The 108505-nt window shown below is 36.1% G+C and overlaps 1 protein-coding gene across 4 annotated transcripts; it reads right to left on the bottom strand.

The window, feature by feature from the left end:
* Positions 1 to 6879: 6879 nt before the first annotated feature.
* On the bottom strand, positions 6880 to 47748 carry LOC121424843 (zinc metalloproteinase-disintegrin-like EoMP06). 4 transcript variants are annotated; one of them, XM_041620646.1, is made up of 20 exons: positions 47676 to 47748; positions 42711 to 42787; positions 39128 to 39240; positions 34990 to 35114; positions 33863 to 33931; positions 32966 to 33132; positions 32278 to 32362; positions 29079 to 29209; positions 28283 to 28454; positions 27205 to 27378; positions 26327 to 26453; positions 25413 to 25509; positions 24164 to 24205; positions 23107 to 23305; positions 22594 to 22671; positions 21796 to 21913; positions 20290 to 20358; positions 15073 to 15117; positions 11850 to 11991; positions 6880 to 8299 (listed from the first exon to the last, which is right to left on the bottom strand). In XM_041620646.1, exons 1-20 carry the CDS (start codon positions 47715 to 47717, stop codon positions 7549 to 7551), a joined length of 2823 nt encoding a protein of 940 aa, XP_041476580.1. In that variant the 5' UTR covers positions 47718 to 47748; the 3' UTR covers positions 6880 to 7548. The 4 variants fall into 4 exon arrangements, with proteins under 4 accessions (XP_041476580.1, XP_041476581.1, XP_041476583.1 ...); XM_041620647.1 differs by lacking the exon at positions 15073 to 15117; XM_041620649.1 differs by lacking the exon at positions 20290 to 20358.
* Between the last annotated feature and the right edge of the window lie 60757 nt (positions 47749 to 108505).

Genomic DNA, 108505 nt, shown 5'->3' with positions numbered 1-108505 from the left:
TATGCATGATTCTATGAAAAAACTATCATGAACTATTTAAAGATGGGAACTTATTCAATTTATATCACACGACACTAGGAGTAGAAGGAGTAGCTCACAAAAGAAGTGTTTTCACCAATTTACACTTTAAATATAAATAATTTGATGATTCTTAGGTAGATTTAAACAAACTCTGAGTGAACTTTCCATTAAAAAATGCCATAATTTTGTTATTTTCATCCAATTGTTAAAAAATTCTCCATATTATGTTTGTCTAGTTTCACTCTATCTCTACAAATCAATCTATTTTCAGCCCGAAGTACCCATTTAACATATTATACAGTTTACATTGATGCATATAAATGTATCATAAATCATGATGTACAGTATGCATTTTCTTTATTCAGACACATGTATCCGCATCTCATTGCAGATATTTTCCTTTTGTATATCTGATGAATTCTATTTCTACTTGATATATTCCAGACACAGTATTGCTTTTGTATACGATCGCCACCCATAAGGCACCAAATAAATCTTGAAAGCCATTCTCATATTGTTTTATAGTCAGCTACAATTAATAATAACCTTCTTTCTAAAGAAGAATGTTTTCCTAAGTCATGCAGTAGTACCTTTTTAGCAGTCCATATTCACAGAAGTCTAGTGAAACAACCAGACTAATATGTTGTGGAAAAAGAATATATATTGCTTAGTTATCTATGCATACGATGTAATCATAAATGTAGTTTGTATATTATGATATCTATATTATGTTTATATGATCATACCCCAAAAGGGGATGTAAAGAGTGTACAAATCTTCCAAATCTCCCCCCCCCCCACAAAAATATCTTGATTTAAACATTTTTGCTCCCCTTTTTCATTGTACAGAACAAAATATCTTTCCTCTGAAATTAATAGTCTAAATCATTTCCATTCATCTTACTACAACCATTTCCTAAATCAAAACAGATAAACAATAAATGAAAAATAAAAAATATATTTCATATCTATATTTACTCTGGGAAGCCACTTCAGCTTCAGCAGCTGGTCTTCCAGTGGGCCTTGAATTACATGTACATACTACCCCTCTTAATCTTTACCCAGTAAAAATGTTGTTTAAAAGTTTATACAGTGATATTCACTATATGAACCTCGCAGTAGTTGTTTAACAGTTTAAACAACCTTGCTTTATTAATTCAGAAATAAGTATTAGAAATCCATCTTTGTTGTTGAAGATTTCAAACACTAGTTTACTTAAACTGTTTAAACAACTACTACAAGGTTCACACAGTGTTGCATAAACATTTTAAACAGCATTTATACTGCATAATATGCAGAGCGCCTGGCTTGCTGGCAAAAGGTCCACCTACTAAAAAGTCTTTGGTATGCCCTCAGTCAGGAAGTCAGGCTCTCTGCCACTGAACCACCAATCAAATTGCTTAAGTTACTGCAAGTCCACTATTATAAAAATCTGTCATCATTGTGATGAATGCCATAATATCCACAAAAACATATTTAAAAAAAATTTATGTACAAATGTTGATAATTTCAGTTAGTGCCTAAAAATAAACCCATCATATCATATACATACCTAAAATGAGTTGTATAATATCATTAGCAAGAGTTGAGTACCAGTGAACAATAACAAATTGAAAAAACCCTGACTTGAATACAGTCCCATTCCTAACAATCTGAGTTGGTTCAAGTACAAAACAAAAGTAATATTACGACCCCAAAATGACACACTTATTCTATTTATTCAAAGATATATGAAATAATGATTGCAATGCCCTTTTTTTACAATTTGACATATGACATCACATAAATGAATCATGACCATATGGGCATTAACAAGATTTGTTGATAAATATATTCAGTGTTTGGCACAGAAAATAATAAAGTATCTAAAACTTGTTCAATTAGAATATCTGCTAATAATTGGCCATACAAATGTCAGTGATTTTCCCAATGTCGTCCGTCATGCATCTTTTATGGAACATTGATGTGGATACTTGTAATATGATACTAGTAAATAACTGATCTCAAAATAATGATAAATAATAATATACAGCTCATATATAGTGCATATCACTTTATGATATTATGTCTCTACACGCTTCCAGAGGACTTGGGTATAATTACCAAGGCTGTAGCCTGGCAGATTTTCACAACGCAAAAGCGTTTCAAGGAATCATTTCTTGCTAGGTACTTATTCCTTCACTTGGGTCAAGAAAATTATGCCATGGCTGTCTCATCAATGGACAATGTATAATTTCATGTTTATCACCCAAGTAAATATCTGATTGTCAGACTTACTTCTACACTTTATTCTGAATTCACTTATAAGGCAGCCTGCTGTGAAAGATCAGATAAAGTTAATGATTTGTAGCTTACTTTTCATTGCATCCATGGATCAGTCCCCTAAACATTCCTTCTTTTAGCAATTATGACATATTTATAATTTCCACTTATCAACATCTAGTTTTTGTAAATCATAAAGTTTCAAAAACTGGGGGGGTCTTTTGCTCTTGCTTGGCCCATTATGTGGAGTAGCCTTCCTGAAGGAATTATTTTTTCTACATCAGTTGAAAATCTGTAAAAACACTTCTAAAATATTTTCTATTTAGTTCTTAAACTTTTATGTGCATTCAGCATTCTAAAGAGTTGATTTGGCTCTCTAGAAGAAAAATGCAAAAAGTATAATCTCAACATTTCCTCCAATTACATTAACCAAATCATACACTATTTGACATCACAAATACATGCATAATTACTATTGCACATTAAGCTTTTTTGTACTTTGAGCAATACAATGATCTTCACAAATTCTTGTGTCAGAAACCACTATATTAATAGGACTGGATACATAAGGCAAGAAGTTGAGTGTATAGAACATGCATATTGTTTCTGTCATATTTGCATAAAACAATGTATTGGAAAAAAACTGCTATGAATTCTAATAACTTCACAGTGAAATCTATAAGAAACCCACTTGACCCTATTTAACAGAACAAGTATATTCATGTGATAATTACTTTGCTTGACATAGGCTAGTTTTGAGCATTCGATGATCCTAACAAGACATCAACAATTCTCCAGAAATCTAATTTCCAAAAGATATTGAAACGACAGATATCTTGGCAAAAGTCAAATTTTTGTGAGAGCAGAAATCTGTTAGACTTTGGCAAAGTTACTGTTCAGAGAAATTCAACTTAAATAGATATATAACACAGATTTTGCAGAATCTGATCTCAAAATGATTTGGCTTTGTTCAATATTTGCCTTATTAAAATCAGCAAGACAAAATGGTATTATAATTTGAAGTAATTTAATATGATACCTCAATCGAAGAAAATTACCAAATAACAACAGGTGTGCCAAGGGCTCAAAGCTTACAATGATATGTCATTTGTTTGTGGTTAAATTGTAATGAAACATCAATAATTCTCTGTTTCTAATTTTCTAGGATGCACTCTCTTTCTAGTCACTAAGCTTATGATATAAACATCTTTACACATATCATGCATTGTCTCAGGACTGGTCTTTACCAGGCATAGCACCATATTCTCAACTCCCATTTCCAATAGTGTGAACAGTTAATGAGCATATGGCATACAGTGTAGTGCCATTCTTGCACCAAATAATGCACTTTGACTTTAAAACAAGAATATTGTCAAAATATCACACTCATAAATGCAGCAATTATTTTTGGGCAATAAATAGACATATTTATGTACAATTCAAATGCTTGGATCACCTGAAAGAGGTTGTTAGATGTCAAGTGTATTACACTGGCAATTCTAATAGATCTATTAGGAACACCAAATAATAATTAAAAGAAGACAAAAAGACAAAGGAGAGGAAGAGAAAGAATTTAAAAAAAAAGTTTGGAGAGGATGAGAAAAGAAAGGAAGGGGAAAAGGAAGAATGAGAAAAAAGAGGGGGAGGCAGAGAAAGAGGGGAGACGAAGGGGAAGAGAAAAAAGAAAATAGAAAGAGGGAGGAGTAGAAGGAAGACAAGAAGGGAAAAAAGGAGAGAGGGGGTACTGTAGAGAAGTAGAAAGAAGGATGATTGAAGCAATGATTATATTAATGATGATATATGTGAACACTTAATGAGTTGTATATTATCATGAAAAATTGCAAAACTATGAGACAACATTTTCCTGATATCTAATGAAATAATAGATACTTATACACCCAAAATAATGTGACTTTCAACTTTTTATATATCAAAACCACAGTTCTATCATGTCCCATTGATTCAACTTTAAATTTGTTAAATTATGATGTTTTTACTATTTATTATTCATACATTTCCTGCAATGTATGGACTTTTCAGACAAAAAAAATATGTTGGCACAAAGAGTCCTTTTTATACTCAAATAGAGAAGTATTTAAGAATAAGCTTTGCCAATTTGTTAATGATATTAAAAAGGGTACAAAAATGGATATCATTTTCTAAGTAGCATGTTAGTCAACATCTATTCAATCACTAATACAAGGCTCCACATTAACTTTTTTTGGTGGTGGCCCGTTCGGGCCACCAAAACCTTCAAATAATTTTTTTTGGTGGCCCATTAGTAAAGTTTGGTGGCCCGAAAAATATAAAGAAAAACATTAATTAAAAATGAATAAAACAAACTGAAATATTCTGCAGTCACTACCACGTACCACTATTCTTTGTACATCTTGTATGTAAATCGTGCTTGCTGTTATTTTACTTTACTTATTTTGTGGTAATGTATAAATTGTTCTATCATTGTGAATATGAAATGATTGAAAGAGAATAAAAGAACTCATAATGGTTAAGTAAAGAAATAGTGCATATAGCAAACTCAGATTGATTTACAAAACAATGATTTTTTCCTTTCTTCCTTTTTGATCGTAAAACCTAGATTATGCAGGCCCCAAATCCAGTTTATTTTCCAGCATATTATAGCAGGAGAAAATCACAGAAAATATGCTGCAGAATTAGAACAATGTATAAAAGGGGGAAATAAACAAGAATAATTTTAAGAATAGTATATTGAAAAAAGAAACAAAAAAAATTGTAAAAATGAATAAGTAAAATTAGACAAATAAAAAAAGAAGTAAGAAAAAACAAAGAACAGGAAAAAATTGTGAAAAAAACAAAACAAAATGTAAGAAAAATGAATAAGACAAAATAATCAGAAAAAATGGGGAAAATTATTATTATTATTATTCAGTAGAAACATGTTCTTTAATCAGGCATATTCAATGGGAAGGGGTATATATAGTTTAATCACTGTAAAAAAAATGACAAAAAATAAGAAAACGGCAAAAGTTTTCTGAAAAAAAACAGTGAGAAAATTCCTTCCCTATATTTGACAAAATGATGGAAAAATTCACATTTCACATCAATAAAATGCCTTCCCAAAGTATTTACTTCCTTAAGAGTGGTTTAAGAAGTCATTTATAAACAAGAAAGAAAGAAGCTGTCTATTCAAGACAGCTTCGAAAATAAACCAAATATCAACATACATACAAATGCACATGTGGGACTGTGATGTACTCACCTATGTGTATTACTGCATTTGGAAATCGGTCTTTTTGAGTCAAAAGAGAGGTCATAATTCCTCCTTTTAATGCTTGCAAATTATCAGGTTTCAGTAATATGGACTGTAGAAGGGCATTTCATTGGTGTAAAATGTAACTTTGACGTAGATTTTCAAAGTTCTGGGGAAGATTTCTTAGCAGTAACATTTCGCATCGCAGCTCCCTGGCTGAGTCTGAATAGTCTGCTAGTGCACAGCCAGCTGCAGTGGTTTCACGCATGCAAAGCTCAGCCAGACAGCCGGCACGGCCGGCTGAATAATAGTTACTGTATGCTAGCGGTAGGCCTACATACTGTCATGACTATGCAATCTTTGTGTGTGTGTGTATTTGTGTGTAGATTAACAAAAAAGGCGCATGACGAATTGACTTGCAATTTGAACTGTAGAAAGTTGATAAATGCATGCAAAATCGGGAGAAAAATTGCGCTACTTTGAAAATTATTGGTTGCCCGATTCGGGCCACCAAAACTTAACATTTTTTCAATAATGGTTGCCCGAGATGAATTTTTGGTGGCCCCGGGCCACCGCTAATGTCGAGCCTTCACTAATAACTACAGGGGGGGTATTTCACCAAGCTTCAGTGTGATTTTTCATGCTGAAGCTTTGATGCACACATGGCATTTAGTATGCAATCTCTTTGATATATATGCAGCAGTGATGGCCCTTTGAGCATGACTCAACCAATGCAATGATGCTCTTTATGCCCCCCCCCCATAGCTTAAAGAAACAATATCAATAAGTGAGATCTGTTGTAGATTCTTCGTAAACATTGACGTAACATAATATTATCAAACTTCAAGTCAGCATTCAATATCAATGGCAATAGGTTTTCTGCTGAATAACTAACTAAACTCCCATCACTTTGTTTAATTTTAATTCATCTATCAAGTACTGGTTATGGAATGTCAAGCACACAAACAGCATATATAGTATTCAGAAGCCACCATACCTTCACATTGCATATAATATAAATCAGACAATGCATGGACCTTGCACTATTCTTGAATTATCAAAAGCTTTTAATATTCTGCTCTTAATTAAGAAAATACACGTAGAAGACATGCACTATCCACTGTGAGGTTGCCTTTCATGAGAAGATGCTCTTAATGCACACAGGAACACCACTGGCCTCATCTTACAGAGTTACGATTGATCAAATCAATTGTAACTCAATGGAAATCCATCAGTGTTATAATGTTTTCTATAGGAAGTTTGCAAGATGTCCTTTGTAAACAAAGGAGAACATACCCAATTGTCAAGAAATCAATGAATTTATGAATATACATCATACCTAGAAATTTGTTTAAACAAACGTGCATTTTATATGTTGACTTTGCTGGCTTTCCATAGTTGCGATTGATCAGTTCAATCGCAACACTTTGTAAGACGGGCCCTAGGTATACAAAAGAGATACAATACATATACTCTTATTCATCAGTTTGGCTAGTTCTCAAATAATTACCAAATAGATCTTGAAATCCAATCAAAGTTCATTGATTTATTACAACTTACCAGATACAGTCACAAGCTATTTGTTAACTTATCATTCAACTCCAAATATTAACCAAGATAAAGAAAAGAATAAATAAATATTAAACTAAAAGCCTGCATCACTTTGCACAAAATTAGCAATCCTTTGAGGAGGGTTTCATGAAATAAATGGTCAGTGATTTTGACTGCATATTTGTTACAAGCTACTGAAATCCTTTGATCTGATTGGCTGAAAGCAAATTCATCAACAGTGGAAAGCACTGATAAGATGCTTCATCAAACACTCCCCTGATTAAAAAGTACAACACAAATATTAAAAAACAAAACATATACAAGGAATATTTACATGTATATTGCTTTGATAGTCTGAAAGTAAACTCAATAAAAGAACATAAAAAAATAGGAAAGACAAATCAGAGAGTAACACACACTGAAAGATGACCTTTGTGACATCTAAAGGTTAATAAAAGGTCAAAGGTCAACTTATCAAGATGATTGTTAGGATGTAGGAGGTTCTCTCATGCTTTGGGTTCGTAGAGGTGGTCTACCAGGGCGCAAAGGAGGTTTCCGTGATATCGACGGTTTCTTGGCTAATGTTGGTTTTTTCGCGATGAAGGGCTCCCCCTCTTGACTGTCTTTTGTAATAAGGTTGCCACCCTGACTCCAATCGCAGTCCTTGGAGTTGTTAGAATTCACGTTCGGGCGTGGCCGTGCTACCGGTTTCAGAGCTGCCCTGGCACCGGAAATGCTCATGGCGGGCGTCTGAGAGTCTGGCACGGGCGGGGGTGACTTGGGGGGTGGTGCAAGTTTAAAAGGTGGTGCTGGAGGTTTGGGTCGCCCAGGCGGTCCTCCTGGCCTAGCACCAGGCCCTGACTCGGATTTGGCCGGATAATTAAAGCTTTGTGATCGGACTGTAGGTTTTAACTTAGGAAGCTGTGGACGGCTTGGAGGGGCCGTAGGTTTGGTTGGAGCTTCAGTAGAGGGCGTCGACGCTATGGATGGTAACGGTGGTGGTTTTGAGGTCTGTTTCGGAGGCGGTGAACTGGGTCTTGCTGGTGGTCTATCAGGCTTGTAGCTCACATTAGGACCAGTTGGTATGAGAGGATAGACATCATGGACGACATTACCTGTGCTTGAGTTTGGGATGTGTTCTATAGTCGGTGGGGAAGCCCGAATGGAAGGGGTACGTGTCACAACAGTCTTCCGTGCAGCTCCATTACTACCTGGACTGTTTCTAAATGACTGATGCCTGCAAGAGAAATGACAGTGAACCAAAATTGAGTCATATAAAATGGTGCTATGGTTCCTAATGATTGGCTGAAATGGTCATGGTTTTTAGATGATGACTTCAAAGTTGATAACCCAACATGGTCGAAGTTCATTGACCCTTAATAATTACCTTTAACCTTGATCATGTGACCTGAAACTCAAACAAGATGATCATTGCTAGTTGATTACTCTTATGTTTAAATTTCATGAAAAAGAATCCATATTCTTTCATGTTTTAAAAACTTAACCTTGATTAAGATTTTATTGTTGGTACCAGAACATCGTCTAAGTTCATTGAACCTGAATGACCTTTGACCTTGGTCATGTGACCTGAAACTCATGCTATGTGATTACTGATATTTGATTACCCTTGTGTCCTAGAATCATGAATAGGTCCACATACATTTTTAAATTAAGGAATTTCAAGAACCTAATCTTAGTTAAGATTTCACTGTTGACAACTCCGCAGGCGCAAATACTGCTGCCAGAAAAACAGTGCCAGTAGTTTCGCTACGTTATGCTTTGCAGAAGAAATGAAAATGATCATCTGATTGTCATTTACAAAATGGTCAGCTCCCCCCAAAAAACTTTTGAAATCCTTCTGTGGACCCTGAATTATAGTTATCAAACCTGACATAGTTCTTGTATAACCAAATCTACACAAACAGGAATAAATATAAGAAATATATCATTCATTTTGTCTCCAACAATACCATAAGGGTATAAACACATGCTACTTCTTTGTGAAGTACAGCTCGGCTGCTGTGAAAAAAATCACAGGCAGACCGAGCAGGATTGGAACCCATGACCTCTGGATTACTAGACCAGTGTCATAACCACTAGACCACCGGAGTGCCCTGAGTGATCTGGGTTCAAACTATCCCATAGATTGGATATCAAATCAACATGGAATAATTAATTTTTGTCTTTACCACCCAATAAATTGATTATTCCATTATGACAGGAATAAATATGTTTAAAAATCTTCTCTACAAATAAGTGAATGTGTGAAAAAAATGACCTTCCCTCAATTACTACAAGATTTCAAATTATAGAGATGATAAACCACACACCTGGGCCCTGTAACACAAAGCTTATAAATTGATCGTAGGTCTAATTTCTACGATTGATTGCATTGAATAATGTGAATGATCCATAGTAAAATATCAGCCTTATGATCAATCATTAAGCTTTGTGTCACAGGCCCACAACAGGGACAAATTGGTGAGAAAAAAATCAAATTGGAAGTCTAATAATAAAACAGATACATGTATTGGGGTTTAGCTTGCTTACAAAAATAGCAAAATTATAGGTGTGAGTTGCTAGCAATCTACAAAAAAAATTGAAGTCCAGACGAATTTGTGGTTTAAAGCTTTATTTAGTTCCAAGCTTTGTGGAAGTTAGTAGGTGAAAGTGCAGAATGCATAGAAATTTTTTTCATAAGATTTTATAATTGTATGTTTGGCCTCGACAGGGGGATTGGCCTCGATAGGTCTTCGGCCTTTGCCAATCCCCCACATCCACCGCATGTTGGTCTTACTTTTTCTATTTTGTAATTATATTGATTTGTTTATGTATTGTTTTTTATTGTTCATATAATATTGTATGCTGTATATTTTTCTTTTAATGGATGTGAATAAATTGAATTGAATAAATCCCTTACAAATTAAGCCAAACAAGAAATAATAAAACTAGATGTTTTAGGGGGAGAAATGACTCACAAAAACCCAAAACATGCATGGTCAATATCCCTTCAACAGTACATAATACACATGATTGTTTGCCATTTTCTATGCTCGCATGTTTAAAAAAGCACAATTGGAAATTATTTGCCTTGAAAGTATCAAATGTAAATGGGTACGTTCCCTATGGAGGTGATCAAACTACTTATGAAGTTCTACTCCTGCATCTTAATAAGGAAAATAACCATGAGAAAACAGAACAAAAACATGAAGGAAACCATAGTCTCTGAAATTGCTCTTAAAATGACTAAACATCATGACTTGAATCAAAGCTAGATAAGTTAAAGGCGAATTCTGATTTATTCATTCTTGATGTTCTTAAAGATAAGAACTTAAAATGGACATCAACTACGAGATATGTCGGAAAGTTTGAAAGACAGGTGGAACCTCTGAAGGTCGGTCTATAGGCTAACAACTGAATGTCTAATATCCTTTCCCATCCACCTTTAAATTTTAGCCAACCAAATATTTCAATTTACCAGACACCACGAGTAGGATCTTTCTTCATCAAAGGGGAATAAACACAATTAAAATGAATTACCAGACTAAAAGTTCAAAGGATCAGTACCAGAAGCTGTTTATGAAATAAACAAACTGCTAAATTTTGAAGGCAGAATTTTTTTTTTCAAAGTATTCACTCAAGTCACTACCGGTACTCATAAACCATATCACTTTAATAGCTGAAAAAATTAAAGGAAGGATGGATCATTAGAACCTGACAAAAAATTGTCTGTAGACAATAGAACCTATTATTCTAGAAGGAATAATCCAAATGAAAAGAGAACAGACTGAAACTCCTTTCTGCAAAAATATTTAAAGATTGAAACATCAGACAGACCAAAAATAGCACTGGAAAAGCAAAAATCTAGTTTTTTCTTGAATATAGGAACGGAACAAGTAGAGATGGAGATATAGAATCACCCTATCTGGCTCTTCATCGAGAAAGGAACTGTCTTCATTGAAATATTCAATCCCATTGATACCGTTCAACTGATCAATCTCTGCATCTCCGTCATCCTCGCTGGGGGCTGCAGCTATTGCATGATGGGATATACCTACTGGTGCATTGCCCTGACTATGAATAATCCAGAATCATACTTTCGAGACTAAGAGACGAGTCAAAGTAATGTGTTTTGCATACATGTACATGCACTATAAATAACTCTAAACATCACATGTATTGACCAAGTTTATATACTACATGTGCGCAGATCAAAGAGGACTGTATCATAAAATATATAAAGTTTAAGGCTTGGGTCAGGTGACTTGATAATGAGACCTTGTGTTGGATATTTTGTACAAATGTGAAGAATTAATTTTTGAATATCACAATCATAATCATTTTGCAAATAAGTGCTACCATGAGATACCCTATCAATCAAAATGATATGTTTAAAAAGTCATGCTTTAAGTCAAGCATGCACATGCAACCATACATAAAAAATGTTATATGCGGCTAAAATCAACTGTATGAATGTGAATGAGTAGCATTTGTCTATATGAACCCCCCCCCCCACACACACACTCCCTCACGTTGTTCTGTATTTGTGAATTGTACAATTACGGTAATCTTTGTTTTTCGGAGAAATGCCATTAAGGTGTGACACATCATAAATCCATTGCCTACTGGAACCGGGTGGTTCATGTGCAAAGCCTATGGGAATCACAGAATTAAGTTGTCAACGGGTTAACAAGATAGCCTACTTTCTACAAACATCCCCTGGACCCCAACCTCCTCTCCAGGTTTTCAAATCGTATAAATTCCTCACTGATAAACTGAGGCCTTACCCGGTCCTTGTCTCTCTGCTCTTGTTGAGCATCTGTCGGATTCTCTGTCGCTTACAGTAGATGACTACACCACATACGGTCAGTAGAGGGAAGATGACGATGAAGAGAACCAGAAGAGCAGCTACCGTTCCCGTGGACACGCCTGCAAGGAGAAATAAATGTTCTAATTCATTGAAACTTTCCGTTTAACTCAGAAGATCTGTCTGGTTCAGTGGCGGATCTAGAGGGGTAGATACAATACCATTTCAGGGTCACATATTCTTGTTGTGTCAAAATGTGGGGAACTATTCAAATTTTATCGCCAAAGTGGGAACATGCGTGTGGCGTTACACACTCAACATTTTACTTATTCATTCACAAACCTGGATCAAACAGGACATAATTTGTGTGTATAATCCATCAGATGGGGATGCCTAAGAGCCCTAATACAAACATATGGACACGTGAGGTTTAACGGACCTAAGGGGGACAATGCATTAATCACACATTAACTATGAATAAAGAAAATACCAAAATTTGTTAAAATGAGATGAAAAACTGATTGGAATGATTATCTGGTTCGGGACATCCCCAGTTGTTGAGTGTCCTTGGTGAGCTGTTTAAAAACACAACATTGTCCCTAAATGTAGGTCTACAGTCCACACAAATACCTGTTGTTTGTACACAATGGTGGACCCCTCCAAAAAAATTATGTCTAATCCAAAAGGCCTTTTCAATAATTAATATGAGAATTGCTTGATACACTCTTTTTTTAAGACACTGTCACATCTTTCTATGCAAGCCTTGCGGATGAGTTAAGGGTGATTGCCTGCAACTCATCCGCAACAAAGTTGAAACGTTCAAAACATTTCTGTGTGCAAATCAGACTTGCATGCGCTTCTGCGGGCAACTGCATGTGAGATATTTGCGAGATACAGTAATGCGGGCGACCTGCGGGTGACTTGGGTGACCTGCAAGTACTAGCACTACCAGCAAGGCTTGCACGAAACAATATGACTGGGGCTTAAGTATCAACTCTCAACTTAATTTCATTGAAAGGGGGTTTGCGATGACGTCAACTGCAACTCAGGATCATATGATACCAAGTATCAAAGCACAGTTGAGTATATGCACATAGTAACTTGCGCTATATAAATGGACATATTATTTATTAATATTATAACAGCATTGGTATCTGGATTTTCATTCATTGCAGACAAGCCTCATTTTGGCGAAAATCAAACTTTACATCAGAGTAACGAACAGCTCCTGATTATTCAAATTATTTTGGAAGAAGATACTCTTTAAGGCCATATTTTTTCCTTAAGTTAACGACTTGTGAGGTGTCAAATTTTTTCTGATTCACACGATATAATACCTCACATTTTGAAAACATTAAAATCATATCAAAGGAATACAACTCTCTAGAAAACAAGAATATAGCAGATCCAAAGCGTGAAGACAAATATAATAGTAAAAAGAATTTCTAAACTTAATAAAGACAATCACTCACTTTAATTCAGTGTTCCTGAATGACAAAATATAATGTCAGTGGGGGATTTCTAAAGCAAAACCCGTTATTCTTATTAACATTCGAAATGAATGAAGACCAAGAATCATAGATGGTCTTTAGACCCCAAAACTCTTTGGGTTTGATTAAAACAACCTTGTGAATTTCAGCTAACTGCAGCCAGCTAGCACAATTACATTTTCCAATCTTTCACCAAGCCCACATTAAATATACTGATAAAGCCACAAGTTATAATCTATTTATTATGTTCACAATAGTTATGTTGGTTTACAGTGACAGCTGATGACAAAAAAAAGCAAAACCACCATGAAAACTCCAGCTTGATCAATAGCTTTTTAAGCAAATATAATCACAGAAAAAATATAATCATCACTTAAAGTTTAAAACAAGAAAAGAAATATACATATGCAGAATGACATTAAAAGTCTTGTGAAACATCCCAAGGGTCACTGAAGGATGACAGAATAGGTCTTGAAACTATGGTCTGAATTATACACAAATATACATATACATGTATAGTATACATAATAGATATAGAATCAATATAAAAAAAATGAGGGCAAGAGCTATTGGAAGAAGCATTTGAGTTATTAAATGAAAAGGAAAACAAGGTGTTGAGACATAATGTTCTCTTTATAAAAATTGAAGCTTGAGGATTCATTTTGTATACCAAACATTTATTCAATACTACAATAACAGGAAAAGTGTTTTGAGCATAATTATGAATTTTAGAGTTTAAGGATGTAGAAGATTTCCCTGAAGAAATAACATGAAATTTTGAAGTTTATACTGTTTTACAGTAACAGAACTTTCATTCTGTACTTGTTCAATAGTTTGTGAATTTTTAACCATCAGCTTAAAACTAGAACCAAAGAAGATAAACTCTCATAAAATACTGTAAATGATCACTATTACCCTGGATACCATTCCTGGATATCATTCATGTTATCATTATCACTTTTATACAAGGGCTTTTTGTAGATGATATCTCTGCAAAATGTGAACCCAGGTCCATTCCCTAAAGAACTGTAAATATTGTAATTTGTGCCATTATGATAGCTACCAAGGTAACAGGGTTCAACAGCCAATCAAAATCAGAGTAGCTACCATAGTTGTTGTAAGTCTTTATGAAACAGACCCCAGGTTTGAAAATGAAATGCCTTACGCTTGCTTGTGAAAATGGAAAGCAGACAGAAATTTTAAGAGCTGAGATTTACCCCTCCCCCCCCCAAAAAAAAAAACATAATGAAAGTACATGTAATTGCTTACATGATATAAAAATGCAAAAGATCATCTTCAGCAAGCTCAAAACTCAAAGTGTTGGAAACGCATTTAAAGCAATACACTGGCACCACTGAACACCAAAAATTAAACTTTGTGATATTGCGACATTTAAGTATGCAAAGAAAATATATAGAATCCAATAATAAAAAAGATATGTGTATTAAAAGATAATAGCATAATGCTTAAAATACACCATGATCTCCCAACAATGCACCAGAAGTTTTTGTTTCTTGATCAGCTTAGGAAGCCACTGATAATAATGCACTTGCACAAAGTGAACAGCATTTGAAGTTTGCAACATGTACAAAAAGCTCACAAAAAATCATTTAAAAGAGATATGTATCAAAGATAATAGATCAATGCTTTAAATACACCAAGATTCGCCAACAATGCACCAGAAAATGATATTCCTTTTAATATCGGTCTCACCACTCAGAAAATTTCCAGTTCCTTTATTTCCATCTTCTCCTAAATCTTGATAGCCAGGAAGAAAGATTTACAAAAATAAGAATGAAAATTTTTAAAAATACTATTATTTCTATTTCATTCAATTAAATTGAAAAGATAATAAATACTATGGGTGGTAATCAAACCTAGGTTTAACCCTAGTCCAAACTAGAATTTAAAACCACACAACCATGGAATACTTCATTATGCTTCTACCATATTCCTGACAAAGTAATCAAAATTCATTATATTTTTTATTTTCCCATTCTTCCCATGCCATGGTTCAATCATTTTTTTTTACAACTTTTTTTGCATCAAAGATGAAAATAATTTGTAGTTGGTGAATAAGTTGTTGACAACTGGCACTCCGCAAAAGTGTGGTTAAAGTTATAACAGGGCCCCCGCCTTACAAAGAGTTACGATTGATCCGATCAATCACAACTATGGATGGCCAGCAGCATCAACGTCTAGAATGCAAATTTGTTCAAAATATTTTCTAGATATGATGTACATTCATCGTTGTCTTGAAGATTCAGTGTGATTCTCTTTGATTACTAAGGATATTGTGCCAATTTCCTCTAGGAAAAATTATGCTATGGATGGATTTCCACAGAGTTAAGATTGATTGGATCAATCGTAACTCTTTGTAAGACAGGGCAAAGGTTTAACTGAAACCATGGCTATCGGAATACCACCTAATTGTAGTTGATATTCTGATAAATAAAACCAGGGCCCTGTCTTACAAAGATTTACGATTGATCAGATCATCCTAAAGTATATGGGAATCCATCAATGTCATTATTTTTTCTTCAGGAACTTTGCAGTGTCTTTTGTAAATAAAGAGAGGCACACTGAATTTTCAAGAAAATGATGAATGTATGAATATACAGCAAATCTAGGAAATATTTTGAACAAACGTATATTATAAATGTTGGCGTTTATGGCTTTCCATGGTTGTGGTTGATCGGATCAATCGCAACTCTTTGTAAGACAGGAGCCAGATGTAAGTCTTAGACTGAAAAAGAGTTTAGTCCACACTTCTATGAAATGCCACATCTCATTTTACATCTTGAATATTCATGACAAAACAATCATAATAATGTGCCAAATATAAAAAAAAATTATTGTATTTTCATATTGTGCTTTTCTCATTTCACAACTTGAAATCTCACCTCCAGCAGACAGGTATTTTCTATTAGATAAGTGGTCCATGTGCAGTAAAACAGGTATTTGAATCAAATTTTAACAAATCTATCATGACTTTATTTCTATTCCACACATTATCATCATAATTTTTGACATATTCTAGTTAAGATAGATGTAAAGATATAACTTAGAAAGTAAATGAGTACATTGTACAAGTACACTCAAATTGCCAGCATTTTGAGAAGCACACATAAGCACAAACTCTGTCTAACCGCTTTAAAAAAGGACTGAAAGCCTACCCTTTTAGCTACGAATTCCTCAACAATCTCTCTCCATCAATACATAACTCAACTTTCAAGTGGTTATGAAACCAGTGTTGTATCCAGGGGCAGGGGGGGACATGATATTTCAGTGGGTGCAAATACAGAAAGGAGAGGAAAGTGACAGGAAATAATGTGAAAAAAAAAAGAAAAAGAGAAAAGATGAACAACCAAGGAGCCACATGCATTTAAAAGTTGAAAGGAGTGCAATTAAACCCCCCCCCCCATTGAGATGAGGCAAGGGGCACAATGTCCATATTTTTCTGGGCACCTACTTTCCTAGTCACATGCCAATGTACTAGGTAACTACGTGATCATGCACTCTGGGAGATGAATTGGGGTTATGAAAAAAATGGCATAATAGGAATTGTATCAACCTACTTACTTCAGAAAATAAGATTTTAAAACATGATATATCAGAGCATAAGCACAATTCCTGTTTCTCGTTTTCACATGATGAAAGAGCAGTAGGAAATGGGAAGTTTTCTACAAGACGACAGAATTTATAAACAGAAAGGAGCGACAATAGTAATACCAACCTAAATATAATGCAAAATTTATAAACAGAAAGGAGCGACAATAGTAATACCAATCTAAATGTAATGCAAAGTGCTGTAATAATCATATAAAATATTACTGAAAGGTAGAGAAACAATCATTTTAAACAAAAAGTAGCAAACAGGATGACTGCGATGTTTTGACCGAAAACTGCTAGCCTTCATCAGTTAATGGAGACACTGTTGATGCATGAGTATTTCATAGCAATCCTGCTGGCTTCTTACATCCAGATGTGCACTGGTACGTAGGCGTATCCCTACAAGAAAAGCTGCTATTGGTTGAAGGGTGTATCCATGCATGGCACACTGCTATTGGCTAAAGAAACCCGAATAAGCACTGGTCTGGCGAAAGGGTGTATCCATGCATGGCACACTGCTATTGGCTGAAGAAACCCGAATAAGCACTGGTCTGGCAGAAGGGTGTATCCATGCATGGCACATTGCTATTGGCTGAAGAAACCCGAATAAGCACTGGTCTGGCGGAAGGGTGTATCCATGCATAGCACATTGCTATTGGCTGAAGAAACCCGAATAAGCACTGGTCTGGCAGAAGGGTGTATCCATGAATGGCACACTACTATTGGCTGAAGAAACCCAAATAAGCACTGGTCTGGCAGAAGGGTGTATCCATGAATGGCACACTACTATTGGCTGAAGAAACCTGAATAAGCACTGGTCTGGCGGAAGGGTGTATCCATGCATGGCACACTGCTATTGGCTGAAGAAACCCGAATAAGCACTGGTCTGGCAGAAGGGTGTATCCATGAATGGCACACTACTATTGGCTGAAGAAACCTGAATAAGCACTGGTCTGGCGGAAGGGTGTATCCATGCATAGCACATTGCTATTGGCTGAACAAACCCGAATAAACACTGGTCTGGCGGAAAGGTGTATCCATGCATAGCACATTGCTATTGGCTGAAGAAACCCGAACAAGCATTGGTCTGGCGGAAGGGTGTATCTATGCATAGCACATTGCTATTGGCTGACGCAACCTGAATATGCCCTGGAAGATGGACGTATCCCTATGAGCCATACTTCTACAGGCGAAAGCAACCCAGAGCTCAGTAGAAGACGACATGATGAGGACATGATAGATAGCAATTAGCTCTAGAACGAGACAGGATGGCTCATAGATCAAAGACACATTTGGGAATCTTTGCGTGTGCAACTCACAGCCGTCAATCTTCTTTATGAGATAGGCCACCAGACATTCAGGTTCATGCTTTATCAGATAATCATTTTGTTTAAGGGGTATGAAAAAAATGATGGTTAGGGGTTTGCTTTATGGTTACAGTTGGGAATTTTGATACTATAGTATCTTGGAGTCACGAGCAGCTTTTGCAATTGGAAAACTACCCTTATGTTCATGCTTTATCAGGTTATCATTTGGTTTAAGGGTTACAAAAAACAGGTTATGTGAGGGTTTTGCTTTATCATGCAGTTAGGAACTTGTTAGTAGTAGATTGGAGTCACTGATGGAAAGCTTCTGCCATTGGAACAATCCTCAGCCTCCTACATGCTTCAATGACTTCAAAGACCAATGACTCACATGCTCTTGGTTGATGAAAAGGAAGGGGTAGAGATGGTAGAACTGACGGGCAAAGAGAAAGACTAGATTTTAAAGGCACATTGTCCTCAGTTTTCACAGGGAATCTGACACCATTCAGATGACAGTTGATGGCAATCACCCAGAGAGGAATAAGATGAATGACCAGCAGTCTGTCATGTAACATCACTGGAAATTCCATCTTTAGCCTTCCAGCAAAGCCATTTCTCTCACTTTCCCTGGCCTAAGTGGGCTTGGCCGAAGAATTTCCTGCTGGAACATCGAGTTTGCTTTCCCAAGATAATGTCTCCGCCGGTACTTCAAATGTTTCTCACAAAGTCTAGGGTCAGCAAGTAATCATCCACTCCCCATGAAATCTGATGCCAATATGACTATAAGATCTGGGGCCCGGAACACAAAGATTTCAATAGCAATGATCGCAGAACATTTTTCTACGATTGATTCCATTATAACTACAATGTACAATCAATCGTGAAAATGAAGCTTACGATTAATTGTGTTACAGGACCCTTTAGCACACGGCTTAGCTATTGGTCATGAGGCAGATTTACATGATTGATTGCATTGATTATTGTGTATGATCAATCGTAAAAATCAGCCCTGAATCGATCACTAAGCATTGTGATAAATGGCCTAGGAAGGGGGGGGGCATGCAGGAAGGGATACATGGAACAATATCATGAATCAGAGGCAAGGAAAGGTTAGAAGAGGGTAGGGCTGCACGATATGACAATATTAATATTTGATGACATTTATATTTCAATGCATAGATGACATTGGGTCCACCATATACCGACAGCATGATACTGCAAACCATTTTTTTCATAAACCTGTTTAATTAAAGAAATCTGCATTGAAATGCAAACAAAGCACATATATTATCCCTACTACTCCAATCCAACTCACAGGGTTCCCGGGATAGGGGGGGGGGATAAAAATAACAACGTTATTCTTCACCAACATTTATTCCCCATTTCCAAACTATTCATTTTGACTGTTTAAAAATGTTACATGAACATTGTACGTGACAATGTTGACAGCGGGATATAAGCAAAGGTAAATTGTCAATCGGTCTATTCCTGCATCCTCTACTCTCTGTTTCCCGTCCCTCATGACCTAATCCTTGTTTGCCTACAACCAGGTCATCATTTGGTTTAATTGCCATTTTGTCATTTTGTCTAATTTCCAGGTAGGCTATATCCATTTCGTCTTATTTCCACTTGGTCGAACATCACCTAGTTTACATGGTCAGATGAACACTTTATGAACCAAATTTTCATTAGAAAATTTAATGATTACTGGTAAGTAGTATACAAAGTGGAACTTTACATGTATACCATCTAGGCATTAGACTAAATGAGAATTAGACTATAGGTTTTAGTGTGGTGGAGACCAAACGGCAATTGGACCAAATCGATCGTAGTTCAAAGAGGTTAAGCCAATGCGGTAATAGACTAGAAGTAGACCAACTGCTTGCAGACCAAGTGGATGTTAATCCTAATCCAATTCCCAAATCATGCAATATCGTGCAGCCCGAGATGAGGGAACACCAATCATGAACAATGGATGTGACACCAGTCCCCCCATGCAAGGGCGTGTACTTACCAAAAAGGGTGGGGCCACTTACGGGTAGATAACGGGTTACCACTTTAGTCACTGTACGGGTGACTACAACTGCACACCATGGGACCAGATTGAAGGAAATGTAGGGATAGGTAGGAAATACACAACAAACATGATGTAGACCATGGAAAATATATTTAGAAAACACACGTCCAAGATGGCCGATGAATCAAACTTTAAGACTGAAATTTGAAATTGTTTTCTGAATTTCTCACAGCAAAAAGGAGTATACAGAGGAATATATGAAATGAAAGGCTTTAAAAGATAGATTGACAGTTTATCTTCTTTACTTATTTAAAAGAAAAAATAATTTAAAAAAAATTAATAAATGGGAGCTTTATATACAGGAAAGTTTGAGAATGCTGCAGAGTAAAATATATTCTAAATTGTATAAATTGGTGTTAAAAATTTTAATAAAGTTTCATGAAGTTGGTGTTTACAGCTAAATGAAGTAGGAGTTTTATTTTTTATTTCATAGAACAATTTTGTTAGAAATATATACAGATAATCAGTAATTCATATTAAAGAAAAATCAATACAAAAATACAAGCTAAAAAAACATTTGCATCAAAATGACTACTCAGTTGCTATGCTACCTGCATTCGCATACGGGTACAATGAGGCAGTAACATAGCAGTAAAAAAAAAAATGCAAAGCAAAAAAAAATAAAGTACACACAAGCAATGCTGCAAACAACTAAAAAATATTGAACTATAATAATTATTCATCCTCATAAATTTTGGGGCTCATTAGAAGTAATAGCTTGCCAGCATATTAGCTAGGTTTATGAAGGCAAATGATAAGACAATAAAGAGTTGTGATATCTGTTCAAATTTGCAATTCTTTCAATTCGAAATAAGTTCATGTGAAAAAGGTTATGAGGACGATCATGACAATGATGTTGGTGATGCTGGTGATATTGATAATAATTATAACGATGACAACAATGAGGAGGAATATGATGACGATGATGATGATAATGGTGGTCATGATGATGATGATTTTAATTATTATGATCATGTAAATTATTATTATGACGATGTCAACAACGAGGATGATGACAGTGATGGTTGTGATAGTGGCGATGAGAATAACAATAGCGATAATGACAATGTTAATGATAATAATCATCATCATCATTGGTGATGATAATACTGATAATGAAGATGGCGATGATGCTGATGATGATGATCATCATCAATGATGATGATGATGATCATCATCATCATAACAATACTTTTTTATTACAAAAATGAAATTAAGTACAAGTCAAATCTATCATATTTGACATTTATAGCATTCAACAGCTAACACATGTACTTTTATGAACACGAGCCTCAAGATAAAAAAAAAGATGCAGAGAAAAAAAGACACCAAGATAAAAAACTGCCAAAACCTAATCAATTTTCATTTAAAAAAAAAGAGGAGAAAACAGATCTCAACAAAAGGCAACAGTAAGAGATGGAGGGATAGGTGCATGTTTCTTACCAACGTTGTCAGGGGGACCTGCAGGACCGGAATCAATACTACCCCCATAGCCTGGAGTGTTGCACAGAGGTGGAGCCCATCCTTGATAACAGTGGCAGTGACTCTTACTATTGCACATCTGAAGTAAAAAAAAAAAAGAATAGCATTTTTTTTTATTGTTGAACATCACTTGGTTCAACTTTCAAATCTGAAAACTCATATTTTTCACATTTCTTTGTTATAATTTAGTATGCATCATTTTATCATATTAATACCAATTCACTATAGTCTAGTATGTATCATTTATCGTATTAATACCAATTCACTACTTAAGCCTTTTCTATTGAAAGATGAAATGATTCTTCAATATATATAGAACCTTAATTTAAGCGTACATAAGCTTACCGCTTAGTTTAAATATAATGTGTAATGTCCTATATATTACAAAGCACAAAGATGAAAAGAAAAGTATTATTATTGTTATTATTTCAGGATGATAGAATAGATGTAAATGTAAGGCAGTACACAAAGATTTTCCTCCCACAGTCCGGAATGGAGGGGGGGGGGGGTACTGAGCAAGCAAGTGAAGCAACCAAGCAGAAGTCTTTACATTTTCAGTAGTGCAGTTGAACAATGAATTTTCCAACAGTGAGTACGGCAGAATCACAAGAACACCCGAGGGGGGCATTTCTACCCCTTCTCCTATTTACTGATTTATCAAGATCATTTTGACAGGAAATTGCTTCTGACAATCCCATTGACCTTTGACCTCCTAACAAGGTTTGTATGGTACACCATTAGGCAAAATTGAATACTCACCCCGTTGCCATGGCAGTTATAAGGGCAGGGTCTTATGCCAACGGCACTGATGTTTTGACACTGGAAGTTCAAGCAAATCTATAAAAAAAAATCAAAGAAATAAGAAATTATATTATTGAGGGGAAATAAGACCATGATTGGTCTGTCAAACTCTGTGCTTAAGTAATCGAAAGCCAAAAATGTCAGATTTCATTTACATGTACCTTGTATGATTCTTATGTTTACTGTGATCTTTTCTCATATTTTGCTGGCAAACAAAACTATTTTAGTTATCATTCTTAGACAATAATGAACGATTTGATTGACAAAAGTGCAAAAAAATGAACCTGGACTCTTCAAAGATTTTTTTGTCATCTCTTGCTTTCCATATTTGAAACTGTTACTGCAGCTGAATTTACATTTAACGCCTCAACAGAATCATCACTTTACGCCACTAACTACTCAACATATGGTAGGCTTTGTATTAAAATGGGACCCCTTGTTCCTCATAGGAATAGGGTTAGACTGGGGTACCTTTCCTTCAGCACAGCTGGTTCCGTCTGCAACGTAGCCTGGATCAGGGACATCGGTTCCAAAGTTAAGGGAGGCCGTCTTGCAGATGTGCTCTCTGCCCTTGGAATCGTAGGCCCGCCCTGGAGCGATGGTGGCAATACTGGTAAGGACGGGTCTATCAGGAACATTTTCACACATCAGACGACCGCACTTTGCATTCCTACGTAAATTACATTCATGAAATTATTGAATGATAAGCAATATTTTTTTACTAAAGCTAAATGTATAGGAACACTGTTAAAACTCTATTTCTCATTTTTTTCATCCACATTGCTGTTGTTAAAAAGGCTGATTTTTTTTAAAGTAGAGGTGAGAGGTTGTATTCCTGAGGGACTGCAAAACTCAATGTTTCACACAATAAATCAATAAGAGAACTAGTGAACGGCTTCAAAAGAAGTCCTTACAGAAGAAAAAAGAAATCATCTGATATACTGCTAATTGTCAGGCCTACAAAAACCACACCCAATAATGTTTGCTTCAAAAAAATCTGCCACTGAATATGCATGTTTTGAATAGAATTGGAGATCTAACAGACACATATTCTCAAAATTGCAGTTGCAACATTTTTTTATGAAAAAGTGAATTCTCATTAAAATTTCAAGGCCAGGAGCATACAGTAAAAGTGGCTAAGATGCAGAGGACCAATCATAAATATCAAAAGGAAAGCTGTGTGATGCTATGTTTGATAAAAATAGTAGTGTTTTGCATGCTACGTGGATTTCTGACATCAAGATCTAAAAAGGCTTCCAAAGGGTTTGTTGCATACAAATTGGCACTATGATAACCAGTGGTAATAAAATACTTGATTCTGATTGGCTGTTGAGTGTTGTTCACATGGCAGTTGCCTTTGGATGGTTAAGTTACTATAATAGTACATATTATGGAACCAGCCCCTTTATTGCACAAACTTTGCATAACATGAGCAGAATTTTTACAAAAACTCACAAATTCCACACCAGACCTTAGAATTCAAATGTTTAATGTATTTTTTTTAATGAATTTTAGTAGAATTACTTACTCTGGTTCACAGGGTTTGTAGCAAGGTCCATCAGGATCAGTTCTTAGAGAGAAAAAAAACCACAAACATTTAAGATATTTCAAGAACCAAAACCTTGATTCGATAACAAATGCTCTTGGCCAATGAGATTACATAGCTTCAGTAGCGTGTGACTTGTCAATGATAGTAAGTTTTATGAAACATAAACTGCATACTGAATTATTTCATCTCACCATAGAAAACATAGATCTACCTTGAGATAAAATAGAGATGATCGGCAGGTTGCGCAGCCGAGCACATGTATCCCCGAACCCACCGCATCATCTTTCATTGGATATATAAAGCTCACACAGAAATAATCTTTCCAAGATGGCACCCTTTATATATATTTCTATTCAATATTTTGTTAGTACTTTGCTTTCAAGTTTGATTTTGTAAATACAATTTATGTCTTTCAACCCAGTAAAAATAAGTTTGCACTGATCGATCTGATAAGCCGGACAAATCTTGGAACCAGCAGGATTTGAACCTCTCATCTACTGATTGTCGGTCAGCGACTCTATCACCAGGCCATTAATGAAATTGACAATATAAAACAATTTTCCCAGCAAGCCTTTAAACATTCCATTTCATTGTCCACGGCAGACTAATATAAGAATGCAAGACAGATAAAAAGCAGAGGAACCGAGGACTTTGTTCTTGTTTCATCTCGACAAGTGGCATGGACCAGTGATGGCCTGGTGGTACAGTCACTGACTGGCAATCAGTAGATGAGAGGTTCAAATCCTGCTGGTTCCTAGATTTGTCCGGCTTATCAGATCGATCAATGTGATCTTGTTTACTGGTTTGAAAGCCATAAATTGTATGTATAATATAATGAAACTTCCCTAACAAGCCTGTTACATTTCAGATTGGATTTATAGAATTTTAGTTTTGATGGCAAAATTCTTCAATGAAATCATATAAAAAAATCAAAATACCTAAAACTCAAACCATAGATGGAAAATTGTCTCATCAAAAGCATAACCAAATTAGAATACTTATAAACATGGCAGAAGCAAGAGTATACCTAGGAAGTGTGAGTGTGATAAGGGAAAAGTAGTGGTGGTGGCGGAAGTGGATACTGCTGTCACTATAGTATTAGCAGCTGGAGAATCATAAACATTGTAAGAGTAGCAGTAAACAAAGAACAAAAGAGGGAGGAGGAGGAGATTACACAGCACAACTATTTGGGGAATACTGTATGGAATATAACATAAATTTCTCTTACGAGGATGGGCATGGCCTTTGGTCCGTCTCTCCGCAACTTCCAAAATGGCTGCCTTGTTCGTTCAGGGCATAACACTCATCAACCCCTGCCTTAACAGCTGAAAGCAAAAATGATATAAAATAAAATATCTAATTAATGATATTAACAAGAAATTGTCATGCATGCACTATATTTAACTTTGTAAGTAAGGGAACACTTCCATGGTATAAAGCATGTACAAGTCACTATCAACCTTTAGAAATACAAATCAGTATTCAAGTAGCTCAAAAATAATATTGGGAGAACAAAGCAGTTCTGTTTTTAATGGTTTTGTAAATTTCCTGGAAAAAGTCATGCACAGCATATTTGCAAGTATATGTAAATGATTCATAAATGGATGTACATGTAAATGAACAGAAATTAAAAAAATCTTGCTTTATGATGTATGAGGATACATTCATATGAGGGTATGCTTGATCTACAAAACACAGAAACACACGTGTGTAATGTACTTGCCATCTTAACATGAGTTCACCACCACACAATGTAAGTATTCCATACATCCATGCCTATTCTACTCACACTCAAATTTGTGATTATTTTGGGATGCATTTATCATTTCATAAGTAGGTCTGAAATCCTTAACAATTATGATATCACCATTTCATTCTGACATTAAATTCAAACAGATAATGAAAATAATTTGGCTTCACTGAACAACTTTCTGAAGAGGTGGGCAACCACGCATCCCGATATTCTTTTTTTTAACTGAAATTTCATCTAACAGATATAGGGAGATATATTATGTTGTGCGAAATGAAGCATACTAAAGTGAGGTCGATATATCTTGGACCATGATGTGATATGTAATAATGGGGGAGATACCAACACATCACCTTAAACATCTTGGAAAGACAAAAAATGGATATGCTTACAGGTCCGTTTACCCCAGACTTCTTCGCATTGCTGCTGGTAGCTATGACATTGCCCGTCATAGCAGAGAGAATCAGAGTCCCTCCGATCACACTTCTCTCCGTTCTGGCGGTACACATTACCCGGGCACTGATAGGGGAGAATAAAGAAAACATGATGCATTCAATTCTTCACATGGGTGGCCCAAGGATGTTTGATGGGGGAGGCAAGACAACAGAAATGTGACATCATTTTTCCTTTTTTTTTAACTCTACTTTTTTTTCCTTTTCTTCTCGCTTTTCTCCCTTTTTCTCTTTTTTTTCACTACTAAAAAAAAAAAATCAAAGGAAGGTGCCCCCCCTGGTAGGTTTCAGCCAGTTTAGACACAATATCATCTTAGGGGCCATATTGTTTTTACGCAATAGTCGACCTCTCAAAACTATTGTGTCTAATCCAGTTAGATCCACGCCTGTGCCCCCCTGCCCCCCCCCCCCCCACTGTAGACCTGACCCTGTCTCCACATAAAATTAAGATAAAGTTTCTTTAACATATAAGATGCACAAGTGCTGTCAGTGTACATAGAGTGACGACTATAAAGGCCACCTCTATCCCTAAGAAAACTTAATTAGAAGAAATCAAAACAAAAAAAAGACACAGAAAGAAATCAAAATTCAATCAAATATCAGAAAGTTACTGGATTTTCAATTATTTTCACTCAGTGAATATTAGCTCAAGTTTAGTATAGACTAACCAGCAACTAGACCAACATGATAGTAGACCAAATGGGTTTAGCCCATGTGGTATTAGACCATATGATAAGAAGACCAGCTGCTGCTAAACCAAGGTAACCCTAGTGACTAGTAAATTAAAGATCCTCAATCTTGCATCAATATTTCTTTACCGTTGCAGAAGTTCCGGTGCAGTATTCTGGTAGATCACAGGGGTTGTATTCATCCCTGCATAGGGTACCAGCGGGTAGCATCTGACAGTTACTATCACAGCATTCACCCTCGGCACACGTAGCATTCACATGGAATCTACAGGTCTCAGCTACGCAGCAGTTGGTGTCACACTCCTAGATTTCAAAGTAAGATTGCAATGAGATGTGCAAAGAAAAACATTAAAAACCAAATAAATGATGAAGATTGCATGAAGTACTGCAATTGCTTGTCTAGCCCTAAGATCATTAGAATGACTTGGTATCTCAAAAATCTTCCTTGCATCTCCCCATCCCTTTCCTCATTCCTTTCTCCTCCCTCCTCTTCCTCTCCCCTTCATCCCTTCCCCTTTTGCCCAGCCACTCCCTTCTCCTATTCCCATTGCCGTTCCTCTTCTTCCTCCTCCTCTTTATCCTCATCTCCTCTTCTCCCACTCTCTCCCCCATGCTGCTTCATCCCTCATCCTCCTCCCCTCCTTTCTCATCCTCTTCTTCTTCCTCTGTCATCCCCTCCCCTCCACTCCTCTCTCCCTTCACATAGAGATTATTTGCAGTTTCTTACCTCTGGTGTCCCGCAGTCACAGTAATCACCCACTTCTACGAACCTGTTACCACACACCAGTCCTCCTAAGAATATTTTATGGTAATCTAGGAAGCACATCCCATACCTACCCCCTCCTCCTCCATTTCCCCTCTTCATAGAGATCTTCTCTGTAGCTTCTTACATCTGGTGTCATACAGTCACAGTATTCACCCAGTTCTAAGAAACCGTTACCATACACCGGTCCTCCTAAGAACTTTTCAGGGTAATTCAGGGGGTCCATCCATACCTACCCCCTCCTATTTCCCATCTTTATAGAAATGATCTGAGCTTCTTACCTCTGGTGTCCCACAGTCACAGTCCTCCCCCACCTCTAAGAACCTGTTACCACACACCGGTCCTTCAAAGAACTCTTTGGGGGTAATGCAGAAGACACCCCTATTCCTACCTGTCCTTACCTCAACCCCTCCCCTCTCAAAGAGATTATCCGTAGCTTCTTACCTCTGGTGTCCCACAATCACAGTCCTCCCCTGCCTCTAAGAACTTGTTACCACACACCGGTCCTCCAAAGAATTCTTTAGGGTAATCCAGGAGGCAGAACCCGTAACCCTTCTGAAGGACCTTCCGCATCGTCTCAAAGGTGCAGGAAGAAAACTGGGTGGAGGGAGGGTATCTAAAGAAAAGAAACAGAATTTCATTAATTAGAAAAAAATAAAATAATGTCTTCTGTAATCTGGTGGTTCTGATTATTGCCTATAAAACAAGGGTTTGTGTTCAAATCCAAGCCAACCAAGAAACTGTGCTGTACACAACCCCAGTGTGGTGAATAGTTAATTGGCAGTAAACAGTTACAATCGAATGCAACTTTGATTTTCAATGAACCAAATTTGCATGTATTTTACTTTACATTATAAACATGCATTTTAAGTTGCATTCATATTCAACTTCTTCTGTAATGCACCCCTTGTCAAACAAAGTGACAGGTATGGAACAACATCTCACCAAAAGACAAGAATCTGCAATGCAAGGGGAGCATTTCATGATAAAAATAGTTGTTGATTTATCACTGACTATCATTATAAGCTACTGTAAATCCTTGCGTTGATTGGCTGAAAGCATGTTAGTCACTGAAAATCACTGACAAAAAACTTTCATGAAATACTCTCCACATCTACAGGTTCACAGTCTGATGAGCTACTTGTTTAAAGAAGACATCTTTATGGTAAGATGCAAAGAATGCGAATATAAAAGAAAACTGAAAATGCTACTGTTTATGCTAGTTGTCATGGATACTCACCCTAGTATATCATCCATGATACAGGAAGCATCTGGACAGGTGCAACTTCTAGTGTTGTGATTAAAACCCAAGTTATGTCCCATCTCGTGTGATACAACTACAACCTGACGGGAGAGCTCTTCTTCTATGTCCTATGAGACAGAGAACGGGATATGAACATGGTATAACAGAGTGTTTTCTTTTTTATCATTTTCACAATCACCATCTCCATCATCATCATCATCGCTACCATCATAACTTCTATTATCTTCAATTTTCACCATTGCTATTGTCATCAGCAGCACCTGTACCATCTTTATCATGTCACTATCACCATCACTATTGTCATCGTCGTTATCATCATCATCGCCATCACCATGATCATCAATCATCATCATCATCACCATCATCATCATCAATCATCATCATCATGAACATCATCATTATCATCACCATCATCATCATCAATCTTTTCAAGAAAACTTGATCACGCTCATTCTTTTACTCTCTTCTGACATACATTTAGTGTTGTCAGTCGGTCCGGGATCGGGATGAATTCCCGGCGGTCTGAGGCTCCGAGACGGTTCCGGGATCAATCAACTTAGACTGTATCCCGGCAGGAAAATAAAATCAATAATGGCCAAATTCATGTTGTAATATTTCCCAATTAGTCATTGTACTTACGAAATACGAGAGAACAATTTAGTTTCAACTGGCTGTGTGCACATGCACCTCGAAATATTACGCAATTACATAGCTATCTGTACTCGTCGATCGCATGAGCATGCATGCAATCTAGCTTTGCACACAGCTCCGAGAGATCTACGCAGACAATAATCGTCTACTGTATAGTCTCATGTGCAGACCTCTTTCGCCTCAGTTCGTTTTACAGAGTCATTCATTTACCCCATACTTTCGAGTTGAATCTGCTACGATATGTATGGACTAGTGAATTTATCATGAAATAATTTACTAACAATTGACGATGATGATCTATGAGTATTTGCAAATTTAGTCATTTAAAAAAAGTCGACATTGTGATGATTGTATTTGTTAGGGTATTTTTTGCGAAAAGGTTTGCAAATAACAACTAGACGAATGCGCACCATGTTTCAGCTGGTTAAAGCCGGGAGAGAGAGAGAGAGGGGGGTGAGAAGGGGGGGGATTACGGGAAGTGCTTGGTCGTTCACGACTGGGGACCATCTGTCATCGACAGCCGTCAATGGTTGATAGTGTTGACTTGATGTTTACAATTGCAAACCAGTCTGTCAAATCATTTCTCCTAGATATATTTCGACTTAAATTATAAAATTGTACCAAAACGCTGTTAGAATTGGCAATGTTTAAAGTGGCGTTGTTTAAACTTTGAAACAACATTGTTTTGAAAGTCATATCATACCCTATATGTTGTAAAAATATGTTGTTAAATGCATCAAACAAATTTCCAATGATATTAACAGTTTTAAATGATATCGTTGGAAATTGCAAAAAATATTTAAAAACAAACTGTTTAAAGTTTTTAAAAATTTCTATTGGTTTAATAGTTTAAAAAATAGTTGTATATTGACTGGCTTAAACACTGTTTCTTAATATTTAAATAGTTGTTCAAAATATTTTTTTTACTGTGAATAGTCTGAGTATCTATTCAAATAATGTTTTCTTGATCGAAAGTAATTCATGATTAAAGAAAAAATGAGTTTGTTGTTTTGATGCGAAGTGCCGGCCGCTGGGACTAATCTTATGTAAATTTCCAAATAAGCTTCTCTGATAAGATAGTATTCACTTTTCTCAGTAGTAGTGATATCATACTGTTCAGAGTTATGAGAGAGGGAGAGAGAGTCAAAGTTAATCCATATTCCGGGCTAGCTAGGGCCACAGGCGCACTGACAAGACATTACGCAATTTGCTTATAACTGTCAACCACGTGCGCACCGACCACAGATCAGTGGCACCGACACGTGTGTTATTGGACTGTCAGATCAGGAGCTGGATCGACTCAAACATAATTCGGGTCATGTCAGTCAGTGGTCATCAATGTTAACAGTTTGCGGTGGTGGCACGCTTTGACTGTCTCATCATTATTTTCCCCACCTTTTGAGTGAATGTTTACAATTTGCGGTGGTGGCATGCACACTTTGACTGTCTGGTGCACCGCCAGTGCGCAGTGGTGTAGGGGAAGGCGGGGTAAGTTGAGCATAGGGGCAAGTTGAGCCACCAGCCCCAGGCCAATAATGAATGAGTCAGACATTGTGGTGGTGTCATGTATTGATGACCCATAGCATAACACCTAACCCCACCACATTGTTTTCCACTTAGAAACAAAAAGTAGTTTTTTAGAGGGAAAAGTATGAATTTCAGCCAAAAAAGTAAAAAAGAGTGTGAAATAGATAAGTGCTTTATACACACACACGTCTTTAAATATAGTAAAGACATGATAACAACATTGTTAGTCCAGGTATGGATCTTCATTCTTGTTATAGTCTTTTATATGATGGATGCATAATAAATGTGTGGATACAAAATTATTGCACTAAGTTCGGACTGGGGTAAGTTGAGCCAAACAGCATGGGGCAAGTTGAGCCATGGTAATTCTTATGGTAATATATCTTAAAAAACAAACAAACCATAAAAATTGATTGAAATGCAGGCTGAAAGGAGCAAATTTACATGACTGCTCTTTTCCTTTTAAAGGACATTAGTATTTATAGAGAATTAGCAAGTGAAAAGACTTTAAACAAAAAATTGACATGCTGGTTCTCCCCCATACATTTTGTACGTAGTTTTTGTGGCTCAACTTACCCCAGACGGTGGCACAACTTACCCCATATATGGGGTAAGTTGAGCTATTTGACATCGGTTTTTTCAAAGGTCACGATGACTTTCAGTGTGGGGGTAGAAAGTTATCTATAGGTGAAAAAGATTTCCCAAGAATCAAATTTAAAGGCAAGGTACTTAATTCTACAATAGTACTAGTCATATCAATTCTAACATGCAAAATGCAAAAAGTGTCACAACTTACCCCGCCTTCCCCTACTGTATTTAAGGCTGGAAATGTAGGTATACAGTTTTGGATTGCATTTGTGCGTGGAGATTCGTTTCGGGATTCGGGACGAGCCGGGATCCCGATAAGGAAATTTTGAAGTTGCCGGGACGGTTTCGGACCAGGATTTTTTTTCTAGATAACAACACTACATACATGTATGTTGAAGTGAAAACTTACTGTATTAACACCACATGATTTGTCTTCTGTACACATTTTCCCATGTTCTGCCATCCCGACGACATTGTCGTTGAAAGGAATTCCTCTACAATAAATAAATGTTTAAAATAAAACTTTTAATATTTCCTTGTTATATATTTGTAACTTGCACACTCTTTGCATCCTTTTATTACTCCATTTTTAGGAAAATAATAAATTTTGTAATATTAACCAAAATATTTTTAAAACATCTAATTTTAATATCATAAATCATGGTCTCCTTTTATCAATATTTTTTTCACATACTTGCTGGATTCATGTGAATTAAAAAACCAAACATCTATCTAAACAGCTATAGTCAAATAAGTAAAGACAATAGAGTAAGAAAAAAAAATTAAACAATTCATAAATTGTGGTTTGGCACAGTGGGGTCTTTTTTTTTCAGTCAGAGGCCAAGAAAGGGAGGGGAGAAAAATTCACCAAAATTTGGGTTCATCAAAAATGATTTAAATTTGTTGCATGACCATATTACATCATATGCAAGGGATTTTACAAGATGTTTAATTCTCAAATTTGCAATATTTATGATGTCCTTTTTCATACATCTACACACAAACAAATAACATCACTTTTCTTTATTTACTGCACCAATAAGTAACTAACTGAAAGTTAGAATGGAATTGCCAAATTGAAGAATTAGGCTACTTACGTTAATAGCTGAGCATTATCATTATGGATCCTAGGTGAATAATGCTCAGATCTCCAGGCCTGGAATTTGAACAGGTTAGATGTGGCATCGGCAGTAAGATCTATCTGTTTACTTGTCCATACTTCTACGTTAACTAGAGCTATCCTGATGTTCAGTGCTCGATACAGCTGCAGTCAAGAAATAAGAATAATAATCTGATTTTTACATACCTCGTTGTGGGTGTAAAGTTTTACCTATAAAGCTTGTTTGCCCCGTTAAGAGCTTTACTACTCTCATGACATTGGAAAGACATCTCTAAGCATTAGCATTAAATTCTGACTTTTCCTAAATAAAGCATCCAATCTTCTATTCCTGGAGAATATTCTAGATACCTGATTTGTTACCCTGATGTATTTGTTTTTTATTGATATATATATATATATATATATATATGTGTGTGTAAAGTTATACATGTACAACAGCTTTTGGCAACTCTTTTTTATTTTTTTATTTAAATATTGTAAAGAAATGGTAGGCGTAGCTTAAATCAAGGTTTCCCAGAGCTATCTACCCTTTGGAAAAATTGGTGATGCCGAAAAAGTGTCTCTGCCGGGAATCGAACCCGGGCCCCCAGCTTTGAACGCCAGTGCCTTAACCACTAGACCACAGAGACGGGTTAGTGGCTAGGCCGAACCCAATCCGATTGACCGTCAGATAGACAGATTTTCGACACTATACCAATTATAATTTCCTTTGTCGGGTGAAGGTGGGTTTAGAACAATGACAAGCCGCCATGCCTCAGCTGGATCAAAGCTATTGCTTCGATGCAGTACATGTATATATCTCTAAAATATCAGATATCTATCGAAACAAATAGATCTACCGTTACATAAACATAATGAAATTGTGAATATTCACCATATCCATGGCATTTGCGAGTTCCTTGCTTCTGTCTTGCACAGCCCCAATACTTCCACGAAAACGATACTACAAAGGAAAAGAATATGGAAAGAGAACAATATAATAATTTGAGAATTAATTCTTACTAATAAAATATGCAGTTGTCAATTAAACTTCCCATACTCAACAGTGCAACTATGGTTTTATTAAAAACACTTTTTTTATGGCTTATCTTTAGTTTTGGTAAATCCTTTGAAAGTACTTGTCACTATTTCAAGCAAAGAAAGATGAATGTGTATACCCTAAAATAGTCATGATGTAAAGAATAAAAAACTTAAATATGTTCTATTGGATATATTTTGTGATCTAAACAAATATTCATCTTGATATCTGCATATTTTGGTCTCCCTTTTTATATATAAAACTACTTCTCAAGCATGGCATCAGTTAAAATTTTCAGGATATCATCATTGTCTGTAGCATTTTAATATCCAATTACTAAATTTTTGAAGTGCTCAAAGGGCTATTTTTAAAGAATAATTTAAACATTGTCGAGAGAAGGCCCTTAATCAGAAACAATGCCAAAATTTAAATTGCAATGGCCATGGGTCGGAATGTTAGATATTCCAATTATTAATCACATCATGAAAGTTGTCAGCACTGACTAAATTGCTGGTGCTGACAATGTCAGTGAAATCCTTGGTTTTGATTGGCTGTGAGGCACTTGCTTTTGACTGTTACTATGGTAACTGTCGGAGAAAGCCAACTTGTCAGTGCTGACAACTTTCATGAATCGCTCCCAGATCCAATGAAATATTTGATAAGTCCATTAGTTGAATGCTTCCTGTTTTTTCATTACCAAATCAATTCAGACAGGCTTTGAAAAATTTCATCAGAGTTCAGAAAAAGCTATATTTTAGCACAGAAAAAGTTATATTTTACGACATAAGTGGAAATCTTCTTTGGCTGAGGAGATTCTTGACAGGAATATTATTAGGAGACAGTTTTCAAAACATGAGGTTGCTGCTGCCATTGCCATATTTCTGAGATATTTCTGAAATAATGTATTTCTGAAATACAGCTCTTTTGAGACTTTAACAGCCCAAAGAAGATTTGTGTTATATTTAATAACATTTCACGCTCACCTCAGCATCGTCATTTATGATGGCCAATTCTACATATTTCGTCTCGGACAGGATGTCCCTGCGGTGGCGCTCTTTACTTGATATATCGGGCAGTTCTCCAACAGATTCATACTTTGCATCCATCACTGTCAAAAAACATGATAGTATACATTGATAAGTGTACCTTTGATGGATGAATATATTTCAAATTTCTAGGTCATACTGTACCAGGAAAAACTAGAAATATCACTGAAATTGATAACTACCCCAGCCCTATCACAACAATGCTGTTACCATGGCAACACAGTCACATTTGAAAAATTATTCTTGAACAGCCTCACTCAAGACCAATGTGTGCCAAGTATTTTGTGCATTGGTGGAAAGTGAGGAAGTAGTTCGCTCCACAAGACTTTTCTGCCTTATTGACATAATATGTTGTTACCGTAGCGACATAGTACCCAAGATTTTGTTTAATGTCCCTTGAATGTCTTAACTCCAAGATCAACGTGTTTGCAAAGCCTCATGACCATAGGAAAAAAATTGATTAAGGAATTCGATCTGCAAGTTTGTTGTGGACCGACCAACTGATTGATCGCATGCTCACTGCTACGCTGATTCTTGAATACCCCTTTCAAACTTCATGTTTTGGACAACTTCAAGAATATATGGAGTCAAAGAGCAATTTACACCTCAAATCATCCAGATAAGTTGTTGTTAAAGAGCAACCATCAAGTGCCAATGTCATGATCTGTTCAATATAAAGTGGGGTTTGACACAAGGAGTGATAAGAGAAAACAGCTCCTATCAGAAGGGAATAAATTATATGTTGTCATACACACACCATTGTTTAGAAATTCATCTCTGTAAAATCATAACTTATGTTAGGAATGATCAGGATTTCTAGGGGGAGGGGTGTTTAGGAATGATCAGGATTTTTAAGGGGGTAATTTATGACTTGCAGTCACATGCTACCACTGAAATATACTAACATTTCTCAATTTTGAAAGGAATGATGCTTTGACAGGAATACCCTTTCAAACTTCATGTTGCACGGTAAAAGAGTATTATAAAGTCCAAGAGAAATTCACATCCAAAATTATCCACATTTATAAGATGTTATTAAAGAGCACCCATCAAGTGTTAATCGCTTCAAAGCAAAGTGTGATTTGATATGAGGAGACATAAGAAAAATCAGGTCATACACAAACCATTACTTAGAAAGTCATCTATGTAAAATTATTTTTTATGATGGGAATGAATGGGACTTAGGGGGGGGGGTAATTTACATGACATGCAAACACTGAATTATAAAAACATTTCTAAATTTCCAAAGTAATGACAGGAAATTAAAGAACAGTCAGTGTCTACACAGTTCATTATAATACAGAACAATAAACATGTAGAAGCAATCAATCTTTTCAGTTTCATCTAAAACCGTTTCCCTGATGGAGGCCACCCAGTTGAAACATGCACCAAGAATGTTTATGAGTGGGACTACATGAGTGGCATTCCTAAACCTAGTACATGTAAACATGACCTTATTCCGATGGTCTGTGAATGAGCTTGAATAAATCTAATTTGGAACTGAACTTCAGCAACGATTTCTTCCTGGCCGAATCACTTCAAGGGGCTATCAAACCAAGGGGGTGTTTCATGAGGCATCTTGTCAGTGATTTTCACTGACTAATTTGTTCCAAGCCAATCAGATGCAAGGATTTCAGTAGTTTATAACAGTAATCTATGAAAATCACTGCCTATTTTCCATGAGATGCTCCCCTGTGCCTTGTCTAACAAAGATTTATGATTGATTCCAATCAACCACTGATCATTATTTAAATGTATGTAATTGCAGATCACATGCAATTTAAGTTTGGTTTTATCGCAACTCTTTGTAAAACTCAGGCCTGTTACATAGGAATGACAACTATTGTAATTTTGCCACTATTGTAACTTCTATGAGTTGAATTGAATATAAATGAATTATATATCCATTGAAACCTTGATTGTGATTGGCTACTGAGCCCCGTTACCATGGTAGCCGCAATGATGGCAAAGTTACCATAGCTGTATGAAACTGGATCCCTTGCCCGGTATTCTGAAGTCAGGTTTAACTTAGACCATGGTCTAACTCTGTGCTAATATTATGGGAAGCCAAAAGTGGCAAAATTTCTATTAAGTTGTATGTTTCTTATATTTACTGTACTCTTTCCTGATTCTTCAATGGTAAAGACAATAATCTGAAAGCCAATTGAGCTGAAATATTATATCTCTACAGTTAGTGATTTATGTAACAATTGGCTATCCATACTTAAACCACAACTTTAAACCTGAGTTTAAGTTAAACCCGACTTCAGAATACGGGCCCTTGTCTCAGACCGCAGGTTCTTGAGGTGGGTCTGAGAAAGAACTTAGATAAATCTAATTTAGATTCAGCAACATTCATGTAATAAGCCAGATGGGTACATGGCATGATGTATGACCTCATGTGATGAGTGGCGTTTAGGAGGGAGATCTTTGATAAATCTAATTTATATATTTGCTCAATCAACATTCTGTGTCTGTCTGGTTAAATTAAAGGTTATATGTATTTCATTTAGTCAGGTGCGACTGCGATCACATCACAAGGATTTTGGAACCGTGTTTCGTTAGTTCCTACAGGGAGGCTTGCAATAGACTGGAACATTCATATCAAAAGCTGTAACAGGTTTGTCAAAAATCGGATCACAAACAGATCGTACAATGTGTGTTGGGCGTTAATGTAAGCAATTCCACCTATTTTCGTATTATTGGTTTACATTCATATGGTCTAAAAGCAGTTGGTCTTCTTCTTAGATAGACCAAGTCTAACGCCACATGGGCTGGACTCATTTGGTCTGCTATTTTGTGTTATTGCCATTTGGACTACTCTGCACTTGGTATTTTACCCACCTAAATGTTGTCCAAATGCCTCGATGGTCCATTTTTTTCCCTCTACTAACTACTTTTGCACTCTGTCTAATGAAAATGTAATTCTTAAACAGTCCATCAGACTACCATACAGACTAAATATTATTCATAAAGTTACCAGGGGAGCGTTTCATCAACATATTCATCCGACAAGTTGTCAGATCTGACAACTTCCCTTGATTTTGATTGGCTGAGTACCACTCTAGTTATGGTAACTGTCGGATAAAACTAGACTTGTCGGATAAAATGTCTGACAAGTCAATAAAACACTCCCATATAGACAAAATGGGCTAAATAGAAATTAAGACCAATCAGCAATTCACTGTTCTTACAAATCAATGACAGAACTGTTGAGGAAGAACTCTCAGATAAACAACGAAGCCCTGACTCTAGCAAGGTTGTAACCTCAGCCGATTTCTCACATTTTCCTGCCTGTGATGTCACCATTGTAAAGTGAGATATCTATTACAAGGCAAAATATCTATTGTAGTGTTGTGTAATTATCTGTATGAAATAAACTGAAAAAAAAACTTACGGGGGGGGGGGGGAAGGGCAGGATTACTCCCCAGAGAGTAGAGATGATGTCTTTTCTACTAGGTGATATTGCCACAAATATGGCATAGAGTTGCAATGAACAGTCAGTATGAAACAGACTAATAAGAAACTTCCATGTCGGGGGGGGGGCTGGAGTGGAATACCCCCCCTCCGGAAGTGGAGATGAGGTCTCTTCCACTAGGTGAAATACCATATCTATTGCATGGTGTTGCAATGGATAGTCTGTATGAAACAAACTTAACAAAATGCTTCAATGAGGGGAGGGGTACTAGAATATTCCCCAGGGAGTGGAATGATGTTATTTCTACTGGATGATATCAATGTAGTCCTAATTCAATTCGTGGTCTTGCAATGAATAGCCAGTCTGGAAAAAAACTGTCAACGTTTTACATTGTGACAAGGGGGCTTGAAAGCTCCCCAGGAAGTGGAGATTATGAATGTATCGTGTGCGGGGGAAATCCAGGATTCTATAATGGTGTAACCTGTAAGAGACATCATTTTGCTAATCCTCCAAAATACAAATAAAGACGCTGAGAGCATTTCACAAAGCATTATGCCAGGGATTTTGACAGACAAAAGTTATAAGCTGATTGAGAATGAATCAGTCAGTGAAATTCATTGACGTAAACCCTAATATGAATTATTACTCTTATTTTACCTAATTTCTCTCCCCTGCTGATTACATCTTTTTGATGATAAACGACGTGTTGCCTTGGCGACCCCTCCAATGGCGCTACAGCCAAAGCTTCTCCATCAACATGGACCAGACCACTGCAAATACAGAAAGAGACAAAACAATTGGTTAAGTTGAAATATATTTCCTCAAACTGTGTCATGAAAATTGGGCATGGTGGCTCAGTGGTACAGCACCTGCCCCATTAACAGGAGGTCATGGGTTCAATCCCTGGCCGAGTCATACCAAAGACTTTAAACCATCTAGCCAGGCACTTCTCATGTTAGACTGAAAAGGAGTCATATGAAAATCAGGGCCCAGTGGAAGACCAGCTAATCAAGCTAAAGTGGCTACTCAGAGTAAATATGAAATATCATTAAAGGGGAAGTTCACCCTGAAGAAAGCTTTGTTGTAAAAATAGCAGAAAAAATAGTATAAAATATTGGTGAAAGTTTGAGGAAAATCTGTTAAGGAGAAAGAAACTTATTAGAGTTCAAAATTTTGGATTTGTGACATCATAAACGAGCAGCTGCCCCATGTGTTATGTAATATAAAATGTATGAATTTCAAATTTTGTATGGTTCCTGATGATTTTAATAATTTTGTTTTCTTTTCATGATCGGGTGTGAAATGATTTGTCTATTGATATACAAAAGTTCCAGTGAAAACCATTTTCAATTTTCTGAGAAAATGACATTTCATTGATTTTTTACCATTTGCTATGTAGGAATACTGCTCGCATATGACGTCACAAATCAAATAATTGAAATTCTAATAACTGTTTAATTATTTGGTGAATTTTTCTCAAACCTTCGGCAATATATTTTATTATTTTTTCTGCAATTTTTACAATAAACCTTTTTGTCAGGGTGAACTTCCCCTTTAAGGCCTATATTTAATGCTAGTAATAATAGATGACCCTCAAGTACAGTACTGACCCTTAACTAAAGCTTTCCTTTAACATCATGAAAAGTTGATTCATGAATCACATTCCACACCTGACACATACATCCACAGAAGATATGAATACCCAAGGACCTATTCCAAATTAACTTTTTATATACCTATATTCGCTATAAATCTTATTACATTCAGCTTACATGCATTACCAAATTCTATTGGCATCATCCTTGGAGTTACATTACACTCGCACAAGAGCTTTCCATGTGATCAATTTTGTCATTCTCAGGCTTTTACAGTCATCTTTCTGGAGTAACTCAGTGTCTATCCGAATGAATCATTTATTAATTTTTAATGAATATATTTCTTAATTCTTTTCATTCTTCACATCTGTTTCACATGTTTTTCAAGATTAGTAATAAGTTCTGCTTTGATTTGATTGATTGGAAGCAAATTTGTTAGTGAAATAATTGAAAGATGATTCATGAATACCCATCCCCCACCCTGAAATGTAAGCTTATATCTAGATTAGATGTGTATATTTAAGGGTCCATTTTTCATATTACCTTTTACATGTACATTCAGAATGCCCATGACAAAGTTTGTTCGCAATTTTTTTTTTTCAGTAGTCTTATAAAAAGAACTTCTAATAACCATTGTAAAAGAATAAAGTGTCAAACTCAACAATTAAATATGAAAATGAGAAAAAATAGCCTTTTAAATTTTCAAAGAAAAATGGCACAAATCAAGAAAAGCAGGTATGTTTAGGGTGTACATTCACTTGCTTTTATGTTGTCTTCTTTTTTGCCATTTTGATCTGGGACCTGTTGCATAAAAATTACTATTATGGTAATTTTGCCAACCAATGATAACTACCATGGTAACGTTGATCAATAGCCAATCAAAATCAAGGATTCCAGACAGGTTAGTTAACAGTGGATGGCAAAGTTACTATAATAGTAACTTTTATGCAAAGGGCAAATGTTTTTAAAACTCTTAAGCCTCATGATTGAAGACATGATAAATATGGTTTAAACTTGCCTAGAGTGTAAAATCTACACGAAACTCTCATGCACGTGGATGTATACATGCCATTGTGATATGAAGAACCATAATTTCTGTGGTGACACATGCAAATAATCGAGAGCCCCCCCCCCCCCCTCCTCTCATTAAGCTGGGAGTTGAATTTACAATTTGATGCTTACATTATGGTCATTTATCTTCAATTGCCACAGATGGATATATCATCATATCCCACCATGGTTAATAATAATAATAAGGAAATACAATGTGCTCTTGTTCAAAATTCTTAGGGGAAATTCATTTTCTTCTGCATTAACTTTGCACAATCTTAAATGAAAAGTATCTGATTTTTAAAAGCTGAGCTGGCTTGATGCCGAGTAAGACCATCATCACATTTTACGTTAGAAACAAACAAATGTTATGAAAGTGACATGGCAACACTCATCTTCAATTTGCAATTCATTTAAGGCCAATAGTGCACTCATCTTTGATTTGTGCAATAATGGCTTTAACTCTTGGAATATCTCTTTTATCCCATTCTGAGCTCTATATAAAAATATTAAATCATACCCTTTGATATGTACTGTTTTCTAAAATGGAAATTTATGAATGAACTGGTTATATCAAATTCAATAATACTCTTAACTGTGCTTCTTCTATAAGTGCAATTAAATTCAATATTACTCTTGTTGATTTGTGCTTCTCCTAGGTCGCCTAGGATCATCATCTTTGTCCCTGTCTACAATAAAACTTGAAGAGGCTCATATTTCATTTCCTGATCATATTTTAAACCATCATTAAACTTAATATTTCAACCATAAGGGAAATACGATATCTGTAACGTTTGTTTTGTTTGGTAGACTACACCAATAATTATCAAGTGAGGATTTCAAAAGTATACAGTTACAGTCTGCTGTTAATTTTTCACCTGACACTTTACAATCAATAAACTAAATTCAAGATTATATTTCTCTAATTGACCTGTGGTTTCTTGCATTACAAAAAATTCCACATCCTGGTTCTTATGCTAGTATCTACTGTTAATTCCAGTGCTTCCTTCAAAGCAAAACCTGTGAGCAAGACTTGAAAATCATATTAATATCTAACAAAATGATGAACCCAACTGCGGGGGGGGGGGATGATAAGGATTAATCGCTGAAACTATGAGATACTAGTAAAACTACATTGTTTAAAGTAAATAGAGTTTTTGATCACTTGGAAATTGTAAATGGTAATAAACACGTTTTGTGAGGTACACTTGTGATTGAAGCGAATTAATGCCTTCAAAATAAGGGTGCAATTTGCGTGTGTTTATTATCAAAAATACTATATTGATAACATTAATAATATAAACTTTTATATAGCGCTTAATACATTGTTTCTAATTGCTGCATATTATTACCCTATCTTCGGCATGGCTAACCTGATTAGGTGCTGAAACATTCAAGGAATTCCTTCCTATTATGGGTACCATTTCCTACACCTGGGTGAAAAGTGACAAATATAACTTTGACACTTTGCTAAAGAATGCGAGTGTCATGGTGGGAGTTGAAACCCAAACCTTGTAGTTCAAAGTCTGGAGACTTAGCCACTGAGCCACAGCACCTCTACATCTCTAAATGATGATTGGTTATCAGGTTCTTACCTTAAACCATTGCATGTGCTTATTGCAACTGAAGATGAATTGCCATCTCTCACTTCACCGTGGTAATAGCAATGATGCTGTGAAAAATTAGAAAATACAGTAAAATATCATTAAAAAAAATTAGATTATTGTACAGTAAGAATAATTTAAAGTACTTAATAGATAAATATGTCAACATTGTATACTTATGTATTTTTTTTAAACCACAGTCAAGCCTGTGTCAGCAGTCAGTGCTCCACAGTAACCACCTGCCTATAGTGACCCCTAAACCTGATTCAGAGTGATTCATTTTATATATCGTCGCATGCACCACGAACCGTCCTCTCTGCGCACTTCGATGCGAAAGTTAGTTTGGTAGAAAACGAATTTAAAGAAAAGCTTTTTTAAATCCATCAATAAGTGCATCTATAAGGAGAGCAAATTATTTACTGGTGTTGTCACAATGCGACTGTAAGTCTATTTAGTGTTAACCCCTAGTAACCATTCAGCTTGTATAATAAAAGGAATTTGGGTGGTTGACTCTTGTCATAGTCCCAGAGTCAATCAACTGTATCTTTAAGTAAGTGATCAAACCCGCTGGGGTGTAAGGATTAGAATTTTACAAATTTGACTTCTTGACAATCTTAGGTCATGAGCATTGGGTCATTTAACTTGATATATTTAGTTAAGTTCAATGGGTCTCTAAAATTCTATAGATGTTTGTTTTTATGTATGAGAGGAAAAGATTGTTGAGAATGTTTGAGATGGGAGTTTTGAATAGGTGAAATTAAAGCTTGGATAGTTAAGTAGTTTTAATTGGATATGTTCAGCGTGGAAGAGTAAAGCAGAGGAATATTGAGAATGTTAATGACTTTGTCTTTGTGAGAGTCATGATGGAGTGGTGTTTGAGTAAAAGCAAATCAGAAATCGTTTGATTCTCGGGAGAGGAAGACCCTTCCACATTTGGTCTTAACTCGGAGTGTGAGGGTGTGGTTCTCGTAGGCCATTACTTTGGGTGTATGTTGCAGGCTGTGTAGTGCAGGCACAGCGGAGTCTTAATCCCCATCGTTGGCAGGCTGGATCCAGGCAGCACAGGCCAGGTAAAGCCACCACATCTGCCCTCATCTCACCAGGCACGACTGTTCCAAAGAACTGTAAGTTCACTATTTTATTGGTATAATTAATTATTGTAATTAAAAGCAAAACTTAGTGTTTTCAAAGAAAACAGAAATTCAGTAATTATTTTGCTTATGATTAATGTTGGAGTATTGAACACTAAAGTGCAAAGAATATTAAATGCTTTGTATTGTATAGTAAATCATATTTCATAAATGAAAACTTTGTGAAACCAACTAAACATGAAGTAATGATATAAAGATGAAGTAATTAAATGTTACTAAATGAGACATTTTTTTTATTATGGAAGAATTGTTGGTTTATACGCTCAATGACAATGACGATTCCCATATATTTTAAACTGATAGTTATGTGATATATGGCTTGTGAACTGAACAAGAGTAATAGCCAGGATCAGTTTATTGATGTTGTATATGATATAGTTGATGTAAATATTCATTGAACTGAGAAGTATACTTCTAGGAGAAGAGAGATTTCCTTTTGCTATTTAGGGATAAAAGATACCGTAGTTTGTTTTTACATTATTTTCCGTAAGTAGTTCAGTGAATTCAAGCTAGTATATCGTAACTGACTTGTGAACATTTATAGTGTTATTACTGGACCTTGTCTATTAGGAGATGGTTATTTATTTACTCTCTTTAGGGACGAGCTGGGCTCGTACTTCATCCTCGAACTCAGAGTTCGTGACTAGTGATTCATCGTAGCAATCTTCGTACTGTGGCTCTCAGCCCTCATCATTTCGTCCGCGAATCTGGACTGGCTTTTCGTCGAGAGTTCGCTCGCTTTACTTCGCGTCGTCGAAGCCACCGCAGCTCGCTCTTAGTCTTAGACGACTATATTCATCGGACCAACGATAGTCATTGACGATGTCGAAGGGGTCCTTATTCTGAACTATATAAATTATAACCAGATTAGATATACTACGGTCCAGTGTAGGTATTCATCCAAGTATAAACCCTCTTTTGATGAAACTTAATTGGTGGAATTAATAACCAAAAATATTGTCATGTTTGGATGCCAAATTATTAGGCCTTGATTAAATATAAATAAATCACTCTCATTAGATACATATTGCAACATATTCAGTATAGGTTAATTCATGCTGATGTTAACTGCTAAATACAGTTTGATGTTATGTTGATATGCATGTGATTCATGATTTAATTCTGATTATTCAATTTCTTTAACTATATGTACATTTATAGAGCTGGTCGCTCTGAATTAAATTTATGTTACATATAGATATTGAATGATTGTGTGATTATTGCAAGTGGTAACTACTTTCGTTTCAAACAGAACCAAATCTATTACCAGACTGGGAATTTCAGTCCCAAGATCTGACAGGTGTCTCTGTTCGATAGTTCAGGTTCCACAGTTCCATCCTGTATCTTTATATTTTTTTGAAGTGAATTATTTACGCTACAGTGGGCACCATAACAGAGCGGACAGTTTGTGGTGAAATCGCAAGGCCTGATAGCACACTGTATCTATTTCACGAACCGTCCTCTCTGTTACGATGCCCACTGTGGCGTAAATAATTCACTTCAAGAAAATATAAAGATACGGGATGAAACTTTGGAACCTGAACTTTTGAACGAAGACACCGGTAAATAATTTGCTCTCCTGGTAGGTGCACTTATTGCTGGTTTTAAAAAAGCTTTTCTTTAAATGTGTTTTCTGCAAAACTAACTTTCGCATCGAAGTGCGCAGAGAGGACGGTTCGTGGTGCATGCGACAATATGTGACCTGCCACCCAAAAACCAATAATAATTCCACCAAAATGAATATTGCAATTTCTATTAAGCTTGAAAATTCACTTCCTAAGCTTCAAAATGATATATATGTTAAAATTGACCAAAAATAACCATTAAAAATACTTGATTGAATGCAGAGGAAATTCAGCAAGAGCTTAAAAAATAAGGAGAAAACAAGAATTGAATTTTGGGGTTCACTCAAGCATGAGATGTGCATACTCTGTAATCTCAGTGAAACTTCCAAGCAGTCCGAAAATAGCAGTGTAAAGAAACTCTTGTATCTTTTTTTTTTATTCAACTTCATGACTTAAAATTTTAAAGTATGAAGAAGAAAAATTGCTCTTTCAGATAAACTATTTCTTTATTATTTTTGGTTCTTGGAGACTAAATTACTATTTTGGCTTTTTACAGAGAACCTATAACTGCCACGTGTTAATAAAGCAAAGTTATATTTTTCCTTCTTTTATATAGGGAGTCATTTTGGACAGGTTTCACTGTATGTATCCCGGGGGGCCACTACCATTCACGAGTAGATACCATGCGCGACCATGGGGTCTCGAAAAGCACCCTAAACACGTAATTTTCATATTCTGAAAATGCACCCCTTAACAAGTATTGGCGTGTGAAACCCTACCCTTAACAAGTATTGGAAACAAAACGATACTCTTGGCAAATATTCCCTGAAATGAACCCCTAAGCAAGTACAGGAATGTTTTATTGTTACGGGTCCTTCGGTCGTCGGCTTTACCTTATTTGGTTTAGTACGACCCCATCTTCTACACCTCACGCAAATCGGAATCTGAACACGAAGTGTGTGGGCAAAAAGGACATCCTTTATAAAACATTTTAATTTTGTTTTATCATCCCCGCAAATTCGACCCTAAACACGTAATTTCCTAGCGAAATAGATACCCTTTTTTCATTATTTTTGTGTTTTTGACACCCTTATCACGTTACGTACATAACATGCCCTATCGTGAAAAAGACATCCTTTTTACGTGTTTTTTTGGTCGCGCATGGTATCCACTCGTCAATGTAAGTGGGCCCCCCCGGGGAATGTATCATCTTGGCTGTCCTATCAAGTTGCCCAAGATCAATTCAATTCCTGTTGAATAGGAGCAATCAACCATGGTATCACGACATGATGGTTATTACTTTGTTGAATATTGAATTTGCAACACTTTTGAGCAATCATGATTGAGTATATTTAAATTGTATATCAAATTCACTGCAATTGTAAACTTTCTGTTATTCAGCATCTGAATGTTATACATGTAATTACTATTACAGTAAATAAAGAAAAAGAAAAAATATATTCCACAGTGATGTCTATCTGTTTTTCTGGAGGATTTTGGATATCATTACACTGGCTTTAGATCGACATCTATGTAGCTTAGTGTATTCAAGAATTAAGCCTACCAATTAAATATGAATTTCCAATTAAATCATGTATCCACTTATACAATCAACTGATCAAAATAGAATTGATACAACACAGTGCCATCAGTTAGGGCATTCTACAACATTTTATTATAGGATTTAATCACTATCAATTTAGAATTTACATTTTATCTAAGTTTCATTTCATGCATTCTCACTTTTCTGAGAGAGAAATGTCACAAAAGTCTCCTCATCAAAATCCATTTAGAAATATTCAAAATAATCATTTCCTGCATTATTATAATTATTATTAGTAGTAGTAATGTTATCATTATCATCATCATCATCATCACTTTCTTGGGCACAATGAACATAACATCAAAAAACAAATAAAACAATAGGAAGAGTCACATGGATGCCGGGAAAGCAAAAAGATTAACTGAATAACTATAACTCGAAGGTCTTCCTTTCCAATCCATGTGACTTCACACAAACAACATAATAGTGAATGAGAAAAAACACACATCACTTCAAATTCACGCTCTTGTTGTTAATTTCATTTCAAATAAAATTTATCCCAAACATTTCCAACAATTTTTTGTTGAATTCACATGCTTGTTAAGTTAATCATTTTACTTTCAACATATTACACTCTTCATTTACAAGTCAAATTCATTTCGGAAAATGATATCCAATAAAGCCTTCTTGCACTCACATGTTTATGAGGTAATTTGGTGACCACGTGCCCACCTTCCATAACAACAGTCTCCACATACCGCTTCGGAAATAGTTTCCTGTAAAAAAGAAAAAAAAAAATTTTTAAATTGAAACAATGTTCAAGTCGGGATCATCATGCTTGTATCACATATATCATATGACTTCCTGATTGCTGATAAGCATGCAATACAATAAGAATTCTATTGCCATGTCTCATTAATGTCGATTAGACTATAACTAAAACTGGGTAATAAGTTCCCCCCCCCCCCCTCACCCTCCCCTTCCCTCCTACTCCCATCATTAGCATGACAACATAGTTCATGTACAATACACATTCAGAAAATACATATTGCACATCTTCACTCCTAGACCATTAGTTGTACTCATGGGCAATGAATGAAATCTAAGGAACTTTGTTCACTCCAAAGGATTTTTCTGATTTATTGCCATGTGATAATTATGTGAGGTTGAAGCACAGAAGTGACAATATATAGATTATGAAGCAATAAAATACACTTACATAATTTTAATACATTAATTAATCAAATATACCCTTGAAAACAGATGATGGGAGACATATACATGTAGCCGATGTATCAGCTTTGCATCACAAATTTCAAATTTTTCAAGAAAAACTGTTAGTGAAGAGGAGTGAAAACCAGCAGAAATAACAGAGTATACTTGATATAAAACCACATTTATTACCAACAAAAAAACATTCTAGAAAGTGTCCAGTATCAAACTACTACCAATGGAGTAGTTAACCTCCAAATCCGGTTTATAGTCTTTTTTATGTTTTACATGGGATGTGCAATGTTTACTTTTATTTATAATATCAATATATTTTCACAGTGGAAAACATGGAAAACATGGAAAACAGAAGGTAAGGAAGGATGCTGGCAAAGGAAATTAAAAGTAGGATAATTTCTTGGAATAACAGTATATCAACATCCTTTGTCAACATAAGGTATACACCTGTTTTAATGGTAACCACATGTTGCTTGTTATTATAATGAATAAACCATTAAATGTTTCTTGATCCTTTTGTATGGAAAATAATTTTTTAAATTATTTGAATTATATTTAAATCACTACAATTAAACACAGAGGCCCATATTCTGAAGTCAGGTTTAAAGTTGTGGTTTAAATATAGGAAGCCAAAAGTATCAAATTTTTTTCTTTAATTGTACGTTTCTTATGTTTACTGTACTCTTTCCTGAATCATCGAAGGTGAAGAAAATAATCTATTTATACTTCCTATAGACAATTATGAATGATTTGAGAGCCAAATGAGCTGAAATATGATATCTCTACTATTAGTGATATATGTAACAATTGGCTATCCATACTTAAAGCACAATTTTAAACATGAGTTCAAGTTAAACCCGACTTCAGAATATGGGCCAGAGAGTTTTGCTGTTATTTATTTTTTTATACATTTCTGAAAAAGTGGAGAGATCAGAGAACTTTGATACCCATTTAAGGAAAGCATTAGCCGAACCTGGTCCACACTTGGTCTTGGTCCACATAATTTTGGCACCGTTTTCAAAAACACATGCAGGCATGGCCCAGAGAAATACTGGTAGGGAGTACTTTGTAGATTTGGGCTAAATTTCTATCATGGTCAGAAAATTTCTATTTATCTGCACTGGAGTTACCATGGCAGCTGGCTTCCTTAACTATTTCATGGACTTAATATATTTTGGTCTAAGATCATGTGAAAATTTACCTTGATTTTAAAGACTTTCTCTTTAAGTTATTAATGTAAGTACTCAAGTTTAGCTTTAACAAGAATGGACACTGTTGATTCTTGGAACTCGAGACAAAAGAGTTCTTTTGTATATCCTGTTGTGGTAGGGTGCTGGTAGGATGTATTTCTTAAGGAGCCATGCATCAAACAACTTACTAAAGAAATGGAACGAGTAGCTTATAATCATATCACCTCATTAATTATATCGAGGTTAATTACGGAAAAAAATACAGGCAGTATCATAACATCTATGAAAATTGTATGGGAGCTATTTTTCTCTTAGTTCCAATTTTTATTTAAGTGAATAGATTTTTAGTTAAAAATTGAACCCAAAAAAATGAATGAAAGGTTTCCTGATTTATTTGAAATCAGTTGGCTATAGTCTATCTAATTGTCTTTGCACCTTGAATTCATATTATGCATATTAAATCATCTTCACTATTCTCAATATTGACACCTTTTAAACTTTTTTTCAAAACTAAAAATGAATTAATTTCCTTTCACAATCATCAAAAGTCATCAGTACATTGGTTGGCTGAAAAATTAGCTATGAGAAAATACACGCAACAAAGTAATTTTTTTAATAGCTTATGCCTATTCTCTATACAAGAGAATTTCCAGAAATCAAATGGGCTTACATTTTTACTGAAACTAGGTAAGGGGTGAAACGTTTTGGTTTTCCTTTCACTTTTGCATCAAGGTCAAGTTTTAACTCGGTTGTTGTCTGTAGGGGAAAGGGATTAGTTCCATCAAATACATGCCTACATGTAAGTCTCATCTGTCAAGACCAAGATATAGTTCTTGAAGCAGATGTAGCTCATTTCCAGCTAGCGAGCTGTCATTAAATGAGGGCAGGTCAACAGCTTTTTTAAATCAAATATTGATGAAAACTGAGCAAAAATAAACAAAATATATTGACCATCATATCTACAGGCTATAGGATATGCTTTATCATACAGTGCTTCTGGTAAATTGCAAATAGCAGATTCGATTCAGATGTAGCCTAATCCCAAAATGCAATTTTTAGGCAGGCAAGTTACATATCATCCATCATATTCATATTGTCTCAAATAATACTTTAACAACTGTCAAACCATTGCTTACAAATTATCAATTAGTTACTACAATTTTTAAAGTGGAAAAATTTAGCCATTGTTCACCATTTTTAAACCAATATTTGGATAAAAATCCTTAATGAGTGCAGGTTAACTTGTTGGTTTAACTAAGTTTATCAAAACAAAATAAAATGGTCTGAATTTCAAGCGTATTCCATCGGACTGTATAAAATTGAGTAGTATTGGCACAAGCGAATTGTAACTCAAGCTGGATTTGTTTCAGAACCCAATTGCTAGCAGATTATGGTGTGTAACTTCAAAATACAAGCCTATTATTCCTATTCCACTTTGCTAAATAAGGAAATCAAAGATCACAAACTTTGGAAGCTCCACAACAGTCCAGGAAACGATCCTCATTACATAATTACACTGACCACTGATAGAACCATAATTACATTGACCACTGATCAGACCATTATACTTCATTAAAGAAATTGGTTGAAGTTCTCAAGAAATCGCAGGCAATTCCATGAATCTTCACTGTTGTTGAGGATGAGGTGATTAAAGCACAAAGAAATTTGGAGGTGTGCAAACTATTAAATTAGTTGAGAAGATGTTACATAATTTGATGACCAAATGATAATGCTGTATTGCTATGAATTCATGACTGATATTTCTCACTACTGTTAATCATTAACACTTCCAGAAATAAACTCAAATGCCTTTTCAAGTCTTTGTAATACTCTTTTGTCTTATGATCCATATAATTTGCCCCACAACAATGATCCTGTATCAATTTTGCTGAGGATCAATTTCAATTCAATTAAAAAAATTGGTTTTATTCATGTACATGTACAAACATGATATAAACTGATAAAAAAATTCTCATAAAAAACAGCATTGGCTTAATAATTCATGTTAACATGTTTTTATACAAGCACAATACTTGAAATGCCACAAAGTATCGGATTTGTGTTGTGATATGATTTTGATTAAAAATATTAATCCAAAAATAGGGTTGCTATTAATGGATTTAAGATAACATTTCATAAAGGCCTACAGTTGAATGTGATTATTTTTGCAAGAATATTGCTGCCATCACCACTGGAGCAACCGCAGAATCAATCAGACAGTTGACCTCTAGACCTTATCCTACACATCCCATGTCTGTGCCCTAACCTAACCCCATTACCTCATGGAAACACCCCCCAAAACCCAATGTCAATGTCATCAAGTTCATCATCAGGAAGTTGAATCATCAACTGGTATCTACATCAGTACTGTGACTCAGAGGGTTCCCCAAACCATCAGTGATAACATGCAGGGTCCTTAAACTCATAGGTTAGAGGTTCAATGCTTTTATTCAGAACTTCGACAGGATCCTGGTGATAAAGAAGATGATTCCTAATCATTTCATCTTCAGTAGACATGGACTATAAACATGCAGGTACAAGGTTCAGTGCATCTATTCCAGTGATCCAAATCATGGTGAACAAGAGAATTTCTGAAACCTTCCATCTTCAGTATAGCCTACAGGGACCTTGAACCCACAGGTCAGAGGTTCAATGCTCTATTTACTGTATCTGATTCAAATTTACTAGCAAGTAAAGAATGAATCAGAGAATTCCACCCATCTTAATCTATAAGGGGGCAATCCAAAGGAACTTAAAACAACATTCAATTTTGATTCAATTCTTTTATTTCATTTCCATACAAAACATAATACAAAGTAATATAAAACAATATAAATCAAATACAATTTTACAGAAGGGCATGCCCCTCTAAAACCCACAGGCCAAATGTTCAATGGTCAACTTGGTAGGTATTCTCTACATTTACAGAATGAAGTTGAGTTGAGAATACACAAGCCAATATTAAAGGGGAAGTTCACCCTGACAAAAAGTTTATTGTAAAAATAGCAGAAAAAATAATAAAAAATATTGTCGAAGGTTTGAGAAAAATTCATCAAATAATTAAAAAGTTATTAGAATTTCAATTATTTGATTTGTGACGTCATATGCGAGCAGCATTCCTACATAGCGAATGGTAAAAAATCAATGAAATGTAATTTTCTCAGAAAATTGAAAATGGTTTTCACTGCACCTTTTGTATATCAATAGACAAAGCATTTCACACCCGATAATGAATAGAAAACAAAATTAAGTCATCAGGAACCATACAAAATTTGAAATTCATGCCTTTTATGCTACAGAACACATGGGGCAGCTGCTCGTTTATGACGTCACAAATCCAAAACTCTAATAACTTTCTTACTCTTTAACGGATTTTCCTCAAACCTTCACCAATATTTTTTAATTTTTTACTGCTATTTTTACAACAAAGTTTTCTTCAGGGTGAACTTCCCCTTTAATAGGGACTTTCACCCACAGTCCACCACCGAAAGGAAAGAAGTTGATTCAACCCTAGTATTCCAGGAACATAAACAAAACAGGTTCCCTAAACCTTCACCAACACCAGGACCCTAATTCCACAGGTCAGAGGTTCAACGCCCACCTGTGGTTATTCCTCTTCGGAGTCAAACATGACTAGCTGGATGTATTCAACTATTGTTCACTGCGGGAGGCAGTGAGTCATGCCTAGCTGGTAGGTCACATCAATAGTCATGATCAGATATTGCAAGGAAATCCTACATGCTAGATTTGGTCCCAAACATTCAGAGAGATTGTTACCGCATTCAGTAATTCTTCTATTTGTGGTCTGAGCTTAAATAATCAATTTTGAGCTGTGACATTTGCAACTTGATCACTGTACACTTGTCAGGCCAGAATCAGTGTTCAAAAGTTCTTTTCTCAGTTTCATTCAAATAGCTTTTCAGAAGGCCTATTATTATGAAACTTGCAAAAAAGGTGCATTTTTTCCAGAATTGCAATGTCTGGGGAAATATCAATAGTAATCAGGATTATAACCACATTCAAATGTCCTTTGGTTCGGGGAGGGATGGTCATTGCCATTGAAGAGAGCACATCAGCGATAATCGTCCTAAAATGGGAATCAAGTGCATGCCGCTAGGACTCAATTTAAACACTCTTTTTGTTCAGATGTCTCAGATTTGTGAATGACATACCCTTGTGATTTAGGCAGCTTTTTCCTCATTTTGGGGAATTTTTGAAACTCCATTCACATTCTGCATGTTCCCGGCCTATCCCCGAAAAACACCCCCTTTCCATTATTTTTTTATTTCACAGATGATGCTCACTGTCCAATGGCAGTGACCCTTCGCGGGCCTTTAATTCATACATGCTTCCATTATAAATGATAGTCTTGAGCACCAGTATAATACCCTTTTCATAAACCTTTCCCCCAATTAGCCGCCTAAGAGTAATGCGGATAATTCAATAAAAATTGCGTTCATAAACTCCGAAAATAATCCGCACTATTTTTACGAGCGCCCGTCCTGAAAAAGGAGGTTAATCGTCATGGCAACTGCACACACCCCCTCCCATGCAGTTGTGTTGGAAAAGGGTGACCTTGTGACTGCTCCATGGCAATTATCCGCATTACTTTCGAAATGCGTTCATAAAGTCAAAATCTGGTCCCGATGCTGCTATTATGCGGATAATTGCAGCATCAAAATAATTCGGATAACTCTGGTCCTCCTCCGATTTTACGACCAAATTATGCTGCTATTAGCCACATAATTGGGTTTATGAAAGGGGTATAAGTTGCATGGTTCGTGTGATGGCCAATAACTTACACGTAAGTTATTATCAAATTAATTTCTTTCATGGTGAAATACTCCTCTAATTTGTCATCACAATAAATTTTGAGAGATCAAACTATACGAACACAAGTTACGAGCTTTTCTTATAGCATTGGGAGTTACAAGTTAGCAGCCAAAAAAGGGCATTCCCAATTTGACCTTTCTTTCCAGGTCATCGAGACCTGTGATACAAAGACACATTGTGATTTTGTCTCAGAAAAAAAAATGAAACAAAAAAGCACTACCAGAATTATAATTGTGACCAATGATCTGAAACAGTGTTCTGCCTTTGCAATGGAAGCATCGGAACAAGTCACAGGACTCCATTCTTAAGATCGCCAACAAAAAAAAATACACTATAGGTCTGATGTCCAATGTGATGAATTCAAAATAGCTACTTCCGATTGAGAAAACCAGAGTAAAAATAACTGTATATATCTATTGTTTATAAAGAGACATCATCATTATTCATTTTGTTCTTTCCTCTCTCTCTCTCTTTCTATTTTTATATCTTACACTAATTGAATCCATTCTCCCTAAAAGTTACTACACTAGTAGCACAGAGGAATTAGATAGTGCATTGTCTCTTGTAAATTACATCCTTTTATGATGTTTCCTTTCCTTCTCATGAACATTTGCCAAAGGTGTTTCTAAAAAGGTGACAATAGTGCTATTATTGGAAATCATTATTTGTAGGTAACATTCCTGTAAATGAATACATTATGATTTTGAAATACACTGAATAGCATTGGGCCAAGTAGTATAAACATTCGCTTTTTGCCACCAATTTTCTTTCTCTTTTCCTCTTTTTAAAGTTAAAATGCAAACTCTAGTTAACGTTAATCTTTAAAACTTATTTCATGACTTATGAATGCCCCTACCTACCCATCAAGATAGGTCACTCAGGTCATGTAAGGTCTTGTAAGGTCACATCAGGTCAGGTCATCTCAAGAAAGGCAGTTTAGGTCAAAATGCACAGATGGGATACAGAGCATTAATCATACAAGATTATTGCCAGCAGGAAACAAAAAAAAAACTCCCATGAAAATTTGAACTGTGCTACCAGCTACAAACTAGTCAGAGAATAGCTTGTAACTAGCTGGAGACTAGCTGATGACTAGCAATTCAACTGGCCAGTGGCTAGCTAGTAACTAACCGGACACTAGCTGCTAACTAGCCTGTGGATAGCTAGTTTCATAACCTTTGAGTAGGCATGAAAAGAAATAATCTTTTAGTGAGGATGTAGGCCTACTGTTTGCTAGCTTGTAATCGCTACTAATAAGCCAGCCACCAGCTTCGTTAGCAAGTTACAACCTGGGGGCATTTCATCAATATTTTCGTCCGACAAGTTTTTAGATCTGACAACTTTCCTGGATTCTGATTGGTTGAGAAGCACTGTTACTATAGTAACTGTCGGATAACATAGGACTTGTCAGATTAAACGTCTGACAAGTCCTTTCATGAAACGCTCCCCTGGTCGCAGCTTTAATTTCTGCAAGGGAAAGGTCAGAGTTAAAGAGTTAAAGGACTACCTCAAGAGCTGAGGTCACTCAGGTCAATCACTGAGGTGAGACAGATGAAGAAAAGGTAAGAGAGAGGGGGAGAGAGAGAGAGAGTGGGAGAGAGTAATTACCATCAGACAGGCTCATCACAATAGATCACATGCCTGGGAAAAGCGAGATAAAGATTCCACGTTTCAAGGAGGCGTTTACAGAGGAAGTCGTGGAAATTACAGGGAAATGGTAGATTTCCACCACTATCTGGATCTTCCCTCCAGTTTGTGGTATACTGCCACTGTAAATTTCCTCTACCAGATATAACATGGATATCAATCAAAAGTCAATCTATTCAAAGTCTTTGGTCCATATTTAATGTAAAGTGTGGTCTTAAGTGGTGGTTTAACATGGTGGCACATTTCCCGAATGGTACAGGTTCGATTTGTCAGCACATTCGGTGCTACATTTATTCATATCTATCGGGGAATAAAAAGAAATATAGCTTTCTTCACCATTGAAATATGGGGAAAGAGCACAGTAAAAATAAGAAATATGGAAACATAATTTTGACATGTTTGCCTTCCCATAATTTTAGCAGGATTGGACCACGGACTCAGTTAAATATGATTTTAACAAGATCAGGGGCCTGTTGCATAAAACTTTTTACCTGAGAAAACTCATGGATTCTTTACCTGAGTTTTTGCCCTGTGTTAAAGTCAATGGCAGGAATCAGACTAACCTTAGTTTTCAGTTTTTACCGGAGTTTTCTCAGGTAAAAACTTTTATACAACAGGCTGCAGATATTTTAATGATTATGTTCCTGTTTTTGTCAAAAAAAAACCCCTAGAACTCTAGTACAGTTTCTCCTAAAAAATAACCTTTGTACTTAAACCTGGTAAAAAAAAACAATTAAAGTTTCTCTACAGGCCTGAACAGTGGCTTTTTTATTATTGTTTATTCAGAAAAACATTTAGTTACTGAAGCCTTTATAATCAATCATGACTAATTTTCCAAAGTAACAAGGCTAATGTTTCATAATTTAGGGAGCATATTGCCCTTAGACCTTTTTTCACTGGTATGAACAAAAAAAATTATGAAGATGAGTCATATGTAACTGTTTGAATTTGTGAATAAAAAGGCTTACCACTAAACAGACGCTAAAGTCTATACAGGAAATAGCACAATAAATCATAAATGGTTTGGAAACAATTCTTCAAGACAGAAATTATTCCTGTTGAGGGCCATTTCCTCTGGACTGTCTCGAAATTGGAATTATCTTTATCCTTTTGTGGAATATTGGAATTCAACGTTCCCTTTTCACATCTTCTTTATTTTTTTTTCTTTGTTCCTTCATAGAGACAATGACAAAATCATAAAAGTTAAACACCAACAGGTCTATTCATTTTTAAAGATCAAATAACTGTATAAATTTTCTTTATAAATGAAAACAGAATAAGTGTCATCATGTAAAGGGGTTGTTACTAAGTCAAAAAAATTGAACTCTTGTAAAAAAAAGCAACTTTTTCCCTGAACATCAATAACCGTCAACAATTAAGGTTACCACTGCAAAAACATCACAATTGATCCTTTATTTTCATAACTCCATGTAGCTTACAAGGGGTGTTTGTGGCATACTACGAATGGCATAATGGAATCTGGCTGAGTTTGGTTTTGTGATGGTGTCTACAAAAATAGCAGGAAAGCCTGTAAATAAGTTGAAAGAAAGGGTTTGGGTTGACTTTTTTCAACAGGATAGCAGGTTGGAGCAGAAAATAATCCAAGTATTCAATGATCTGGCCAATTCATTAGATCAGTAATGGCAGGCTATAGCCCCATCTTCATTCTGATGGAAATGCCCCGTATAGACCCTGATTAAGTTGCACTTTGACCCGTTTACAGTGAAAAAAAGGCCGGGCCGAGCCGCGGCCACCACTGGAATAAAATTCACTGTAAATGCTCAAAAAGCCAAATGCAGTACCAAAAGCGGCTGCACATTTGACCCAGCTCTGGAGGTTGTCTAAGCTGTGGCTCGGCCCAGCCTTTTTGCACTGTAAATGCATGCAGGGCCAAATGCAGTACCAAACGCGACTCTGGAGTGAAAGAATCGTTGCATCATACATAATGACTTCTACGAATTAGATCTTCCTCTTCTATATTCTTGCATTTAAGGGCAGAAAACAGATGAAAAAACTTTGCTCGAAAAAGATTAATCAGTTTGGAACAAAATGTTACAAAACGGGCACCAGTGTTGTTCGAAAAACTCCGTGATTTAAATGCCTTTTTCCAAGCGAGCATGACCCCGGTGCACCACAAAATAATTGTTCATTTACATAGTAGAGTGCCAAGACGACAAAGTATCGAAAGGCTAAAATTTAGAACAGCCGAGCCCGCCACTGTAAATGCACAAAATAGGGAGGCTGGGTACCACAAGTCAGCCCAGACTCGGCCACAGCTGGGCCCGGCCATGCACTGTAATCAGGGTCTTTGATCCACAATTGGGTCTCGAAACATTACTAGCACAAATTATATACCTCTTGCTGTTTCAATTTCAAAATGAGGGGACTTTCTGTGCACAAGTCAATGCCCGGGTCTTTAGGGTGCATACTCAGAACACTTTCTTAAATAATGATAATAAAAATAAACACTATGTGTTTAACACATATCATGTTCTGATAAAATGTCTCTAGATGCCTTTCCTAAGGACATGGATATTATTACCCCAGCTTTAATTAGCCTGCTAGCCATTCTGATAAGAACACATAGCATTTCAAGGAATTGATTCCTGCCAAGGTACCCATTTTACCTCACCTGGATTGAGTGCAGCACATTGTCCATTATTTCTTGCTGGAGAAAAATAAACCATGTCTGGGAGGTGAGCACATGATGTGCAGCAAGGTGCTAGATTCATAATCGCTAGCTCAGCAGCCACATACGGTGCCCGCATCCAAGTACACGCTGAGCAAAAAGTTCCGTAATTTGCTTTCACGCCGCCAAAGTACCTGCAACCCTGGAAATAAAACCTGTGATATTTCTCATAGTTTTGATACGTACCTACAAGTTAGCACGTATTTTCTTTCTGGGGAGATTACGCGTAACTTGCTATCACACTGCCAAAATACCTGGAACTGACCACCTTCGAGGCAGTTTGAAACCACCCATTGATAGGTGTGATTGAAACTAAGTCAAGCATAAAATTGGAGGCTACAGAGAATTCAGTATCCTGTATAAACAGTCACCACTTTCTCCAAGAAATCACACACTTCATCCCATGCATTAAATATGATGAAGATCCTCCAATATTGATTCTGATTCCAGCCGGTTTAAGAAACTAATCCGAAGGGACCTCGTTGCTGTGACCTACACAATGTACTTGTGTGGTGGGCGGGTGGAGAAGTGGGTTGAACATGCAGGGCCTTATTCATATCTGAAAGTTAATATGGCTGAAAGACCTAGTCTGGAGGGACTTTTGTGGGGGGGGTAAAAAGACTCAATTATTTCTTACAAAAGTATCTAATGTTACATATATGAATAATTGTAAAAGAATTTTAAAAGCAATTACATTTATCTATTAGTTATTTCCCTTTAAGGATAGCCAAGAATTGTAAAGAACATTCCAGGATGTCTTTTATTATGCAGGCCTTGCCTATTTAAAGGCCAAGGAGTTTTATTGTTGAATAAGGAAAAGCCAAACAATAGAATTGTATTGGTAGTGGAAATGAATAGGCTTAGGTATTTTGTTTACACTGTTGATTTCAATGAGGTCATTCAAGAGTGTTCTGGATTTTGACTGCTCCTGAAAGGAGAAAGTTCTTTTGGAAGACAATTCTAGAAGCTTGTAGATTAGTCGAAATTTGAGAATGATCTAGAACACTTGTAATTAGTATAAAGCTGCAGATTTTTCAAGATGATCATCACATCATATTAGATCACACCATCACATCATATGAGAGCAGGAGATCACATGAGATCACTTCACCAAATCAGATCAGAGCAGTTTATGCATCAATGAACTGTTTGCAGTTATTTTGAGAAATTATCAGTTCTCATCGAGATTATCAACATCATCAACCTGTTCAATGAACACGCTTCAACCCATGGATTGCTGAAATTGACTGTTAATCATCATCAACATCGTCTTCACGGACATTTCAACTCGTTGCAGTGACTCTTATTATTCATCGGACTTCAACATCAGTTTCATCATCGCCATCATTGTGAATTTTCGCCAGTCAACTGGGATTTTTATCATTTGGATTATTACTTGGATATAGCATCATCACTTCGGGATTTTACATCGGACACTTCAAGAGATTTATGTAAGATCATTATTTGTTTTATTTTATGTATAATTATTTCCTGTAATAAAAAAAAGGAAAATTCAAACTTTATATTTAAAAATCTTCTGTTATTTGTTGCAGTATCGTAACAAATAATTTTGGGGGCTTGTCCGGGAAACGAAAACCAAATTTGTACAAGCCAATTTGAAACTAAAAAAAAAACAGTTTTTCAGGAAGCGAAAGCCAATTGTGAGACGAAAGTCAGTTTGAAACAAAAACCAATTTGAATTGAAAACATTTTGGAAATTTTTGGAAAGTTCTAGAATATACTGTACTGTGTTATTACGTGCTTGTATTTGTGTATATTCACTATGGCTACATTTGATGTTGAAGAATTTCTTGCAATGACAGAATTGTCATATGATCATTTGAAGTCACTGAAGAAGGATGATTTGATAACAGTTTGTGATCGTTTGGGTGTATCTCTAGCCCCGGGTTTAAAGAAGGCAGAGATAATTGACTTGTTAGCTAGTCACATGAAGCTTACAGAGGAGTCTGAAACTTCTATCAATATTTCAGACGATGCTCAGATACAACTGGCAAACATTGAATTGGAAAAGGAAAGAATCAAAGACAAGTGGAATGCCTCTGGCCGTCTCACCTGCACCACGCGGTTCAATATAGCAGCAGTGCTGACGTTGAATACTACTCTAACTCGCACAAGATGTTCAGTGATACATGGTTACTCTTATGTCCACTTTTTATGAACTAGACCAATAAACTTACAGAGATATGATGGTTATTCACCAAAAAACCCCAACATGGCCAAAGTTCATTGACCTTACATGACCTTTGACCATGATCATGTGACCTGAAACTCAAACAGGATATTCAGTGATACTTGATTACTCTTATGTACAAGTTTCATGAATCAGATCCATAAACTTTCAAAGTTATGATGGTAATTCAACAGATACACCCAATTCGGCCAAAGTTCATTGACCTTTGACCTTGGTCATGTGACTTGAACGTGCACAGGATGTTCAGTGATACTTGATTACTCTAATGTCCAAGTTTAATGAACTAGCCCAATAAACTTCCAAAGTTATGATGGTAATTCAACAGATACCCCCGATTCAGCCAAAGTTCATTGACCCTAATGACCTTTGACCTTAATCATGAGACCTGAAACTTGCACAAAATTTTCAGTGATGCTTGATTACTATTATGTCCAAGTTTCATGAATCAGATCCATAAACTTTCAAAGTTATGATGGGAATTCAACAGATATCCCCAATTCGGCCAAAGTTCATTGACCCTAAATGACCTTTGACCTTGGTCATGTGACGTGAAACTCATGCAGGATGTTCAGTGATACTTGATTAACCTTATGTCCAAGTTTCATGAACTAGGTCCATATATTTTCTAAGTTATGATGACATTTCAAAAACTTAACCACAGGTTAAGATTTCGATGTTGATTCCTCCAACATGGTCTAAGTTCATTGACCCTAAATGACCTTTGACCTTGGTCATGTGACATGAAACTCTAATAGGATGTTCAGTAATACTTGATTAACCTTATGGCCAAGTTTCATGAACTAGGTCCATATACTTTCTAAGTTATGATGTCATTTCAAAAACTTAACCTCAGGTTAAGATTTGATGTTGACGCCGCCGCCGCCGCCGTCGCCGCCGCCGCCGCCGCCGCCACCGCCGCCGTCGCCGCCGCCGTCGGAAAAGCGGCGCCTATAGTCTCACTTTGCTTCGCAGGTGAGACAAAAACCTTGAGAAGGAAAAAATCAAAGAAAACCTTGAGAAGGAAAGAATCAAAGAAAACCTTCAAAAGGAAAGAATCAGAGAAAACATTGAAATGGAGAAAATGAGATTGGAGTACCAGTTAAAGTTGAAAGAAATGGAGTTAGCTCATGCAAATACTAATACTAACTCTGTTAAAGATAAATCTTCCCAAGGCTTTGATGTGGCGAAAAATATTCGCCTTGTGCCAAAATTTGATGAAGAGGGAGTTGATACATATTTTGTGTCATTTGAAAAAGTGGCCAAGAGATTGAATTGGCCCGAGGAATACTGGACTCTTCTCCTTCAAAGTGTTTTCGTTGGAAAGGCTGCAAAAGTCTATTCTTCACTCTCTGAAACGCAATCATGTGACTATGCTACAGTAAAAGAAACAATTCTCAATGCATATGAGTTGGTACCAGAAGCGTACAGACATAAATTTAGGAACATGCAAAGACAAACAGGCCAGACGTATGTTGAATTTGCTAGGGAACAAGAAATGATGTTCGATAAGTGGTACAGATCACTGAAAGTTGACAAAGATTTTGTTCACCTTAGGGAAGTTGTCCTCCTAGAAGAATTCAAAAAGAGTCTTCCTTTTGGCATTAAATCTCACTTAGATGACCATAGAGTTACTGAAGTCAGTAAAGCAGCCATAGTAGCTGATGAATTTGAGGTCACACATAAGGGTAGTGGAGATAGGCCTCCTTTCAAGAATTATTGGAAAAAGAAAGGTAAAGGGTCATTTGAATCCCACAATAAACCTAGTGAGGGAAAATATGCAAGCAAGGACAAAGACGCTAATAAGGATCAGGCTAGTGGGGGCACAGAATCAACCAAAAGGTCTGTGAGTCGTAGTTCCAAAATTTGTACTCATTGTCATAAATCGGGACATTTGAAAGAATCATGTTGGAAATTGGTTGGAATGCCAACCAAAACTAAGAAAGACATGGGTTTTGTCAAGCAAACAAGTGTTCCCTCGATGGAGTTTGTTCCATCAGAGCCCAATCAAGATGTTGAGAGTGTTTCTCTGGTATTTGCTGATAAAGTTAAACAGGTTGATGAAACTTTTAGAAGTTTTTTGCATGATGGTGAAGTATCCCCTTGTTCGACTGGTGCTGCTGGTAGGTCAGTGGTGATCCTTAGGGATACAGGGGCTGCACAGTCCCTGATGGTGCCAGGTGATTCGGCTCTTCCTCTGGAGAGTTCAGAAAAGGCCAACGTCTTAGTTCAAGGTATTGGCCCAAATTTCATGTCGGTCCCTTTGCATAAGGTCGACTTAAAGTGTGACTTAGTTAGTGGTCCTGTGACTGTTGGTGTCGTTCCAGAATTACCCATGAAAGGTGTTGATTTCTTGTTAGGTAACGACTTGGCTGGAGATAAAGTTGTTGCATCTCCAGTGGTTTCGGAAAAGCCCGTTGAGGTAGCTGAAACTGAATTGTTGCAGGAAGATTTTCCAGGGATTTTCCCGGATTGTGTTGTTACTAGGTCTCAGACTCGTAGAGCTGAAAAGGATGATGCGGAATCTGCTGATGTAGAGGAGAGTACTGATGTCTGGTTAGCTGAAACCTTTTTCAAGGATTTGAATGGGGATAGTGTTGAAGGCTCTGTTGCTAACAATGATAGTTTGTTTAGTAAATCCTCCCTTGTACAGGCACAACAGGCAGACCCAGAATTAAAAAGCTTGTCACAAAAAGCATGTTCTGAGGCTGAGGCTGATAAGGTTCCTGAGTGCTTTTATGTCAAAGATGACATTTTGATGAGGAAATGGAGACCTCCCCGGAGACCAGCTGATGAAGATTGGTGTATAATTCACCAGGTTGTAGTTCCTCCTTGTTACCGCACAGATATTCTGAAAATGGCTCATGAGTTACCTATGGCAGGTCATGTCGGTATTCGGAAGACAGAAGATAGAATTATGAGGCATTTCTATTGGCCTAAGATGCACAAAGATGTTGTGCATTTCTGTAAGACATGTCACACATGTCAGATTATTGGTAAGGCACAGCCTTCTATCAAGCCTGCTCCATTAATACCCATTCCTGCATTTGATGAACCTTTTACTAGGGTTCTTGTTGATTGTGTCGGACCCTTACCCAGAACTAGGTCGGGTCACAGATTTCTCCTGACGATTATGGACTTGTCTACACGGTTTCCAGAGGCGATACCTTTGAGAAGTATCACTGCAAAGACAGTGGTGCAGGCGTTAGTGCAGTTTTTCACTAGGTACGGTCTGCCGAAGGAAATTCAATCTGATCAAGGGTCAAATTTCATGTCAGGAATATTTCAGCAAGTTATGAAGGAGTTGGGAATAAAGCAGATCAAATCCTCTGCTTATCACCCACAGTCCCAAGGAGCGTTAGAACGCTATCATCAGACTTTGAAGACCATGATTAGGGCTTATTGTGAAGACTATCCCGATGACTGGGATAAAGGGATCTCATTCCTACTGTTTGCAACCAGGGATTCCCCGAATGAGTCCACAGGTTTCAGTCCATTTGAATTGGTCTATGGTCATGAGGTTAGGGGTCCTCTAAAGCTTATCAAAGAGAGGTTTATGGTTCAGGATGATGATGTAAACCTTCTAGACTATGTGTCAAAGTTTAGAGAAAGGCTCTCAAAAGCTTGTGATGTGGCTAAGGAACACTTGAAAGAGTCGCAGGGAAAAATGAAAGCTCAAGCTGACAAAAATGCAAAAGAGCGAAGTTTCAAGCCTGGAGACAAAGTATTAGTGTTGTTGCCTTTGCAAGGTGAGCCCTTGAAAGCTAGGTTTAGTGGTCCCTACATAGTCAAAAAGAAATTGAATGATGTCAACTATGTGATCAGTACCCCTGATCGAAGAAAGTCTCAAAGAGTTTGTCATGTAAACATGTTAAAAGAATACTTTGAGCGAGAGGCTAGTCAGCCAATAGGTACAACACAGGTCAAAGAAGAAGAAAAACATGTAGATGTACATGAAGAAGAATGCTATGGAAAGACAGATAATGAATTGTCTTATACAGATGTATCTAAGAACGAACCATGTGGTATAAAGTTGTCTAACTCAGAGATGTTAAGAAACATGGATGAGGCATTAAAACACCTGCCTGAAGATCAAAGAAATGATATATCTGGCCTGTTAAGAGAATATGAGAATGTATGTAAAGACAAACCAGGTCGTACACCTTTAACTGTACATGATGTAGACGTAGGTGATGTAAGACCTATCAAACAGAATCCTTATAGGCTCAATCCAAGCAAGTTGGAAATGGTGAATAAGGAAATACAGTTTATGTTAGATAATGACATAATTGAACCGAGTCAGAGTAGTTGGAGTTCCCCCATTGTAATGGTTCCAAAGCCAGACGGCTCTCAGAGATTTTGCATTGATTACCGAAAGGTAAATGCAGTAACTAAGACTGACTCGTATCCAATTCCTAGGTTAGAAGATTGTATTGATAGAGTTGGAAATTCTGCCTATATCACAAAGATAGACTTGCTTAAAGGATATTGGCAAGTGCCACTGACTGACCGAGCCAAAGAGATATCAGCCTTTGTCACACCCGAAGGCTTATTTCAATGCAAAGTCATGCCTTTTGGAATGAAAAATGCACCAGCAACCTTCCAAAGGTTGACAAATCAAGTGATTGCCGGACTTGACAATTGTGTCGTATACATTGACGACATCCTAATATACAGTGATACTTGGAATGATCATCTGAATCATTTGCGAGCACTGTTTGACAGGCTGGACAAAGCCAATCTAGTAGTGAATCTGATGAAAAGTGAATTTGCCAAGGCAAAGGTCACATATCTTGGTCATGTGGTTGGTCAAGGGCAAGTGCTACCAAGAGAAGCCAAGATACAAGCTATCTTAGACTTCCCAATTCCCACAACTAAGAAAGAATTGCTCAGATTCTTAGGTATGAGTGGCTTCTACAGGAAATTTGTTCCAAATTTCAGTACAGTGGTTAGTCCTCTGACAAACCTGCTGAAGGCAAAAGTGAAGTATGTTTGGTCTGACGAATGTCAAAGATCGTTTGAGAAATTAAAGGCCATATTGGTGAATGAGCCTGTTTTGGCAGCTCCAAACTTCACAAAGCCGTTCAAAGTAGCTATTGATGCATGTGATGTGGGAGTAGGAGCAGTATTGCTCCAAGAAGATGAAGAAGGCATCGAAAAACCAGTGTGCTACTTCTCTAAGAAACTCAATCGGTTTCAAAAGAAATACTCAACTATTGAAAAAGAGGCCCTGAGTCTCGTACTAGCCCTTCAGCAGTTTGAGGTGTATCTAACCAATGGAGAGATTACAGTCTATACAGACCACAATCCTCTTGTGTTTTTGGAGAAATTCAAAACAAAGAATCAAAGACTGTACAGATGGAGCCTAATGCTCCAACCATTCCCTTTGAAAATTGTACACATAAAGGGAAAGAATAATGTAATTGCTGATGCTCTATCAAGAGTATAAAAAGTGAAATTATTCATGATTTTGACCAAGTGTGTCATTTGAAGAAAACATCTTTGATGTTCATTTATTTTAACATGTTCGTTAAGTACTATATCTTTGTACACGATAACTGTAAATGATTTATCAAGATGACTTTGAACAGTTAAAAGAAAAAATAATCATAAAGAAACCTTTACTACGGTAAAGCTTTCTTTTCCCCGGTGGGGGAGGTGTTACATATATGAATAATTGTAAAAGAATTTTAAAAGCAATTACATTTATCTATTAGTTATTTCCCTTTAAGGATAGCCAAGAATTGTAAAGAACATTCCAGGATGTCTTTTATTATGCAGGCCTTGCCTATTTAAAGGCCAAGGAGTTTTATTGTTGAATAAGGAAAAGCCAAACAATAGAATTGTATTGGTAGTGGAAATGAATAGGCTTAGGTATTTTGTTTACACTGTTGATTTCAATGAGGTCATTCAAGAGTGTTCTGGATTTTGACTGCTCCTGAAAGGAGAAAGTTCTTTTGGAAGACAATTCTAGAAGCTTGTAGATTAGTCGGAATTTGAGAATGATCTAGAACACTTGTAATTAGTATAAAGCTGCAGATTTTTCAAGATGATCATCACATCATATTAGATCACACCATCACATCATATGAGAGCAGGAGATCACATGAGATCACTTCACCAGATCAGATCAGAGCAGTTTATGCATCAATGAACTGTTTGCAGTTATTTTGAGAAATTATCAGTTCTCATCGAGATCATCAACATCATCAACCTGTTCAATGAACACGCTTCAACCCATGGATTGCTGAAATTGACTGTTAATCATCATCAACATCGTCTTCACGGACATTTCAACTCGTTGCAGTGACTCTTATTATTCATCGGACTTCAACATCAGTTTCATCATCGCCATCATTGTGAATTTTCGCCAGTCAACTGGGATTTTTATCATTTGGATTATTACTTGGATATAGCATCATCACTTCGGGATTTTACATCGGACACTTCAAGAGATTTATGTAAGATCATTATTTGTTTTATTTTATGTATAATTATTTCCTGTAATAAAAAAAAAGGAAAATTCAAACTTTATATTTAAAAATCTTCTGTTATTTGTTGCAGTATCGTAACACTAAATAAAAAAAGTAATGGATATAATACTTGCAAATGGAATCAAACACAATGTCAATTAATTTATACGCATGATAAGAGATATTATTCAACGCCAAAGCAGTTTTGTAAAACTCCGAACAAAAGTGATAATCTAGCTGAACAAATAAAAGAAAACTTTCTTTAAAAAATCATTGAAATTCTATAGTATCCATTTCAGATTTAATAGTGAAATTAAATTCAATAATTTTTTGGGCAAGGGCAAAGAGCATATCCTCATTAGTATCTTACATTCCAGTGAACTTGCTCAATGTAACTATTTAAAAAATGCAACACACCGGTTTGATGACCTAGTATGAAGTACCAGTATAAAGGTGTACAAAAGAGATTGAATTAGCTGATCCGTTCTGCATTTGCCTCAACAATGAGGAGTGTATTATTTAAAATCTATCTACAGATAAAAAGAAAGTTATGTGAAGTTGTGTTATTGTCATTAGACCTGTGTCCACAGCTATTTGCTGCACTTATCTTACTACCAAGTAAAAGCAAAAATATGCATCCAGACATCACTAAAATGCCTGTAAAATTATGAGAACTTGTTCAGGCCTCAAACAAAATACTTTATTATCATTTTTTACAATCATACCCAGAATGGTTGAAGACAAGTGAAAGATGTTCACAATTTAAAATCGCTAGCTCACTAAGATACATAGCAACCCGACTACATGTACCTCAAGTACTTGGTGGGTTGGGAAGGTTTTTACAATTAGGTTTCACATGACAAGAATACCTGCAACCCTGGAAAAATCCTTTCCAAAGTTCTCATACTTTTAAAAAGTACTGACCAATTCATGGGAGTTGTCTTTCAGGGATATTACAAGTAACTTGCTTTGACATTGAAAAAAACACCTGGTATTTTCTTATAGGGGTAGATATGGGTAGATTTTCCAAGCAGAGAATAAAAGACTGTATGACATCATTCTCATACTTTCTAAAACTAGTTTACTAGAAACCGGTTCAGGATATTAGTGTGGAAGTTCGCTTTCCTAGCGTTCTCATTTGATCAGCCAAAAGTGGTTTTCAAAACCACTTCACATAAACTGGTCTTGTTGCTATGGGAATGCTCTCTGTGGGGGTGACATGTTCCGCAATTTTTTAAACCGCAGCATAGACATTCTACACACAGAGTGTGGAGTAGCGCGCTTAAAATGTGCAAAGAATGGTTGTGTCCTCACCTACGCCAAAACCAGTTTAACGAGGCAAAGCGATCTTGAATACAACATCGCAAGGTTGTTTTCTGAACTGGTTTGGAAGATCGCTTCCAAGACTGCTTCAACCATTCTCATTACATGTTAAAGTAGTCTCCAGTAACATAATTTTTGGGTGGTAATGAGAGAGAACAGGGTCTATTTTAAATTTTGCAAGTTGATCTGAAAGCACCTTGCATTCCTTTGAGTTCACCTGTCCTAAAAATTCCCACTTCTGCGTATAGCCATTTAATGCTATATGACCCAGATTATGAAGTCCTAACTCCTTTGGTGGCGGTACTTCTTTCTTGCCTGACCTCGTTCATTAGACTAAATAATGAATGATTGATTTTTCAATCTACCTCAAGATGGCTTAATCTACACCTTTCTTAATTTAGTTGACCCAAAAGCTGATGATACAGACCTCGATCCTTCCCCCTTATTAACCATTTTGATAAGCACAATGCTTTAATATAGTTTGCTATCATTATACACACTGTCCCAAAACAGTTGCTTGGGCAACAATTGCAACTGTTTCCACTACAGCCAAACAAGAAGCATGAATCCTCTTGGTCTCCAAGCTAATGATTGAATTCTCAGATTGTCTAACACAGTCCTGGATAAAACCCAATCGTTCTTAAATAATGTATCTCAATTTGGTCTTATTACCATTTGGTCAAACCATCACTTGGTTTCATACTAACTTGGTCTAACTGTCCTTAAGTCTAATGATGATGATGATAATGACGATTATTTAATTTCCAATCTCTCTACTTTATTATTTTTTGACCTTGTCAAAGGAAAATTTGGTTCATAAACGGGTCATCCAATCATTAGAACTGGTGGATATCATACAAACGGGTGTAGGCTAACTACGAATTAGGCAAAGTGATAAAGTGACTAATTAAGACCAGGGGAGCATTTCATCAATATTTTCATCCGACAAGTTGTCAGATCTGACATCTTTCCATGATTTGGATTGGCTGAGAGGCACTGTTCCTACGGTAACTGTCAGATAAAATGGGACTTGTCGGATAAAAGTCCGACAAGTCCTTTCATGAAATGCCCCCCAGGGGAGCGTTTCATCAATATTTTCATCCGACAAGTTGTCATATTTGACATCTTTCCATGATTTTGATTGGCTGAGAGGCACTGTTCCTATGGTTTCCTATGGTAACTGTCGGATAAAATGGGACTTATCGGATAAAACGTCCGACAAGTCCTTTCATGAACCCCCCCCCCTGGGCCCCGTAACACAAAGCTTAGCGATGAATTGCAAATACGCATGTATCATTGATCTTGATTGGTCAGTCCATTTAGCGATTGATCGCTAATCTTTGTGTTACGGAGCCCAGAGGGTTAGTAGACAAACTGATTGTAGACAACCTATGATATGATTAGACCATGTTGGATGATACAAAATGAAAGGCAAAGCAGGTGTAGACTAGTCTGCAGGCACAGGCCCTTATTGAAACTTTGATCAACAAGTGTGTCTCCATGCAAAGACTAACACATCCAAAACTTGCTGTTTTAATTCTGAGCGAGAGGGCCTTCAGTACACAAGGCATGAGTAGGCTGCAATTCAGACCCTTTACTCGAGTGAAGGGTTTGCACAGCAGACGAGGTGTAGACCATTCACAGAAAAGGCCATCACAAGGACCATCCATTCATAAAGTTGTACCTGTCAGATTTGGTTAGAACTGGGGTGTAAAAGGTTGACCTGGTCATACCCTGCAGTCCACCCCACACAGAGCTGTCATGTTCTCTCTTTCTCAATCCAAGAAGTTCATCTCCTTCATCAGCCATATTCTGACGATATTCTGTGATGGAGTTGGAGGTTGATATAGAAACACAAACAGTAAAACTTGCCTGTGTTCTAGTGGTTAAGACTCTTGTCTTTCATCTGAAGGACATGGGTTTGATTCCCAGTCATGGTGTGTTTGCCTTCAGCAAGAAATTTACCAATTGTGAGGTAAATGGTAATAGGTAAATGGGTACCATCAGGAAGTCATACCAACAGAATCGGTAGACTAGCTTATAGGATATAGGAGCACCTTGAGCACCTAACAATATGGATATGTGTGCTCGACAAATCCTATATCATTATTTCATTTAAATGAAAACTTGCCTTAATTCTCTATGACAGGTACATAGAAACTTACTTTCTATACAACAGAGCTTCATAAATACTTTTAAAACTGTACAGTAATATACAAATATAAACCACAGAAAATACAAGGGGGAAAGGGGCATTTCCCCATCCCCCTCCTCACATTTTGTTTATGTTTGTTGCAAAAGAGTCCGTAAAAGAAGTGGAGTACCACACTAAAAGATTGCAACTAGTTTGCAACTCCAGAATTAGCTACTTCTACAGCCATCTCAGCAACATCTCTGAGACATCTAAACATTATGGAGTCTCGGAGGAGTTGCAAGAAAATTGAAGATGTGTGCTATTTTTTATTGCAATGGTCTGTCAAAAGAACAGTCAAGGAAATAGTAAGGGCTCGATCTATTTCTTAAAAATTACATTAATGAATAATTATTTAAAAAAGGGAACTTGGGCCTATATTTAATACTCAACAATTTCTCCCCCCCCCAAAAAAAAAAAAAATATGAATAAATAAATATGCAATTTCACCAGATAAAAATTAACATCTGACCTCATAAACCTTCTAAAACTTCTTACAATGACCTCTAATATCGAATGATTTGTCAAACTTATATATTCATATGTTTCACCAGCCAAAAATCAACATATAGATTTCAGCGGTCAGCCCCTACTAACGAGGAGCCAAACCACTGCAATAGTGTATGAAACAAGCGTGTGGCTTTGGTTAAACCCCCATTCAAACACTGTCCAGTGGATTTCCTCAATTTAAGCTCAACAATTGTGATATGAAAATTGAATGATTGATTGATTTCTGATGAACGGTGACATAATAAAAGAGTATGATTCATAGCGTCTGCCAATATCCAATCTCCCCCTCCCCATCTAGTTGAATAGACCTCTATAAATAATCATTTCATTATAAGTTTTATAATGGAAACATATCGTCAGCCTCATGGCAAAAGGGCCTAAACCCAATTTTGGGGTGATTTGAGTTATTTATATCATCGTGTAAATCTTGACATGCTTTTTAAAATGATGTCCATAATTTGTCAAGATTTGTTATAGTTATAAAGATAATTATAAATTCCATAAAGCCCTTAGTGAGTACCCAGGCTTTTCTGTCTGCCAAAAGGGTCTTAAATAGGGAGAAATTGTACCCAAGGGTATTACCATACATAATGCATTACAACGGACCTTTTGGCATAATTATATTCATCGCACCTTCTTTATATTTCTTTATGCCAAAAAGTCACTATTGTGAATGCACACTGTTATAAGTGCCCTTTTGACAAAGATGCCAGTTATGCCTCATGCCAAAAGGGCGTAACCGTAAATACGCTTTGGTTACGGCCCTTCTGGCATGTCTGGAATAAATTATATCTTGGTTACAGCCCTTTCGGCAGAAATATGCATCCATTTTATTGATATGCTAAAAAGCCATTAACACATTTTTTGCATATGAAACTAAATAATTTGATCTATCATAAAAAAATGATATTGTATTGTGTAAAACATAATCCTGAAACTTGTGTCTTGTGTGTAGAGATTGAGTTCTGAAACGAAGAAGCAGACACAAATTTTACAATACAAGAAATGGAAAAACTTTAAAGGTATTTATCTCAGAATGCCAAAAATGGCTATGGCCCTTCTGGCATAAGGCCGATGATATTTGCATGTAAATATTTAGCTTAGATTAATATGAAAAACAGTCTCTGAAATTCTTAAGAAATGAGACCTAGAAAAGATGAACATTAAAATGAATATCGCATTATGAAATAACTCTTCCAGTGAATTCACAAGGTATCACACTGGACGTGTAAGGCAATTTCATGAGAAATAACTACAAGGAAACGGTAGCACCCAATTAAAGATACATATTCAGGGTTGATTGAATACTGAGGTGTATCACCAACTTTGGCCTCATTGGGCTTCATGAATATTGGATCATCTTACTACTAATGAAAATGAACACTGATGGGAGTGTAAAGAATGGTCAAACAGAGAAAGATGTTTGTATGAATAGACAAAAATATTTATTGTCGATTTGCTCACTTAGCACATGTGGAGGCACAATGTTTCAAAGATCTTCCCCTCTCTTTCTTCTTATAGGAGTGACTTTTCAACATAATCTACCAAAAAAATAATACATGGCAGATATCCAATAATTTGATATGTTTGTAAATATGTATAATCCGAGAAATGTAAGAATCCTGTGTAAATTTCCCGAGAATGGATAGGAAAATTAAACATCTTGTTTACCATGCTGCTATGTCAGATAGCTTAGCATAAAGATGAACAGCAAACCAAACTTAATCCAATTCAAATGAAACGTCAACAAGCTAATCTCTGTCTGGCCATGTAAACACTACCTCATTTCCCAATTAATAATTCATACCTGCCCTGTACCAGACTAATTTCACTTTACCATGTACCTGGGAGTCTAAAGGTGTGTTCACATCTCGTATTGACAAAAAGAATGATCATATAAAACATAGAAGGAAACGTAATATGCATTGAGTCTAAAGATATGACAATTAAGACAGTTTCAAAGCATAATGTAGTTTAAACATAAAACAATCAAATTACTGGCCCTACAAGATTATGTATGATACAATATCTAAAGTGTAGTTCATGGGCACTGGTTATGCTTAATTAAGTTAAATTAACAATCTTGAAGCAGTGCTAACAAGAAAAGAGGTTGAGAGAGCCTAACTTTCGTAAAATTAATGAGTGACATGGATGAAGCATCTCAGTGAAATGTCATAATGCCTTTAAAACTATACTGCATACATGTGCATCCTTGTGAATTGGCTTTGATCTAGATATAAGGCATTCCAAAACACTCTTTATTAGCATATATATGGTCTGTTTTTGGAGATCAGCTTTTTATTACACAAATAGAGAAGACACAGCCAATTATCAAATTTGAGATCATTACCACAACTTGTATTCATCTTTAAGCATGAACGCACTCTATGAATGAATGGAACTTGAAGTGCCGCCATCACTATAAACCAACAAAATGGCCAGGGTGGATGACAGAATGTGAGCGAGATGGAATATGCTATAAACTATAAATGACATGAATGTTTTATAAAATTTGGCATCTGCCCAGCCACAGCATGATGACATTTGGTCATGCTAGATATTGCTCGGGGGACTAAATTCATCAATGAAATTGCCTTCAATGAATGTACTTGTTCAATGGGAAAATAGAACAAGAAGATACTAAAATGGATGGACACATGCCCTTCAAAAGTATTTGTATACACAACATGATGTAACAATAATTCTGAGTTTTCTTTTTATTTCTATGGGGGTTCAACAGAATTTATGATAAACCATGAATTCCAGTTTTCATCTATCTATATCTGTCCTAACAGCAAAATCAGGACTCTTAATTTAAGGTTTAAAAAAAGCATGAAAATGTTGCAAAATGGGGTGATAAATTCAAGAGTGGGAGCCTAGTGCACAGTCTTAACAGACATTCGCTGAAGACCTAACATGGGTAGGAGTTACCAAGTCCTGAAATAATTAGATTGAAAATTGTTGATAAAGTTACATATAGCATGCCCAATACATCCATTAGGTTTGCCTAACCTAATACATCAATACCAAAAGATAGTTTGACCAAATAGTAATTGAAATATATTTAAGAATTAAAGATTATCATTAACCAAGTGGAAATTTATCATTTACATCAGTTTATCAATAAAAATGTGTAAACTAGCAACCCAGGCCTTCTTTATAGTAAACTGTATTTTGTGTAGAAATATCAGTATCGACAAGGAAATATCACACTTTCTCAAGTGATTCCATGAAACATAATGACCTTCCTTGCTGATTCAAAGGAAATCGATGGTATGATTCTGAAATAATGAATTAGACTTATCATATTTCATACCACTTAGTATTTATCTGAAACTATGTAGAGACTGATTACTTTAATATGTATCACAGCAATCATCCATATTAAAAGGGAAATTCCCCAAGAAAAAGAGATTTGGAAAAAAAAGAAAAAAAATATTCAAACAAGCGCAATGCTGAAAATTTTGTCTAAACAGACATAAAATGAGAAAGTCATGACATTTCAAAATATATCAAAAACAGTCATATGCAAAACACAGAAATATGCAAATGAGAGTACTCATTATTTTTCTCATTATGGTACATACTATTTCAAATTTTCAGATTTGAAAATAAAGCGACCTTCATCAGATCACTATAGGTTACAGCAATGGCAATTCCAAATGTTCAGGGAGAAATAAAACTTTGTATCACTATAAAGAAAATTTTTAAATCTTTTATATTTCATCTAAAAAGATATGAAAGAAATAGTGAGGTGGTAACATCATTGGTTACCTCATTTGCAAACTAACTAGTTTTAGTGAAATTAAACAAAACTTAACATTTTTACGAACATCCAATTTTTTCTGAAATTTTCCGCATTAGAGTTTCAGTGTTTCCCTATCTACTTTTTGGTAATATTCCTGTCATTTTGTGCAATAAAATGGCACCGTTTGTCTGGTTTTCTTTCCCCTTTCCCAGGGCTCCACACTAACCCATTTTTTCTACTGGTCCAACCTATTCATGTCGGACCAGTAGATACCCAGTTTTTCAAATTTTTACTGGTCCGAACCTAAAATCTACTGGTCCCAAAAAGTAAAGAAAACATTAAAAAAAAGGCGCAAGTTTATTTTTCTAGCCTTTCGTGACCCCCCCCCCCCCCCGTAAAACGAAGGAATGAAGGACAAAAAGAAAGCAAGACAGAAACAAAGAGAGTAAGAAAGAAAGAAAGAAGGAAAGTCAGAAAGAAAGAAAGGATGGAAGGAAAGAAGGAAGGAAGGAAAGAAGGAAGGAAAGAAGGAAGGAAAGAAGGAAGGAAAGAAGGAAGGAAAGTAAGAAAGGATGGAAGGAAAGAAGGAAGAAAAGGAGGAAGGAAGGAAGGAAGGAAAGAAGGAAGGAAAGTCAGAAAAAAAAGGATGGAAGGAAGAAAAGAGGGAAGAAAGGATGGAAGGAAGGAAAGAAGGAAGGAAAGAAGTAAGGAAAGAAGGAAGGAAAGTAAGAAAGAAAGAAAGGATGGAAGGAAGGAAGGAGGGAGGAAGGAAGGAAGGAAGGAAGGAGGGAGGAAGGAAGGGAGGAAAGGAAGGAAGGAAGGAAAGAAAGGATTGAAGGAAGGAAGGAAAGAAGGAAGGAAAGAAGGGAGGAAAGGAGGAAGGAAGGAAGGAAAGAAGGAAGGAAAGAAGGAAGGAAAGAAAGAAGGAAGGAAGGAAAGAAGGAAGGAAAGAAGGAAGGAAGGAAAGTAAGAAAGAAAGGATGGAAGGAAGGAAGGAGGGAGGAAGGAAGGAGGGAGGAAGGAAGGGAGGAAAGAAGGAAGGAAAGAAGGAAGGAAAGAAGGAAGGAAAGAAGGAAGGAAAGAAGGAAGGAAAGAAGGAAGGAAGGAAAGAAGGAAGGAAAGAAATAGAGAAAAAAAATTAAAGAAAGATTGAAAAGAAGGAAAGAAAACAGGAAGAAAACAGAGGAAGAAAGCTAAAACTATTATCATAAATAATTTATGTTTCTTTTTTGGCTCAATTAAAATAGCTACGAAAGAAAGTCAGAAACCAAGTGTATCAACACACATAAATGCATATGTGGGGCTAATATGTATTCAGACGATACCACCCGAGACCCGATCTGTTTGAACCAAACAGAAGTGAAAATTTACCCTTTTACTGCTTACAGATGACAGAGTTACTCCAATTTTTAGGAAATATGGACATTATAAGAGCCTTTCATGAGTATGAACCGTGAATTTTGACAGTTCTGTGAGAGATTTCTGCCAGAGTTTAGCCAGGCTTCGTTCGTGCGGCCAGTGGAGAATTCACCATGTGGATTGTGTGGCTGACATGTACACTGTATGCATGCTGTATAGTACTCTAGTAACATGTGCGATTCATTCTGTGTGTATTCTGTGTGTGAATTGCAGAATTTAACGGGGGGAAATGGTTTGCTGTGAATTTGACCATTTCTGGAAAAGTTATTGGCCCAACAATGGTTTTTATTACTGGTCATGTCGGACCCTTAAATCTTGCTATTTTTTGAAAAATTACTGGCCCGACAATGATATTTTTTACTGGTCATGTCGGACCAGTAAATCTTCCAATTTCTGAAAATCTACTGGCCCAACAGCGATTTTTACCGGTCTGGGACCGTCGGACCGCCGCTAGTGTCGAGCCCTGCCTTTCCTCTTGAGGCCTTTATCAAGTTCAAGCTATACTAAGATGGAGGTCTCCCACATTTCAAAATATACTATGTAGATATATGTATATATTTTTCTTCTGCTATTTTGTTTAATAATTAAAAAAAGAAATTAATCAGGTACAAATATATTTCAATTAGATTGTTAGAATATATGTATGCATATGTCATTATGTCATTTGCTTATTGTTATGTAATGCTGAGAAAAAAATCATTACACTTGTATATACTATTGTTATTGGAATGTGGAAATAAATAAATCAAATCAAACAAAAAATTAGTATTTCGTATTCAAATCATATTTAGTTGGGGTAACCTCACCCTTTAAATGCAAACTCCACCATGATATCAAGTCATTTTTCATTAATAATAGCAGAAAATGAAACAAAGGTAATAACGATGATTCGATGCAGTATTAATTCATGATTTCGTGATGAGAAATGTGGGCAACTGATCCACAAATCACCAATAAATAATCAGAGTACATTAGTGCTGTTATCGATAGACCTCATATCGACATTGATGTCGACATACAAAGGATTTTCAATGTTTCTGACATGTCGACATGCACGCACTCACATCGACATGCAAACATAAAATAAAAAGGGGTCTAGCCTAAAGTCACAAGTATAAAGCTTAGCTGAAAAGTTAGAAGCTTTTATCCACAGTAAGTGGCGCGATTAAAAGGTTTATTCAGCTATAAAGCGGCACATTAAATGAAAAAAGAATACCTGCGAGCTGTGCGGCAGCAGAAATACGTCAGTGCCTGAATGTGGCCGGCCTGCCCGAACAAGCTGCACCCCTCGACGATCGCGCGCTCTAGATCTAGCTAGCGCGTATAGCGAGCGTAGCGTAGTAGCATTCACCGTACCCATCCATATGTACCCATCGCTATTCACCATGCTTGATAATACGTTGCTCCTCAATGCATTACTTTTCACATAAACGTTTTTGTCAAAGTTGTGACCGCCGCAATTGAGCGCTTATTTCAAATCACGAAGTCACAGAAAACTTCCCTTCCTTCGTTTGGAGATCGTTGCACGGATCGCCGCGGAAGTGATACTGAAATTATCGGTCGATTTTCATTATTTTTTACTGTCAATTTGAGGAGCTTGCGTTTGCAGCACACGTGTACCAGCGTACAATACGCAATGATCACTATTGTAATTGGTGATTCTCAAATTGGCTCCGAGTGTTATTGCGCAATGCTTTCGAGACCGGATCGTGGTACAAAACTTGATTCTCCAGAAAAAGATGTGGATTAAATCGGTGATTTTGAAAGTGAATTCACTCTAGCTTAGTGAAAATAAGTTTTCCCGAGCTGAGCCTGTATTATATAGATCTAGATCTAGTGTGGGGATATCACTTGTGTCAAGGTGAATACATTTGATTGAGAGTGTTATGTTCCACGATCGAATGATTTTTTTTGTTAGGGAGCCTAGGCTAAATTACGGTCCCTTTTTCATGTCGACATTGTCGATGTCGGGATTAATCTTTAAGCGACATATCGACATGGATTTTTGTTTCCGACAACAGCACTAGAGTACATAAATCACCTTGAGAGCTCAAGTGGAGTTTATACAGCAATCATTCAACGGACTGGTATTTTATCAAATGCTGCTATAAACCAAGTTTGGTACTACTTACTCATTCAACCTAACATCAAGTACATATTCTTTGCCAAAAGCGGGAAGAAGAAAACTAGCCTCTGTTAGATGACCATCCTGTAGAATCAAGCAAGAAATAAAGGAAAAAAAGAAAGAGTGATATTAATGAAGAATATTTTTTATCTGCAACCTTTGGATAAATTTGTATGAATAATTTTTGTAACAAAATTTCAAAATTTTGTGCAGAAGTTTGGTGAACCACAAAGAGCTCTACCATTACGAAACATTAATATAATCTGCTATATCGAGGAAGGATAATTTTTGTAATTTGTAAAAAAAAACAATGCATTAAATACTTGATAAGAGTAGTTCTGTGAAGAGTTATAAAGTATGTCTCTAGTTTTTGTAAATCCACAAAAAGTGCATCTCACTATTCTGATTCATTTCTAGATTACAAAAAATATGTGTGCCTTAAAGCAGTATTGGTGTGAAGGATATTAAAAATTGTTTTATTGGATAAATTTACAAATTTTCCAAATGCAATTCTAATCAGGTGCCCAATCAAAATAAAAAATCTGTATTTTTAAAAAAAAATTATAAAAAAACCCTTTCTGAAATATGGAAAGAGCAGCCAATTTCAAGATAAAATATTTGTCTGTAACTTTCAAATATCTAATTACTACACTTATAAAACAAGTCATCAAAGGGCAATTTTAATAAGAATAAAAACAAACATTACAAGGAGGTGGTGATAGATGCCAATTTGGATTTTAGCGACTAGAAAAACAACAAATTTAAACTTTAATGGCTAAAAAAAATAAGCGACCATTGCACCTTCTAAAGTGCAATAACCAAATGTCAGATTATACTCAAGTATTATCACATTAATGACTCTTTAACCAAAGCTTATGCAGGTTTTAAATCCCTGATATACTGCTATTATACTATGCAAATCATAAAAGAAATAGCTATTGCTCGCTGGACAAATAAATAAGAATTTGACTTTGATATAGAGAAAGAAGTGCACAGCATCTTCTACCATCTGTAACATTAGACAGATCTTATATAGTCTTGATCATGAATGATGCAGAGGACTTTGAGATGAGTATTTATTAATCCTGTCAGTAGAAATAAACAAAACCATGAGGCACTAATAGGATGAGGATGTGACCATCGTTCAATGGTCATGCACCAAGAACATTGAATGGTGCATCCATGGAATAAATGCAATACATCCAGATACCTAGTAATTTATCTATAAGATCTATCCTATCTCTGTCTGTGTGTCTGTCTACATGTTTATCCATCTATATATCTATCCCTCCATATATCTATCTATCCATCTTTATTTATTTCTTTCTCTATCTCTATCTATCTATCCATTTATTTATCTATATATCTTTCTTTCTCTACATCTCCCCTATCTATCTATTTTTGATCTATCAATCTATCTGTCTGTCTGTCTATCTACATGTGTTTCCCTAATCTACCAAATGTTTCTCATTTCTAACTACATATCCATCCATCCATCCATTCATCAATCTATCTATCTATCTACCTACCTATCTACAAACCAATATATACAATTACCTGTCTATTTTTTCTATCCATCTGTCTATATATCTTTCTGTCTGTCTGTGTCTATCTATCTATCTATCTACCTATCTACCTACCTATATACCTATCTATCTAATTTTAACAAATTGCAGAATACTGATTAATCTTTCTTAGAATAAGGGCATTCATTCAAATCACTCATTCCTTTTTCTCCATCTCCACTCTATAGAAAACACATCTTACAGGAGAAATCAATCTTCACTCTTCTCATTTCAAACCGCCTGGTCTTGTTTGTAACCACGGCGATGAAAACACCCCAGATGCAGCAAAGAAGATGAGGTTCATGATAGTGCTCATTCTCTTTCTAATTCCGTGTATTTGTCTGATCGTCTGTTCAGTCTCACATGTGTATGTTTACTTGTTCTATTTTCTCTCCATCTATACCCTTCATTTCCATAGTATGTTTTTCTTTCTAAGACTCACAAGTAAAGTATTAGCAACATGAAACTTGCTCATGGCATTCTCTGTTCTAAAAAAGTACAAAGTATTTTTGTCTAATCAGTCTACTGATCAGCAATCTTAAGCAGTTTAACTAAAATGGCTGGTTTTAAAATATTGTCTTTCCATAGAAATCCCATAGCTCTCTCAGACAAGTATAAACAAACTTCTAAAGAGATGGGAGAAACCTAGTTACACTGTTTTCAGTAACTCATGATTTTTCTGGTCTGAACCAGACTCACACTATTTTATAGTCAGCACCACAAGCGTTCAGTAACTGCATAGCAGAGCGGTGCTAGTTTTACGATCATCCATTCAAATACTTGGACACATAATGAATGGCTCCGATCTGGTGATGCGAATAGCAGCGTCAAAATAGCACTGATCTGGCACAGGCTAATTTAGCATGCGCCCGGGGGGGGGGCCACTTCCATTCACGAGTGGATACCATGCGTGACCAAGGGGTCTCAAAAAGCACCCTAAACATGTAATTTCCATCTTCTGAATATGCACCCCTTAAAAAGTATTGGGGTGTGAAACCCTACCCTTAACAAGTATTGGAAACAAAACGATACTCTTGGCAAATATTCCCTGAAATGAACCCCTAAACAAGTACATGAATGCTTTATTGTTACGGGTCCTTCGGTCGTCGGCTTGACCTTATTTGGTTTAGTACGACCCCACCTTCTACACCTCGCGCAAATTGGACTCTAAACACGAAATGTTGGGGCAAAAAGGACATCCTTTATGAAACATTCTAATTTTGTTTTATCATCCCCGCAAATTCGACCCTAAACACATAATTACCCTAGCGAAATAGATACCCTTTTTTTCATTATTTTTGTGTTTTTGACACCCTTATCACGTTACGTACGTAACGTGCCCTATCGTGAAAAAGACATCCTTTTTACATGTTTTTTTGGTCGCGCATGGTATCCACTCCTCAATGTAAGTGGCCCCCCGGGAGCATGCGGCATTCATGAATTCAAAATTTCACAACTTAGACCAAACCACAAAGTTACTGAAAACTGCATTAAATCACTTCCCCAGTATGTTGATCAAAGACTTGTAAGGTATCAGATCTTAAAGGTCAAGTCCACCCCAACAAAAAGCTGATTTGAATAGAAAGAGAAAAATCAAACAATCATTACACTGAAAATTTTATCAAAATCAGATGCAAAATAAGAAAGTTATAAAAAATTTTAAGTTTCGCTTAATTTTTCAAAACAGTTATAATTATACACATCCTGGTCGGCATACAAATGAGGGGACTGATGACATCATTGTATTTTATTATATGAAATATGAAATATTTTTATTTTCTCGTCATTGTCATGTGAAACAAAGTTTCATTCCTCCCTGAACACATGTAATTCCATAATTTTAACATTTTCTGTTCAAGCAAGGGGGTCCTAATTGTCGATTTCGTAAAAATTGAAATATTGTATTATTCAAACAATAAAAAACAAAAGGAATAGTGAGTGACATCATTTACATATTACTGAGTTGAGCATGGAACTGTTTTGTGAAAAACAAGCGAAACTTTAAAATGTCATAACTTTCTTATTTTACATCCAATTTTGATGCAGTTTACAGCGTTATTCATGTTTGCTTTTTCTCTATTTATTCAAATAAACTTTTTTCTGGGGTGGAGTTGACCTTTACATTTCAATATCTTGAGGGCAAGGAACACTGTAGCACAAATGGCAACTAGAGGGTCATTGAGGCCAATGGGATGGTCAATGGGTCCAATCAATAAAACCTTGGATCATTTTAGGGGTAAGCTATGGGAATGTGCAACCATTTAACCAAAATATATTTCTCAACGCATCATGGCTGTAATGCCCCTCTCATCAGTATCTTCAAAACAGGGACCCACTAGCAATTCCCTACAAGGTCTACTCCATCCGGAATCGCCCAAGTAATCTCCAACTTTTGTTCGTCTGGTGCAAGAAGGTGCCTTTAACCTTCTCGCCTCATCTGCACGCAAATAGCATGGCCAATGGCAAAAGCCCCTGTACAGCGTGCAATATCTGACTCTCAAAAGAACATTCAAGTGCGTAACCTTCAGCGCAAAAAAAAGCAATTGACACATGGGCCTTCAGGGATCGATTGAAATGTTAGGCAGCTGTGCATGCCCTTGGTATAAATGAGGTCATGCAAAACATTCATTGCACTCTTCTTCAGAGAACAGGACTGTTCCGATAATTCCAAATCAATGCCTAATAAACCATTGTTGTCTTGCTTCAAATATTTTTAGAGAGTCAAAAGGGGCCTAAGCTTTCAATCCTAGCAGAATCTTCGTCTAAGGCAAAATGACAAAACATATAAAGTGGAACAACCATAATGTTTTTCAAAGGTATATAGAGAAAAAGAGAAAGGAAGAAGGTATTGTTTAAAATATATCTGGTATTAATATAACAGAAAATAATGTGAAAGATCAGATAATTAGACATATGAACACAGAATGAAATAAACAGGGAGAAAGGGGAAGAGAATATGAAGAATGGTAAAAATTGTAGAAACAAGAAAATAGGAAAGATATAAGAAAGATAAAAAATAAAGGGAGAATGAGACAGAAAGAGGAGAGGACAGTGATAAAACCAGGAAAAGGGAGGGATCAAAAGATGGCGAGATCAGGAAATACGAGGGGGAAAATACAGCAGGAAGAGGAGGAAAGAAAGAAAGAAAGAAAGGGAATAAAGAGAGAGAAAGGGAATAAAGAGAGAGAGAGAAAAAGAAATAGTTGACTCAGTTCATATCTACTGCTGATGAATCAAGTCATTGTTGTCTTGCTTCAAATCCTTTCTAGAGCGCATCACTCAACAGAGCAACATAAAAAGATCCCTCATCTTATAACAAAATGCTACCAATCTACAGTGCACTAATCAATATTCTGCATCACAGCCTTCTGTTCACCAGATGGTGAGCTACCTCCAACATGAGGCAAAGGTTATGATGACACATGATTTCTCTCCAAGTATGTGTAACCCCTGGCAAACTGCAATCCTAGATGCAGCTTTCCTTGTAGAAATCGAAGATCAGGCATGATGTTGAGGTTTACCAAAGCAAAAAAAAAAGTAATTTCTTGGAAAGAGCCTTGCAAAATATCAACAGATTTGTTTAAAAGGGGGAACATTATTTAATGATAAAGAATAAAGAGTAATGAAAAAAAAGAAAAAAAATTAAAAACAAATCATGAAATTGTATTAAAATGCAAAATATTCCTGTGCTTTATATTACATTGTAGATTAGAATGAACTATATTAAAAGCAAATAAAATTGAAGCGTAATCAGCATGTAATTCTGACATTACAGAGTAATCTTCACATGTGGTGTAAGGGGTGGGGGGCTGGGGCCATGTGTCACAGGCGAGTTTCCCGTTGGGGGAGGGAGGTAAGAGAGGCAAAAAGTTTTTGAAAAAAAACAGGAAAGAAATTGGTTCAGATGTTGGAGAGGGGTGCAATTTCAGTACTTTCCCCTAGCTAAATCTTTCCTGCACTCAGAATGGTGCTAGCTGGCAGTCAACTTGGTTTTCAAGTCAGTGACTCGTTTCTAAGTTAAAGTGACTCAGAATTTTTTTCTTTTCTTAGCCAATGCAACACTAGTGAATGATTTTGCTGTCAACCAAATTTGATTGGCATTTTTGGTCACAAGAGAAAGCTGTTCACTAGGTTCTGTTACAGTACTATGTAAAAATCTGTGACAAAAAAAAATTGTGTGGGGTAAATTGTGATGAAATACCAGGAAAATTATCCCTGCACACCACTCAGAGTCAAGTTTATTTAGAAATTTAATCACTTTATCTCAGACTCCTGTCTGGTGTCACTCCGAGTCAAATGTGACTCAGCAGAAAAAATAATGAGCCCTATGGGTAGATTATGCCACTGATCTTCATGGGATATTGAAATGGAACTCAAATTCTACATCAACACAGAGCAATTTACCCAAAATTAATAAAGCAAGGATTGATTTTATTTGACCTAGAAGTATCAGTTTAATATCTTTATGGCCACCAAAAGGCATAATCTTTAAAGTTCAATGTGAAAGGGTTTCTAATAATCAACCCCTCCATAATTCCCAATCCCTAAGGCTTGTGTGCCATTTTAATTACAGGGTACTGAGGAAACACAGTCTTCAAATGCACCCCCCCCCCCGGCAATTTTTCAGTAGGCTATAAATCTGAACCTGTTAAAAGATAAGATGTGATCCATTGAAAATTAAAGCTAGCATATCAAAACTTAGTCTAGATCAGTGCCGGCCACACAGTAAGCCCAGTCACATCTTTCGGATTATGAAGTCAAAATATTGATTTTAATGTGTTGTTGCAACATTTGCCTCGCTGCCACATAACCGGTTGTAACAGGGCCTCTATCTACATGCAACAACGTTTCTGTGCAGTCATTACTGGACGTTAGTAGTTATTTCTTTAGAATAATTATTAGTAGGAGTAGGTGAAAAGGGAGAAAACTGATGTACGGTTTCCAAAAGAATAACTATTAACATCCAGATCTAGACTAATAAAAAGTTGACGACAAAGTTATGCCAAAAAGTTGTAATCAGTATCACAATACATTTATATTATTAGCGATGAACACCACTTTCAATTGCTGTACTTACTATCTGATCAACAGAGTGAGTCATTTCCACTGCATTCAAATGAACTCAAATACAATTATGCTATATCAAATCAACTATCTTTAGGAAAACTTACGTTATGACGTTTCTAAATGTGAAAAAAGACGAACTCATTGAAACATTCTTTAAAGACAATCTTAAAAGCGTTTGAATTTTAGTTCGTCTTTAATTTCCCAGCAATTGATCGCTCGTAATCCTTCAGTTCTTCTATAAACAAATGCTAAAACCCATTCGAATCACATTAACTCAAGTAACTTCCCATCCCCCCAAAGGAATGGTTTTCATATCAGGATTCAGCAAAGCGATTCAGGTCATTTAATATCAACCAATATGACATCTAATATCCTGCTTAATTGTATGAATGATGGTCTGAAATGAGCAGGCCTCATTATGTCAATGACTCCCAACCATTGGAAATGTTGCGGTGAAAGCTGCTTATCATCGAAAGTAATCATGAAAGAGGCTTCGTGGAAGGTGTTCAGTTCCTCAGCAAAGACATGATTTAAAGGACATATTTTTTTCACATCTGCGATTTATAATAAAAGTGTACAGGGCTATATCACTTCAGAGGTCTCCAGCAAAGCACTCTGTTTATGCAATACAATTGTCCTGGCTTTAGCAGAGCTAATGTGTTCTTGCAATTAAAAGAATTCTGCCAAACCCTTTTCATCTCACCTAGGTTGACTGCAACATAACCAGGATAAATTTCTTGCTGAAGGATATAACCCCATGGCTGGAATTAGAACTCATGGCCCTCTGATTGAAGGGCGAGAATAAGAACCACTACACCACGGCACTCAAACTCTAGACATAAACTTACATTATTTTCACTCATAATTTATTCAAAGGCCAAGTTCATCCTTCACAAAGTTGTAGTTCATTTCAATAAATTCAAATTAAAAAAAACAAACAGCTGAATCACCGGTTTTTTCAACTAATCCTGGGGCCCATTTCATAAAACTTGTTATAATAAGAAATTTGAAATAACCGTTAAAAGCTACTGAAATCCTTCAATCTGATTGGCTGATAGTAAATTTGTTATAGAAATGGTGCATTTGTAATAATAACAAGTTTATGAGAAATGAGACCCTCGATAAAGTAACTGTCTTTAATGTGGTTGCTTGCTATAGTGACACAGTTACAATAGTTGCAACTTTTGATGAAACTGCATGGCCCCAGAGAAGCAGGGCCTTTAGCTTTTGTATGTTATTTTGTTTGGTATCATGTGACCTAGTCATTCCGACCAATCAGACATGAGATAAGCTGGTTGATGGATGAGATTAGCCGCAGACGTATCTCATGACTATGAGTCAGCCCAGTTTTTATCAGTTCTATGACCCTGTCTCTTCCTATTACCTCTGAACAAACTCCATGAATTGGAGTTCATTTAAATAAAATTAAATCACTATGACTCGGAAAACAAATTTCGATAGTGAAAAAAGTAAACGATGGAATTTACACAACTAGGTTTTGTGGCATGCGCCTGTGATACATGGGGGAAGTTCCAAACTGATGCAGAGATTCTTGGCTGAAGCCTTGGTTACTTCTTTCAGCTGGTGGTGTAACTGAAAAGGTTAGTCCCAAAGGTTCTAATAAATAAACGTCTGCAAAAACTTCACATCTACAGATCCGCCTATGTCCAGGCATTCTATTTTTACGATAAACAACTTTAATGATAACTTTTAGATTTACTTTAAAATTTGAATTGTGGGGGGAAATCTAACTGTCACAAAGGGTAAAAAGAGAAATGTTGTAAGGCATCTAAAAACTAAAGAATGTTGTAAGATTTGAGAATCACCAAAATGACCAGAAATAAATATATTCGATGTGTGTCACAGGTGTTAGTCAGAAATGCATGATTTGGACCGCAAATAAATATTGTAGACCAAATATTTATTTCCAGAAGGGGGGCATCAAATTTCAAATGTCGAGCATGAATACATTTTTTTTCCTGAGTCAACTTTTTAGCACAACAAGAATTTGCTACAATGTATTTCATTATATATAGGTTGACGTTCATTGAACCCTATGGAAACTTCAGGGGCTCAAAAAAAAAAAATTTCCAGGGCTCTGGGATAGCCCCTTTTTTTCCTGATGTTAGAGCATCTGAAGAGAGAATTCCTTTGAGGTGGACTTTTGCAGTAAATCAATGTTTGTACTATCATACAATTTTGTAAACTGTTTTCACCTTTCCCATAATCCCAATCAATGCAGACTGCAAAAAAGTGTCCAAATAGAAACCCTGAAATAAACTGAAAACATGGGATTTCTAGAAGAGCTGGGTCCCTGTTTCATAAAGACTTCATAAAGTACAATTTCTACGAAACCTACCATCAGCCAATCGTTTTGAAGGTTTTCAGTAGCTCTCAACTGTTTTGCAAATTTTTATTACAACATGTAATATTGAATTGGACCCTGGGGCCCATTTCATAAAACTTGTAAAGCTGACAAATTTAAATTAACAGTTACAAGCTACTGAAATCATTTCATTTCATTGGCTGATAATAAATTTATTATTATCAAAGGACAAGTCCACCCAACAAAAACTTGATTTGAATAAAAAGAGAAAAAAATTCAACAAGCATAACACTGAAAATTTCATCAAAATCAGATGTAAAATAAGGAAGTTATGACATTTTAAAGTTTTGCTTCATTTCACAAAACAGTTATACGCACATCTCAGTCGGTATGCAAATGAGGAACTGATGACATCACTCACTCACTATTTCTTTTGTATTTTATAATATGAAATATTTTTATTTTCTCGTCATTGTCATGTGAAATGAAGTTTCATTCCTCCCTGAACGCGTGGAATTCCATTATTATAAAATTATGTGCTTTAGGCAAGGAGGTCCCAACCATCAATTTTATAAAATTGAAATATTGTATAATTCAAACAATAAAAAACAAAAGAAATAGTGAGTGACATCATTGACTCTCTCATTTGGATGTAACTGGCTCGTTCATATAACTATTTTGTTAAAAAGAAGCGAAAATTTGAAATGTCATAACTTTCTTATTTTACATCCGATTTTTATGAAATTTTCAGCATTGTGCTTGTCCGATTTTTCTCTGTTGATTCAAATCAACATTTTCTTAAATCAGAGCCTGGTCTTTATAGACAAGTGGTCTGTAAAGCAGGTTAGTTCTGGATTACTGATACAATTAAAAAAGATGACTCCATCAATGCCTCAATCCTTGGTAAGTACAAACTCGACCTACTTCTCATCAAGGTTGACCGCAAGTTCAATTTACTCAAAGCCTGAGTGTAAATTTATTGGCTTCCTGTGTCAACAATGGCAGCCATTATCTCTTCAAGATAGATGTCAATGACACCAACGGTTGACTTTATCTTCAAGACTCTGGGTCTTATTAAATCATGATCTCTCATCTACCTTTGATGTTTATTTCATTCTTACATAATTAGATCAAATATTGATTGACAGAAAAAGAAGACGGACTTAACATTTGTGTTCACAATCACTAAAAACCAATGTACAGTTGTACACCATGTTATCTCCTGTAATCTATTGATTTGTATGATGCATTTCTTCATAAAGAAGATGTGAGGCCTTCGGTTCTGAAAAGCAAGGCCCATGGAACAATTTGGGAGGGGGTGGTGTACATTCATAAAATCACAATTGTATGGTCATATTTTTCATGTTTTTGTATGGTTATTGGTCATGTTTATTGAAAACGTAGGCCCTGAAAGGGGAATTTAGTTGTCCCATGAATGCTCCCAGGGGAAGGGATGATCAAAGACAATGAAGAAGCAAGTCACTGAAGAGAGTGGGTGAATGAGATTTAAAGGAGATGCATTTTACAGAGTGAAAGGGAGGAGGAAGGGTGTAAGGGTAATTTTTGTGGGTGTGAGGAAAACCAAGCTATACTGAAAATGAGGAACTGACTTTAAATTCTAAACAAAATTATTTTATGTTTTAAGGATGCCATTAATATGTCCATCGGCTTTTAATAGTCTAAGCCTGTTTTCTAAACAGCCCTGTATAATAATATAAATCGAAATTTTAAGAAGTAAACAGCTCCCCTTCCTAGTGCCCTACTATTACATTTTTTTATTTTTAACACAAAACAAGTAATATGAGGAACCTTGAAAATCAGCCTACTGTATAGCTGTACCAATCACGACCACATGACATTGCAAAAGCAACAGTGTTCCTCTTGTTTTTCATTCAAGAGCTGATCTAGTTACAGGACCCGATTAGCAGAGAGAGTATAGCAGTTGTTAGAAAAGTGGCAAACATTTCTCAAAACTATATTGAGTTACTACCAGCAATATACCTGGTGACCACCAAATCTGCAGCATGTTCAGACTCAAACAAAAGTGGACAAAGAAATTTATAGAGCTGTTGTGGCTCAGTAGATAAGTTTGGGACTTTGAACCACAGGGTCCGGGGTTCAAACCTTTAAATACCACTGCAGAACTGGTGTCCTATGGGAAGGCATTTATCTTTTACTTGCCACACTCAATCCAGGGGTAGTAAAGGGGTAACTGGCAGGAAGGAATTCCTGAATGATTGAGAGCCTGATCGGGGTTGCAGTGCTTAGATCGGGTTAAAGAATGCAACGTTTAGCAACATTACAACCATGACCCTCTGATTCAGAGTCTGAAGACTAATCCACGAGGCCACAACACCTCACCAATATACAGTGCGTCCCACAAAAAACAAAACCGAAAATTTTAGATGATTTATCATAACTTAATTGAACTTTTTAGGCATGTGATTTTCTTTTTGAAATTCAGAAACCCCCCGCCAAATGAGCTTTTGGTATCTTTCTTCAAATTGTTTTTGCTCACTCATGCGTAAATGAGGAATAATCTAAGTAATATCAGATGAAATAGGAGATTCTAAGCTTTACATTGGTAGGTCATTTGTCTATTGTATTTGTGATAAATCATCGTTAAATCCCGGTTTCGTTTTTTCTGGGACGCACTGTATTGGTATTACATCATTTTTGTCTGAACATAAGGATATACCATTTCTGAGCATCCATTCGATATCCTCAAGTGGCATCAATATACACATCAACGTGCTTTGCATTTTGAATATCTATTTGATGGTTATTTCCTAGATCTATCCCAAATGTAAATCGTTCCCTTGAATCTTTGTTTCAAGTCAACTGTAAATGTGACAGTGGTGATTTAGTTTTCATATAGGCCTAGGTCTTGTCTTGATGTGTATAACAATTCATTTAAGGTTAAATCACCACATACTTTTTAACCTTATCCAACAGGTATGTGCAATTCTATTTCATTTGAAAAAAATATTTTCACATTTTTATTTAAGATTTTACTTTTTACATTGTCATCTCTTGGAAATTTATCATAGCCTATTTGTATATATATGTTCAGGAACAAAGTTTCAACAGAGACAGATCTATAAACTATATATGCGATTTTTACTTAGTGCTTACCCAGATTAGCAAGGCTAATCGATTAAGCATTCAAGCCTCAAGGAATTTCTTCCTTCCGGGTACACATACACTACACCTGGGTGGAGAATGGCAAATGTAGATTGTCAAAGGAATGTGGCAGTGGGAATCAAACCCCTGAGCCAGACCTTGCGGTTCAAAGTCTGAAGACCTATCCACTAAGTTACAGTACCTCTACATCTGTCACATGACAACTAAAATTCATAACAAACAAGAATATATTATCAAAATATTTCTAAATATCATTAAGAGTATCAATTTTAAATTCTGTATCATTTCTATAATGAGCACTATTATAATAATAAGCAACATGGGAAACAAGTAGGCCTAAGCGCTTTGATCAACAAACACTTTTTTTCACAGCGCATTGGAATTCTGCCCTACCATGCATTGCAATAAACACAAGGCACATGTTTTGAAAAAAGGGTCCTGCCTACTAAAATTACAATTATTTCTTTTTGGGGGTATATATTCCTCTTTGGCATAATTATTTTTGTGAGAGGATAGATCAATGTGAAAGCACTTAATTTCCACTTCCATGTCAAAATCCTTGACACACTTTTGCCAACCCAAAGCACATCACTACAGAATTCTCTCATAAAATAGAATGTCTGAAAAGAATCTTTTGTTTAGTATGGGGGGGCTGTTGCAAAATCTTGGGGGATCAATGACAAAAGTAGTTTAAGACCCTATAAATCTACCTTAACCCACAAATGCACAATGCACCCCTTTCATGCCCCTCTATTTGGGAGGAGGTGTAGGGTATTAACCTTGCCAGACCACAACAAGAGGGGCGCTTTGATGCCAGGAGGGGTGCGCACTGGAGTCAAGTGGGTGGTTTTGAACCACAAGAGGGTTCAGGGTGAACCAGCGGAACATTAGGCTTCTGTTGTGCGTTTTCAAAGTTCATATTTCATGCATGATTGATCAAGGATAAAGTGTAGTAAATTTTAGTATGACTGTACTGCATAGTGAATGTTCATCATGACTTGTGCAGTGTAAGAATGGATGTGCATTGATCATTATAAAAGGACAAGTCCACCCCAACAAAAAGTTGATTTAAATACATGTAAGAGAAAAACTCTACAAGCACAACGCAGAAAATTTCATCGAAATCGGATGTAAAATATGAAACTTTTGACATTTTAAAATTTCACAAACCAGTTTATATATGCACTTCCAGTTTGTTATGCAAATGAGGGAAATTATGACATCACTCACTATTTCTTTTGTATTTTATGATATGAAATATGAAATATTTCAATTTTCTCCCCATTGTCCAGTGAAACAATGTTTTTTTTCTCCCTGAACATGTGGAATAACCATTGTTTAACATTTTATGGTTCAGTCAAGTTTGTTCCTATTGTCAAATATGTAAAAATTGAATTGTATAATATAAAATATTGTAGAATTAGCAGGATAATTGGTAAAATAGCGAGCTTATTTGCAAATAATCTGAAGTTGACTTCAGATTGCAATCTCGAGATTAATCCTGCAAACTAGCGCAATATTTGCATCTCCTTTCAAATAATATCAAGATTGTTCAGATCGGGATAATTTGCCGGATTTGAAAAAGCGTCCTAATTTGAAACCTCGGGCTGGTGCAGACGGTCCTTAAGAATGTAGGTTAGGAAGTGTTTGTTCTTTTTATTAACCATGGCCATTTCATATTCAACAAGTGACCAGCTATCAAAGATTATCTTAAATTTTTTGTAAATCCCCCACAAGTCCCTGTCACTATTCCATTTTGGTACAAAATGACTTGAATGTGTATGCCTATGCCCCCAAAACAAGATTGCATAATGACGATTTTGGTCGGATACCCAATAAAAATAAAAATATCCACAATATATTTCTATACAGTATATATAAGCACTTCTCATCCATGAAATGGGCTGATATTTTCAAGATATGATCTTCATTGTCTGATATAAGGAAAAGGAGGGACAAAAGTTCACCTGCCAAAGTAGAGGTTCAATAAAAATTTGATATTCTATTTACATATTTGTTTTACTTTTATTCTATTTAAAATTTTTGAGGTGTCACAAAAGCAAACCAACAGATTTAAATTTTCCAAATGCAGTATTAAAATATGATACATCCAAAGCAAAAACTCCTCAAAAGGGGTTTTGGTTGACAGAGTCTATTTAAAGACAAGAATGAACCAGTGTTTCATTTCTTTGAAACAACCCTTCCACTTTCTGACATTTGTGGAAGTTATCCCTGTAACACTGTCAAAGTGGTTTAGAATAATAACATAACCGGAGGCATTACAACGCGTCCCAGTGCGCTAATCAGAACGCACTATTGTATACCCCAAGTTGTTTTATGGTATCTGATATCCCTCGCGCCAAGCCTCAGGTATGTGTGTGGTATGTTCATATCAACAATAAAGTTTTGGGTGGCTTTGAAATGTACAGAGACTTTTCTTGAGATATATTTAAAAGAGAGTGGAAATTTAAAATTCAATTTTTTTGTACTTCATTGACTGTCAAAGGAAATCAATCAAGAAAATAATATTGATACCGTGATTTCCATTTGCAGATCTTAAAATAAACAACTATTAAACATTCTTTGTTAGATTTGTAAAATAAAGTCAGAGTTCATTTAAAATATAGGCCTACTTCCATGTTTCATCAACAGAACATTGTATACCATTCTCATTTCAAAAATGGGTCGTGCACATCTTCATTTCAAGGACAGTGTGTGTGACAAACACTGAACAAAATTGAGGAAGCAGTTTGATTTTAACAAATTCACTGGGATGACTGACTGACCAACGGACAACTGCCAACCATACACTGATTTCTACATAAATATAGCTCAAACTTTGTTTCATAGAGGTATTTAAGTCGATAAAGAATGAGAATATGGGGTAGTTTGTGTGCAAAGAAATTGGAAATGGGTAACTCTAGCAAACAGCATGAATTGTTGGAGCGTTGTGGCCCAGTGGATTAGTCTTCGGACTTTGAAACAGAGGGTCGTGGGTTCGAATCCCAGCCATGGCGTAATTTCCTTCAGCAAGAAACTGATCCACGATGTGCTGCACTCGACCCAGGTGAGGTAAATGGGTACCGGTAGGAAGTAATTCCTTAAGAAGCTGTGTGCGCTATGAACGCCTAGCTTAGCCGGGTAATATAGGAGCGCCTTGAGCACCTAACAAGGTGGAAATGTGCGCAATATAAATATCCTATATTATTATTACTATTATTATATTGAATATTAAGAACTGGGACAACATAATAAAACACAGACTAGGATTATAAAGGCACAGGATAAACCGAAAGAGATGGGAGACATATAGAGCAAGCCGTAGACGACAGGAATGCCATGACTGATGGATAGAATGAATGGATGGCTGGAAGGCATCTGAAACATCATCCTCTTCTTGAACTCTGATATGGTCTGCCTCATTGACTGGCAGCATAACAGTCTGACATGCAAACCATGCCATATGGCTGGGGTTGGACTTGAACCTCAGCAGACTGGTTCAAACACTGTTGATGAAAAATATCTACTCATGGCAATTTAAAAATCGAGGATTAACATTAAAACCAAGCCCCTTCCAAAATTCATTGCCACTTTTTACCAGTAACTTTTTCCTTGTTTTTCATGAGTTCAACAAGAGGTTTTTCTCCAGTTTCCTTCCCCCTTGTCTTTTTTATTGTTGGATTTTTTTTTTACTTTTGCTGACTTATTTTCATGTTCTTTCCCACTGAAAATGATGCCCAGGGCCAGAAAATTTAATTCTAAATATACATCTATATATTTTTTTTTTAGGGGGGGGGCTAGTTTTCACAACCTCCTGCCTAAATCTGCAACATTGAATAAGCTGTAACATTGCAGTGAATGGGGACTATCCAAGACTCTTTTCAGCATCTCGGAGGGGGGGGTCAAAACAGCCCCGAGGCCAAGTTTAATTTATTCTCTTCCCAGTGCACATCCCCCCTTGCCCCTATCTACATATATGTCACAGACAATTTTTTTTTTCAGATACAGGTACCAGGTGACACAAATATAGGGCTTGCATATAAGTGTGCAGTCCAATGACATCATCCCATTTCTAACAACAATCTAACCATCTCTACCAGCTAATGAATATGCTGACAGCAACGTCTGCCGACAACATGAAAAGGAGAATCATGAAAATGTCAGCCGTCTCTGCGTCTTCCTCACCTGGGTCAATGTGTTGGCTTCTCTCCGATGTCTACTGTCTAACCGATGTGGGACGACGATATCGTAACGTTTCAATCTATCCAGAAGACTTGCCCGATGTGAATGAACCCCAATACCTAAGATAAAAAATAAAATAAAGAAAAAGGGAAAAGTGTCATTAAAAATCAAATTAAGAACATTAATTATTCAGTATCAGGCTAAGTTTAAATGTAAAGCACATCATCTCAATAACAATCCGGTGAGGACAATTTGTGAATGCATACGGGTCACTTCCATCATAACAATAAGATGCCGTTCTCATTACGCTTTCTAAAACTAGTTTTCTGGACACCGATTCAGGAAACCAGTTTGGAAGATCGCCTTTGCTAGTGCTCACACTGGATCACACGAAAAAGGTTTTAAAAATCACTTCATGTAAAGCGATCTCGTTGCTATGGAAACACTCTCAATGGGGTGACACTGTTTCGCGCAAAATTCGAAACTGCAGCGTAGGCATTCTACCCCTGTCGTGTGGAGTAGAGCGGTTGTGTCCTCACTTACGCTAAAACCAGTTTACCAAGGCGAAAGCATTCATGAAAACGACATCGCGAGGTGGTTTTCCGAACTGGTTTGGAAGATCACTTCAAAGACCACTTCAACCGTTCTCTCTGTGCTTTAAACTAGTTTCCACGAAATTAGTTTTAGGAACGTAGTGAGAACGGTGTCTATTGAGTTGATTTAAATAATCAGAGAAAAGTCTTACAATCATCAAAAAAATCATCAAAATTGGGTGTAGGCATATATGACGTTGTTTATAGATATACAGTTTTAACCCAAGGATTGTATTTTTCAAAGATGTTTAGTTCAAACTCTGGTAGCACTTTATCAATTTCTAGTCTGTCATAAAAAAAATGGCTTCCAAAAAAAAAACACTGGCCTTCTTCAAGAAGCAGAAAATCAAGCCACTATTTCCCCATCATAAGTCATTCTAAAATTATACAGAGAATCCATTGTTTTGGTTGTAAACTTCAGTAGTATCTCTATGAAATGTGAAGCCCCATTTCCCCCTCATAAAACAGGGTTGGGGATCCCTTAATTGTGTTTATGGAAGACCCAGGCACCAGACAGCTAAAGGTCAGAGACAGGTCGCGACCTCAAGCCCATCAACAGGTGGATGGATAGAGCATGGACCTACTATGGATAGAGCAAGACAGAGAGGAAGATGGTGTATCAAATGCCATAGCAATTCAGGATGTTGTCTTGGAACCAGAGCCAAAAAAAATGTGAAAAACAGAGTAAAAGGCTTGCTGGCAGATATTTCTTCCACATACATGTACAGGTAGGCTATCATGAGGCAAGCACTTAACCATTGAGTCACAATGAATGTCAAAACTTTTAATGATCATTCCATTTGACATGTCAAATACTAAAAATATATTGAAAAAAATATGTATTTTAATAGATTGAATATGATTTTGTATAAAAAAAATTTCCATGAACATGCCTATCCCGTTCTTATAAATGGTCTAAATTCACAGTTTACAATGACGATTATGTTGTCCCAATTCCATACACTAGACAGTCTGTACTTGGAGACTTCTATTCAAGTTTCAAAAACAAGAGGTACTTGACACAAATCAGTCTTGACTATTGAAATTAGTTTTTTCCTTGTCCTGACAAAAATGTGTCTGGATTTCTAATTCTAAAACTATCAGAACTTCAAAACATGGTTAATAATCTATATTAATTCAAGACTCATATTGGATCTACAAGACATTAGCAATCTTTTTCCTTCTTCATTTCTGATACAATAGATTCTGTTATGACAGTAGATTTCTTACACTCACTAGTTGGATACATACGTAGATAATCTTTTTAATTTAATTTCCCATTTCAATGCTGATACAAGAAGAGACAGAAAAACAACTCATGCATCATGGTTTCTGTAGAATAGTATTCTACAACTGAGAGATTTCATAACAATTTTAAAACAAGTGGAATGCCTCTGGCCGTCTCACCTGCATCACGCGGTTCAATGTAGCAGCAGTGCTGACTTTGAATACTACTCCAACTTGCACAAGATGTTCAGTGATACATGGTTACTCTTATGTCCACTTTTTATGAACTAAACCAATAAACTTACAGAGATATGATAGTTATTCAACAAAAAACCCCAACATGGCCAAAGTTCATTGACCTTACATGACCTTTGACCTTGATCATGTGACCTGAAACTCGAACAGGATGTTCAGTGATACTTGATTACTCTTATGTACAAGTTTCATGAATCAGATCCATAAACTTTCAAAGTTATGATGGTAATTCAACAGATACACCCAATTCGGCCAAAGTTCATTGACCTTTGACCTTGGTCATGTGACCTGAAATGTGCACAGGATGTTCAGTGATACTTGATTACTCTAATGTCCAAGTTTAATGAACTAGACCAATAAACTTTCAAAGTTATGATGGTAATTCAACAGATACCCCCGATTCGGCCAAAGTTCATTGACCCTAAATGACCTTTGACCTTAATCATGAGACCCAAAACTTGCACAAAATTTTCAGTGATGCTTGATTACTATTATGTCCAAGTTTCATGAATCAGATCTATAAACTTTCAAAGTTATGATGGGAATTCAACAGATATCCCCAATTTGGCCAAAGTTCATTGACCCTAAATGACCTTTGACCTTGGTCATGTGATGTGAAACTCATGCAGGATGTTCAGTGATACTTGATTAACCTTATGTCCAAGTTTCATGAACTAGGTCCATATATTTTCTAAGTTATGATGACATTTCAAAAACTTAACCACAGGTTAAGATTTCAATGTTGATTCCTCCAACATGGTCTAAGTTCATTGACCCTAAATGACCTTTGACCTTGGTCATGTGACATGAAACTCTAATAGGATGTTCAGTAATACTTGAGTAACCTTATGGCCAAGTTTTATTAACTAGGTCTATATACTTTCTAAGTTATGACGTCATTTCAAAAACTCAACCTCAGGTTAAGATTTGATGTTGACGCCGCCGCCGCCGTCGGAAAAGCGGCGCCCATAGTCTTACTTTGCTTCGCAGGTGAGACAAAAATCATTGAAACTGGTTTCAATGTCAGAGAAAGAGAAGCTATGGTCTCTAAGTCTAAAGTGCATAGAGTTGAAAAAGTATATTATTTTCAATATGGATATTGAAATTAAAAGAATAATATATCTTTTCATGTATATGGTGTATAAGTACCTCAAAAAACAATACCTCAATACACTTTTCCAAAGAGGAAATGCAATAGTCCTAGATCAACATACTATTTGATAATAGTTTTGAAAGTGAGAGAAGAACTCTTGTTCCCATCGAAGGCCAAATGCATGTAATTCAAATATTAAACTTGCTTGCTATTTCTTTTCATCTACATGTACATGTATAAATATCTCATTTCTCAATAGAAGAATACCTCCTAAGTATAGTTTCCAAAAAAGAAAATGCAGAAGTCCTAAATCAGTATACTATTTTCTAATAGTCTTGAAAGTGAGAGTAGAACTCTTGCTCCCCGCCCATCGCAGGCCAAATAACTTCACCAGAAGTTCAAGCTCTCATTCATTCATAACCATGGGGCAGTTCTCATCAGCCCAAGGGAGTGTTCAATTTCGACTTTCAAATTTAAAGAGCAACATGAATCATGATTGAAAACTCAATTACAAAAATACAGAACACAAACACAATCAGCGGTGCATTCTTGAGTGTGGAAAATATTAAGCCGATTATTTGTTGATCGTCTTAAAATTTCCCGCTTTCATTAGCACAGCTTTATTGCACAGTTTGACCTATCACAAGAAAGGTCAATTCTGACACCTGCTTGTGTAGGCTTCCACTGCAAAAGCAAATTTAAAGGTAAATGCTAGTTTTGGTAACGATATCAAAATGAGCTCGTAAAGAATCCAATGAAATGACCACCAAAGTGTCTGTTTGTATAAATAAAACGCATGTGCCAAAGAATTCTGGAAGAAATTGTGTAATTGCTGAGAAATCAGCAAATAAGCACAGGAATCGGGTAGGGCGTCGGGCCCGACGCCCTATGCAATAATTATACGTTGTCCCACGTGCGCTTATCTGTGTTGGGGATCTTCGGTGTGAACATTTTTCAGCGTAGATTTCAAGATTTCACAAAGTTCAGTTAATGTAACTGCACCAGATCTAGATCCTCGATGATATACTGACAATTAAGCCTTGTTTTACAGACTTTCTCATGAAATCAGTGTTTACTGCAACTACTGGAATTTCTCTTTAAAGACATTTTTAAAACTCATTTGTGTTCATTGTCACATTCGCGATGCTCAAAGTCGTAAAATCTGAGGTGATCACGTTTATAAACGCATCCTGTTTGACGTATAAATGTTCCTCCGAATCATGATTTTAAAGACCTTCACTTTTACGACCTGGAATGGAGGACATTGAGCACACCCCAAGTTTCCTTCAAACTCAATCAGTGTCGCAGAATACAAAGATTAGCGACTGATTATACATGTATGTATAAGGAAAGCCCAGCACTCTTTATAAGTTTAAACAATTGCTAATTCTCAGAATCTACAATTTACCTTAGCAAAACATTATAATTGGTAAACTTATTGATTGATCATCAACCCAAAACATACATATTCATCAATTACTTTTTACTTTAGTTATTAGGATTATTTAGATTTACATAGGCCTACATGATTATCGACCCATTATATCTAAGTTGTGTATTCGCCGATTATCTCTTTATTTGTACATATAATTAATTTTCTTAATGGTGTTTTCATTTTCAGTTCCTTTGATGTTCTTTTACTGAGATATCTTGTATTCTTTTTTCCTCTTTCTTTCTTAGCACTTTGAAACTTTCGTATAAAGCGCTTTATAAATTTTGTATACTTATTATTATAACTATAAAAAGTGCAATGCTCCATAAAATAATTAATCCTTTAACTAAATCTAGATATTTTACCATGAGGATATACATGTAATATCTCCATAATCATACCCTCAAGTTGAAAAAATGAAATAAAATTCCTTCATGAATGTACTCTGTTTGAGTCAGAGACAAAGTACTTTCACTTGTCTGATTTCCCCAAGCCAAACCTCGGAAGTTATTTGAGATGGTGATAACATGTGTCTCTCTAACTTTCTTTTAGCTTTTATTCTCTTTTCTCCAACTGTCACAGTCCTCATGACCGTGAGAGCAGAGTTAAAGGGGGAAGATGATTCCAGGCCAAGTTCAAGAGTGCATGGGGATTGTCTGAGTTTATGAAAAATGAACTGGAAAGTTACTTGGCACAAATCACTCTATTCGCCCTTTCACACAGTAAAAAATTGTAATTTTGAATGATGATTCCAGTGAAAAACTAATGACAAATAGTTAGCATATGTGTAGAACATTATTAGAATCACGTACGCTAAACACAGTCACGATTTACAATAGCAATCATCATTATAATGACGATTCAAGATTCATGTGTGAAAAGGCCCTATATTGCTGTGACTCCTCTTGTTTAATCCATTATTTCCACAGACAAAATATGTGTAAAAGAAAAATAGGCCTTATACTCAAGAGAGTCATTATGGGCCTACGTTCAAATTTTTAATTTGAAGATCATCTTCTTGAACTACAATGGTCATCCAATAGGTGATATTAAGGAGTTTTCACAACTACTACCCAGACGCTTTCTGGAATGTAGAGAATCTATTGTCAAAAGCCCTTGATGACAAAGCAGCCTTTGTCAAAAATTTGTGAATCAAAACAGCAGTGAGGTACTAGACTCTGGACAAACAATATCTGCAAGTTTTCATCAGCTCTGAATAAGGTGTACATGCTGTCCCAGTTCAATAATTTTCGACAAAGACCTCTGAGCTGTCCATTGTGATTGATAGGCATTTTTAACAGATTTACTAAGTTGCAAGATCTGTCCCTGTTGCAATTGTGAAAACTTGCTACTACATGTAATTGACAAGTTATATAACAAAGCAGTCCTCTCTCTCTCTCTCTCTCTTATTCATTCTCTAAGTTCTCACTACTTTTTGTTTCTTTTTCTTTCTTTAAATTTTTTTGGGTAATATTTGTAAGATCATAGGATGCAGTCACCTATATGCGCCCATAGCATTGCCCCTGCATTTACGTAAATGCACAGTATATACAGTACATGGCAAAAGTTATGTCATAATGTACGCAAACAAAAGGGAATATTATGAAACTGATGCATGTAATAATTGCAAGTTTTCAACAAATGAATCTACACTAAAATTATTTGCAATTTCAGGAAATAACATTTCCTGTGTAGTACAAAGCCGAAAATCAAAACTAAAAACACACAAAGTTACGTCTCATAATATCAACACAAACAACAAAAATTGTGACTAGAGATTTCAAACTCAATTGTTTATACTGAACTGTTCGATATAGTATTTTAATGAATGAATTAAAAATGCTTTTCTTTTTAATGTTTCTAAGAAAATTTTTCATAAAGTAATTCTTTAATATAAAAATATATGTCAATGCCAGAATTAACTCAACTTCTATATCACCACAATAATAATTTGAACATTATTTATAAATCTAATATCAATAGAAGCAATTACACTCCCATTTTTAACATACACATACATCTGTGGATTGAGAAATTTCATTCAAAAAGAAAAATTATTATGTCATTAGTCATTACTCATTAATGATATAAAATAATAATTGAGTGATTCATCAGAAACTTTTATTTCCCACAGTTTGTTACAATATGAACCCAACAATCAAAGACATAAACCTTGGTTATGCCTCATACGAGTAACCATGCAAACTACCAATCATCCATTATAGTGCATAACAAAATAATGTTTTATGGGAAAAAAAATCATATTCCTTTATGGCTTGGAAAAATGTTTTTTTTTTAGGATACAAGGTTTTTCTTTGTTACATATTATTCATCATTTTAGTTCTGAATGCCTTGTAACTCATGCAGAAATCAATATCTTAGGAGAGCCATCAGACTGAAAAAAATGTATGCCTACCATTGTACAAAATGGATCAAATGAAAACCTTATATAAGTTAATTTACATGGATGTGCTATCACACCCACCCAATACCCAAAATACTTGTAAATTGAAGAGAACTTGTTCTGGCCTCAACATACACAATACTTTAGCAAACTAAAACCCCTTTCATAAACCCATCCTCCCATTAGCGGCCTGAGAGTAATGCGGATAATTCAATAAAAATTGCGTTCACAAACTCCGAAAATAATACGCACTATTTTTACGAGCGCCCGTCCTGTAAAAAGGCGGATAATCGTCATGACAACTGCACATGCCCCCTCCGATGCAGTTGTGTTGGAAAAGGGTGACCTTGTGATCGCACCATGGCAATTATCTGCATTATTTGGAAATGCGTTCATAAAGTCAAAATCTGGTCCCGATGCCGATATTATACGGATAATTGCAGCATCAAAATAATGCGGATAACTCTGGTTCTCCGATTTTACGACCAAACTATGCTGCTATTAGCCGCATAATTGGGTTTATGAAAGGGGTATAAAACATCTCTAAATGGCCTATATACACATACCAACAGCATCTTGAAGGGTAGGCTACTGGTTGAGGTGGAGAGTAAGTTAGATCCTGCTATTTCCTTTCACACAGGCAAAACTTGTCTTTTTTTTCAAGTGGGTGTAACTAAAAGCACCTATTCTATCATGAGGCCAGAATAATGTTATCAGTGATGAGTAACATAAATTTTTAAATTGAAATTGATAACATAAAATATCCTCCTCTTCTACAAACTGATTTTATCTGAGACACCTGTGGCAAGGAGGCCGTTCTCAATACGCTTTCTAACACTAGTTTACTGGAAACCGATTCAGGGAACCAGATGGAAGATCACTTTGCTAGTGTTCCCACTTGATCACACCAAAGTGGTTTTCAAAATCACTTCATGTAAAAATGAATTTGTTGCTATGGGTGACACGTTTCGCGCGAAATTTGAAACCGCAGCGTAGGCATTCTACACCCGTCGTGTGGAGTAGCATGCTTAGATTGTGCGAAGATCGCTTCTTGAAGAATGGTTATGTCCTCACTTACGCTAAAACCAGTTTAACGAGGCAAAGCAATCTTAAAAAACTACATCGCGAGGTGGCTTTTCTGAACCGGTTTGGAAGATCGCTTCGACCGTTCTCACTACACGTTAAACTAGTTTTCACTAAACTACTTTCCAGTAAACTAGTTTTAGGAAGGTAGTGAGAACAGTGTCTTGTATTCACTCTAATGCTTCATATCAGAAACATCACAAATCTGATCAAACTTATCATATTTTGAGTCATTCTCCAAACTTCAATTTTAAATTTCATTTGTTCATTTGGTTGCTGCTGCATTACGGTTGTTTTGGGGGGTTTCGTGGTTGTTTTCATTGTTTGTTGCTGTTCATGGTAGAAGGTCTAATTTGGTAATATCCTGAGAGTCTATCTCGGTCCTTATCCCATTTTCTCGGGATTCAGCAAGACAAGCAGAGACAACAGCAAACAACAAAATAACAAATTTATCGACGAAAAACAAATCGCATTTCCTGAGCAGGTTCCCAGGGGTCATAATTATATCGTTCATCTGCACGTTTCCTGTGATATGTTTGCACAGACCCAATAGGTGGTTTCAAACCCCTCGATCACAAGAATCCCCGTTAAATTACGAGAACTTTTTAAGGCTAAAAAATACCCGTTAATTATTCCTGCATTCACACCGCCCCGAAACACATCCTTTGGGATAAGTTCCCGAAGTTACGAGCATGCGCAGTATGGTCTGATAAGCAGGCAAGGCGCGAGATTCAAAATCACTAGCCCAGCAGCCACCCACGCCGCCGCGCCCAACGACACACTGGGCTAAAAGTTCCCGTAATTTGCTTTCACATTGCCAAAATACCTGGGACCTTGGAAAAATCCCCACGAAAGTTCTCGTAATATCGCCAAGTACCTACTATTTAGCGGGTATTTTCTTTCGGGGAAATTACGCGTAGTTTGCTTTCACATTACCAAAATACCTGGTATTTTCTGATCGGGGTAAATTTCCCGATCAGAGAATACCTGGAACTGGCGAACTTCGGGGCGGTCTGAAACCACCTAATGGCAAATATGCCTCAGTGGTAAAAGAGGAAACCAAGATTTTGTTGTTGGTGGAATCGCTGACCGAAATGACAGTCCGGTCTTTGACCAATCTCTATCTTCACGGAATGGTTTTGAAAATGGGGGGTTGGCCATGCAAAAAATCACAATCAGATGGTGATTTTTATGCGTTTTATACATGGTTTTGGACAAAAAGTGGGCAAGGGGGCTGATTTAAAGAAGAAAAAAACAGATCAATAAAGGAGATATGAAGAGGGTCCATCTAATATAAACTTGCAAGGCATTAAAACTTGCCATTTAGCTGGGTCTCGGTGTGACTAGGTATCATAATCTATTATCCAAATATTTAGAGATCTTATAAACTCTTTGATCTAAGAGCATGTCTACTATTCAAATGATATTCGAAAGATCATCAATTAGCGGAACAGGCATGATCTCTTGTTTGTATGTCCATCTACTGAAGGCTGACACTTGGCAAATCTTATGTACATGTATAGTTGTTAGAATATAAACAATGAGCAAGGATTCTCTGTTGCGTTTGGCACGTTTTACCCTAGAAGTGTAGTTTTCAAAGTTATGTAATTCAAAACCTAGTTGCATTTAGTTAATTTCTTTTTCATAAAATTAACATCTTTTCAAAATGATACAGCATTGTATAAAGAAATGACACACACACGCAATAGACGAGTAACAAATTGGCAACTTTTGAGAATAAAATGCCCAGGCTACTCCTAAACTTTCCATTCATTAGATTAGAATTCAACATCCGTGAACATTATGATATAGAATAAGATTATTTGAAGATAATGATCTAATAGAACCTATTGGTAGCAAATGCACTCTTGAAAATGATATTAAGAAAATCAAAATGGGGCTACTCCTTATACTTTCCATTCATTACTTTTAGATTAGAATTCAACATCCGTGAACATTATGATGTACAATAAGGTTATTTGAAGATAATGATCTAATAGTTCCTATTGGTAGCAAATGCACTTTTGTAAATGAAATTAAATGATGTCCTTCAAATTGTCATGGCAACCTGACTTATTTCCGGATTCAAAACAAAAAGTAATTACTGAACTTTGTTTTACATGTATAATATCTATGCCTCAATCACTTTTTTCGGCCTATTTTCATACATACTGTAGAGAATAGAGAATATATTTCATAAAAAGCTATTAAATAGTTTCTACAGTATTCAGCAATGGATTCAAGAGAATCTCTTTAAATCAAGTTTAATCGTCATGCAAAGCAATTTTGTGAGATTTTTGTTGTCCCTCTCGAAATCCATAGGCTGCTGTACAAAATTAGAAATTGAAGGGGGACACATCCAAACCATCCCACTCTTTAATTCTAAGCATGCTTTAACTCATGGAATTGATGCTGAAAAGCATTCACAATGAAGATTAACAATATTCACAGCACTACCTCGGTCACATTTGCTCTACAGCAGCTGTACGGCGAGTAAAAAAACAGCCATTTTATTAATTTCTATTCAAACCATCTATATGTACAAAAAAAGGTACAAAAAATGTCAAAACGGCTGTTGTCAACTCTACATACATGTACTGCCGTCGTACAGCAAATGTGACTGAGGTATAAGTCACAATTTGGATCCTCCTCCTGATTCTAGACATTCTTAATGTACTTCAAGCACAACATCCGCCTACATGACATCAGTTTCCATTTACGTCATGAAGATTTTCATATCCTTTGGCAAGTGAATCCACTTTATATTCCTAGGTAAAACACCACCTACATAACTCTGCGGTTAGTAATTAGTCAGAGTTAATAGGTTGTCTCTAATAATTGACTTAATTATATTCTAAAAACGCCTCCTTATGATAATTACATGTAATTGCACTTCCTCTCATTCATGATATTATAACCTTTTAAGGAATGGATTTTTTCTACTTTCTCTGCCCAATAGGATAATATTTAATAAACTAAAACATAGACCCTGAAAATATGTAAACAGGGAATAGATGAGAAAATGCAGAAAAAGAATTGCACCTTGTAACTGTACATGTCATTTTGGCAACATTCGTAGGGAGAAGTGGAAATTTTCTCAATAAACTTGCAAGTCTTAGCAAAAAATCAACAACAACAACAAAACAATACCATACTCCTGATATACAGTAGCAACTGGATATAAAGTGTGCAAAAATGGGGATTAGAATCATTTGAAAATTTTCCATTTTCTTTGAATTACTGAGTATTTTCAGAAACAACTGGGGCTGCTACAGTAAACCATAGCTCTATGAGTAAACTAACAAAATGTTGTGAGCAGAAAGCCTTGAAAACCACATCGGGAATCATACCCCTTGCCAACCCCAACTATAGTACATGTAGGTCTATGCCCCAACACACTTTGGTCAGAGTCTGTCATATCATATTCCATCATTTTCCTTTAAACTCTTATTCACCTATTGTTAAGAGGCATTGTCTATGATATTGCGGCTGTTGAGTTTATCTGTTGCGATAACCTTGAATCACCATTAAAACTGATGAGCAAAGATATGTAATCAATATGAAATCTACTGTAATAGACATGGTTCGCCAAACACATGCTCTGGCATGATTGGCACGTAAATACATATTATGAAGTAATAATTCGATTAACACAATACATGCATTGTGTTGTAGGCCTACATTTTAAAATAGATCCTCTTATACTGTAAAAGGTGTATGAATGGACTTTTTGTGACAAAACTAGGTTATTGATTGTAATCATGCTTTGTATAATAAGAATTCCACCATTCAATAATTATAATTTGTTACTGTTCACTTTGGCTACTGATGACCTGCCCTACATGATGTATAACGTGTATTCAAAGAGTGTGTACTGCATCTTGTATTCCTAATGTACCTGCAAAAGTATTTGACCTGCAATCATTATAACCTGTCTTGGAGAAAGGTACAGCCATTATGCCTGGCCCTGTATTATTAAACGAGCTGACCATCCCAACAAAAAAAATATTTTAATACACTATAAAGGAGAAAAAAATCAAACAGACGTAACACTAAAAATTTCATCAAAAGCAGAGGTAGAGTAAGAAAGTTATTACATTTTAAAGTTTCGCTTTATAATTTCACGAGACAAATATAATATGCACATGCTAGTCGGTTATGCTGTTATATTTCATTACAAGAAATATTTTCATTTTCTTTTTATTATCATTGTGAAACAAGGTTTGTTACTTTGATTCCTCCATGAACACATGAATTGCCATTGAAATTTTATTATTCTCATTATAAAGTTGTTTTTTCTTCAGTAGACCCTAATGCCTAATCAAATAAGAAAAAGTGAGAAACAACATCATTATTATTATTCATTATTATTAAAGAGAAATTTGAAATTGAGATAACTCTCTAATTTCATATCAGATTTTTACAAAGTTTTTAGCATTTTGCTTTATTTTTACTATATTCAAATTATCTTTTAAGTGGGATGAAATTTGCTTTTCAGTCCAGTAGCAATGTATATTTCCATGGTGTAACTTTTAGGCCATGGTACCATCAACACACTGCAATAGCAAAAATTATCATGATTCCCAAGAAACCTGAATGTTAATAAAATTATAAAGAATTATACAAGACAGAAGATCGTACGATTGTAATTCTTTGAATCTTATGACCTTTTACCCCCTCTGCAGGAAACAGAATCAGGACAGAATTATTTGGATACAAAATAAAGTTGAAGAGCTGGGATTTCCAGGCTTTTCCTGAGATTAAATCAAGCATGCAAGAAATAAATATATCCAGAGGGCAGTGCTAAATAAATAAAGCATTTCTGCCCTTGTAATATGCATCACAGGCATCCAGATAATATAAGAATGAAAAATTAAATCAATTGAAATAGAAGCAATAATACGGACCTTCATTAAACAAGATGTTTTGTCAATCCTACGAAGTATGCTGGAGCAATAAAAACATAAACTGGTACTTTGATAGAAAACAATATTAATCTACAACTTTTTGATAAATCATATATGTAGGACAAAACACTGCAGAGTGGGTAAAAAAAATCATCATCATCATCATCACTTGAATATAGTTCCCAGAGAAGAGGATTCAACTAACTGGTGTGTTGGCTCAGTTGGTAGAGCGTCCGCCTCACAACCGGGAGGTCGGGGGTTTAAACCCCGGCCGCATCAGACCAAAAGACGTTAAAAGATGGGAGTTGCTGCTACCCTGTTTGGCGTACAATGATTAAAGGGATAGTGCCTCGTCGATCTGGCGCTGCACAGTGGCTGCCAGGCCCACGATCAATTGGGCAAAACAAATTTTCGGAGTATTTCATTTCATGTCTATTTTGAACAATAAAATACAGATTTTCATTTTTTTTTTCATTTTTAATGAACTATCCTATGAACCGCAGGCAAGCAATTACAAAATGGCATACTAAAAAAAATTGGGGTTATGAATGATGAGGTACAAGCATGGCCCATATAACAAACCAGGGTGTCAAAATCACAAAAAATAAGCTGGGAAGACAGGTTTTTCAAGAAAATTGACATGTTTTTAGGAAAATAAGGCATAT

Source organism: Lytechinus variegatus, chromosome 12, assembly GCF_018143015.1.
Source record: "Lytechinus variegatus isolate NC3 chromosome 12, Lvar_3.0, whole genome shotgun sequence".
NCBI classification, from domain to species: domain Eukaryota; kingdom Metazoa; phylum Echinodermata; class Echinoidea; order Temnopleuroida; family Toxopneustidae; genus Lytechinus; species Lytechinus variegatus.
This window is presented reverse-complemented; position numbering and strand designations above follow the sequence as displayed.

Excerpts from the sequence above, each read along its gene's own strand:
- LOC121424843 (XM_041620646.1), bottom strand. The coding sequence starts at position 47,717 with ATGGAAGGTGGGCACGTGGTCACCAAATTACCTCATAAACAT. Across the intron at positions 26,454-27,204 it reads GCACCGGAACTTCTGCAACG|TGCCCGGGTAATGTGTACCG; the intron begins GTAAAGAAATAT and ends CTCCCCTATCAG. Across the intron at positions 8,300-11,849 it reads AGCAGAGAGACAAGGACCGG|GCATCAGTCATTTAGAAACA; the intron begins GTAAGGCCTCAG and ends TTTCTCTTGCAG.